General features: G+C 47.3%; 7 protein-coding genes across 16 annotated transcripts in view; 2 read left to right on the top strand and 5 right to left on the bottom strand.

Moving 5' to 3' along the window:
* Window positions 1–413: 413 nt before the first annotated feature.
* Window positions 414–17,823, bottom strand: prkci (protein kinase C, iota). Of its 3 annotated transcripts, none has more exons than XM_048989933.1 (18): window positions 17,103–17,823; window positions 10,177–10,298; window positions 9,525–9,614; window positions 8,384–8,434; window positions 7,771–7,856; window positions 7,305–7,442; window positions 7,149–7,206; window positions 6,862–6,917; window positions 6,356–6,532; window positions 6,147–6,244; window positions 5,362–5,448; window positions 4,999–5,134; window positions 4,597–4,684; window positions 4,367–4,492; window positions 3,851–3,930; window positions 3,680–3,769; window positions 2,453–2,568; window positions 414–2,112 (listed from the first exon to the last, which is right to left on the bottom strand). In XM_048989933.1, exons 1-18 carry the CDS (start codon window positions 17,183–17,185, stop codon window positions 2,025–2,027), a joined length of 1,770 nt encoding a protein of 589 aa, XP_048845890.1. In that variant the 5' UTR covers window positions 17,186–17,823; the 3' UTR covers window positions 414–2,024. The 3 variants fall into 3 exon arrangements, with proteins under 3 accessions (XP_048845890.1, XP_048845889.1, XP_048845891.1); XM_048989932.1 differs by lacking the exon at window positions 17,103–17,823 and adding an exon at window positions 10,460–11,134; XM_048989934.1 differs by lacking the exon at window positions 17,103–17,823 and adding an exon at window positions 10,460–11,133 and having other exon boundaries at window positions 7,311–7,442.
* A 1,639-nt stretch (window positions 17,824–19,462) lies between these two features.
* On the top strand, window positions 19,463–35,075 carry phc3 (polyhomeotic homolog 3 (Drosophila)). Of its 6 annotated transcripts, none has more exons than XM_048989428.1 (15): window positions 19,463–19,565; window positions 22,787–22,983; window positions 23,603–23,776; window positions 24,215–24,304; window positions 26,094–26,252; window positions 27,664–27,738; window positions 27,926–28,157; window positions 28,327–28,988; window positions 29,698–29,866; window positions 29,958–30,208; window positions 30,459–30,690; window positions 30,778–30,889; window positions 31,204–31,342; window positions 31,437–31,686; window positions 31,828–35,075. In XM_048989428.1, exons 2-15 carry the CDS (start codon window positions 22,843–22,845, stop codon window positions 31,980–31,982), a joined length of 2,841 nt encoding a protein of 946 aa, XP_048845385.1. In that variant the 5' UTR covers window positions 19,463–19,565; window positions 22,787–22,842; the 3' UTR covers window positions 31,983–35,075. The 6 variants fall into 6 exon arrangements, with proteins under 6 accessions (XP_048845385.1, XP_048845384.1, XP_048845381.1 ...); XM_048989427.1 differs by having other exon boundaries at window positions 19,485–19,612; XM_048989424.1 differs by having other exon boundaries at window positions 19,496–19,989.
* Window positions 35,076–35,212: 137 nt separating this feature from the next.
* Window positions 35,213–38,390, top strand: LOC125716755 (claudin-11-like). The gene is made up of 3 exons (XM_048989431.1): window positions 35,213–35,956; window positions 36,511–36,675; window positions 37,188–38,390. Exons 1-3 carry the CDS (start codon window positions 35,731–35,733, stop codon window positions 37,439–37,441), a joined length of 645 nt encoding a protein of 214 aa, XP_048845388.1. The 5' UTR covers window positions 35,213–35,730; the 3' UTR covers window positions 37,442–38,390.
* Window positions 38,391–42,090: 3,700 nt separating this feature from the next.
* LOC125717076 (probable cationic amino acid transporter) lies at window positions 42,091–58,473 on the bottom strand. Of its 3 annotated transcripts, XM_048990033.1 has the most exons (10): window positions 58,353–58,473; window positions 58,144–58,258; window positions 57,671–57,882; window positions 49,226–49,743; window positions 48,700–48,936; window positions 46,045–46,262; window positions 45,273–45,419; window positions 44,470–44,678; window positions 43,195–44,072; window positions 42,091–42,823 (listed from the first exon to the last, which is right to left on the bottom strand). In XM_048990033.1, exons 4-10 carry the CDS (start codon window positions 49,527–49,529, stop codon window positions 42,468–42,470), a joined length of 2,349 nt encoding a protein of 782 aa, XP_048845990.1. In that variant the 5' UTR covers window positions 49,530–49,743; window positions 57,671–57,882; window positions 58,144–58,258; window positions 58,353–58,473; the 3' UTR covers window positions 42,091–42,467. The 3 variants fall into 3 exon arrangements, with proteins under 3 accessions (XP_048845990.1, XP_048845989.1, XP_048845991.1); XM_048990032.1 differs by having other exon boundaries at window positions 57,653–57,882; window positions 58,144–58,473; XM_048990034.1 differs by lacking the exon at window positions 57,671–57,882 and having other exon boundaries at window positions 58,144–58,473.
* A 31,953-nt stretch (window positions 58,474–90,426) lies between these two features.
* Window positions 90,427–91,783, bottom strand: rpl22l1 (ribosomal protein L22-like 1). Its single transcript, XM_048990001.1, has 4 exons — window positions 91,755–91,783; window positions 91,057–91,161; window positions 90,755–90,876; window positions 90,427–90,621 (listed from the first exon to the last, which is right to left on the bottom strand). Exons 1-4 carry the CDS (start codon window positions 91,761–91,763, stop codon window positions 90,477–90,479), a joined length of 381 nt encoding a protein of 126 aa, XP_048845958.1. The 5' UTR covers window positions 91,764–91,783; the 3' UTR covers window positions 90,427–90,476.
* A 3,452-nt stretch (window positions 91,784–95,235) lies between these two features.
* slc2a2 (solute carrier family 2 member 2) lies at window positions 95,236–105,118 on the bottom strand. Its single transcript, XM_048988562.1, is given in 13 exon segments — window positions 95,236–96,576; window positions 96,578–96,723; window positions 96,940–97,143; window positions 98,104–98,205; window positions 99,153–99,257; window positions 99,355–99,542; window positions 99,977–100,139; window positions 101,291–101,406; window positions 101,694–101,818; window positions 102,073–102,257; window positions 103,188–103,283; window positions 104,707–104,786; window positions 105,035–105,118. Coding segments are annotated over 12 exon segments (1,500 nt in total). The 5' UTR covers window positions 104,722–104,786; window positions 105,035–105,118; the 3' UTR covers window positions 95,236–96,521.
* Window positions 105,119–105,322: 204 nt separating this feature from the next.
* The window catches only part of LOC125716356 (TRAF2 and NCK-interacting protein kinase-like), a 53,329-nt gene continuing 36,755 nt past the window's right edge, over window positions 105,323–121,896 (bottom strand). Inside the window, 21 exon segments of the mRNA XM_048988561.1 lie at window positions 105,323–107,925; window positions 108,023–108,162; window positions 109,571–109,730; window positions 110,157–110,306; window positions 110,926–111,026; window positions 111,373–111,507; window positions 111,730–111,873; window positions 112,160–112,330; window positions 112,454–112,556; window positions 112,795–112,962; window positions 113,354–113,474; window positions 113,569–113,744; window positions 116,888–116,985; window positions 118,256–118,395; window positions 118,715–118,779; window positions 118,781–118,822; window positions 119,004–119,222; window positions 119,225–119,239; window positions 119,643–119,693; window positions 119,696–119,737; window positions 119,739–119,810. Of these exon segments, the coding sequence (XP_048844518.1) occupies window positions 107,842–107,925; window positions 108,023–108,162; window positions 109,571–109,730; window positions 110,157–110,306; window positions 110,926–111,026; window positions 111,373–111,507; window positions 111,730–111,873; window positions 112,160–112,330; window positions 112,454–112,556; window positions 112,795–112,962; window positions 113,354–113,474; window positions 113,569–113,744; window positions 116,888–116,985; window positions 118,256–118,395; window positions 118,715–118,779; window positions 118,781–118,822; window positions 119,004–119,222; window positions 119,225–119,239; window positions 119,643–119,693; window positions 119,696–119,737; window positions 119,739–119,810 (2,397 nt within the window). The 3' untranslated portion in view covers window positions 105,323–107,841.

Genomic DNA, 121,896 nt, shown 5'->3' with positions numbered 1-121,896 from the left:
GGTTAATCAGAGCATTCACTGGCAGAACAGATGAAATACTAACGCTCAGCAAGAATCAGAGTAGCCGCTAGCCTACAAGCAGCACGACTAAAGAGAGCATGTCACTTCACACGGTGTTCTGGGACTAAATCAATTACCCATTTAAAGGCAATTCCAGCCCCCAGAACTGGGTTCACTACTGATTTAGAGCAACTCTCCTGGAAGAAAGCACAGGGCACATCTATCGAATGGTTAGAGTTACAGCAATTTCCACAATGCGCAAAGAACTGTGTTTTAATTTGTGTGTGCGGCGCAAAGGGCTGTGCGGAGACATCAATTTCGCCTTGGAAAAACTGGAAGAATAAGAACAGAATCAACTCTGCAGTACATTTTGGCAAATAATCAGAGGTAATTTACCCGCACTGACACTCGCGTAATCCCATCCGGTCCTGATTTATTTTTAGTATTTTTTTCCATAGACAGGTTACCCCATAAAGAAAATTATAAAACAATGGATTTTATAAAACATTTAACATGTGAAAGAGAAAATGCTCAAAAGCAAAAAGACATCGCTAGTGTTTGTTTTAGTTGCCACCATGTCTGTTACGATTTCCCAGTTTTGGAAAATGAGTGAACAGAAAACCAAATATGCCGAGATCTATAACTCATGCGTCTTCAAAATGGCAATTTAAAATGAGAAGTTTCATTCTGCAGCGATCATTTAAAACTTTCAGCATCACTCCTAAATAATTGTGGGATACACCAGACGATCATAATGACCGATCTGAGGAGACATCCACATGTATATACAGGCACAGAAAAAATATTTACGTCCAAAACATTTGTCAATAGTGAAAAACACGCAGAAACGAAAAGGAAAAAAAAAATACTGAACTTCCAGTAATCAGGAAATAAAACATGCAGAAGTGTTTTTAAAAATAAAAAAAAAACAGCGAAAGAAAGGCAAAGTGAGACATCGCGGGAAATGAAGGCATTTCTCGTTCCTCTGCAACAACTACACTAGTCTCACCTTGAGCCACACGTGAAGGATCTTCCAGCGGGGCAACCGAGGGCACACTCTCCCCGCTCTCCGAAACCGAGCGTTTAGTCCTGCGTGACCGAAGATGGCACGGACAGCCAGCCGCGACGACGCTACGCTCAGATTCCAGACATGGGGGTAGAGTAAATGTCCTTTTGTTCACAGTTTCTAAAGGAGCGATCCCTTCATTCTAAACTGCCTGCTATGCGATTTCAACTCATTGTTGAGGCGAGCTCAAAATTTACACTCACATAGATAAAAAAAAAATGTGCGCTGTGCGCGCGCACACACACACACACACACACACACACACACACACACACACACATACACACACATACTAAGCAGACAGCTCTGGTCCTTATAACAAACCAGGGCAAGTATAACACTTGTGCATTTTGCTTATAGACTTTTAATTAAATAAAACATGGAAATAGATTAGCGTTTTGTTGTTTTTTTTTAACTTAGTGTTTCCCTCCCTCAGTTTCTGGACTTAAGTTACTGGGGGGAGTGGGGGGTCTCCTAAGAGTGTATGCCTTGAACCGTTTGCATATATTCAGGCTTACACAGTTGAAGACCACCCTGAACTGAACTTTTTTTTAGTTACATATAGTATATTTTTTTAATACTATATGTAACTTTTTTAATATTATATGTTCACATAAAATACACAGGCCTCCTCGTCAGCTGAGAATTGCAAACATGCTTCCTATATACCGCACACGTTTTCCTCCCTGGGCAAGGTAACCTGGAAATGACCCCAAATCATTGGTCTCCACTATCTGGCCATGTCAGCATCATCAGCGTTACAGTACCAGACAACCAGTGCGAGTTCATGGGATACAAAGGTCAAACATAAAAAAAGTGACACTTTAGGGATAGTGGTTACAAATGGCAGGGACCGAGAAGTTTGGCGATTAGCAGAGGAGGATAAACACGCCAGCGAGATGCGGCAGGCAGGGCGGGCAGGACGGAGGCTCCAGGGAAGCGGGGACCAGACGTATCCTCACACGCACTCCTCGGCGGACATCAGCAGCGGGTTAATGTACTCGAAGCCCTCGAATTCGGATTGGTCGATCTTCCTGACCACGTCGCTGCGGAACAACAAAACAAGAACTTCGCCTGAAACGGACCCCTGTGGACGCAGTTCCCACCTGGTTGTCATTCGCCAGTATTATAAGATGACTGCGAGAAACCAGAAATGTTCCAGCACTCAAACTCAGTAGCACAGGGTTTCCCAACCCGGTCCTCAGGGACCCACAGAAGGTCCATATTTTCGCTCCCTCCCAGGTGTATAGGAGGCAGCGAAAACATGGACCCTCTGTGGGTCCCTGAGGATCAGACTGGGAAACGCTGCACTTGAATGTGGAGACTGTCCGGCTTTTACTGTCACCAGGTGACTGACTGGTGCCCACGGGAGTGCGGCAAACTCACTCGTCGTCAGGCGTGAGCTGGATCGGCTCGTTGGTGAACTGCGCGTCGAAGTTGTCCAGGCCAAACTCGCCGGAGATGTTGGGCTTGAAAGGGGGGACTACCTGCTTATGCTCCATCTATGTGGCAGTTAGAGAGAGAGGAAGCGGGTGAGGAAGCTGTCAGACCAGGCAGCGACCAGGCAGCGTGTGGGCCTTTCCTAGCGGTGACCCATGTAAATTTAATGTAAATACGAAAAGTAGTAGTGTCAGGCTTTTTAGCTGGATATTTTTACTGGAGCAATTCAGGTTAAGTATTTTTCTCAAGGGTGCCTCAGCGGGGCCTCCTGGGAATTACAGCAGCAGGTTTTAAGTTATATCCATATCTGCAGCGCGGCGCCCGCTGGCCCAGATGCATGCAGCTCCTCTCCCTGCCTAAATAAATGAACTCCATCTGATACAGCAGGCGACTCGTGAGGAGTGGAGCACTGCAGCGGCCATGTTTCCTAGACGCTCCCCCTGCAGGCACTCGGCGGTAATGCAGCCAGTGACATCACATGGTTAGTGTGGGGGGGGGGGGTTGTGGCTGTTAAACCTGATATCACAGACAGACACATGCTGATAAGCACTTTTCCACTGCCCTCCAGGCCAAACAGACAGCGGTCACACTAGACTGTCTAGTCATTTGCGTCACCGAGATCGCAACAAATTCTTTGTTGCTGGGTAGGACTGTCAGATTAGCTTTTACGGTTTGCTTAAGGAGGGGCGGCAGAGTGGCGCAGTGTTTAGCACTGTTGCCTCACACCTCTAGGACCAGGGTTTGAATCTCCCCCCCCCCCAGAATCCAAAAACATGCTGAGGTTAACTGGAGTTATCGAATCGCCTGTAGGTGAGGGACTGGTGTGTCCGTGTGCCCCATCCTGGGTTGTTCCCTGCCTTGCATTCATAGAACTCAGGATAGGTTCTGCGACCCTGAACAGGATAAGCTGCTACAGAAGATGGATGGAGTTTGCTTAAGGACACATTTTATCCAAACAGTCTTCCACAGTTTTCACGTTTTATACAGCCGCTAAACATTTTTAAGCAAGTGGGTCGACGACCCAAGAACAAATTAGGATGAGGTCCCTTTAAACTCCATTCCAGCTTCGCATTTCCAAAAAAGGGCCTGAATGAGCTTTGTAGAATAACCCACAGCAAATCCTAATATCTGCTATCTTATCGTGCTGGTGAAAATGTGAGAGACGTGACTCACCAGCTCCCAGTCCACGTTGCGGAAGAAGGGATGGCCTTGAATGTCAGCAAAGCCAGTCTGGGGATGACAACCAAGGCGTTCCTTGGGCTCCTGCAAGGGGGTGTCGACAGGGGTATCAGTTATCCCAAGTCGCTTCCCGATCCGGATGGAATCGGATGGACTAGTCCGTACCTTGTTCAGGAATCCTTTCAGCACACTGGCCGCCTTGACTGACAAGGACCTGGGGATTCGGATCTGTTTCTCCAGGATTACTGAGAGAGTTCAGAGAAAGTAGTGAGCTATGAGTCGTGGCTTGTGAATTCCAAGGCCTTGGTTGAAGCCCACATGGGATGTAGGAGAACGGCAGCAGCTACACCCAGCAGATATCAAACCCTGCGCTACCATCAATGCTTCCCTAAACTAGATCGTGTAACACATCCTGATCTGAGGGTCTAGAAGACATAATGCAGCACACTGCCCTGCAGTGGAATAGACCTGCCCTGAGCCATACTTCTACAAAAACCGTTTCATTCTTCAACAAGGGACCCAGATTGATGCATTTCGCCTTTGTTCAGCCACAAGTTCCTCACTATCTTCTGCTGCTTCAATTGACTGAATAGCTTCATACACATAAATTTAATGCCATTGCATGGTTTGGGCTTCTCCTTAAGGCGTCCAAATGAAGGATGCGGATCTCCGGATGTGTACCTTGGAAGAGGTAGTCCTCAGTGTTCTGGTCGGGGTTGTCCGAGCTACCCACGATGTCAAACGGCGAACGGCCGGCCATCATCTCGAACATGAGCACCCCCAGCGCCCACCAGTCCACGCTAAAACCTAGGGGGAGGGAAGAAAAAAAAAAAAAAAAAGCCAAAGTCAATATCCCTGCGTTTGCGTGTTAGCGAAGTGTGCAGGAATGTAAACACGCACGAATATCCTACCGTACTCCTCTCCCCGCAGGATCTCGGGGGCGATGTAGTTGGGCGTTCCACAGAAGGTACTGGTCGTGTCTCCGGGCCGCAAGCCTTCCTGCAGCACAAAGCTCCCATCAGCACACAGACCCCTCCCCTGGCGGGCTGCCAAGATTACCCAGAAGCCTGTTCGCCCCGCCTGCCACCGTCATATCAGCGCTCGGGCGAAATGTACTCCGGGCTGGCAGCTAGCCCTTCCGAGGATCCAGAGCCTCTCGTATCGCCTTCCCGCCTGGGAACTGCGCCTGTGTTCCTGACATTTCCCGTTTGACGTCGCCTTCCCCTCTAAAGCTGTTCGAAATGGCACCCAGCGGCAGGAGCGAATAATGTACCCAGTCAGCTGGCCGAGGCGCGGCGCCGACGCACACAGACCTTGCACATGCCGTAATCCGTCAGCTTGATGTGTCCTTCTGACTCCAACAGGACGTTGTCCAGTTTCAAGTCCCTGTAGATGATTCCATGCTCATGAAGGTAGTTTAAGGCCAGGCTGATTTCTGCCGAGTAAAACCTAAAAGATCGAGCATAAGAAACACCCATCTTACCCGGTGCTCGCTCAGGTCAGTAACCGTTTTGTGGAAATTGGCATCTAGCGGTAAAGACATAATTTATCCGTCGGCAAAATGCGATTAAATGTTCAGGGCGTTTGGACACGACAAGTTTATGGCAGGTTTGACGCAGCCTGAACCGGCGCAGGGTCTTAGAGCCCCACTCTCTTCTCAGAACCTCGGGTCTCACCTGGCGTGCTCTTCTGGAAGCTTCCGCTGTCGCTGCATGTGGAACATCAGGTCTCCCCCATTCACGTACTCAATGACAAAGAAGAGTCTGGAGGGAAGGGGGAGGGGGGAGGAATCACAATTCATTCTCTCGACTAAGATATGAGGGTCTATAGTGGTTAGCGAAAGAAGAGAGAGACGAACAGAAGAGAGAAAAACTAAAAAATAAGAATAACTACCAATAACCCAGTAAACAGGCATCGCCTCTCCATTTTATGGTCAAAAACACACCCAGTGGGACATTTTAGCAAAGAAAATGGAATTATTGGCTTGGTAGAAAGGCATTGCAGGAAGGGGCACAAGGTGCATGCGACCAAAGCACAAGTCATGTGACAGAGGTCAAAGTTCTAAGCACTAAGCTTGGGAAAACACTTCAGGCCGAGCTCTAGGCATGTCGTCTAAATCGGCGAGCCCTGCCAAAGGCTGCCTTCATGTGAATTCGCTTCCGGAAAAAGGAGCCAGGAAACACCTGACTGTGATTAAAAAGAGGGGGAAAAAAAATGTTCCGCATAACTGACCGGAGTAATCAGGCGTGGTAATTACATCACAGGCCTGCCAGCGCATTATCAATGTAGTTTTGGGTCGAATATTCACACCAATAACGGCGGGGAACCAGCCACCACCAGCTGTTACATTTGCGCAGCAGATCCTCGGCAAAGGACCACGAGGCTGGTCACCGTTTGGAACGCGGCTGGGATGAGGCTGAACAGACTCCCCGGTGTGTGTGTGTGTGAGGGGGGGGCTCACCTGCTCTCTGTCTGGAAACAGGAGTGCAGCCCCACTAGGAAGGGGTGGTTTGAGGCCTGCTCGAAGACATGCTTCTCTGTTTGCACCCAGTCAATGTCCTGCCGCGGGCCAGGGAGGCGTTACCAAACAAACAGTACATCGCCTCTTTACACAGCACACACATTCCCACTGGATGGCCTGATAAACCAGTCCCGGTATCCTGTGCCCACCTCGTCGTCGTTGACCAGCTCCTTCTTCACCACTTTCATAGCGTAGATGCGGTCCGTCCTTCGGAGCCGGACCAGCAGCACCTTGGCGTAGCTCCCACGCCCAATGACCCGCAGCAGGTCGAAGTCCGCCAGGCCCAGGCTAGACATCCCTTTGCTGGTTTCCCTGCTGCTCATGGCCTGGTCAGGCAGACAGTTTCGGTAAGTTGCTCACAGAAAAACTCATGCCACCAAACCCTATCTTGATCATCCAAACCCTTAGCTTTCACTCAGTCTACCAGAGACATATAGCAGCATATCTGGCATGGAGGCACCTCTTTTCCCACTAATTGCCAGGCTGAGGAGCTTGTCCGCACCAAGCTCTCCCCTCCCGAGCCACGAGCGAGACAGGTGTCGCACAGTGACGACGGATAATTCACGCTCACGGTCTGGCAGGGACGACACTGTCAGACTGACAACGAGTGCCGTCATCAGAGCTATATTTCGGGGGGGGGGGGCAAATTCATTACCTCTTTCTCTTCCCCGTCGTCATTTAGACTCTCGCTTGACAGTTTGTATGGGATCACTAAAAAAAAAAATTAATAAAAAAATCAGAAAATAGAGTAAAACACCATCTATCATACTGGGGCCAGGGGTGACATCACAACCATGAGGTGCCCCATAAGAGGCTGGTGCTGTTACATCTGAAAGAGGTATTCTATTATTAACAATGCTCTGTCTGCTAGCGTTTTGTCCCTCGTCATTATCACCGGGGCGATTAGTCCACATATATAAACGCAAGATCCCGCAGACGCACCTGGCTCCATGGGGTCAGCCGGGGCAGGTGCCTGGCCCATCGATCTGATAATGGGATCCTGCGGACAGAGAGCCGTCGTGAGAAACGGGACAGACAGGCGGCGCAGTGGGGAGGAGGCCGCTAAACCGCGAGGCGCTTCAGAGCGGTAGGGCTCACCCGTACCGGCTGCCTGCCGCACTCCACCGTCACCAGCTTGTGGCACTTCTTGTGGACGAGAAGCTTGCAGTTGATGCACTTGTAACCCTGTCGACCGAGACCCCAGATGCGGTCCGTGCAGATGGCACAGTGCGCCCGCTGTGGGGGTGGGAGGAGAGGAAGTGGTCAGCCGCACTGGGCTCACAGAAACTGATGGCCACGTCACACTTAAAGTGGCCCCCCTCCCTCGCCTTAAAATACCCGTCTTAACCCTGGGCGAATGCATATGTAGCTGTGCGTGTCACGTCAGTCCTGACTATTTGGCATTAAAGAATCCTGCTTTTTGGTGGAAACCAACCAGCCAGTCACCATTGAGGAATGTTTTTTTTTTTTTTTTTTTTTACACCACTTATCATTGGTCACATGATGAAGACATGGCACAGCACAGGGAATCGCACTAAGGTGGCACAAAGGAGATCCCAGTCACCCTGTTGAATCTCTTGGCCTGGAAGGCGTGCCCGTAGGCGTAGTACAGCTTCCGCCAGCGTCGCGCGCCCCGTCTGTAGATCGACTCTGTGAGGGGAGGGTCAAAGGTCATTATCTTTCCGGAGCCGAGAGAGAGTGTCCGACAAAATTGTTAAAATTAAACATTTAAATACATCCTGATGCACCAAATACACTGAAGTGAATGTACACAAAGGAACTGCTGAGAGACTGATCATGAGGAAAAGATGGTGGGGGGGGGGGGGGGGCAGGAGGAGAGGGGGAGGAATGTGGCAGAGGGAGGGATAGTGACAGAATAAGGGAAAGAGGAGGAGGGCTGGAGGGAGGAAGGAAAGGAGGAGGCGGCAGAAAAAGAAAAGCAGAAGGGGGAGGGATAGTGACAGAATAAGGGGAAGATGAAAAAAGACAAGGAGACTCAGGAAGGAAGGAGTGGGGTGAGCAGAGAGCGAGAGAGAAAGTGAGAAAGAGGGGGTATGGATAGAGGCATGCTGGAGGAACGAGGGAATGCTGAGGCAAGGAGACTCCAAAGGAAGAAGTGAGGCAGTGAGAGAGAAGGAGAGGCAGAATGGAGAGAGCCGAGAGGGACCCATACTTACTGTCCTCCCCTGGACAGGGCATGCCAGGCTTCTCAGGAACACAGGGGAACACTGCGGACAGAGGCGGCTGTGTCACTACCCCGACCTCTCAGCACTGTTTCTAACACAAAGCACTACCCAGCACGGCCCGTGAGGCTCCCTTCTTGGCCATTTCCCTCCCCAGCAGCGTGTCTGTGGGGCGCGACGGGTCCGGGTGACGCACCCAGCGAGACAGCCCCGCTAAGACCCCAGTTCCCACAGACCCCGTGACCTTCTCCTGTTCTCCCTTACCACCCCGTTTATTAGCTTGAAAGCACAGATGCAATTCCATCTCCGAAATGCCAAGGGACCTTTTCCGCAGTCTAATCAGCCTCCCAGGCAGCGCTGGCAGGAACAAAGCCACGCCCAGCCCCTTCAACGGCCAATTAAATTACAAAACTGAACAAGGGATGAGGCAGGGAAGGGCATGAACCCCCCCCCCCCCCCCCCCCCCCCCCACAAGAGTCAATGATAGTCAAACCAGGGAGGACAGCAAAAACAAGACGACACGTGTCCCGGAGTCACATGCCAACAAATAAAAAGGTCACCAATAATGAAATGCCAGGATGTAAATGTATTAACTGTAACTGAAGTATTTGCAGCCAATCACATTGTTTGGCGTAGCTTAGCATCCAGAGGACGGCAAGCGGACCTCCCTGAAAATGGCTGAATTTCCCCGCAGACTAAATGCTTAGCAGAACGCAGTTAGAAGCGAGAAGAGCATAGGGGGACGGAAGGCATATTTAAAGGGCCAGAGCTCCATTTCCAGAAATCCTGAAAGGAGCCAGAATGCAGCTCGCATCCGTTCACGCCGTCGCCGGCGAAAATGCCGCCTGGCTTTCAAGGTGCACAACACCTGCCCCTAGACCACTTAGTGCTGGAGGGAACACACTCCTTGTTTAGGGAATGTGCGTACACACACACGCAGAAACACGTGAAACAGAAACCGTGACATGCGTGTAACTGTTCCGCTACACGTACGCACGCCCCCACACGCACCCCGCTGACTTTGCTACTTCCAGCGCTAATTAGCGACAGAGCCACCCGCGACCTTCGACACCCCATCCCCCCCCCCCGCCCCCGCCTCCCACGCGGCACCCAGCCGCGGACACCACATGCTGACCGTGGATGATGAGTTCCGAGTCCTTGTTGAGTTCGTATAGACGCAGCGCCTCCTCCAGTTCCAGCTGTGAGGACACGGTGCAGGGATCGCCTGCAAAAACAACAACAGCCGGCTTAGCTGCAGACAGCACCATCCCATAATGTCATCCTCTCGCCGACACAGGACTCTCAACACAGGGGCCATTTAACAAAAACCCTGCATATACCATGCCCGTCTTTCAGCTGACCCGCATAATAATGTTATCCCTCTGCTCATTTCCTACAACCTCCCCCCGTATCTGGAGTAAACCTGCAGGGGGCGACCTTCAGGTCACAAGTCCAGCTTGCTGGGTGCTTCGTTAACCACTCTTGTGACCCAGAGCTAAACCGCAGATAGAATTCCTTTCCACTGTGTCAAGTGGAATATGAAGGGACACCTCCGAGCAATTCATCACGGAAGAGGAACACCCAGGGACTTAGCAGCAGACGCTGGGAAGAGGAGACAGACCCCAGAACAGGCTGGCTGGCCCTGGGAGATCTTCACTTTCATCGAGGGCTTTATACTGAGGAATGCTACTGAGGTTCAGCAGCCTGATGGCTCTGAAGTCCAACCGTGACTTCCTGCGACGGCACACAAGACGCGGCATGGAAGGTCTTGTTCAATTTCAACGCACCTTCCTCGTCGATCCACTTCATGGTGAAGAGCTGGTCATTGTCCATGCAGCACATTTCTCGTACTTCGCCGTACAGCATGTCGTAGGAGATGCTGGGCTCAAAGTAGGTGATCATGATGTCCCTGCAGAGAGGAGAGGAAACGTGAGTAGTTAGACCAGACGAAATGCCAAAAAGTGCCAGTCTGGGCGGCATTCACCAGGGCAGCAGACGGCATTGTGCCCAAGGAACCAGGCTAGAGTCCAGTAAAGTGTTTAGTAACAGGAATAGATTAGAAAACAATACCAGTCAAACTCAGAGCCCACAGGCAGAGTGCCGTGACTGAGAGGGAGGTGCCATGAGATTGGTAGGTCATGTGAGCTGGTCGGCATTTAGCTCTGATCCTTTTTCGCCCTAATGGTTTGAACTTCCTCATTCAGGTCTGGCAGAGTCTCAAAGGCCTGTAAACAGAGCTCAGCGATTTCCCCGGCACCACCGGCACGCCTCTCTCCAACGCCAGGTCCGCTGGGGACACTTCCCCACACGGTAAACACTGCTATCGCGGACACAACCTCGCAATCGATAGCTTGTCTGCTTTGGTTAGGACTTCGACTCGGCCTCGTTCCCGCAGCCTCAGTCTCAGAGCCGCTTAAACCGCTGACGTGAAACTTGACCAGAACAAATTGTCCTCTTCGCCGAAGCGCAACAAACCAAATATCTGAAGTAAAGTATTCCGATAATAAAACCTTGTGTAATCCTGTATGACAGCGAGGTGGTCTTCCAAAACAGTGCCCCTCAACCCTGACATCCCAGACAGTCCACATGTTTGCCGTTTCCCAGCTCCCTCATTACCAGGTATTTGGTGTACCCGATTAGCTGGCAGGGAACAAAACTGTGGAGTGTCTCAGGGTTCCCAAGCACTGGGCTGAGAAATACTGTTCCAAAACAGGACTGGACCAGGACAACAACCAAAGGCAGCAGCAGACCAGAGAAAACCCTAAACGCTGACCTATATATACCCTGTGAGCTACACAAGTGGCCTGCGGTGGTGAAGCATTAATACCGATGCGCTTAGGTGTCCGTGCCACTCGGTAAATACACCAGCAAAACGCTACACGGTACAGAGTTCTGGAGGTTGCATTTGTCTTCCCACCCTGCGATATATTCAAATGCGGAATCACACTATTAAAAAACATTTAACAGAGTATCCATTTATGGAATCCTGATTAAATTTTTGCTGCTCCAAACTTCCTGCAGACAGTCACTTTTAATTCATTTTCCTTTCTAAAGTTAGTGCTTATATTATTATTTTTTTTAAGTTTTTTTAAGCCTTATAAAGTATAAATACACTTATTGGAGGGAAGTGAATCTGGTGATTTGTAGACCTGTTGCTATGATGCGATGGGTGGGTTATTTAATGCTAGACATAAATAGCGCTTCATTTTCAATCAGCAACACAGGTATGCCTGGGATGTATGTTTTCTTAGCTCAAACCAACGCTACCAAGTGGACCAATCACAATTCTTGCGGTCTGTGTCACCACAAGGTGTAGTTAGGGTTGTAAAATTCTGAGAATTTTCCCCATTAATTGCCATACAAACGCTCCTCTGCTTACGAACTTTCAACTTTCAGACACATGAACGAACGAAGAGGACTACGGCAGATCCCTGGTAGTTCCTTCAGTAGCTCACAAAGGTTTACAGAATTAGATATAGTAACATATATAGTAACTGCTTGAGGTGAAACATGCGTCGCGATTCATTAATGATGAATGAACATGAGATCAGTATGTAACTAAGACTTAGTTTGTGGTTAATTACTATATAACTAATAGTATGATACTATATTATTTGTGCCCTGCCAAGTAAAGTGTTACCTAGTGTGTTTATGTAATACATGATATTCACAGAAATGCACCATTTGTGGTTCATTTTCACATTGGGGTTCAGCATCAGGTTGTGCAGAAGGTATCAGACTTATGGTGCTGTGTCTGTCAATGTCAGCGCTGTCCCCAGTTTGCACTGACGCCGAATTACAACTTACGAACATTTCAAGTTACAAACTGCCGTTTGGAACGCAACTCGTTCGTAAGTAGAGGAGCGTCTGCATTCCCATTAATTCTCACGGAAAGTATCCAACTTGGAATATTTCGAAAATTCTCCATCTTAACTTCCCATGGAATGGGATTGTTTCCGCAAATTTTCCACCTCTTAGTAACTCAACATGCATTTACATTTCTGGTGAGGTGCATGTCAGGCTATGGTGTAGGCTACAGTGCAGAATCCATGGCTTCTTATTGGCAGTGAGTCGATGCAGAACCATAAATCAGCCTTAACGCCAACTGGTTTGCTGATGTCTGGTGCCCACAGGCTCCTATACACAGTGGCCAACAATGCCAATATGAAGGAAAACATCTGCCTGGCTGGGGAGCCCACAGAATGGAGACAGAAGGTCATAATGCAAAAGCAACACCTTGAGGCAGATTCCATATGCTTTGTTGCCTACAATAGCTGGTTTCCCCCCTCCACCCAACATTGAGCCCATTTTGTAGCTTCCCACAATATCAAAGGAACACATAATCAAGACAGTCAGACAGGCCTAAGAGTTAAAGCAGGCCAAGCCTCGAGAATGAGCTTGGAATCTCATTCACCTTCTGCCACAAAAAAACAGGCAAATGAGAAACTTCAGACGATCATGGCTGGACCGGTGCCCATCTGAGCTACGAACTGAAAACCTTCCGTTCTCATTAATCATTGACCGGCATAAAATTCCCTCCCTGGCACCTCATACCAGTGTCTGGAAACCACAGGCAGGGAGAAGGGTCTACGGTTGCAATTTGTTACCCTGGGACGCCACGCAACAATTACCCTTCACTCTACTGCAAGGGTAAATGTGAAGTGAGAAAAGTATGTATCCGTAAGCTAAATAAGCCCATCCAGAAAATCTAGCTGATCTGCATTTTAAATTCATTCATGGTGAACAGGGTGCACAAAATGCCACTGCAAAGCCAGCGGTCATGCGTGGAGCCCTAACATTGTTCACGTGCCACACCACAAATGTCACAGCGATGACCCCACATGCGTATGACTCGCACATCCTTTTGAGCCAACCGACGGGTATGACATTATCTCTCCTTGGCAGTCTGGGCACCTCTGTCAGCTTTGGGCCCTACAGGTAAAACGGAGCTAAACGGATGAAGGATTAAGGCTGGCGGACCGGAAACCAATCGCAGCGGGACATAACGGAAGGGAGGGGTTTCCTATCTGTGAGCAAACAAGCAGGATTGTGCGAGAGAGCAGAACTGATAAAGGTGTGTGTGTGTGTGTGTGTGTGTGTGTGTGTGTGTGTGTGTGTGTGTGTGTGTGTGTGTGTGTGTGTGTGTGTGTGTGTGTGTGTGTGTGTGTGTGTGTGTGTGTGTGTGTGTGTGTGTGTGTGTGTGTTCGTGTGTTCAAAACCCTCCCACCCCTGCCAATTCGGCACACCACAATGCCACCTGGGTCTGGTGAAGCCTGCAAGGATTAATGCGCCAGCAGAAATGCACGATTCCCAGTGCAACACAGATTCATCCATGCACCATAATCTGACAGCAGGTTTTCCCCCTACTTAAACCACTAATAACCTCCACAATAAGAGAGAAGTCTAAATGAGTTCAATTAGGTGAATAATTACTTAATTCATGCCCTTAAGTACTCAGCTGAACAAAAACTGCCCAGTGAGGCCTAGGGCTGTCTGAATACAAGACAAATAAATTTACAGATGCGGTCAAGTGCGAATAATAATATTTTATCAACGTGTTCAGAAAAGTGAGCTGATCTGGAAATGCATGGATGCCCTTCCTTGCGACTGACCCTGTCAGCACATCTATCTAAACTAAGCCCTGTCTCTCTGCATGCTCTCCAGGTACTGATGGCACAATGCTGACAAACACACTGTCATCCCTTCCCCCGCAGAATCAGGCCTATGAGCGTTCATAGACAGCAAAGTACTTAAACTCTTGCCTTCCCTCCATATTCTTCTGATTCAACCTAGAGCTGGGCGGTATGACCAAAAATTTCTCACAGTTTATCACATTTTACAGGACACGTTTATGTTTGACGTTTTTGTACTGTTCCCACATTAACTACATTATTTTATTACTAGCCATTGGCCCATGTCCGCTACGTTAACGATAACATATGGCTAACGTGTTTGTTGGCTAACTGCATATAGATAAACGGCTCATGTTAAGGTGTGCGCCAGCCAGGTTAACATTTTTGATAAGTGTTTAATAGTTCAGTGTTGCTGACCTCGCAAAATTTCTCAAAAAGCCTAGGATGTCGGTCTTTAAGATGCTTCGCCAAGTTTAACGTGATACTTGACTTTGTCGCCACAACTTCGTAGCACTGTTTGCATCAAGGCTTACCGACATCCTTAGCCTTTCCATGCTCGTCTGCAAAATACTTTCAAAAGACGTTTTTTTTCTTTTTAAACTAAAGCAGCTTGCGAAGTGCCTTCAACTGCAGCATATGCCATGTTCGGCCAACTCGGTGTGTGTGCTAATCAGCGCGAATACGGTCAGCAGCTATTGAGAGGAGGGGAGGGGCTGAGCTAGTGCGTGCGTGAAGTGTGGCGAATGTTGGTATGAATAATGGTGAAAACGAGAATCTAATCAGATACTAATTTTTACTATCGATTAGTATCCGAGAATCGATTCTTTGACAACCCCAGAGTCTCATTTTCGACTCCAGCGTCAGCTATGTCTTCCGTTTCTGATCTTTCGCGGTACATTTTCAGCGGTGCAGCAGTGAAAAAGGTCTCCACTTAAAGAGTTTCCAGCTGCGCCACTTTCCGAACGTTGTGTGGGCTATTTAAACCAGTACTGCATTATAAGGAAAATTCATATCATAACAATAATAAAAAACGCTTTTCGGTATGAACCGGTATACCGCCCAGCATTAATTCAGCCCTCATGAGGATAAGCTGAAGAACCTCTCAAACAACAACAAAAAAAAAGATCAATATGCTCCATTTTTACAATTTACTTAGCCAGAAAGCTAAATATCTTACTGTAGCTCAAGGCCTTATGGGACCTGAACCAGCAACCTTCATATTATTACAGGGGAAAGGGAAGGTGATTAGTTGTCACTGACGACACACCACAGCACACGCTGCACAACAACAAAGTGTGTTCTATGCATTTTACCCATATGTCACATCGTGAGATAACAGAGGGGAGCTAATTCAACAGTATCTTGTTCAGGGTACCTCAGTGACACTTTGCTAGTCGGGGATTCGAACCAGCAACCATTCGATTACAAGTGCCACTTGTAATCGAAACCACTAAACCACTAGGCCACTACTGTCACTGAAGCAACATCATTAACCATGACGCTCCCTGAGACTGCACTGGTACAGGGATAATGCAGTACATTAAGGAGTAGATCCAAATCCTTCCAGTATTGCCAAAAAGAACACATTACAATGGGTATTTGGGTCAGCAGGAGAGTGGTATCACGCCTTAATACATCCTCTGGAGCAGCACATCCATAATAGAGGAAGCTGTGGTCATCTCACACAACACAATGGGTGTCACGTCTTCGTCAACATTCACATAGCTAGCCATGGGTGAGAGAGGGTAAAACAAAACCACTAAGAGCCTTATGAGAAACTTAAGCCAGGAGCCATCCATCTCAAAGAAAGCCGGCCAGACACCAGAATGCGGAGGCTGCGCTGGGTATCACAGACCCTGGCCGGCACATCCCCCACGGCGCGCATCGCCAGGCCTGCTCGGACCTGCCAGTCAGGCAGAGGTACAGCCACTCACCTTCATGTCTGACATCAAAGGACAATGTTAAGGAAGAAAGCAAACCCTGTCATGCACAGAACTCATTCTGAAACATATTCCAGGCTAAACACTATTCTGTTATAAACAAAACGGGGACATAAAATTAGGTTGTATAGATATATTCCCCCCCAAGAGACATTCCTACATAGCTTGCATTCTTGAGAGGTTATTTCAGAAATTGCTCACATGTTCTGCCTGGGAGGGGGGGGGGGTGAAACACGGGGACATCCGAGTCAACATCCGTACCTGCATGACTCGTTTTTCAAGTCGCCCAGAGCTGCGACACGAAACCAGGCCAATGGACATTTTAAGGAAAGGAATATGGGCGTTACTGCGGCGGGAAGGGAACACGCGTCTCCAAGTTAATACCATAAAACTAATAAAACTGTACGTGAAACTAAGAGCTCAGTGCCGGTGTCCCGCGCTTACTTCCAAGTCTGAGGGCGTGTTTCTTTCTTCCAGAACCAAACCCGGCGCTCCATATTCAGGATCAGATACTTAGGCCCATAACAATGACATCGTAAAGGGGATAACAGTGATACCACCCTAACTGTATCTCACCACTTTTACAACAACAACGGTCAGTTAAAAGGGGGAAAAACGACAATACTACCGCTCAGCAAAGGATGACAGACACCATCAACCACCGGTACCAGCTAAAAGCCGGTAAAACACCTACCCACATACCATATGTAATTTGTGTTCTATATTAACAGCGGCCCATGGCCCTAGTTACCTAAACGGGAAGATAAACCAAATTATCTCCAGCAAAAGCCCATCTGGATGCTAATCTTCAGAGAGACGGCAAAAGATGAAACCAGACGAATAACCCGGTACTAAACACAGGCATTAAATCCACGACATGAAAACGAACACAGTCCAGCTATAGCTAACTGGAGTCAACCAGCTTAATCTCCAGCAAAAGGGGGTAGTTTCACCTGCAACTCATCCTGCTTGGTTGTTAACCAGCTCACCTTAAGCCAGGAGCCATTCATCGTGGTGCCTTGAAGCCGTTAACTAGCTAAATGATAACGAAGGGATAAAGCCCATTCCTCATACAGTAATGTTTACACAAACAGGTTTTATAAGAATACCAGTCTAGGAGGGAAACGGTTTCCCACTCACCCCTTGTAGTAAGCTTTTACCCGGACTTGGTGAGGATTTTCGCCGGGGTGGGACATGGTGCTGTCCCGCAACGTAGGCATCATAAGATTTGGGACGCGGAGATCCAGCCAGTTACCTTCAGCAGTCCCCTTTCCGTATCGGACTGGCTACAAACGCTGAAGTACTAAACTTCAAAAACTCGGGATTTTTGTACTATGTTTTCCAAAGTTTACTGACAACCCCTCGCAGGCGTACGTAACTTTCGGTTCCTAAGCGATCTAAACACTCCCTACTGCGGAGGCCCCACAACAGGCTGTTCTATCAGTGGTATCTGTAGGGGGAGGACGTACGCTGCGTGCATTAACCATCAAACAGCAAACTCGCCAAATACATACATTCCGACCTAGAGCATTGTTTTAAATATTTAAAATAACTACGCGAAACGCTCGCTCCCATCAGAATACGGATTAAAATAAATGTAAAAATGCGGCCGCGTACAAAATACCCCTATATTAGCATTGTGCATGGGCTCGCCTACATTCCGATTATACCAATACAAACAATGTATTTGTCTTAATTCAAATTAAATCGAGAATGCCCCACTTTCTGATCGTTTCTTTATTCCCCCGGACAAGTTAAAATTACTGTTAAAATCACCATCTTCAAAAATGTATATAGTATGTAAACTGCAATTGAATACGAGAGCCTATTGTTTGGCTGACACGCCAAATAACTATGGAGTAACGATTCAATAAGGATTCCATCTATTGGCTGTAAAATACAATGCAAACGCCAATCAGAGTTTCAAGCGAGCTGTATTGAAAAAAATGCGAACAGCAGTTCACTTTCTTGTAGTTCTGGGTATTGGAGTTTTAAGGCGCAGCAGTGGGACCTTATGAATTAAAAAGGATTGCAACACGAGTCCCCCATTCGCAAAATGAAATGTCGGAGACAGACCTGGGAAGCATTCAGTTACTAAAATAATTTTTGTGCTGGTTCTTCACGTGCGTAAGGTCATCACAAAAATCTTACCGAAGTTGAGTGGCTACAACACATCGAAAGCATTTTCTAATATTAACTTTACGTATAAAATAGGTAGGCCTACTTTAACAATTTTGAGAAAAACTGACAAAAATCCGGGAAGATCGGTTGTATGAACTAACCAAGAATTAATTTTCATAGATTGATAGTTTCGCTTGTAACATCATACTTGAACATAATGACATTTCTTAAGTTTCTAAGACAATAAGCCACTATTAGCAGATTAAAAATGTGTGTGTGTACTATCAAACACCATTTCATTTATGTATAGTCTTATTTAAATTCTTTATTCAATGTGAAAAATGAGTAAGCTTTTTTATGATTTATTCTCTTTAACCAAATTATTTATCCAGTCATTTTTAGTTGTCTGTTTTCTGAGAATGAAAATTGAAAAACAATACATTCTTTGTAATAATATGTCTCAAAATGTTTTTACTTCTGGAAGACTTCGACCCTAAGAGCTGTTCTCACTAATCATGTACTAACAGAGACAGAGGGAACGTCATCGTGCCCTGCAGTGGTCAAGCCTAGTACTACCGTAACTTCGTATTATTTTGTTCGGAGTAGAATTTCTTTGCATTTATTCATAAAAAAAGATGTAACAGCTGTAATTGTTTCTATAACTACGATTATGAATTTGATATTGCACACAGCACCACACTCTTTTTTATCTTAAAATATAGAAATAGACAGTTAGCTTTCATTACGATTCTGCAGGCACCATTTTATATTGTGGTTTTGCGCAATTTTTGATATTTTAAGTAGATTAAATCGTTACATGTAGTATTGCTCTGCGAAGATAAACATCAAATACAAACTTTAATAGACGCTCTTAATTAGCTGTCAATGCATATAGAAATATAGGAATTCGAGGAATTCAAAAATGTTAATTATAACGAAATGATAAAAATATTTGCATACACATTATTCAACGTTCCTTAACTCCTAGAACATACCCATGTCTTTAGCTGTTTTAACATTAGATCATTTCATGTTTTTTTATTTGTATTAAATGAGCATATACGTTGAGTAAACCTTTCCATGAACAAGGTTAATTATCTAGTCGCCATCTAATTAAGATGCGTCTTAACATGTCGAACAGATGTTTAATGTTTTGTGAAACTACGGCATTCATGCATATAATCAAAAAAGCCGTATTTTAATATTCCATTTTAAAATATTTATCTTATAGGAAAAGGCATGATAAGGAAATTACTTCACGCAGATTTTTAATTAAAACATATCGTACCAAAGGATGCAAAGGCAAAAAAATAAACCTTAAAAAACTTGCAGCCGTCTGCTTGTGTATGGTCCTCCTACACTCCGAGTGGTGCTCTATCTGTTTTTTCATTCCGACTGTACGTAACGTTTTGTTTTTATCTCCATCTTAGAGAGGATTGACGCATTAGAACATGACTGGGACCGTGACAGTCTGAACCGGTGGTACGGTCATTTCAAGATGGGTCATGTTTAATTTTATTTCCAGACAGGTAACGAGGATAATAGAGAAACTTGATGCTTGTGCATGGATTGCGACATCATAGTCAAAATGATTCGTTCGAAAGACAGAGGTGATGTGTTCAGAGCTGTCAGTAGAATTTACGTGCAGGCTGTTCATCTTTATACTAAAGAAATTATTTTCATTATTTATACACGGGCTATTCAGTGATATAGCTGCATTTAAAGAACCTCGAGCTTGTACGCGAGAGGGTGGGAGAAATGCATGTCAACCCCTGAAATCCGGCTACCTCCAACGTCTCATACAGCAGCTAAAATATAAGCAGCGCAGCTAATGAAAAGATCGTTCTCTCAGGACCATGTCTATATTTGCGTCTTACTTTTAAGGAACACACATTTCATTAATATGGTAAGCCGGCGAGTTTTTTTTGGTAGGGGGGTGGGTGTGTTTGGGTTGTTTTTTTTTTTTGGAGGGAGGGAGGGTGGCGACGGTAAAGGGGTGCAAAAATGCATCAGAAAAATGAGAGATAATACCTATTGATTAAATCACGCTTGTTTTCATTGGTTCAATCATTAGTACTATGAACAAGGATTAAACATATGAATGGCACTAATGCTTGCAAGTGATATACTATATATCTTCACAAAAGTCATATTTCCTTTCTGTTCTGTGGAATGTTCAATTATAGATCCCTACATGTGTTTTAGGTATAATAAAACTCGTGCCATATTAATTTTACAGGTAAACACTAGTTGTCTTTACAATCCGGAGAGCGGTATTGCAATCCCGCTGACAGGTCTTCCCGTTTCAGGCTCGATCTACATTACTGCAGCTCCCAAATATAATTGCGCAAGTAGTTTCTTTGCAATCCTGTTAATCACAGTTTTAATCCTGTTACCGTTTTAGTTCCACGGTTGTGAGAGCATTCTATGAGATGGCATGCACTAAACCCACCGGCTGTTTGTGACACCCAGCAATAAGTTCCCAAAGTTTACTGTATCTTGTCATTTATGTTTTGCTTTCCGGTTATGGCTTTGTTATTGTTGTCGCATTTTTAATTGAATAGTCTGATGCCATCAGACTAACTTTTTGTATATGAATTTAACCCGAAGCAAAAGTTTTACATCTCATTCCAGATATTACGCAAGCATCTGTAGGTGACACTTTATTTATCTTATATTTTTATATTTCCGAGCGGGAATTTCCTGAAATGTCGGCAAAGGGCACGAACTAAACTGACGTAGCCCATCTATCGTATAAACGTTCCTTTTATCAATCATGAAATAATTCTATCAAATTATCAGGATGTGATTATTTTAAAATGTTAATGACTACAAATTTAGGACAACTAAAAGTAATTTTAGAAATATGTGCAAAAAAAATGCCGTCGGCTTGGATTAAAAAATTATGAGTCATCCCACAAGGGCGCTTGCATATGCAAATCTGTAATTTAATGTTCACCTTCATTTTAATCATGATAATTTATGCCCAACTTAATAGAAATGTCCGTGTATTTGCCTACTGAAATAAAGCTACGCTACTCGAAAAAGCCTGGTTGACAGAAATTGTTATGGCACTTTAAAAAACAGCTAATTAAATTTGGACACAGAAATTTATTTCAGTAAACAGTGAACATGAAAAAGGCAGTTTTTGTCACAAAAAGATGTTGCTGAACTTAATTCACCTCCAGCTGTTTACCTTTGGTCTGATTTCCCAGCAGAATTCAATGTAGGAGAATCTGATTTTTTAGAAAGGAGTTAAAACTAACATGCTAACGTCGTGTTTGGGACTCTTATAACAAATAATTATTGTACATTTATTGTAGAACTTTTGCTTTAGCCGACGAACTGCTGTTACTGATAGTCTTTCTGCCCTCATTGCCCTCACACGTAGCCTATACGTTCATTCTAAATCATATTAATATTATTAATTTGTACATTTTTTATTAACACTCCAGGTATAAATTTGCCTAGATTAATGATATGTTTCTGTATCACTTCGACTGTGTATGAATTTGGCTAATTTAGGGACATGCTTTTCTGCAAAAGGAATGTTTGGTTTTTTTGCGTTTGTCTACATATTTGTGTAATTTACCTTTTTTGTCAATACATGGTTTTTCGTGATAAACAGTCATGTATTGTTGGTTAATTTAAAAATGAATGCAAAATGTTTGCAAATATATATATTTTTTTAATTTACAAAATATTAAGCAAATAATGCCATAAAATGCTCTGTAGGCTACTCGGAAAAAACAGCCGTCTAAAATTTCGGAAGCTATGGTCATTTTGAATAAGAATAATAGATTATCAAAATAAAGTTCAGACATTCACGTCTATAATATACAACCCTCAAATTTAATACAATAAATACTCACCTGGCCGTTGGGCTGATTGAAATAGTTACGCCTACTTTTACTGAAAGTTTTAAAGAGGACTAGATATTCTGATTTTATGGTTTGTTAAGACAACAAATTCGAGAAATCACCCACATCGATGGCTCGTGTTCACTGGATAACGAATAATTGGCTTGAAAATGCTCGAATATAGATTTTAACTAGCGAGTAAAATTATATAAAGGATGTAATAGCTAGAAGTGCTTTTCGCTTTATAATGGTTCGTATAAATCGCCGTTTCTTGATGTACATGAGGCGGCCGAAGAAGGCCTACCGTATAACCGCAGTTTGGCGCGCCTGTCTGGGTGCCGTGAGCCTCGAATATGTCCCGATAATATCCACATCCACCTCAAAAGGGCACAAGGCATAAGAATACCTATATATCCAAATAATAATATGACAATAAAATATATCAAATCATGGCCCCTTTCTCAAAGCCAAAAGTTATGCCTCCCCCGTGTCCCAAGGCAGAAGGGCGCTCTGAAACAGGAAGTTAATATTCATTACGAAGCCACGTGGGTGGTGTGTATGTTAGTGGTTACTGAAGTCTCCGAAAGTGTAAATATTTTTGAGTCAGTTTCGGACACCCATCCACATTTTGGAATTTACTACTCAATATACTTACTTCACAGTTTTACCACTAGCCTCAGATTCTAACTCCAATGGTAGATATTTAGATTCCAGATTAGAAATTCAAGATGAAAATGACAAGTATAGAAATGCTATGTAGAATAGATAGCCTGGGGGTAAACTGGTCATGGACCTCACGTGTCAATGCATCATCAAACTGACTCACAAACTGTCTGTGTTCAGCCAGCCACCTGACCCCCTCGACCACGGACGCACGGACAGGTTGAGCACAGGCAAAGATGGAGGGCGAGAGGAGTGCCACCGTTACCACGACTACGGGCAGCCCCGGCAGCAGCCCGGCCAGCACCTCGGCCCCTGTCCGCAATACCGCACCCCCCACCTCCCTGTTCAGCATCCCTGCCGATCGGCAGGCGGTTCAGGTAATGGTCCTGGCCGCAGGCCGCTGGCCCTGTGACGGCCACGTGAGTGGCGGGGCAAATGTTATGTTGCGTGTCGTTGTCACGGCAACACACACGCCGACCTTAGCTTTGCCTTCTCATGTCTGCCCCCTGCCTGTGAGCAGGGGGTACTGGTGCTGAGGGTTTCTGGTTTGCGGTGCATTTGGCTGCGGTCTGGCTGGTGTGAGTCATCCCACCCCTCCCCCACCCCCGTGAAGGAAGCTGGCCTCCTCTTCTAAACAATAAAGGACCAAACCAGGGCTGCCCGAAACCTGCCTGATTCTCAGACCAGTGTTCCAAGCAAATATTACAAAAGTTGTTTAAAAAAGAAAACCGTGCACTGTTATTAACATACAATGAATTATTATTACCAATTACCAATATGAATATATCATTATTCAGTTGAATCCAGACCAAGATTTTGCTCCAACTAACCAGTTGCGTACTTTGTAAGTGAGACTCTTTATAGTCATCTGGGTCGTTGAAACAAAACTCTGGTCTGGATTTGTACTTTCTGACTCGGAACTTTCCACCTCTGATAACTAGCCACTGAGTCTATACCTCAGTAATGCTCGTTTCGCTGCACCTCCCCTCCCCGCAGGTGATCCAGCAGGCCGTGCAGCGGCCCCAGAGCATGGCGGCGCAGTACCTGCAGCAGATGTATGCGGCGCAGCAACAGCACCTCATGCTCCAGACTGCCGCCCTGCAGCAGCAGCAGCAGCAGCAGCAGCACCTGGCTGGCAGCCAACTGCAGAGCCTGGCCAATGTGCAGCAGGTGTGTGCATGTCCAGTGTGGACCACCCCCTCAGCTGCAGGTCCGATGCTCTCCTGCTCAGGAGCAGCCACCAAGGGGGGGGGGGGCGCCCTCATTTGATCTGCCTCCCAGAATGGGATGGAAGATGACAAATGGCAATTAGGTTAATTGATTTTTGCTTAGGGCCCCTGAAAAGGATTGGCCCAGCCCTGCCCCTGGTGGTGGCCACCTTCTCCTCCTCAGTTCTCATGATATCCAGCCCAACCGCTCCAGTCACTTAAACTGCTTTGCTAAGCTCAGTAAATGAGACCAATATTCAGAGCGACCTAAATAGCGCGAATCGGCAGGGGTCTGCATAGGGGCCACGGCGGCCCAGTGTTTCAGGAAGTTCAGAAGTTCACTCGCTGCTGTCGGCCTCGTTGTTTTGGCCTGCTGGCGTGTCAAGTCTCTCCCTCTTAGGCTTCACTTGCAGGAAGCAGGCAGTCCCCTTCTTCCTCGCCCGCCCCCAGCGAGAGCGTGCCCCCGTCGCCTGGTGCCGCGCAGACCTCGGTGAGCCTGGGGAGACGGTCTTCTAGCGCCAAACCTGTCCGTCGCTCTTCTCTGCTCCCGCGCACTGAGCGTTCAGCTACACTCCCAGCTTGCTTGTCTTTCTCTCCCATGGGTTTCATATACACTAAATAGGCAAAAGTATTGGGACACCTGGCCATTACACCCACAGGAGCCTTTATGACGTCCCACTTTAAATCCACAGGCATCAACATGGAGTTGGTCCCCCCCTTTTGCAGCTATAACAGCTGCCACTCTTCTGGGGGGGCTTTCCACTAGATTTTGGAGTGTGTCTGTGGGAATTTTTGCCCATTCATCCAGAAGAGCATTTGTGAGGTCAGGCAGTGATGTTGGATATGAAGGCCTGGCTCACAATCTCTGTTCTAGTTCATCCCAAAGGTGTTTGAAGGGGTTGAGGTCAGGGTTCTGTGCAGACCAGTCAAGTTCTCCCACACCAAACTCACAAAACCATGTCTTTATGGACCTTGCTTTGTGCACTGGTGCACAGTCATGCTGGAACAGAAAAGGGCCTTCCTTCCCCAAACTGTTCCCACAAAATTGGAAGCATAGAATCATCCAAAACATCTTGGTATACTGAAGCATTAAGAGTTCCCTTCACTGGAACTAAGGGGGTCTAGCCCAACCCCTGAAAAACATCCCCACACCATTATTCCTCCTACTCCAAACTTTACAGTTGGCACAATACAGTCAGGCAGGTAACGATCTCCTGGCATCTTCCAAACCCAGACTCATCCATCAGACTGCCAGACAGAGAAGCGTGATTCCTCACTGCACAGAACACGTTTCCACTGCCCCAGAGTCCAGTGGCGGTGTGCTTTACACCACTGCATCCAACACTTGGCATTGAACTTGATGATACAAGGATTTCATGCAGCTGCTCAGCCACGGAAGCCCATTCTGTGAAGCTCCCGGCACATTCTTTGTGCCGCAGTTAATGCCAGAGGACGTTTGTAAATATTCCAGAAGAGTGATTACTGAGTCAACAGAGCGTTGGCGACTCTGACACACTACATGGCTCAGCAAACCCGCTCTGTTACTTTACAAGGTCTGCAACTTCATGGCTGAGTTTCTGTTGTTCATGAACGCTTTCACTTTGCAGTCATACCACTTACAGCTGACCATGGAATATCTAGCAGAATTTTTTTTTCCACAAACCGACTTATTGCGAAGGTGGCATCCCATGACAGCACCACGCCTGAAGTCACTGAGCTCTTCAGAATGATCCATTCTTTCACAAATGCTTGTAAACCTGACCGCATGCCTAGGTGCTTGATTTTATACACCTGTGGCAATGGGTCTGGATGAAAGATCTGAAATCAATGATTAAGAGGCGTGTCCCAGTACTTTTGTCCATATAATGTGAGTTTTCAGACACTCTTAGAATCCTCAGCAGTTTTATGCCTCTCCTGAATTCCCGATGGAGGGGTAAAGAGCTTCCCTTGGAGGCCAGAGGCTGAGGGCATACTTCCACCCTCCAGGCCAAAGAAGAGGCATCAGAATGAAAGGAAGAGCCGAGAATGGGCAGGAGGAGAAGAAAGTCTAAATCAGCTGCCGGGTCATTCTAAGATACACACAAACACAAGGATTGTATAAAATCCTTTACTGCGAAGTTGTGGCAAAATATACATTTAGGGCCACAGACAATGGAACAATCCTGTACAGCTTGGTCTGATAGTGCTTCTTTAAAATGACGTAACCAAGCCTTATTCTCACACTCTGACCTGTTCCTGTTCATTCACCAATGAAAACATGAAATATATGTCCTCCCTAGATCACACTTCCTGCCGCCCCAGTGACGCAGCAGCTGATTGGCCGAACGCAGAGCGGCAGCTCCTCTACCAGCGCCGGCACGGTATCCCAGCAGGCCATGCTGCTGGGCAATGGCTCGCCTGCTTGTAGCCAGGCTCAAGTGTATCTACGGACGCAAATGGTACGATAGCGGCCAGCAGGCGGCGCAGTCATTAAGGCACTGGACTTTTATTTGCAAATGTAATATTTTTGAGAGTGGAGTTACAGCCCCAGCGCTTTGAGACTGTAGCCACATGTATTATTCAACGCCTCCAAAATCCATTACTGTTTCCACTTTTATCTTCAGGAATTAGTCACTCTGTGACATCACAGGTAGCATGCAAGGCAAACTTTAGAGAATCTAGGCCAGACAGCGGCCTCTGCGTCTCCAAAGGTTTTCCCCTTCGTATGTGGGCTGTAAATGTCACATCACAGAAAATGGACCCGCATTCCGCCGTATGGTCATTCTGCTACCAGACGTTCCTTAAAGATACAAGCTCTATAAACACGACCTGAATATTAAACGGACTGAGGATCACGCATTACTTCCGGCGCTCATACCACCCTGCTCTGGAAGGAAAAATGATAAAAAAAAAGTGAATCTTCTGATACCGATGAAGAAGTTAAAGGCCAGATTAATATATAGTGAGACAGCAGGAAATATAGTGTGTCAACTTAAAGCTGTGAAGGTGTGATGGTCAGATGACCGGTATGATGTCATATCTAATAATCACCAGTTATGATGTCACGCTGTGTCATTACATGGTGACAGGCATCAGATTATCATGCCAGCGGGTCGAGCGAAGTGCAGCGTTCTGCACAGGGCAGGGGGGCATCCCCTCCCCCCCCCCGACGCCTCTCAGACACGCGGAAATTCGCGAAGGGAGACCTACATTTCTAGAAGCTAGTCTGCATTTCCTGTTTCTGTCCAGTATGTGACAGAAACATTAGTCATACTTATGATAAGCGTTTCCTTAGTGGTTACTCTTTCAGTTGACGCACTGAGGTCTTTCATGATTCCGCAGATGAGTTTTCCAGATCGCTATGCAATTTATTATTAAGTTAGTCAACAGGTACTTGTATCCAAAGGGACGTACAACTGAGAAAACAGGGTCTGGTGGTCCCTGGGGCGAGTGGGGATTAGGGGCCTTACTCAGGGGCCCAATGGGGAAATCACTATGCTGAATCTAGGCTTTGAACCGGCAACCTGCTGATCAGACACAGCATTCTAACCCACTGAGCCACGCCACACCTGTTTATTGATATAGACACCATTGCATAAGCTGTATGCTTTAGCTGTTTTCATTTTAGGTTTTCTTGAGCTCTAGGTTAAATCATATTTTTAATATAGTGCAGTGAGAAGCGTTTAGCAGGAAGGAGAAGGGAAGTAGGAAAAAGTCACATCTCAGAGACTGAGATGAACACTGAGGATTTGTTCATCTGACGTTCACTCGCTCTCTCTCGCTCTCTCTCTCTCTCTCTCTCTCTCTCTCTCTCTCTCTCCCTCCCCCTCCCTCCCTCTCATGCTGGTACCGTCTCCATCTATCTGTCAGCTGATCCTCACGCCTGCCGCCACCATGACGACGGTGCAGCCGGAGCTCCCAGTGGTGTCCTCTGCCTCCACTCAGGTGGGCTGTCGCCACGTGTGAGCGCGTGGGTGTGTGGCGCCCCCCGCAGAGGGTATCCGATCAGGAGTGCGGCTCAGGCCTCAGGCCCATTTTTGGTGGTCGTACTGGTAAAGATCGTTGTATCTCCTGGCGCCCCTGGAGGCAGATTTCCACTTGGAGGTGCTGATACTGCACCCTCCTTGCTCAGGTCCAGAGTTTGGCCCTCCGGACCCAACCCCCTGGCAGCATGCCTGCAGCCCACACTGACCCACTGAAGACCACCACACAAGGACAGATGGTGGCGTCCCCCCTTCCTAAGAGCCCTACGGGAACCCCGGGGAACATTCAGCTGCCGGAAGCCACTGCAGACGGTCCCGGAACTGAAACCCGCGGCAACGACGTCTCCCGGTTACCGCCTGCCCATCAGCTCGTAGTACCTAGTAAGTTGCCCTTAACCTGCCATATGACCCTCTCCCCCCATTTTTCCAGTTTAGGCTGGTTTAGGCCGCTATCTTAGGTAAAACTGGCCAGAGGAGACACATTAAAAATGATCTCAAAGTGTTTTCTACATGTTTAACATGTTTTTTTGACACTTGTTTTTCACGACAGGTCCGTACTCAGCAGTTCAGTCTCAGTCGTTGGTGAAGCACCAGTTGCACTGCTCACCTGGCCACAAGGGGGCGCACCACCAGCTTATTATCCAGCAGCCCACCGCCTCCCACCGGCACGTCCAGCACATCGCCCTGCGGGTCACCGCGCAGGAGACTCCCCCTTGTCAACATGGCCTGTCCGTCCCGACCCTGGACACGCCCACCCCAGGGACGATCCAGTCGCAGCATAACACAGTCTCCCTCCCTCCACCCTCTAACTCTGAGCCTGTGCTTCCGGAAACGGTGGTCGTGTCCACGGCGGCACCCCAGTCACCCACCTGCCAGTCGCCTACCCTCATCATCCAACCCCAGCCTCCAGTCCTGTTGTCCACTCCCTCACATCTTGATCCGGAGCCCCTCCCTCAGTCTGCACCGATGTCCAGCCCGGTGCCCTTGACCCAGGTGTCCCCGCCCCCTGTGCCACCCCCCGCCTCATTGCAGCGCCTCTCCCTGCAGTCGGTGCAGGCCCTGGCCGCACAGTCGGGCCAAATGCTGCTCTCCGAGGAGGAGCTCCCGGTGGCCGAGGCGCTGGTCCAGATGCCGTTCCAGAATCTCCCGCCGCCACAGACCATCGCCGTCGACCTGAAGGTGCAGCCGATCGTTCCAGCAGAGGCCCCGCTGGTGAGTCCCTCCGGGTCGCCCCGGAAACCAGGAAAATGCTGCCTTCCATTTACCTTGGAGGTCGGAAGTCAGAGCTGGGCATGACATCACACTCAAGTTCATCACGTTCCAGTGCAACAAGCCGCAATTTAGCAATAGCAGGATTTCGTGCTCAGCCGGATAACTTGTCGGATTTAAGGTACTCCAGTTTAAATGGATTTTATCTTAGTCCACTTACATTTAGCCCACACTGTTTAAAATCCGGCAAGTTATCTGGCTCAGCAAGAAATAATGCTGCCTGAAACAGGCCTCAGTTCCAGCCCAGTTAATTGTAAACCATTGTTAGCAATACCAGTTGATAGCAAGATACTCTGCACATAAAAACACCATAGCAACATGTCCACAGATAGCGGTTAGGCAGTACTGTGTTTACGACAGATTTAATGAAACAAAAATAAGTTCTAAAGAACAGTAAATAACTACAGCTTTGACTTCTCTTGATGAAGGGAGCGTTCCAGTTGAAATTTCCGACTAAGAACTTGGACTTTCCCACCGTGGGATCATGGGTCCTCTTGTGCATGCCATCCATCTCAACGTGTCAAATTACCTACATTGCACGTTTCTCACATTCTCTCATGCCCGTTAAATCGCAGTTTCTTAATTCTCGAAAGCAAAACGGAATGTGGAGCTCGTGCGTGTGACAGTTTGCCGTGTGTTGCATGCTGGGTAGCCAGCCCAGCAGCTCTGCAAGGTGGAGGGGGTTTGCGCGGCAGACGCGCGGGAGGACCGGCTCGGCAGTCCACAGCGGAACAGGACCCCGACGCCGCCAACTCTGTCGCCATCTGCTGACCTGCAGAGGCACTGCAATGATGTCTCGCCCCATTCGGATCACTGCACAGGTACTGGGAATGCTGCGTCGATGCTGTTTCTCTTTTGCCAGTTTGGGGCGATGGAGACCCAGTGTGGTGAAACTGTCCCCTATTTCTCCAGCTGTTTCTGGCTTCTCCTGCGTACCGTCAACCGGCAACGCCTCTGTGATACGATCCTCCGGGGACCCCCCTTATATCAACCGTTCCCCCCCTCCCCTCCTCCCGGCCGTGGTAAGAAGCGTCAGCAAGCACCCCCCAGCCAGCCTACCAGGGGGTCCTGAGAGCCAGCCCCCACAGGCGATCGTTAAACCCCACATCCTCACACACCTCATTGAGGGCTTCGTCATCCAAGAGGGGCTGGAGCCGTTCCCGGTATGTCCACAAGAGGGAGCCATGTGTGGTACAAACTTGCTGCCGCTGTGGTATATTGGCAAAAGCCCAAGGCCCACCAGTCATTAATGGTGTGGCCATTAAAACTGACTGCAGAGTGATTTGGCAAGAATTTGGCTCAATTATGGTGATTCTAATCCAGAGAAATGTGGGAGTTCTCAGATTAATTAAGATCACCGCTGAAAGAACTCCAGTGTTAAAGCAGCCCGGACACTCACCTTGTCATTGTCAGCCGCTGCGTTGGAGTTCTGGATGCTGCAGGATACACGCTGATCATTCGCTGCAGGTCAGCCGCTCCTTGCAGGGTGTGGACCGGCAGACCACGCTGCCTGAAGCCCAGGAGACGAAGGCTAACGGCGCCCAGACCGGCGACATCATGATGGACACGGAGCAGCCGGAGAACTCCAGCGACTCGGACGGTGACGAGGTCATCAGCGTGGCCGCCGCGGGCGATGCCGTGGACGGTGAGTTGCTCCTCCCCCGCATCTGGGCAGGAAGGCCACCAGTAGGGGGCGTGACCCCATATGACGTGGAGGTGTTTCTCCTGGCAGGTGTGGCGGAGGAGCAGCCGGAGGTTCTGCAGTGCGAGTTCTGTGGCAAGACGGGCTACGCTCACATGTTCCTCAGGTCCAAGAGGTTCTGCTCCATGACCTGCGTCCGAAGGTCGGCTCAAAAGAAGAGACTATGTCAAAATCAAAGTCAATAAAGTGCAGTGCTGTCTTGCAGTGGGACGCAGGGGTGCCTCTAGAGATTTTGGGCCCCCAACCCAGGCCAAGCCAATTATGTTCCAAATTTTGCAAACCCCCTGTCACTTGGGGACCATTATAATGACCCTAAATATCTCCCCTTTAATGTACCTCTGATGGGATGTGATGGAAGTTAAATCTAATTTTATAATTTTCAGCTATTATAAAGTTCTTCTCCAAACCCAGTGATACTGGTCTTATTGGTCTCCATCAATTCCTTGATGGTCTCAGATTCAACGTCAGCTGCACCAAACGCATCGGACTCCTGAAGGCAGACAAAGCTGCACGCTGGTCCCGGAGGACGGACGGGAGGCGGGGGCGCCCCCCCCGCCGAATCGACGGAGGCTCCCGGGACCACTTCCTGCGGCAGGTGAGCAGGCGGGGGGGGTCTGCTGCCGCACTCGCGTTCCACAGGGGCCTTCGGACTCTCTGTCGTCAGCATCTCGGGGTCTGCCTGTCCGCAGGTGGCAGCTCCGTACAGCAGCGGAGGCGAACACCAGCCATCACATGAGGAGGATGACGAGGAGGAGGAGGAGGAGCCTCCTGTTCCCATGACGACAAGGCTTCGGCGACAGACAGAGCGGGAGCGTGTCCGGGAGAGGAACCTGAGGGCGAGCGAGGCCTTGGACGGCTCGGACGGGATGCCAGTCCCGGCCTCTAACCCCACCGTGTGGAGTGTGGAGGAGGTCTGGAGCTTCATCTACAATTTGCCAGGTAATGGATGTAGCGGTGCTGAAACTGCCACACCGCCACCTAGAGGCAGGGGGTCTAAATTACATACTTAATGTAATTTCTTGTACAGTTTCTTTCCTAAGGCCCCGTGTGGCTTGATTCTGTGCCCGTCTCCCCCTGTAGGGTGCCAGGACATTGCCGAGGAGTTCCGCTCGCAGGAGATCGATGGGCAGGCCCTGCTACTCCTCACTGAGGAGCACCTCATGGGTGCCATGAACATAAAGCTGGGGCCGGCGCTCAAGATCTGCGCCTGCATCAATTCCCTGAAGGAGCCCTAGCAACAGGCCAGCCCACTTTGTACTGCCCCCTGCTGGAGGCTGCGCTCGCATGGATGACTGTTGACCTGGTCCCAGTTGGCTGGTCTGCTGCTCCGCCTCAGAGAACAAGGTTTGTTCTTCTGTCAGACTTTCCCAGTCATTTACCTACTGCGCTGCATAAGGCAATTACCCACAATGCAGTGCAATAAAGTATTCGCAAGAGCTAGTCCTTCATTAGTAGCATTTAACGCAGATCCATTTAAATTGTAAAAGTATGTATATTATAGGCTCTGTCTAATATGACAGTCATTTAAAAACGGTTTTACATCATAACGTATTCCGTGTAACCATATTTCACATCTTTTCGAACCAAAAGGCATTCATCGTATTAGCTTAGGACATTATTTTAAGACTGTCCACTCACTACTTACCTTTTCCACACGTCAGTCTGAGGCTCGAGGTCTGTCTTATAACGAACACGACATCGGTCATTTTGTGCACTTACTTCAGAGGTCATCCAAGTCTTCAAATGTGACTCTGAGGTAAAATGAGGCCGGGAACTAAAGGTGTGAAAGCAGTTGGGTTAATCGATTTGTCAGGGACATTGTAATGATGTTATTCGTAGCTACCCTTGTAAATATTAGATGTTTCATATGTAGCATGTTTCCTTGGCAACAGATACCTTTTCCTGTTTGAGATAAATGAATACATGATCATGTAGACAGGCGTAAAGGACGACAACATTTGATCGCATCTTCTGAACCCACCATCCGAAGGAACCTCATGTAGTGTCATGGCAGAAGACATCGTAAAGACGAACGCAGTTTCCCTTCCGGAAAATATTTTTCTATTTTCAGAAATGTATGTAAGAACCAGGGCAGTGCTGGACATTTCAGAGGTTAGCGAGTGATTTATAGCGTATCACACTTTTTACGGTTTAATTACGTAGGTAAATTTAAAAGCACTTATGAAAAACTCATTTACGTTTCAACACGAAGCCCTTCCAGCTGCTGCTTGAGTCCTGCGATCCTGGATGACAGTTGCCTCCTCCCGAATCGTGTTTAACGAGTGCTCAGTGTGGCGTAGGGTCGCCCGTGCACGTTCTGTAAACAAACAAACAAAAATTATAAACCGAGACAGTGGCTCAAACTGTGATCTCAGATATCCAATGCCTGTTTTTTTTTTAAATATAGCTCCATGTAGTATGAATTATCCGCTTCGTCACTTTTGTTCCAACAAAAATGCACATCTAACGTTGTAGGTTTTTATCGTCTCATTTTGTGTAATTTCCGTCAAAGGGAGAGATGTTGAATTTTTATATCAAATATTGTCTTTAGCCTTCAATTATTAACACTGTAAGCTTTATAATTATACATTTGGTAGAAGGATGGGGTTATCTGATATGGCTAAAATAAAATAAAACTATATTAAAATATTTAATATTAATTTAATCTTAATGTTTAACATTAATTCTACATTTGCAGTTTATGAAACACTTTTTAAAAACGTGTCACTGAAAGCTAATACTATATTTTATAGGATACATTCGGTAAATGATCTCATTTAAATTCAAATCATAGACATGAAGGAGTCACGAATCGACCGCTCAGATTAATTTATAAGTGCCAAAGCTGTACCGACCGCGTTTCCCGTGTAAAACGTAATATTTATCTATTCAATAGATGTTTTCAGTTCACTTTCTGTCGCTTTAAACGGCCTGGGTCAGTTGAGGTGATATCACTGAAATGGATCTTTATGCTTAATGTGTGCCTAACCACACGGAGAAAAAAATAAATAGAATGAATATTACTGGAATAAATTGCCTTACAACGGTATGTCTATTAACATTTTTAACGAAATACTTTCACATGATTTTGACGGACCAGTGGCTATTATTATTATTCTTACAAAATTAATTTGCAACGATGTAATGGGGGCGGGGGAGAATTCTATATATATATATATATATACACACACACACACACACACACACACACACACATACATATATATATATATATATACACACACATACATACATATATATACATATATATGTATGTGTGTGTGTGTGTGTGTGTGTGTAGAAACCTCCGCCTCGCTCCTCTCACTCGTCCATAAAGCTAAACAATGGAAGAGAATAACATAGAAAACAGTTCAGGAAAATAGGTTCACAGGGAAAATAGTTCATGGCGACAGGGAAATTTTTACTTGCAGCTGAAAAAGCAGACGACGATTTTATTGATCTGCGTGTGGCAGATTAACAGTTGGTACTATGCGTATTATGAATCCCTGTCAAGTATTAGTGATGCTGGACTGGACCATTCCGGGCTCGTAGCAAACTATGGCTTTGGTAGCAAGTAATCCCGTCATGTATTCAATACAACTGCGTTTGTTGTTAGTTGTACAAAAATTAAAAATATAAGCTTTCAAAATAATGAAATGTATCCTTTTTTTGTCTGAAGTACCTTAATGTCACACTGTAGCAATTTTCTTTGCCAACAGACTTAACTGGCCTGCATGCGGTCGCATTGTTTATTCTCGATCATTTGTCTTTGTGTATTTTACAATGACACCCACGCACCGGTGGGCTGAATTGTCGTGGCGGCCGTTGGTGCCGCGCTGTGCCGCTTCAGGCTTTTGGTAAGCGCCTCTCACACATTCCGCGTTGGACGTAAGTCATTCAGTCATGCCTGGAAATGCGCGAAAAGTACGCCAGAAAGATCGTTTCTGAGTGATTGCGGAGAAATTTACTTTCAGGAGTATAGCAATTTACCTTAGTTTGGTTCCTGCAACCGTCATGCTTTCTGTTAGAGGATACAAATGTGACTAACGGTATTTAGTTGTAATTATAGACGTATAAAGAAGGTGAAAATGCCAGAATCTGTACTTTCATCATAGCACCTTAAAATTGCACATTTGTGTGTCTGTTTTGCACAATTTTAATATAACGAAATATTGGTCTATGTTACTACATTGTACTCTCCTCTGAGATTTGAATGTAATACAAAAAAAAAGTTTTAACTGTATTTATACTTTTGTTTTATAGAACAGTAGTGCAGTGTTCTCCAAAGTAACAGTGAGGTATGAAAAATAAAGTAGAACCTTGGTACATCTCCGGGTGTCTGTGCTTTTATGATCGCGCGTTAAAATTGCGGGTCCATTGTGCAAATTAACGTTTCGCTTGCAGTGTGTAAATATTACCACCAGATGGCAGTGATGACAAAAAAATAAAGTGGAGTTGCGTAGGCTATACCAGGAACACTCGTAGGCCTATAAAAACCGCTGCCTTTGTGTGTCCCATTTAAAATGAATCAAGTGGCATATTTTACAACAAAAAAAAGTTAAAACTTTTTGTTTGTTATCAGTTTTGCATATGTTTAGGGGGGCTGTTGACGTGAGGGGTCAATAACTATTTTCAAACGAGATTCAATGTGAAGGCCCATGGAAAGCAGATAACTGGGGCGGGGAGGGGAGGGGGTCAGACTTACCGTTACATGCGCTCCTGTCCTCACTATTGGCTTAAAGTTTCCGTGGGTTTTTCCACTGGGTATAAAAGCAGAGACAATGCCATAACCCTCACATTTTCAGTTACATCGTCACAAACTGATGGATTCCTACTACTACTCGCTGTGATATTTTGCTCTTTGGATTAACTATAAAAGAGACATTTTTTTTGCGCAAGAATCCTTTGTTCTCCCTAGACTACATATTTTATTATAAATAACCTGCGATCTTTCCGGCTGCGAACGCGCAAATTCTTCTTGCCATGGCCAACAGCTGTTTGCAGTTCAGCGGCTTTATGGTCAGTTGTATCGGCTGGATAGGGATAATCATCGCGACAGCTACCAATGACTGGGTCGTCACCTGCAAGTATGGCATGAACACCTGCAAGAAAATGGACGAACTGGGAGCCAAAGGCTTGTGGGCGGAATGTGTGATCTCTACGGCACTTTACCACTGCATATCGCTAACCCAGATCCTCGATTTACCTGGTAATTACCAACATATCGTCCTTACACTTGTCACGTTTGACCGCATTATCCTCTTTACCCGGAATTCCAGTTTAAGAACAGAAAATACCGTATATCACATTTTGATAATATTAAACTATATGTAAACACACACAATTGTTGAATCTGGCAACTAATTATTTTGAAAATATATGTTGAATGATTTAATCCGGTGTTAAAAGTCACATCACCAAGGAGTTGTCATCCGTAGCCTCGCATGTGATAAAAATCCGGATACTTCCAAAACGACTTAATCATGCAAGTAGTAGCACTGGTGGATCCGCAGTTTACGTTGTAATCATAATACGTTATATATCCTTTTTATTACAAAACAATAATTCCATGTTGGATTACGGACTTCAAAATAAATAAATCAAAAGTTGTGGAGAAATCTGTTGGGACTTAACCTATAACTTACCCAGCGGTACCGTACAAAATTCACGGGATTTTCTAAACTCGGCTTTTAAAATGATCATTTGGTCAGCATCTGTAATTGAAAAAGTCACGTGGTTGTATTTCGTCCGATTTGTTCGCAGCCTACATTCAGACGTCTCGCGCGCTCATGGTCATCGCCTCGATCCTCGGGCTGCCCGCCGTGGGCCTGGTCCTGGTGTCCATGCCCTGCATTAACCTGGGAAACGAGCCGGAGAGTGCCAAGAACAGGCGATCCGTGGTCGGCGGCGTCTTAGTGCTGCTCGTAGGTAAGTGGTTTACGTTCATCTAATGATATGCATGTATAGCTGTGAGATGGGAGCGTAAAGTAGGATGGGGAGCTTTAAAACAGAACAAAATTCACCAGATCAAATTTAAAAAAACTTATATCCCTAATCTTGCATTTCTGACATCAGAATGGTTACCGGATTGAATTACTTGGCTCAAAGCCTCCACGTGTTCTAGGGCAGTGTCTCTTAACACAGTGCTTGGGTCACACTAGGCAGTTCACGTTTTTGCTCCCTCCCAGCTTCCTGCCAGATCGTCCACGTTTCTGCTCCCGGAAGCTGGGAGGGAGCAAAAACGTGGTCTGACTGGGGATCCCTGCGGTCTAAGCTATCTGTGACTGGGGTGGAGCCCCTGCTCAAATTTAGTAGGATAACATTGGCTTTACCTGATCTGTTCCAGCCCTTGATATAACTTACATGCGCAGTCATGCTGTCCTATGCGATTCTGTCCACTGCCAGTGCGCTGTGACTAACGGCAGTTTCTGTTTCCCCAGCGACGTGCGGCATCGTGTCGACCGTCTGGTTCCCGATCGGGGCTCACCATGAGCAGGGCCTGATGTCCTTCGGTTTCTCGCTGTATGCCGGCTGGGTGGGCTCCGCCTTCTGCCTCCTGGGCGGCTGCATGATCAGCTGCTGCTCTGCCGACTCCCCGGCTCAGTACAACGAGAACCGTTTCTACTACTCCAAACAGGGGGCGGTCAGCACTCCCCCTGGCTCTGCCAACCATGCCAAGAGCGCCCATGTGTGAGAGACGGCGCTCCCAGCAGCAGCAACCCCCTACAAACGCTCTCTCCCTCCTACAGATACAAACCTCATCCTCCAAAATTTACACACATACACCAAAACACTCATTTTTCCATTTCTCAGCTCTGTCTACCCCCACCCACCCCCCATACCCACAGACATATAAATATATAACACATTGGGTAACAGGCAATTCTGAGAAACACCATGGACTTAAGATTTTCAAACACTGAGAAATCGGCTCCTGCAAGTAAATCCTGCTGGTGAATGCAGCCAAAGCTAGGGGGCGCTCAAAACACCCATCTGGTAATGCCTTATCGCAGGCCTCTGGCACTTTAGGAGAATAGCGTTGAAAGATTTCCTTTTTTAACAACTGTTTTATATCGCTCTCCTACCAAAAAAGTATTTTTGTTTAAAAAAAAAAAACTGTACATTTGTGTCATTAATGTATATTTTTTGAGATTTTTGTTTCCTTGGAAATTACGAAACTGTAACGCGTGGACATCCAATTACCGATCAAGCAGTACTGTGGCAAATATGGCGCACCTACAAAATAAAAACATATATTTTATAAGATTTCTCCTTTTTAAGAAAATTAAAGCATGGTACAGTTAAAAAAAGCTAACAAAAACATTTTAAAATAAACTTATTCTGGGGGAATACGTACCTGCGAAGTAAAGAATAACGTAATGAAACATATGTCGGTATTTACCGGACATCTATGCTGAGAACAGCCACATTTCCAGGGTACGTTTAGCATGTGGACCATGATTGCGCCGCCTAGAATTAGCGCTGGTTCAAGCAATTGCAGTAGCTGTCGTCTGCCGAAGCTCAGCGCTACGAATCAGTTTTCTAACGCTAACATAAAAAATGTATTTTATTTATTGTTGCAACACTTTGTTTGTTACATGCTGTTTGTATTATATATTAAAATGTTTTTCACAGAAAAAAAAGCAGTTAGTGTGGCTTATTGTGCAGGTTCAATTTACCGCGAATAAACATAACAGCGTTTTTAAACATGATCATGTTTTGTAAGAGGGGCCTCGTATATGATACTGACGAACAAATGAATTCTGACAGTAGCGCTCCATTCAAGCAGAGGAAGTTGTAAGGGGTGAGGGAATGACGGGATCACAGGCCTTCCTAGGATGGACGCCAGTGTCAGAGGGAAAGGAGCGAATTTAAAGGACAGACATTTGGTTACACGCAACTCTGATGCAGTTTATCTTTGAGATAAAACTATCTAGGGGGTAAAAAATGCCAGCGATACCGTTTAAGACGACTGATAAATAAGGGCCTATATTACTGAAACAATACAGACCTAGCTTTTTAATTTAATAATTAAAATTATTTAATGTTTAGGTCTCTTAACGATAATATAGATAAGAAAGTGCCTGGTTTATACTTGGGTTTTGCTGCATGTTAAGCGATGGCCTTGCTGACTAACACTGACCCGGAAGGATCTGTGCTCACACACCGTCCCCAAAACGTACACTTCGTGCGCATTTGTGCGAGGAAATTTTAAACAATGTAGTTTGTAAGCATACGGGGGGGGGCTTATCTGGACACATTCCGTTACAAGGATTCATCCAGGGAGGATGGTCCGAGTGGGAAAAGGACAACGGCACCACATCTTGGCAGGTCTTCCGCACCACAGCATAAATTGTCCCGAATCAGCACGATTGGAAGCCTCATTGCTTTTGCCTAAAGTAGGGGGGGGGGATCATGCTTGACCCCCTAACCCCACCTGTCATGGCTGTGAGATGCTTGGGCTTGGGGGGGGGGGGTTTGTGGGGTACTGAGCAAATGCACTTACACGTGTCTTCAGTGCCGTGAAACATGCGCCGAGCCGCAAAACCAGCCTCGATCTGCCAGCCGGGGCTTGGACAGAAGGATGGGTGGCTTCCAGCGGGTCCATTTCGTCGGAGAAATGAGACTTCGGGGGTTGGAGTAATCGTGCGCGATCACTGGCCAGTTTAACCCCAAATGAGAAAGAGCGCAGTCACCGAACTGAAGTGGGTTAAACGGCTCGGTGATGCGGTCCTCCACGGTGGATTTCGCATCAGCGATGTGCCAAGGACCCGCCCTTAAGCTAATCCTCTTCGGCAACCGCGCAATGCGGTCGCATCCAAACCGCCCCGGTCATGCAGGACACGAGTGAGAACTGCTCCGGCGACGGCTTTTTACTAAACGTACACATTTTGCGAAACATTTATTTGGCGTGTAGTAAGACACGGTATACCGTCAGACAACGACAAAGTAAAAGTCACTCTACAGGCATCTGGAGTTAATAACTTAGGTATAACCAACATGTCAGTACACTGTGCACCAAAGGGGCGAAAAAACACACAGTGAGAACAAAAAACACGAGTACATACACCTGCATGCCATTAATGCAAAAAATATACAGCAGAAATAAACACCGAGTTTGCAGGGGAAGCAAGTTCTAACATTTTGTGAACGAAAGCCAAGTGGTCTGCCAGGAGAGATAGCCTTACCAGGTTAACACAACATATTTTGATTTCCAGGACAAAAAAATAAAACAAATAGTAGCTGACTTTAAAAGCAATAGTGGCAACATCTAGTTATTTTTTTTTCCCAGCACAAATATTTATAAAATAGGTTTTTTTTGCTTATATAATTTAGCTTTCTCTCCACTAAGATATTTCCTACCGTTATCTAGATCTAGGTTCTGTGATTCATACAAGAAATTAATAGACTTCGGCTGAGAGTTTATTTTAGAAAGACTTTAAAAATATATGCTTTCACTGCTATGCAGAGGGTCCTCTCTACATGCACTTGGAGCCAGTCGAGGTGAAAGAATCCAACCTGCAGTTATTAAACACCTGTAAAAAAATACCTCTTTATTTTTCATTGATTTTCATACCACACCTTAAGTTAGCTAGTCTATGGAAATTCTATGGTTGTTTTGTTCAGGTACGCTAATAAAAACAAAGAAAAGAAAAGATGGCAAACTTTGGCTTACTTTGTAAACAGAAGGCTGCAAAATAGGGGCGACTCTGATCGGTTCCCAAACACAAACGAACTCAGCCACCCAATTTGCTACATTTTACAGGAGTTATACGCCTCGATTTAGTCACCACGCATGCAACATCTCAACACCGATTCTGCACCGGGCATGCGCATCCCGACATGCTAAGTAAACTGCCACAGAGGGGAAAAACAGCCGCACAACATCAAGACTTATCACAAACGAGTCCCCCACCACATTGTAACTGAGGTCCCACCTTTGACATTGTTATTAATCTTGGATACACGCACTCTTGCCCCAGCATGTGAGATTAGGAGAAACCTAGAGTGTAACTGAAAAGTTTTCAGACTATGCTTCAAAGTATCTCTCTCTAATGATGCTTTATGTATCACAGCACATCCATGTAAAGCACTTTGTGATTGGATTGAATTGAATTGAACTGAAAGTATGGGGTTAGGGTTAGGAACAGTGCTGGAAGTTTACTGTATGTCAGCAGGTAAGGTTTGCGTCCATGGGACTCCCTTTGGGGGGGGGGGGGGGGGGCTCGTTTGGGAGGGTCTTGTGGGACCTGGTCAAGTGAGAGGAAGTGAGAAAGAACAGGGAGAGTACCAGACAGTAGCCTGACAACACCTGAGTCACAGAGAAGGAAGTAAGGAACTTGAGAGAACAGCACAGTCCAGAAAGCAGCATTCGGCGCAAAGCCATACAGGGGCTTCCCCACTCATGCAGCACCCCCACATCCATGCAAACAGTCTCACAGCTTCAACCCCCCCCTCCCCTCCCCTCGCTCCTCCCCCGCGGAGACACCGTCAAGCTGGGCGGGGGTCACACTGCGGTCGAGTCGCACAGTCAATGAGGAGCCCAAGACAGAGCGGGTCAGTGGGACAGAAGCCAGGGCAGGAGGACGCGTAGGCGGGACAGCACAGACGACGGCACCAAGGAAACTGCCTTCGAAACGACACAAACAGCCAACAAAAGTGACAGAAAAGACACCCGGGATGACCCCCCCCTGTCGCCTTCCCCGACAGAGAGTGACTGTCCAATAAAGAAATCATACGTAAATAAATTAAACACGGACAGCACAGTGGAAAACTTAAAAGCTCACACTGACAAATGAAGGCACTATTGCAAGCAAAGTCCAATTACTATTTGTGGCAGCTCTCCCCCCACCCCAACCCCAACCCCAACCCCAACCCCAACCCCCCTCCCCTGGGCTAGATGTCATGTTAAAGAGAGCAGCGGTAGAAGGGAAGAAAAGGGGCAAACACGTCTTCCATTTTTCTGAGTGGAATCACTCGGGTGAAGTTTCCAGCTAAGCTCATCTGGGGCATCTGCGGTTCATCACGATGGGCCACAAAATACCAAATTTGCCGTAACGGATAAAAAGAAAATAAACAACTAGGCCTGACTATGGCAGCAAAGACTAGACACTTCGCAGTTTTCGAGATCCAATTTGACCGCATCGGAGATTGTGTGTTACTTATACAAAAATCTTCTGAGGGCAGATAGAAAAGTGATTGGTTCAGAGAGATAACCAATCAGATCGTAGAGGAGGTGGGTCCAAGCAACTAGAAAAGGGGGAACTAAGACATCTGATTGGTTGGTCCTGCCTCCCCAAGTGGCTTGGCCCCACCTCCTCTATGATCTGATTGGTTATCTCTCTGAACCAATAATTTTTCCTTTTGGCTTTGTAAAGCCAGCAACCTGCTCCTCTACCCTGCTGGCTAAGGCCTATCTGGTAGTTTAGTAAAAAAACAAATTAGAAAATTTATCTATGTCCAGCTCTGGTACAGTGCTTCCTACGGCACATAGTGACTTACAGGGCAAATGAATGGATAAAAGGTTCAATTAGCTATTAGCTTCAGACTCGTTAGGCACCAATTAACTCACACTTATCCAGAAAGACACGCAAGCTATCATGGCAATAAATCTTTAAAATAGAAGCCTGTAAGCAAATCGCTAAATGGGGGGAGGGCTGGAGGTAACATTCTAGCCCATGGGAGGCCAGGCTGACACTGGAGCACACCTGAGTGTGATCTCATTCTGGCGAGTAGTCGAGCTCATCGTCCACAATCAGGGCCTCGAAGCCGTGGCCCGGTTTGCCTTTGCTTTTGGCTCTGCCGCTCTGTGTGGAGGTCCGAATGTCGTTTCCGCTGCCAGGCGCCAGCGGCGGCTGTTGCTGCTGCTGTTCGAAGGAGTAGCCAGTATCCTCGGGGGCACCCCACGGCTGGAACGGGCCGCCGTCACCGCCGGGGTAGAGGTCATCGTCAGCAGCGAAGCTCTCGTCCACGTCGGCCCCGTAGCGCTGGTACGTGCTGGCGTGCACCTCTTCTTCCCGCGCCGTGATCTCCAGCGTGCTGTTCCACATGCCATAGCCGAAGTAGATGAGCACGCCTGGCACACGCATGCACGCACACGCACACAAAAACAAACACAAGGATTAAACTCAGAGTTTATATGCCCAATGGGGCGTGGAGATGCAGGAGAAGAGGGGCCAGCTGGGGTCAGCTCCTTCCTTCGAGGGGGTGATGCTAACTAGAGGCTAAGGTCAGAGACCGCCTGCGTGCAGCTGGGTGAGTTTAGATGAACATGCAGTGTGCAGGAAGCAGCATTTGCCATAAATGGGTTTGTTTTCAGCCAGCCAGCAGTAAAACCCCAACAAATTCCTGAGACAGATGCATGATGGACACTCATGATCACGTAGCTTATTTGCAGTGCTCATCGGCGCCCCCCCCCAGAGGAAGTGAGGCAAGCGCAGCACTTACCCACAAAGCACCACACGGTGAAGCGGATCCAGGTGATGCTGGAGAGCTTGAGCATGAGGTACACGTTGACGAGCATGGCGCAGGCGGGCACGAAGGGCACGCAGGGGGCCATGTAGGGCAGCTTCTTGGGGTTCTCGGGCTGCTGGAGGATGACGAAGATCAGGCCAGCGCCCAGCAGAACCATCAGCGCCACCAGCAGCCCCGCCCACCAGCTGCCTTCCGAGATGTAATCGGAGCCGAAGATGATGAAGGAGCAGAAGAGGAAGATGAGGATGAAGAGCAGGATGACGCAAGTCGTGACCGTGTGGCCCGTGGCAGGTGTGGGCCGGTCCATCTTGCTCGGAAGGCCCAGGCGAATGCGAAGGGTATAATACCGTGGACCAAGAAGCTTCTTCAGCTTCCGCAGGTGGGGACTCTCCGACTCGTCGGCCTCGATGCCCGTCCCCATGTCCACTGTGCCGTAGTTGGGGTGGCTTGAGTTGTAGGCCGACTTGTCGGGCTTGCCGATGAGCATCTCGTTGTCACCCAACGAGGGCAGGTTCTTGGCCCCGCAAGTGTTGAGTGGCGCGCCGCCGTAGTCGTCGGCCTCGCTGACCGGCGAACACGCCTCCTTCTCGCACTCGGCCAACACACCCTCCTTCCTCTTGGCACTTTCCTCCGACAGGAAGTTGACAAAGCCGTGGATGTCGCCCTCGGGCTGGTAGCGCAGCAGCAGCACGCACACCGACACGAGCGTGTAGGCCAGCAGCGTGCCGATGGACATCATCTCGATCAGGTCCCGCAGGCTCACCAGGAGGCCCAGGAGCGCCGCCAGGAAGCCCGAGACCACACACGCCACCGCTGGCGTCTCCGTGTAGCTGCTGACATGTGCCAGGAACCTGGAGGCGCAGGGAATGGAAGCAAGGTCTGTTTTCACTCAATGAGCCTGAACATCCACTCACTGAACCTTTCAATTCTGCCAGATTTCTAGTAAAATCACTCTAAGCTTAGCGAGCAAAGGTGGAGATAAGAATAATGTTATGAATGTGTTTTGCGTATTATGGGACATCTACATCGACTGGGCTGTGAAAAATACTGAGAGACCACAACTGGGACCAGACACGGCCAGAGCGATAGGGATAGATCCAGACCATGATTTTGTTTCAACCAACCAGCTGAATATAGCATGTCACAGTCTTGGAGGACGCCACTGGTTGGGTGAAAGAAAAAAGTCTGGATTTTTGCTTTCTGGATATGAAATATCCACCTTTTTTTCCATAGCCTGAAGCTCCTCACCTGAAAAGCAGGCCATCACCGGCCATGGCGTAGATGACCCGTGGCATTGGGAACAGCGAGCCGAGGAGGCTGACTGTCAGCCCGGCCACCGAGCCCACAGCCACCACGTACTTGGCTGCCTGGAAGCCGTGAATGGAAAACATTTCCATGAGGGGGGCGTCGGCGTCGATCTCACTGTAGGGCACCATCAGGGTCAGTATGACGCTCACCTGCAGACACACGGGGGAGGGAACTATGTTTCAGGGGGTGGATTTCAGGTGCTCCGGAGGTCCACGCTGCTCAACGGTCTCTGAAACCCCTAGCATTTCACGTCGTGAAAGAGTGCGTGTCATAAAAATACGTGCTATTGTAAAGTGTTTTTCAGCTTGAAACAAAATGAGTTACATTGTTGGTTCTGGGCCCAGACCACTCACCACTCAAACTGAGTTGACTGAACTTTCCGGAAGCCATAAAGCCTTAATCCCTTCTGCTACGGATTAAAGAGAGGTGACTGCGTGCGAGCGACGGAAAATGAGAGGGACAGGGAGAGGTGGACTGAGAGTACCCCCGGAGCTTGCTACGCAGCCACATGTCTGCAAGGTTGCAAATTCCTTCAGGGAACCAGCATACTGTATACCCAAGTGTGAATTTAGGGCACAAGACACAAGAACTCAAGCCAGTTGCACACGGTTTTGAACAGAATCCAGTTAACTGCACGCCCTGGACAGCAATGGACAGGGCAGATTACAGGGTTTTCATGAAGATCATTCCAGTCCAAAGGGAGAGGCGGGTCCTTGCTATAGAAGGGCATGCTGGGTACTCACAGAGACGTAGGCAGTGAGGCAGGTGACCAGCGAGGCGGTGATGGCGTAGGGGATGGAGGTGTTGGGGCTCTTGGCCTCCTCCCCCGTGGTGGCGATGATGTCGAACCCAATGAAGGCGTAGAAGCAGGTGGCAGCTCCTTGCATGACCTGGCCAGAACACACGTTTCCACGGTTACTTCACCCTCGCCCGAGGTACCTGCGCATGCCAGACATATTTAGGGCAGAGCGGACTTCAAGAGGGTGGGTAGCTGAAAGGGGGCATCGGCAGGAATTCTAGGGAAAACAAAGTAACCTTCAGCAGCCAGTCACCTATATCTATTTGGGATCCTTCAAATGAATCAGTCAGAATGCACATAAGAATCGAATCCAAAAAACGAATAGCTTAAGTATGTAAATCACTTTTTTTTTTTTTACTTCATATAAATGTGATTCAGTCAGTTCGGACGGCATCTAACATGGTTTCCGGATCTGTGCCAGAGACTGTCTGCATGGCCTTAATACCTGAGCAGATGCTTTGCAGACAGGGTGTGCCTCTCTGGTACACTCTGTGCCAGGCAGACTGCTGCCTCTTCAAATTGCTGCCGGCATTGAACGGCGTGAGCAGGCTACTGCTAATTAGCGAAGCGGTGCATCTGCCCCATACACATAGCCGGGCAGGCCTCAGGCCCCCAGCGCCTTGCAGGGGGTGCCGGTGCAGCGGCTTGCCAACAGACCCTGGCTAATTTAGACCCATCCCGTTCCATGGAAGGAGCAGCACAGTTTCAGCGCTTACCCCAGACCAGCCGAAAGGCAGAAACCTTCCCTCGTCCCAGTTGGTGCCATTGACGAAGAAGAGGCCAGCGATCATCATGAAGACCCACACCACCAGGTTGATGACGTTGAGCACGTTATTGAAGCCCACCGAGTTCTTCACGCCCAGCGCCACGATCACCGTCACCAAGATGCCAATCAGCAACGCCAGTAGGTCCGGATATGACTGCTCTCCTTTGCCTGGTGGGGGGATAAGATAGGTAATCGATTATTCTTCCTTCTCGAACACGCACACACGTTTTTATTCAGTTTTGCTTGTACCATCATCCCACTGAGCACTTTATCAGTGTAATAAATAACTCCTAACATCACCGCAGAGAAAGAAAGCTTAGGGACATCATGCACTTTAGCAGAATCAAAAGAATCTGTGAAAAGGAAGAGCATGTCAAAAGAGACACCCCCACGTGACACAGTGGAGACACCCCCACACATCTTCACAAGGTCAGCTTTTCAGTAGCTGCTAGAACAACGAAAGCGCGCACACACACACACACACACACACACACACACACACACACACACACACACACACACTCGCGCTCTCTCTCTCTCTCGGCTGAGGCAGAAATACCACTCAGCTCACCAGCTTTAAAATTAGCTGGACAAAGTTATGGCTGAACAGGGAAGGGAAGATACACTTAAACCTTTCCACTATTTCCGGAAAAGGCTTGCTTTGATGACAACCCCCCAACTTCTTAATGGGGGGGGGGCGGTTTATTTGACCCAGCCAAATAATGATGAAGATAAAGGCCCCCCAGCCTGGATGTAATATCATGTCTCATGTTGTCTGTCTGTATTTCACGGGGTCAGCTGTAAGCTGTATGCCCCCCCCCCCCCCCAACACACGATAATAAATTCTGGGGGCAGGGTTAACATATCTTATGGCGCCACTCTACCCCACCGAAGGGTAATATCCTGCAGACAGTGCGGTGGGGGGGCATGATGTAAGCAGGGCTACTATAGTAATGGTAGCCTTTCTGTGAACCCGTAACCCCCCCCCCAATAGCGGAGCCGAACTGGAACAGAGCTCAATCAACTCATTCATCACCGACATGGCGGCCAGCGACAGGAGCTCAAGGGAGCCTCTCCCAGCTTGTTACGTGTGGTTGTCCCACACACACGGGCTTCATCGCATCTGTACATTTTCTCCTACCATCATTTTGGCACCACGTCGCCTGACTGGTCACCTGACTGGTCGCCTGACTGGTCGCCTGACTGGTCGCCTGACTGGTCGCCTGACCAGCTCATTTCCCTCGCCTGCGGTGCACACGCATGGTGCGCCTCCTCCACCTCCGTGTGGATCACTTCTCCGCTGCCTACAGCCCTCCTCTTTGTAAACAATGCATGCGCTTTACCAGCATGTACACCCGCCTACCTCTTCCACACAGATCCCGTTCTTCCTGAGCTCCGATGTCGTTGATGATTTTGCCCTGTGGGCTTCACCGTAAAGAAAACATGGACCCCCCCCAGGCCCAGTGCACCGTGCCAGAGGCTAAAATCAAAAATCTCTCAATGATAAACATTGTATTACATATTCAGAAACTGTAAAACGCTCTTAAGAAACAAATGCTCCTGAAAAGCAGTGACTTAAGGTGTCACTGCGAAACACTGGCATGCGGCGTCGAGGAATCTATCATGTGAAAAGCTCAGCCATGCCTCACGCCCCCCCCCCCCCCATCGCTCCATCCTCAGGGACCAAGCCTCAGAACTGGGGCGGTTTCCACGACGACAAAGCACCTGTGCATGAAAGGAGGCGCGGGTGACTGAGGAGGGAATGTCTGAAGAGGCTGCACTGAGCACAGGCAACATTAGCCACTCATGCTGGGAAAAACAATTACATTATTCACACTGACGTTGTGTATTACATTATATACATGGGCAAGGGCCCATCTGTGAGAGATAAAACTCCCTGTGGCTTCTGGGATATGATCAAGGATGATTAACATTATCAACAGTTACAGCAGAATGGGGACAGGGATGGGGCTTAGTACTGGAGCTGAGGACCAGAGCAATCTGGAGGATTCAGAAAAGGTTCCTGATACCTCATGCTCCCATCCATCCATCCATCCATCCATCTTCTGTAACATGTGGTCTTATTCAGGGTTGCCACAGGTCTGGAGTCAGAGGGTATAGGCGTAAGGCAGGAAACAATCCAGGATGGGCTGTCAACCCATCACCGGGCACGCTCACACACCAGCCACTCACACATGCGCACCTACGGGCAATTTGGTAACTTCAATTAACCTCGGCGTGTTTTTGGACCGTGGGGGGGAAACTGGAATACTTGAAGAAACCCCACGACAACACGGGGAGAACATGCAAACTCCACATGCATGGAAGCACGGCAAAGACTCGAACCCGGGTCCCAAAGGTGGGAGGCAGCAGTGCTAACCACTACACCACCATGCTGTCCCCCTCATGTTCCCATTAGTAATATCTACAAGCATCATTTATTATTGCCATCTTAGATCAGTTCAAGAATACAAGCATCCAGTTTCTATAGATTAATACTGTCTGAAGTAGTTTAGAGATGCGAACTGGAGTTATCTTTTCAGGATGGGAGCATGGCCCCCGAATCACTACGGCCCGTGCTGGCCGATGTGCTGACGCGACTCACCCAGGCCGTTGAGCGTGCCGACGTGGTTGATCATGAAGCCGCTGATGGAGTGGTTGGCCAGCGAGTCAAACATGCTACTAAGGGCGCTGGCACCAGCGGCCGTGCCGATCAGGTACTCGAGGATGAGGTTCCAGCCGATGAAGAAGGCCACAAACTCGCCCACCGTGACGTAGCTGTAGGTGTAGGCAGAGCCGGTCGTCTTGGGCACACGCACGCCGAACTCGGCGTAGCACACGCCTGTGAGGGGACGGCAAGTAGTCCTCAAAGGGTGTGTTTACATGAGACATCGCGATGAACGGCGGCCGATTAAGAGCAGGGAGGACTGACTGAGGAGAGCCATTTCAGATGGCTCAGTCTTTAAAAACATCTATGATGACGAAATGCACAAGGATGCACAGTGTTTATAAAGAGTTAACTGTAAAGTGACAACATGATGTGTGGCAGCACAGGGTGGATTTACTACAAGTCCCTGGGTGGGTGTGTCCATATGCGTGCAACTAGGCTGTGATTGGCGGGGAACTGTCACCTGACAGGATTGAAGCCACTGCAGCGATGATGAAGGACACAATAACTCCGGGGCCCGCCATCTCCTTAGCAACCAGCCCGGAGACGACGTACATGCCGGTGCCCACGCAGCTGCCCACGCCGAGAGACACCAGGTCCACGGTGGTGAGCACACGGGCCAGTTTGGTGCCGTGGGCACCGGTGCTGGTGGAGCCGTCCAGCATGGACTCCACCGGCTTGGTGCGCAGGATACGGGACCGGAAGGCATTCCACGTGGCCCCCCACTGGATCCGCCTGGGGTCCAGTTTGGCGAAAAGCCCACTCATGTCGGCCCAATGGTCTCGGAGATGATTACAGCGATGTGGGGGTCTCCCTGCAGAGGGTGACGAGGGCTCGTCTTCGGTGGGAGGGAGACCGGGGAGCTGTGACACGGGACGGGGACGGGGGGGGGGGGGGGTCGGGAAGTGGACCTCTCTCTCACGGCCTCTCACAGGAAATCTGAGTCAGCGCTGAGCCACATGATGCAAGGCGGGACTCGCTCTGCGGGGACGGAGAAAACAGACATATGGACCTTAAAAACATCTCGCGGCTTTCTTCTTGACCCAAGGCTGGACCAGATAGCTGGACAAACATCTCTCAAGCGTAAAGACCGCGAGTCGGTTCGCTTAACCTGACACGTGTGTGCGTATGCGCGTGTGTGCGTATGCGCGTGTGTGCGTATGCGCGTGTGCGCGCTCCAGGCTGGGGTTTCAGTAATTATACACTACCGTACTCAAGCAGCCTAATCCCCCCTGCAACAACTAGCAGACGACGACCTGATCGTGGCTTTAATGGACAGCTGCTTCTCCACGTGAGGCAGTCGGACGGCCCTCGCAACCGGGTCGGGAGGCAGAATCGATAAAGTGCAAATTGTAAAATGCGGTGCTGCTGCCTGCAGTCTAGGACGGGTGACTCTTCAGTTAATTAGCGACATCTGCGGCTGCGGTCCCGGCATGAACACCGGTGCCAAATGAGCAGGACGTTGTCACAGGCAAACAAAAATTAGCATAGTGTCGCTATGGTGACCCCCCTTATTAAGGCACGGGGGGGGGGGGGGGGGTGAAAAATAATTTATTTCAGACTTCTGGAGGAGACTTTATGATTCTGGAAAGAAATAACCAGACCTAAAAAAATGAACTGGCAAGAGGAACAAAAAAAAATCTCTTTGAGAGAATAACACAGTGAGTCAGTGCAGACTGCCGATGGCCGGGAGACCAGCAGAAGAGGCAGCAGGAACTCCTGACCTGGAAATGTCTCTCAACCCCAAACTGCCAGCCACCCTTCTCCTCCGACCGTCTCTCTCACATTCACTCCATCCTCTCCCCCCCCCCCCCCCGTTCCTTCCTGCCTTGTTCCAGACTGCTGGATTCGCCTGCTGAGGCGGTGCCTTTTGCCGAGCGCACAAGAGGACCGTAGGGGGCAATTACCGCTCATCCGAATCCATCGTCATAAATGCCCCCCCCCCACACAGCAGTTTTGTTTGGATAATTTTCCACCATTATCTTTAATTCTCTGACCGCAGGACCGGCTGTCCTGGTAGTGCACAACAAGCACAGGTATCTGGAATACTGACTGAGACATAAGCAGGCAGTAATATTGGGTAATTATGGCCTGATTATGGACAGCAGTGGATAGAGTGTGAATGAGCTCCAGGCCACCCAAGGAGCCTCAGTTAGCTAGAGATTACTGCATCTAGAAACAGCAAGATCCTTCATGGTGCTCCTCACCTTCGGTCAGATCCAAGACCGACACCCCAGCTTCCTCCTGGCAGCAAGATTCAGCTCAAGCCACCATCATGGGCTGTTCCCTTCATCAGCAGTAAGTGGTCAACTATCACCCTTGCGGATGTCTCAGGACCATCAGGGCAAACTTGGGCAGGCCAGGAGCAGCAAGTCATTTCCTCAAAGAGCTGGGAGATTGGCAGGACACTAAATGATCGCGTGCGCAAGTGCTGATGAGCGTGATGGGTGCCGTTTACAGTCGAGAAACGACAGGACACAGACCTGACTGTAATCACATCCGTCTCCCACTCCTGTTCTCACTCAAAAGTATGACCAGCCTGTGACACAGCATTGATTTCCCAGCTCGACCGCTAGGAGGGGGTCCCCAGTCAATAACGGAAGCCATTTCTCCCCTTTCGTCATTAATGAAAGTTCATGTTCAGGGAGGACATTATTAATAGATCAGAGGAAGGGTCGTCCATCACGGAAGGCACTCTGGGAATTAAATGAGGTGTATTAGTTAATAGGTCTGCTGGCATCGTGTGTAGATTAACGGCAGACTGAGCCAGGGGCTAATTATGGACGCTACAGGAAAACAACGTAGCCATTTACCACTGTGCTTATATTAAATTATATTCATTATTTATCATCTCATCCCTGCACTGGCAAATGTGTATCCAGTGGTGTGATTGTTACACATAGCCCTTTAAAGTCATTCTATGCAATTACCATCAGTTTATTATAGATACATTTCACATTATGCTTATCCAGGTGAATTTTGCAGTTTTAAATTGTTTTTTTTTTTTTTTTTTAAACTTAACTAATCGTGACTAATGGACCTCTCTACTTTCATCTGCACAGTATTCCCTTCTATGTTTTAGCTTTAGCGAGAGCCTGGGTCCTGCATGCTATGTAAGAGTAATTTGATTCTTGGGTCTTTTGCACACTGGCAGAAATGTGACATTTATACAGCCTCCCCGCTGGAAGCTGGTTAACGGCGCCTGCGAGGCCCCGGTGCCATTACTGCTGCTGGGCGGAACTTAATGTACCTCAGGCAGAGGAGCACCTGGGGGCGGAGGGGGAAAAAACCACAGGCTGAACTTCAGAAGACGGGATAATTATCAGGCAGACTGACTCTCCGTGTGGAGCAGAGAAGCCTGGCTTAGTACGCCAATCAGCAGCTGTAAAGCGCTAATGACTAAACTGTGAAAATAACCACAGAAAATGTCACACCCAGCTGTGTTTATTTAGATACAAGCATAGACTAGCCTGGATGCAGAAGTGTGGAGACCTTCTGATACATCTGTGGTGGGCAACAGGCTGGTACTGACATTAAGAACAGATCAGAGACTGGTGATTAAACAGGAGAGACACATACAGTGACACAGGGCCAACTGAGCAGAGACAGGAGGGACACATACAGTGACACAGGGGGAGCAGAGAGAGGGGGACACATACAGTGACACAGGGCCAGCCGAGCAGAGACAGGGGGGACACATACAGTGACACAGGGGGAGCAGAGACAGGGGGGACACATACAGTGACACAGGGGGAGCAGAGACAGGGGGGACACATACAGTGACACAGGGGGAGCAGAGACAGGGGGGACACATACAGTGACACAGGGGGAGCAGAGACAGGGGGGACACATACAGTGACACAGGGGGAGCAGAGACAGGGGGGACACATACAGTGACACAGGGGGAGCAGAGAGAGGGGGACACATACAGTGACACAGGGGGAGCAGAGACAGGGGGGTCACATACAGTGACACAGGGGGAGCAGAGAGAGGGGGACACATACAGTGACACAGGGGGAGCAGAGAGAGGGGGACACATACAGTGACACAGGGGGAGCAGAGACAGGGGGGACACATACAGTGACACAGGGGGAGCAGAGACAGGGGGGTCACATACAGTGACACAGGGCCAGCCGAGCAGAGACAGGAGGTTAAACATATGCTTGAAGTTGCTTTTTAACTCTAACTTTTTTTAGGCAGAGGACAGGACGTCCTAATTACTGAGGCTTCACAGAGATACTCTGAAGTGCATTAATAAGTTTGGAACAGACAGTCCTCAGCAAATGGAAAAAAACACATTACTGTGTCCCGCTCACCACCACGGCTGATCGGCAGCTTAATAAGCAGAAACGTGAGCATTCGAACAAATGCCACAAGTGCAGCAAGAAGCTCCGTCCTCCTAATGCGACCAGAAAATGTCATCATCACTGAGACCCAATGAGAAACTGGCCGCCAAAACTAATTAATTAATTTTGGCCAGGACATTGGACAAACGGCCAGAGGTTTCTTTTCGATTTGGCATTTTAATAATGTTAATTGCTCTCCGTGGAAGTCATTCCCTGCAATATAAATATACAAAGTGGCTTAGTCATCTCCTAAAACAAAGTCAGGACTTTTCAAAGAGGAAACAAAATGACCACAGCAATTTAGCAGCCAGTACAACCCAGGGATGCTGTCTCTCAGACACCTGTTTCTGGTTTGTATACGAACAGCTCGCCTGAGGGGGTTGAGGTTGGGAAGTCAATTGGCCTTGAACCTTGGAGGTTCATATTTTCAAATTGCTATCTAAAGAATTTCATTTTCCTCATCTGTTGCTTTCTGGCTTCCATCTTCTCTCGATTTTGTTCAACTTGCATCATATAAAAATTAAATTAACTCACTCAGCAGGGGCCCCGCGATGGACAAGAATAAGCTTAAGCCACAGATTCGCAATCCTTGGACATAAACCTAGGATTCCTTCATTGTGAGATCCCTCGTGTAGAAAGCATATCTATTAGGAAATCGTTCGTCAGGATCCTGAACTGCAGTCATACTGCTGCTGCGATTCCCTCATCTTAAACCTAAGCTGCGATGGAAACCCCTATGCACACAAACATGCAAATGATCACAGTCGCCTCTGAGCCACTGCGAGACGAATAGTTTTTCTTTGACGAAACAGACCAGAGATGCACCCTCAGCAAGCCCTGCTTCTAACACTATAGTTAAACCAGTTTGCAAATTTGAGTAACTTGTTTGAGTAACAAACAAGTTTTAACCACTTAAAATAATCAGTTACTTAAAAATTTGAGGCAATCTGTTTCCTCGCTATTTCTAAATCAATTTATTAGAATTTATAGTGTATCGTAGATAAACAAACAAACTAAACACTTTTCATTTCTCCTATATACATAGGGCAGGACTGAAGCCACAGGCCTGTAGTGCCCCCACGTTGATACCCCCCCCCCAGGGCGGTCAGCCATCACACAAACAGGCATTTCCTACACCCCCCCTGGCGTGGCTGCATACCGCTACCAGAGCTGATGCCCATGATGGAATCTTGGCGAAACTAAGCACTGTTTCACTGGAACTGTTACGGATGGGAGGGGGGGGGCGCTGGGTGGTGACAAAAAACCCACAATAGGAGTGTCATTTAGCTGTTACTTGCTCGTTAGGATCCGATACGCTCCAATCTGCCGTACGGGGCCGCAGAACATGACACACGCTATAATTAACTGGAAAAAGTCAGCACGCCAAACAGCCTTCTTTCGTCCTTGGCTCACATTTCTACCAAGCCTTCTGGTGCCTCACTGCGCAGAACGATAAAGGAATAACAGCAGTCAATAAAACGTGTTAAATGGCAGCATGCGACAATCCCCACTGACCATCACCAGACTCCTTAAATAAGGTTAGATAAACCTTACAGTTCGTCTTCGTTCCTCCGTCTTGAAAATAAAACAATCCAAATGTCTGAGTTATTCTGCTATTCTGTGTCTTAAAATTGCATTTCTATTTTTCCCAAAAGCAAGCCATATATGGTGCCGTACTAAGGCAAAATACCGTAACTGCATATTTTATCAAAATTGGTATTACATAGGTCTCTTAAGCTCTATTTTATCTTGTGACAAAATTACCCGAGTTACTTCATGAAGACACATTTAGCACGTACACTATGGTTTACCTCTCGTACACATACAGATGGACAATCAAAAAAACTGCGAAGCCCTTTTTCCACAGTTTCAGTGTCACTGTAGTTACTGTGTTTGGCCATTGGGGGCAGTATGGAACGCATCAGCCATCTAAATGCTGACCCGCCCCTTTGAGCAATAAATGGCGATTCAGTTTATATGTGGGACAGAACGAGGCAACTATAAAGCCCAAAAACACCGACCACAGCTCTGGGTCTGCGCCGCGCCTCCTAACCCGAAAACGTCAGGCTCGGCGCCCTACCCCGCCTCTGCGATGTGGAAGAGTCTGGAATGTTTAAAATAAGCAGATGGCCTGAGGGCCTCTCAAGGGCAGCACAAGGGTGGGGCAAGTCAAAAAAAGGAGAGCACATCTGCGGTGAACAAGGGGCCCAGGTGCAGCTGGTGCTCGGGGGGGGGGGAGACAATCGGTGGGTGTGAGACGCCTCAGACGTAAGCAGTGGCGACATGGCGGCCCATTGATTGCATTAGGCCTTTATGTGCGGACAGGGCATTGACGTCATCCTTAGGGGGCTCTTTGCGTTCTGGCCGACGAAGCGGCCTGTGAGTCAGCCTGACGGCAACGCAGGTAAAGGGATCGTCAGACACCCCCCCCCCCCCCCCCCCCCCCTCTCTCTCTCTCTCTCTCTCTCTCTGTCTCGCTTTCAGCAGCGTCCCTGGCCTGATATCCATGCCTCTATTATCTCACGATTTTACAACCCAACAGGTGGCCGGCACTGACGTCCAGCCCGCTCCGGGTGCTGCCATCGACGGGGCACGTTACATAATGACAAAATAAACACACCAATAGAAGAACACATGAATCCTATCGATTTAAACATTTCCTGCTTTGCCCGCTACTACCCCTTTACTAGATTGCTGGAACGGTCGTCGCTGGTTAGCATCCAAATGAAAAATGTTCCCTCATCCTAATTGAGTCCATCGGCTTGGGGGCCAGGCCACCCCACCCCGCACCCGCCATCGCCCCCCCATCGCCCCGCACCCTCGCTGACTCCAGTTCCACTGTCATCCTCACTGTCATCGCTCCTCGCCCGTCACTGCATGTCACGAGAGCCCGTCAGCTTGTGCCAGAGGCAGTGTGGGTAGGGCCGCGATGGAGGTGGCGGCCTTCGGGAAGCTCAGGAAACATCTGTGTTTGTGCAGTGCTTTGTGTATGGCGGGGGGGCGTGGCGCTTAGGGGCAGACCTGTGACCTGGCGGCTGCAAAACTGCGAGCTGGGGAGAGCCAGATCTGTCACGCAGACAGGAATTCATGTGCCTCTCATCCTCCTGTTCTATATATAATTGTGAATAATGCTGCTAAAGGCCAGCTAATTCTTCTTTGTTTATATTTCCTACCCATAATTCCAGGGTAGGGTGACGCCCACAGGGAATTAAACCCAGTTAAAATTTTGAATGATTGAAGTTTACAAAGAATCAGGTGAGGCTGTAGGACAGCTGCCTGTAATCCAGGTCGTCTGACACAGACATAAAGCAAGCAAACAACATCCTCTAGCTGATACTCTGTAGCAAAATGTATTAAAAGTCTCCAGAAGTGAATCGGGAGGTGAGTATTTTTAATGGAAATCCAAGGAACTAGAATTAAACTAAGTTCAAAGGTTCTCTTTCCTGCTCCTTTCTTCAGCGGGGTGGTTCATGGAGAGATCGCCTTAATCACAGATAGCCTACTTGCAGCCATCATAATGCTTCATACTTTCATCTACTGATCCTCTGCGGGCGACCACAAATAATCAAACTGCTAGCTGCTTAACGAGCGACTACAACTGTAGGCTAGCAACTCTGCACCAGTAATTCGGTAATTGACGGGAAGAGAAGGGGAGCCGCGTTTACAGAAACGGGGAGAAAGGAGACATTGTTAACTACTCATTTCAACATCCCTTAAAAGCATGTTAATAATTCAGCGCTACAGGAGGGCATCTTTTGTGTCGAGAGTCTTGAGTCAGATCAAGTAATGAATGCTACATCAAAGAAATCCGAGCACGGGAAATTAGATCCACGCCTGATAGGGTGGAATTTTACAGTTATAGATTGTCGGTGCCGTGTCCATTTTCTAACGATCTCTGATGGAGGGATGAGGAAGCAGGATTTCAGCACCGCGGACAGCAACAATATCAACCGGGCAGCGGGGCGCAGAGCGACCGACAGACGACATCCCAGACTACCTCTTGTGTCATTATTAGTAAAACAGCATGGAATGTAGTCAGAGGGGAAAAAAGCATATAGCCCAAAGCCACTGCTGTCAACGAAATTTCAAATCATTTTACAGACGTACTTATGCAATCGACGCCTTGGCTGAATACTTTAATGTCCTTTAAATATCTTTAATGAGTTTAACTGTTTATTTTTTAGCAATTAAGAGCACATATATAGAACATATACATATATGTTACGCGCGTTATGATCCTTCGGTGTTAAATACAAGCTTCGGTTTGTAAGTGTCCCAGGATCTACACGCCCCGTAGTTCTCCTGAGAGTTTGTTCGTGCAGGTAAGTTTAAATAACCCAGAGCGACCGTAGGGTTCCTTCGCATCAGGGGAAAACGACAGTGCATTTCACATCTCAGTTCACCATATCAATCTAAATGGGCTTAGGTGTAGACGTCTAAAACGTCAGTCCGCAGTTCTGGTTACTGCAGGGTGAAGTAAATGCACCATCGCACACTGAAACGGGGAGACGCATGCACATACACGGTACGGCAGCGGGACTCACACGAGCAGCAGTAAATACCTCGATCGGTGCGCTGGATCCTGTCTCCCACCGTTACAGAACTACCGCATCTCACAGCAGTACCGCCCGATGGGGTGGCGCAGGCGAGACCGTGAGCGAAACGCAGGTGATGCTCAGAGACGATGCATTTCCGTTTCTCTGTTAGACGGCAAACGGCGACCCAGCCGGGTTGGCATCTCTATGCGCCATTTTCACAAGCAAACACTAGATCTCTACGATAGAAAAAAAATGAGGAGGAACTTTCAGGAAAGGGATTGAAGCAGAACGGGACTCTCACGGAAATCCATTCCCGGCGTTGCGTATTAAGGCGTAAAGCATGACCGTACTCAAAACCAGGACGAGGGGTGATGTAAAGGTCCTGAATTATTCATAGCCTTTCCCACGTGACCTGCGTACGATTTATTATTTAACAACATACTTCCCCCTCCCCACTCAACATCTGCCTACGTCAATGTCGCCCTGATGTCACTTACCTGGGATATTATGCACATCTTACTCCTGTGCGACTGTGCCGTAGCTCGCCGGGAACACACACACACGGCCACTGCGGACTTCACTGCCTGCAGCACACGTCCTACTAGAGGACGACTTCGTAACACACAATGCATATGTTTAAATACCACAAGGAAGGCGCGATGCGTGATAAAAAAATATGTGCAATTAATTGTAACGATTGACAGACCAGCTCGTTTGGGTTACGATCTTTCGAAACGCGCCGCCCGTGAACCGAGTTAACCTCGGATGTAAATGCGTCGTTAACCTTGGGGGTGTGGTGTTGTGGGGCGCGGATGGGCAGAGGAGCCTAGCAGCCTTACGTCTCCCTTTCACGCTGGACCGGCCGTCTAATAAGCCGTGGGAATCTTCAAATAAAAGGAAACTGGCGAACAAAAATATATGCTGCGTGGCTGCAAAGCCGCATCCGCGTGCCGTATGGGACAGTTAGGGGGTAATATTAAACTAACTGTGACCAACTTCGGAATGATTGAATATAATCCAATTGACTGAAACCGTAAAACCTTAATGCCGCAGAGAGGAATAAATGAATAATCCATGTAAATGGAACACACACCTCTTATATCCACCCGGACAATGATAGGGGCCATCCCAAATTAATTATTCATCCCTCTCCTGCACCTTAGTTAATTATTAAGCAGCAGATTCATGAGGTTCTTGGTGACAGCCAGGATCAGGCCAGCTTAAGGGTAAATGTGTTTAGTGTCGGAGTGTTTAAGATGACATGTGCTTGTGCAGAGTGGGTAACTAAACTCTCACCTATTGTGTGTGAGTCACTGTCTACTACTGAACCTTATGCTGCTTTCCAATTAAGGAGTTGCACGTTCGAGATTTTAACTAGCAAACCCCCTTAAGTCAGAATTCCTATTTGGAAAATCAGGGCACCCCCGACCTCAGAATTCAAACTGGCTGGACCCTTTATTTATGTCTTCTTTGAGTCATTAAACTGGTCATGTACACTGTACTGTCCATCCGTCATCTGTGGACATGCTGCTACAGTGTTTGCATGTGCCACACATCGCATATTGTGTTGTTGTTGATTGATATTGCGGACAATGACTAATACTGAACCTGGCTAGACCTGGTATTGCTAAGTGGCAGATTGTTGTGCTGGAACGCGGTTTGACGTCATTCCCAGCTCTGACTTCCGACCTCCGAGGTAAATAGGATGCAGCATTAGTGCTGACCTGACCTCTCCCCCCCCCAATAATCCAGCATGCAGAGCCCCTCTACCCGGGCACTTACTGAGGTGACCGCATGAACATCCAGAAGGGATGGAATTCCAAGACCAGCAACAGGGGATTTAAACATCTGGGAGAGCAGGGGGCACCTTCCTGACAAAAAGGAGGCTGGTGTCGCTTCTCCTCGTGACAACCGGCATGTACGGGGCTAAATTATTCAAGCAGAGCGTCTCTGAGTGTAAGATGGGACCGTTCTTGGCACCCTCCCCAGCGCCCTTCTTTCCATGGTGATTAAAAAACCTGAAAAGGTGCTAATTAGAAGAGCTCAGCTAGTGCTGAGGGTGCGGGGCCTCTTTGAGGTGTGTGTGGGGGGGGGGGGGGGAGTGGCTTTGCAAGAAAGTCACTCATTAGCCTCTGTCTGGGCCGTACCACCTACAGCGGAAAAACCAGCCTGCTGCTCAGACAGCATGTCAGGAAGCAGCCACATTCAGGTGGGGGTGGGGGACGTGAGATGGGGGGGGGGTCTGCTATTTGAGCATCTGAAGTCCAGGAATCAGGGGGGAGACTGGAGTAGCTAATTAACCGCGACTCACTCGTATCCTAATTAGGGGACCTGAAGAAGTACTTACTATGGAACCAAAGAGGTAATAGAATCAATTCTGTGATGTTGTGTATGTGGTGAGACATCCAGGGCATTTCAGCCTTGGTCTCCAGAACAGCATCTCATGAACAATCTCCTCCAAACACAAACATTACGCTCCCAGCCACTCATCACACAGGATTTTAACGGGATGCATCAAAAATGCCATGAACATCGATTACAACCCTTTTCAGTGAGCATATGTCTTTGGCTTTCACATCACAGCCCTTTTATGCTGTAATGGAAATTATTCATGAGGATAGAATTACATACTAGTGTAACTTAACCAGCTTGTATTGCCTGTTTATTAAACAGACAATGACTCCACAGGCAGCTGTCATGGAGGCTCTGACTGGTGAGCAGTTCGTAATCTCTGTCCTTTGTTGACTCGCGGAGAGAGCACTGTAGCACGTTTGTCGGCACCGGCTGATGGACCGCGAGTCCACGGGATGGCCCCTTGGTATTCCAGGGTTCTGTTCATGGGATCCAGCCGACAGAAGCAGTCAGCGTCTGCAGGATGGAGAGTTTCTACCAGGGTTGACGGGTGGTCACCTCCTGCCCCATTCCTCAACATCTGATTTGTCTCAGTCACTGGCCATGATGGCACAGCAGCCCAGGGAAATCAATACAGGAAGTATAACAATCAGCTGCGTGAGGGACATGAGCGAGCAGGTGTTCCTGCTGAGATGGGTGATCTTATTTAATAGATTACTTAGCGCCAACAAACAGTGGGCTCTCCAGATAGATTACATTCTTCCCGGCGGACAGACGGTGTCCTGGGCCCGAGAAGATGAAAGATAAAGGGCGGGTCAGCTCCAGACATATCTTCATGCATGACATGCTTTGCGTGACAAAATGTTCCCACAGATTACCGAAAAGTGCCACGAGTCAGGCGCTCCATAACCCCCCCCCCCCCGCCCCCAAAAGGACCAGTACGTCAGCAAATGCAATCACCAAGGCGACCACCGCAGCAAACGACTGGGTGATCAGATGTGCAGCAACGAGCGGCTGCAGTCCCTTGCATTTTTATCCAGACGTGCATCGCTTCAGCTGTATGATTAATGGCGCCTAACTTTCTCAAAGGTACAACAAAATCACGCCCCCTGGTTACTTCTTCTGAATCAGAAGGTTTTGGGGTCGGCAGGGGGCAGTTCCTCGTCGGTGATGCGCCCCCTACATCCTTCAGACAAACTGTCGTGAGGTGGGGTCACATATTGGACAAATATCCTGCAGCGGTTCAAAGCCTTGCATATTGCTTCCATTGTTGTGCAGCTGGAAAGCAGCACGCCTCAACCCCGAGGGGTCAGTGGTGGTGAGCGAAATGACCGACAAGAGCGGTGCAGCCAGGTGGATGCGCAGACGGTCCACACATCTGAAGTCGGGCACGGGGGTGCGGTTATTAGCGACAGGCTAGGAATTAGCGATCATTAGCAATGGGCTGGAAATTAGCGACAGGCTAGGAATTAGCGATCGTTAGCGACGGCCTGGGAAGGGGAACCGCTAGGTATCTCGGACCAGTTCCGCTTGGATGCCGAGAACTCGTGTCAGGCTGCTGTGCGTCTTTGTGTTTGTCGTGGGAGCTCCTGGGCTCCTAAGCCTGCAATCATGCCTACGAAGGGAACAGCAGGGCGACAGCGAGCAGCGGCTATTACACCGCTGTGCCACGCTCTACCCATTCATCGGCAGACAATGGCGTGAAATGAGCTTAGCTCCCCGGCGTCGCCTAATTTCACACTGAGGCTGAACGGCCGAGATTATCCTCAGGAGCTACTCCAACTGTGAGGCCCTGCCAAAGGGATCCCCTGCCCCCTAGCCCCCCCACTGTAATTTGAGAAGCAATGCTAGCATTACATGCTGGGTTGATCAATGCCGTTCTTGGTTGAAGGGCCGGCTGAAGCACTTTCTCAGAGGGCTGCGTCTGGTTTTCTACGGCTTGAACATGTGGCAAGCAAACTTTTTTTTCACTTACCAGTGATGGAGTCACGGTGTGAGTGGAGAGAAGCTGCTTTTAGCACCCAGCAGAGGATGACTGCACCAAGAGACGCTTTTTTGAGGCAAAGGAAAGTAAATGAGTTTTAAAAAGTCGTCCAAGAATGGAGAAGCTAAGAGGGCCAATGTGGAATCTGCCCCAAACCTTCTTTGAGTCCTTCTGCAAGGGTTGGGGCAGGAAGCATAGGGCAGGGGGGAGGTGTGTGGCTCAGTGGATTAGGTCACAGTCCCTGTGATCAGGAGGTCGCTGGTTTAAATCCCAAGGTCAGCCTGAGCAAGGCCCTCAAGCCGAAACTACTCCAGGGAGTGTCAGATCCTGGTTTCCCTTAGAAATGTAAATGTAAGGGCGAAGGAGGAAGGCCAAACTACTGAGACCATGCTCAGGTAAACACTGTTACCAAATACAGTACCAGTCAAAAGTCAGGACACATCTGCTTGCAACGCATTTGTCTCTGTTTTAGCCACATTATTCACTGCCAAAGTAAAAGGCCATGAAGTAACACATATCAAACACTGCAAACATTGGAGTCGGAGGGAGTTTGAAATTTGGGGGACCCCAATTTGCCCCTGTGGGTGGGGGGGGGGTGCGATATATATCATTACATCGCAATGGGCACACATGCAATAGACACATCATGAAAGCATGTGATGTACGAAAAATTTAAAAATAATTTTTGAATAATAAAGATATCCTCGTTTAAAATAAGACTAACACTGTTTAGGGTGCTGTTACACAACCAAACAAAACTTACCCAAACAAAAATTGATCCATCTATCTGATACAGGGCTACAACCTTTGTTAGGTATATGTCTGTCTGATACAGGACTCCAGTCTACGTTAGGTATATGTCTGTCTGATACAGGACTCCAGTCTATGTTAGGTATATGTCTGTCTGATACAGGACTCCAGTCTATGTTAGGTATATGTCTGTCTGATACAGGACTCCAGTCTATGTTAGGTATATGTCTGTCTGATACAGGACTCCAGTCTATGTTAGGTATATGTCTGTCTGATACAGACTCCAGTCTATGTTAGGTATATGTCTGTCTGATACAGGACTACAGTTTTCATTAGGTATATGTCTGTCTGATACAGGACTCCAGTCTATGTTAGGTATATGTCTGTCTGATACAGGACTATAGTCTATGTTAGGTATATGTTTGTCTGATACAGGACTGCAGTCTTCATGGTCCATATTAACTAAGCATTTCCACATCTCACTTCTGTTTTTCATGCATGGCTCTACATCTGAGCCATAATTCCCTTCGGTTTTTAAAAGTTGTAAAATTTATAGGCGTCTCCTGCACCTTCAATAACCACGCAAACCTCGACAGGAATGTGACGCGGCTGATCAGACAGGGGGCTGAACATTCACAGCTCCGCAGCTCGGGTATTCAATAATTGAGCAGCCATTACACTTTTATACCAGAGCAATATATGACTAATTGGATACAGACTCATATTTAAACTGTTATTTTAAAGAGATTTATGGTGTTGTTACAGAGATAAATGAAGCACTAGCTGTGCGGGTGGAGCTATTAGGGAAACGTGCTGGAATTTTCTCAGCCCCGCGCCATCCGCACAAGCTAAAATGGTTCAATCAAGATACCCCCCAACACTCAGGCTCTTTGGGGGGAGACTGCTACACACCTCAGAGCCAGGATGAGTGAATGCCAGCAGGGCGCTATTTGATCCAGAAAGCTGCCCTAGTCTGTAGACCGCCAGTGGAGGGATTACCCAGAATGCCGCAGTGGAGATTAGTAGAAATCTACTGTCCCAGAGTCTGTAACCTCGAGGCCACGGTGTTGTTATACTACTGACAAGATGAGTGACTGTATTGAAAGGAATCTTGTCTCAGCTGCCGTTTTTATGGCTCGCGTGGGTTTGTGTGTGCGCTGAGTGTCTCGGCATGGCAGGGGTCTCTTTGGTCGCTTCCAGCCCCAAACCGGCACAGCGGCCCTGCCTTGTGGCCCCCCCCTGCCCTCCTGTAGAGGGCGCCTCCCTGGAGCGTCCCCGCGCCAGAATCCACACCCTTCACGCCGGTCACGCATGCAGTCAGCCACCAAATTCATCCCAATGTCCTTCACAGTGCTCCAACTCAACATTAAAACAAACAGTCCCATCTTCTGGGGGGAGGGGCGGCATACGTGACATAAGGGAGTTGTCTGCTTCTGTTCACTTCCAACGGAAGGGGGTGGGGGGCAAGAGTCTGAGGCTCAGCATGGTGATGAGTCAAAGCCTAATCAGCATTTGATGAAAGGAAGCAGACTTGCCAGGGTGACGTCCTTATCGCTCGGGCTCTGAGCCTGACGACCCGCTACTACGGCCCCATCAGTCAGGAGTGCGTCACGCTGCATCTAGAGAGGAGGGGCAAAGGGGGCGAGATCCAAGGTAATGGGGGGGGGGGGGGGGGGGAGCTTGCCATAAGGAATCAAAACCACTGAATCAGACGAGGAAACAGCAATGCAGAGACATCAGGTCACAAGCAGGTCGGTGTCATTCTTCAGGATGATCCATTTGCAGCAGAAATGGCGGCGACGCGAAGTTACTTAACGCTCGCGAATTTGTCATGTTTCACTGGGCGCTCGATCTCACGAAGCGGTGGGCTGATCCCGGTCTTGGCACCAGTCGAACCTCCCACAGACGCGCATGCAGAGATCCAAGCACCACGTTAAAGAAAACTCTGAACCCAGAAGATTCTTATTTACAGAGTTTGCACACTTCTCTGACCTTCTGACAGGCTCCTAGGCCCATCTGAAATAGGAAATTCCTGTTCGCAGTGCAGGACTTCGATCCATCCATCCATTTTCCAGAACCACTTGTTTTATTCAGGGTCGCGGGGGGTCTGGAGCCCATCCTGGATGCTACAGTTGCAAGACAGGACACAACCCAGGATGGGGCATTAACCCACCAAAGCGGACACTCACACATGCACACCCACAGGCAATTTGGTAACTCCAATGAACCTCAGCATGCTTTTGGGCTGTGGGGGGAAACTGGAATACCCAGAGGAAACCCCACGTGGACACGGGGAGAACATGCAAACTCCACACATTGCGCCAAGGTGGAGGCTCGAACCCCGGTCCCAGAGACTAACCACTGCTCCACCACGATTCAATAAAAAGCATTTCGTCAAACTGAAAGAAATGCTACAGCCCCATCCTGGCAGGTGTGCTGCCAGATCACCCCAAAAAAAAAAAAAAAAAAAACATGATCAATCCCAGGCCTAATAAAAGACAAGAAATGAACTTTCCAGATCTTCTGGAAAATCTGGCCATCACTGTTTGTTTTATGCCATGGGCCCCACCCTGTTACTGTATCTCCTCACAGGCAATGTGGGGGCGGGGGGACCCTGACCCACACATCTGGCAAAACAACACCATTTAGTCCACTCCCCCTCAAAGCACACCACCCCAAATCCGCAGTGTCTTCGCACTACAGCGTACTAGTTACTGAGCAGAGTGAGCGTGGCGGCGTTTATATAGTTATTTTTTTGGGGGGGAAACGACATCACCAGCATTCTTTGAAGATAATAAATCCTGGCTGGTAACCCAGGCTAATTGCGAGGTCTGACTTCAAAACGAGCCCCACCTGTCAGGGCTTCCTGTTATGGCCGCGCTATCGGGCGTCGCAGAATCCGCTCGCGTGGTGACACAGCACCACTGCCAACGTCCGCTCTTGGAAAACGATCGCGCTGCAAAACGCGGCTCGTAGCTAAATTGCTCCGAAACTGGATGCCAGAAAAGGAAACAAGTACTACAGTAAGAGACGACTGGAGCGTTGCAACATCAACAAGCTATTTCCCCCCTGCTGATTTTAGCATTTTCGCAGTCAGTCGAGTGCCCTTACAGGGCGATACTAATGGTGCAACAATTAGAGAAGGAGTGTTTAGAGGTTCTTCTGGAAATGCAGCTTAAACACTACGCAACACTGAAAAGAGCCCAGAAAGCAGATGTTTGCTGTTACTTTCTTCCACCAGGGGGCAGTAGTTGGCACATCACAAAGTGACACCATACAGGTATTAGCTCTGGGAATTAAAAGGATCTGACTGAGGTGACACTTGTAATTACTGGCAGACATCTTTGGTCAACAATTCAAGGCTTGTCGGAGGACTAATGAACAAGTTTCCCTCTTACATTCTGTCAAGGTGAAGAAGTTCCTTTCCCGTTGACATAGAGCCTCGATGTGAATGTTTGACGCACACCATCACACCAGAATTAGAAGTCTCACACTTAATTGGTACAATAAATCGGGGGGCCCCGTCAACTGCTGCGATTGCAATGAAAGTAAAAATAAAAAGATACCATAGATTAGTTAGCTCTCCGGACATTAAAAATAGCAGCAGAGTTGAAAGTTTAAAGTTTTAATTGCCCGACTTTTCACATGTACTTTCCGCACCGATGGTGAAGTGTGAGAAAGGTTGAACGTTCGAGTCGATAGTGGGATTCTGGCAGTTATAACGGGCTTTGGCACGACGGGGAAGGGCAGACAGATGTAGACACCCATCGGCAGCAAATGGGGATTCGATGTAAGTTGCCAAGGCAACGGTCAGGCTCAGTGCCGCATCCACGCGGACCTGACGGAGACCTGATGGAGACCCTGAGCAGTCGGCCGCATGGCGATTCGTTTCGCAGATCCATCAGATGCTCCAGCCCCTAACTGCAGCCTGGCGCCACTGCAGTGGTAAATGAATTTACTGGCTGCCGGTCGCTAATTTATCCACCTCTCCGCTGCACACACACATCCCGTCCACTGCGCTGCAGATAACACTGTGAGTCATGGTGTCAGAAGAAAAACAAGCAAGTCAGGAGTCTTGAGATGAGGGTCTTTACCGTGCCTGTGGTCATGAAGCTGATTATGACAAACTGTGGTTCTGGGCGTCTGGCCTGGCTCCCCTACTGCTGCTCCTCCATCCACCACCAGGACCCAGTGGCTCCCTGCTTGGTTGGACAGCTGCATTATAAGAATGTCCACTCAAGTTAACTACGAATATGAGCTAAAATAAGGGGGGGGGGGGGGGGGGGGGGAAACCTCCAGAAGCACTGGGTTCCCCCGCAATGCCACGGTTTGCTCCTGCACCTGGTGAAATTCTGTGCATAAGACAATCATGAACGGAGAGGTTTGGGTAAATTCAGCAACATGTATCCAGCCTTGTCCATTCCATACAGGGTTCGGCACTGAGGCAAGGATGACAGGCTCAGCGGCACCCCCTGTGGTTAGCAGTTAGCGGTGCGATGGGATGGGCGGGCTCAGCGGCACCCCCTGTGGTTAGCAGTTAGCGGTGCGATGGGATGGGCGGGCTCACTAGCAGGAAGGCAGGGATACTGAGAGACAGGATCAAAGAATGCACTGTTAACGTCAACCAAAGTAGGGGGACGGGTAGCATGTAATTGTGGGTAATTTTACCCCCCCCCCCCCCCAGTGTCGAATTACAGACTTGCTGGGCTCTGCAATACTTAATAAAGTCTGGCAGTTAATGTGATTAAGCTGAATATCATACATATGATAACTTAGAACAATGATGGTGCTCTACATGCTTAGTGACAAATCAACTGAATATTACGTGGAAATTAATAAAGCTTCAGGCTGTAATTGCAATGGTATCAGTTCCCAAACGCAGACCGGCATGATATAAACACAGCCATCAAAGAAAGACAAAGGCGGTCCATGTTCCATGGTCTCCAAGGCAACAGAATTTAATTAAGGGCGGCGGGCATTCTAATTGGCCGATAGGAGGAAAAGCAGCATCACACGCGATTCCCCCGGGTCTCTGGCACCTGCCCCGCCCGCGCTACAGCTCACACTAGGGCTGCATTCGCTGCCCACCTGCAGACCCTACTTGGCAACCCAGTCACACATGGCGGCGTTTTCAGGGTTAGAAAGTGCCCTGCTCAGGTGTTCCGGTCCTCAACCCTTACCCATGTTTTTACATTTCTGGCCCCTTGACAGGGCTCACCATTGCATCCTCCAGCCTGGAACTGCACAGTCTTATTATGGATATACATTTTTAAACCCTTTTTTAAATCTTCCCCGAACTCCAAGCCCCACCTCGATCATCTAACACATCTGCACTGCACCTGCACCTCAGAAACATCAGGCCCTTTTTTTTTTTTTGCTAATTCCTCATCCAAGAGGGAGGTTTAGAAACGTTTGGGTCAGACACGGCATCACAAAATCTCCCTCTCAGGAGCGCGCCTCACCTTACACACTGACGACGGCCATGTCGTTTAATAATAATTATTCCCCAGACATTTACTACAAGTGAGCAGATTCTGCTCAGTACAGCTGTGCAGAATATTTCCTTCCCTTGCAAATGGGGGAGCTGTCAAATACTTCTTTTTTATAACGGGATAAGAGCAAAACATTTTTAATATTTAAACAAAAACAGTCTTTGTGGGAAGAATCACACACTCGGATACTAAAAGCAGGGTGACCCACTGCAAAACTGAAAATAAATTCTCAGAATACTAAACAGTAAATGTCTTTCCTGTTATGTTTAAATGTGCTGACCTTCAGGGGTCTGTACATAAGAACTCTGACCATGCCAGTCTTTATTCTCATTTTGTCATCGGCCCTTTTTCAATTCCTTAAGCAGCAGGCCTCTAAAAATAGTGTTCCGCCCCCCCCCCCAAACGTTTGTTTCGGCACTGAAAGGTGGCAAAGAGGTCGGCGCAGGAATCACCGAGCTGCCAAAATGATTTTGTGCCTCGGGGGCCCTCGATCGAACTCTGAGAAAACGGGAGAAGAGAAGGATCGAAAGACAGGGATGAAAAGGGTAAGGAAGAAAAAACACCCAACACACTTGCTAACGAGCCCAACCTCTGGTACATTCCGGCTCCTGGAGCAGCGCTGGCAAACGGGCAGAGAGCATCCACAGGCCTTACGGCCTTCTCTCCTTAGCCAGTTCCAAGCAGATTACGCAGAAGCTTCATATATTCCAGCTGGGGGGGGGGGGATGCTACTCTGGGCGGTCACACGATGTTCTTTGTTTGAAAGGTTACGGCCTTGGCGGCATTGCGAAGGAGCGTATCGAAGGCGGAGCAGCTGACAAGGCCAGGAGAGATCGTGGTGGGACCGGGAAGTAAGAAGAGCGCCACCTACCTGTGGGTGAGCAGTGGGGTTAGAAGGAAAAGAGGTGAAGTGCTAGAATAGTATAAATAGAATAAAACCTTTTCTCCTGAGAAGAGAAAATCAGGTCCTCTGAAGGGAGCCCATCTCCAAAACTTTATTTTTGTTTTTATCGTTCTACAAACATCAACGGCCAGCTTTGTGCCCAGACTACGGTGACGAATCCTTGCGGCGAATCCAAGGGCCGCCCGCATCTTTCTGTTGTCATGGTGATGGAGTTACTTTCGGCCGGTGTGGTTAGAATCACAGGAGTTACGCAATAGAAAATGGACGTCGCGATTTTGTCATAAAACTGTGAACAAACACACACACCTAATACTGTCGTTTTCCTGGAGTTTAGGCCTGCTTTAGTACATCATGCTCTGATCCCGAGCTGTGAAAGGGGACCACTCTCCTAGCGGTAAAACAGGTTGTTAATAACCATATGTTAACCTCCCGCAAACCCTACATACACAGATATAATTTTTTTTATTAGCAATTCCAATGTGGAGACTTATTATTCTAATTTCATTATAAAAACAAGAAAGGGGTATTGCAAAATAAGAGCAATTTATAAGTAGTTTGATTTGGCGATTTAGTACGGGAATACTTGGTTATATGGGGACTGAAAAACTACAAACAACTTTATTTTCTGCTCTTCCCTTCCTCGGCGATAACTCTGGAATGACGAGATGAATCCCACAATGTGGACTCTGCCAAACAAGCTCTCCCCCTGAATTTTACACTGGAAACAAGTCACACCACTAGATCCAGACCAGGCAGGTTTTTTCAAATGGGACGGACTCCTGTGGTCTCGGAAACACACATGTGGAATATGAGACTGGGCTGACAACTGACACTCGTCGTCTACATCGTGACACTTTGAGTATGTCTGGGACTGAAATCACTGAGGGAGGCTGAACTTACACTGAAACAAATACACTTTATCTCTTGGGGGCACCTCCATATGTATTTATAAGCATGTCGTTGGTGTGTTTCACTGTGACTCTCGCCAGAATTTCCAGTTGTATGGATGGATAGATATATTTATGTTTCAGTATTAGGATGTCTGACGTGTGGCTTTACAAATATCATACATTGGACAATTAACTGGAGCAACAGCTGAATAACGTTCTGCAATCTCTAAAAACTGGAAGTGTTTGCACAACTTTGTAACACCCCCACATGAAGCGAAGCCTGCAGTTACCCTGGGTGTCTCCCTGAAATACTCCCAGGCATCTCGCAGGATCAAAGGCTGACTTGGCAGCTTCGGGACACTAACTTCCCGCAATCTACTAAAAGTACGGTGGAGAGAAAGCAGACCCATTTCAAAGTTTCATCTGTGAACATTTTGCATTTCCTGACAATGTGACATGATTATCATACTTTTCCCGGAACAGCCCAGCTTGTCCAATGTGTAGGTGACGTGACCTACAAATGTCAATGCCTTTAGTGCAGGGAGAAATTCACCGACGCTAATGAGCATGAATGTATCTCTAGAGTCACAGGTCAGGCTCCATAGCAGTGCCACGATGGGGAGCTCGCCTCCTACCCAACCCTTTGTTCCTCTCCACCGTCAATCTGGGCAAAAAGCACAGCCCGGCTCAGGCCGCTGATCAGGGGAGGATCATGAGAGCACAGCGTGCAGTGGTGCCTTTGGTGATCGTGTTTGTTGGATTCCGCCCCACACTGCTCCCCTCACAGTGCACTGGAGTTCACTTCTAAGCGGTCCATTCTGATTGGCTCTCTTGCGCCGCCTGCTTCGGAGTCTCCAATTTCCCCCAATCAGGATGCAGGAGACCTGAATCTGGTTTCTAAGACAGCTGTTTGCATCGATTCGCCATTAAGTTTGACAGAGTGTCTCATTAGGAAGGCAGGTGCTTCCCCTCCCCAGGTCTCAGACCAGCTGAAGCCCGATCCGAAAATAAAACCAGATATTTTTTTTTGTTTTTTAAGTCTCTGACCTCCTCTGAGAAGCAGGGCAGGGTTTCATTTCACCATCGTGCACCTGCAGCCCTCTGTGTTCCTTTAGTGAGTCTGGCCTTTGGTAAAAAGGCTTCCTTCGCGAATCCGGGCGGCTATGGGAGGGTGGGGGCGTGTTTCTCAGGCTCCATTCCTGAGGTTCGCTGGTTTCCATTGTCACCCGGAGCTGCCAGCCCCGTTTTTTGCCATCCGTGAGCCGCGTCTCTCGACTCCCCTTCACATTCATTACCCCGTCATCTTTCACGGCGCCGAATCTGGTCCCAACAACAGGTCTTTATTTATTGGCTCGAACGAAGCTACGCGCGTGCACACTAATTATCGTTACAAATAAGCAACTTGATTAACTGCCCCCTGAGGCTGTGTAGTTCTTGGATAATCCCCAACAAGTATCTGGAGAATGTGGCGATGCTATGTAGCCCCAGCTGACGGAACAGAGGCTTGGGTAGCAACTCGTCAGTGCTGGAGATCATCCAGAGGAGCATTTCACACTGGAAGCGGCAGCAGAACTGAGCTACCATGCTGTCAGCTTAGGCAGGGGCACATCAAAGACACTTGGGATGAGAAAACCAGTCAGCCACACTGACAGGTTCATAGATAAACCAAACCATGACAAGGGGCTTGGTAAGAAGGGGAAAAAAAAATCTGCAGGACCAAGGTCATCGCGGATCAATGACAGGACCTTACTTGGGGAGAGGTCTGCCTCCTATTGGCTATGCACCGTTGGGGGTGGAGTAATGACGGAGTGCCAGCCGGCATGGAGCATTCCCAAGAATGGCTCAGGTTACTGGATTTTAAAGCCAGCCAAAATCAAGTCAGTAACATACCTGAGACTGCTGGGGACAAAGTCTTAGTCATGACCAACCGAATCATCAGAAATGCAGAAAAGATTGCTGGCACTCTGCTACCGTCCCTACAGGACATCAATTAGTCTCATCTTCACAGAAACATGAATATCCTCAGCGATGCATCATATCCTCAATGCCATTGGTTCAAATTGCCACCATCAGGCAGAACGTCTTCACCCCAAGTCAATCATTCCAACTCCGTCTTGTTGTGCTGTTGGGTACGATGACAATAAACTTAATCTTAAATCTTGAATAAGCCTCTCTCGATAATTATGCACAGAATGTCAATCTGAATGCCTGAGAGAAGACAAAAGAATATTCCAGCAATGCTCCCCCTGGTGGACCTTACAATGAGCCCATCAATCCATCCATCCATCCATCGAGTGATATTGCACTTGGAATCTATATCCGAGTGCAATATACATACAGGAGACAAGGAAAATGCTGGATGAGATTGAGCTCTTAAAATGAGTAGCAGACACAGGTCACAATGCACGAAGGATGAGGGAGAGGGTGTAAATGGAGGAGCTCACTGGCTTCATTTCACAACAAGCCAGCCCTCAGACATTACTTGCTCTTTGACATTTTGATAGCAGACAAACAAACGGCAGTCTGCAAGGACTTGAATTATAAGCCTGTAGTAGTTCAGAAAACATGCACTATTTTAAAATAAAACAACACTTTCCATAACAATAACAGAGCGACCGCACACTGAAACATAAAAAAGGGAGGGAACAAAAAAAAAAATCATAATTTCACGGTTTCCCAAGCTGCAGAACAAAACACCCTAAAACAACAAGACACGTCTTACGGTTCCTTTTCTGCGGCTGTAACCTGATCGCTTCCACCTTCACTCACTATTGCTTTATCAGAGACGCGTGGCCCCGAGAATGCGCCCCCCCCCCCCCCATGATGTAAAATAGGTGAACTGGGGAGCCCTTTCTCACAGGGCTCCCCGTCTCCCGAGGAGTTTCCGTTAGGACAGCAGAAATAGGCCTGTCGGGGACATGTTGGAGTTGGGGTGTGGTGAGCTCTACAGTGACGTGGGACATTCTGCTGAAGGTGGAAATACCTCTGTGTCCCACCCTGAGATCTCCACAGACCTACTCCCTTTGTTTGGTCTTAAGGTAGCCACATAACCCACTGTTCTTTCATTTTTAATATCCTTTTTTTTGTTTTGGGCAGGGGGGTTTGGGGGGGGGTTCTGTTTTCTCAAAGGAAATGAAATATTGGGCTCAAATGATGTTCATTACGAGATGGGAGACACTCATAAGAAATTCAGCACTAGCTACATGGACCTTTTCCCTCCACAGTTTTTATTTTTTTATTTGGGGAGGGGGGGGGGGTGTTCTATATTGTGGTAGAACACAAACACATGCTCAGCAAGGGCTCAGCCCAATAACAGTCATTCACGGAAATCCTCATACCCGAGGTTTAGCATGTAGCCTAACTGTTAAAAGCACGGCTTCATGAGTCAAAGGTCAACTCCGTAAATGCCGTGGGAGTCCGGCTGACGTACCCTTGAGAAATGTAACCCAGATCGTAGCGGGGAAAAGCAGTTACTTTCGGTAAAACCGGCAACTAAGGTTCATTTATACAGAACGCTTCCTTATGGCCTGTGCCAATGATTTAAGACGCGCTTCTGAAAAGCAGCACGCAGCGTTTGTTGATTGATGGTCAGACGAGTGATTGCCGTAACCCCTGGAAGAGTAGTGTGGAAACCCCTGAGCTGGGCGTGGCAGGCACTCCTTTCTTCCTTGCGTTAAAAACAAGCTAATTTTAGCGGCTGTGCTGCAGTTAACGGACCGTATGGCATGTCTGCAGAACACGGGAGGCGACAGACATAAAACAAGCGGCCTTTGCAGAAAAAAATCCATAAAACGGCATTCCTTCTAGAAATAGAAAGAACGGGGGTGTACTCCTCATCCCCCCCCCCCATAAGACTGTTCTGGAAAAAAAGACAGATGAGCGTGGATGTTAAAGTGTTGACACCACAGATCACGGGGACCCAAGCCAGAGAGCATCAAAGCAATGCAAACAAACACATTATGTAACAACCCAACGCTTTATTTGATCATCATGGACAGGGCGACCCTCCCGAGCCTGACGATGGAGGGGGCAGCATGTTGATCGTTACAACATGGCCAGCTCGCAGGGGGAAAGGCAACAAGCGCAGAGGTAGCGCGAGGCCAGCACAAACGCAAACCCACGGAGGGCCCTCAATCCAATACGCTTGGGGTCGAGTCCCTCTGTGTCCACACCCTGACCAAACACGCAGAACGATCCTCAGTCCCCACCCTGCCCTGCCCAGAGCTTTAAAAGGCGCAACCTGAAGCCACCATCGTGTTAGTCAGATCAGCCGTACTTCACACCTGACGCTGGCCACACACTTCAAACGACATCCAAACAAAACAAAATCGAACGTGTCGGCGAGAACAATCGCATACTTAAAATGAAGCCGCCTTGTTCATTCTGCGTCACGTTACAACCATAGTGGGAGAGTGTTTTTCATGCAGAATGTTTTTGATGCAGTAGATCCACATACAGAGCACAAAGAAACATATTGTGGCGAGTCTGTCAGTCATTATCATAAAGGAGTTGACTGCTCATTTAAAATGGATGTTAGAGCCCTTAACAGCCATGACTGGTTTAATACTAGCAGTGGCATGGACAAAGCAGCCAACAATTTAAACACTAACGATTACAAACTAGTGAAACACACAATGGCATACATTACATGATTATAGCAACACACATAGTAACTTACGCAGGGTGAAGTACAAAGCATACCGGTAACTGCATAATTAGCCCTGCTGACCAACCCCGCGGCATCACATTTATGACAGCCAATCGTGGACAGTGGGAGGTGCACAGGCAGTCTGCCAAACCAGTGATTACAGCTCATACGACACAATTTTCCTACAATGGTGATTCTATCAATTTTGTTTGATTTATGCAGCCACCTTTACCCTCCAAAAAAAAAGGGGGGGGGGGGGGGAGGTGAACTGGTGCTGCACCTCCCTGTCAGACTATATCACAGAGGAGGCTACGCCTCCGCTAATGAGAGCTGGTCTGCCATGCAGAGGCGTGGTTACAGTCACCTGCAGAGTTGTGTAATTCCGGTCCAGAGAATACAAGTCCAGACCAAGATTTTGTTTCAACCAACCAGTTGAGCATAAAGAGTTACAGTCACGGAGTACTCAACTGGTTGGTTGAAACAAAATCCCGGTCTGGACTTTTATTCTCTGGACCGGAATTACCCACCTCTGGTCATCTGACAGGGAAAATACAGAACAACAAAACACACCAGAATCTCAGCGTCTTGAAAGAGAGTTTCTGTCATCTGGGAGGGGCACTGCCATCTTTTATTTGACCCACATAAGAGATTAATATTGATAATGCAGAGAATTCCGCATTTTTTGTTTTTCGGAGGGATTCCAGAGTAAATGGCTGAGATTGGTATCTGAGGACACTAAAAGGGGTGCATTCTGCAGGTCATGGATTACTGGTCGAGCTTTCAGCAAAAGCAGATTGGATCACAAAAACCCCAGCTGCACTTAACGATGCTGTCAGGCAAGGCCTTGGGCCTCTTTGAAAGGGGCGTCGCACAGTAGAGGTTACGGTTTAATAACAACGAGCTCGGAGGGCACGAGGTCAGGCTCGCTGGCTCTGACATGCTTCTTTGTGTATGTGTGAGTGAGTTTTTATTTACCACATTGTGGGGACCAAATGCTCGCACAATTTGATAGAACCTGTTCTTTTTTCGCAGGTCCCCACAATATTAACTTCAATTTTATAGAAATCTGTGAATGCAATCATAAAACTAAAACAGCTATAAGTTGTATTTTGTTTGGTTACTTATGGAAAAGGCTTAAGGTTGGGTAGGGTTATGCTCATTGAAATGGCAAAGTGAAGAGTCCTCACAATGACAGGAATAAATTAATCGTTCGAAGTTGTCTGTTTGCATGCATAGGTGTGTGTAGACGCGTGATGGGATTGAGCTGCCATGAATAAAAATGGACAACCAATGGAAGCTTCCGGAGTAGATCCCGCATGCACTGTGAGTGATTATACATCTTTTCTACACCGGTCACGAGTGGCTGTTTCAGCCAGACAATGTGAGGCCAACATCCAGGAGATTAAACAATACCCCCCAACCCCCAGCAAAAGCGCACCATTGCCTCCTGGAATATAAATGTGTCATGGCTGCCCGTGACCTTTGGAGGATCGAGGGGGGGGGGGGGGGGGGGTGTGGGGGAGGGGTTCAGCCGCTCCAGGCTGCTGGAGATACAACAGTAGAGATGACAGCATGGAGACACAAAAGGCCATCAGGACTCACCCGGGGTCTACACAGCCCCGCCAGGGCATTTAGTCAAGACACAGAGCCCATAATCATATCACGACGCACACGACGCAGCTACATCCTATTATTCAACCACAGCAGTCAACGACATATTTATTGTGTATAGAATCACTTTGTGGTCAAAACAAAATACAAAGCAAAACAAAAGCATAACAAAACAAAAGTTATTTAAACTGGATGCATAGCTGGCAGCGTTGACAAGAAATTAAAAATGAAAATTTCTCAGGGTGGAAGAGCCACCATATTTGAACTGAGTGCAGTTGGGGGGGGGGGGATAACCTACTGTGGTTTTAAAAAACAAATACATTTAAAAACCACAGGTCCACCGAGACTGTGGGCTACAACTGTGTCTGCTCCGAGCCACATATCAGAGAGGCTCCGGCACAGGCGCGGATTAAGCCAAACCATGATGGTGGCGTCACACAAGACTCACATCCCTAGAACTCCATGGTAACATGAGAGCAGAAAATCTATCATGGAATGTCTGGCAAATGATATTTATTATGCACGCGTGAGGAGGGCAGAATTCCAGAGGGACTGAAAAGGGAATAAAACTGGAAATTGGATGCCAATTAGATCAAGTGTCTTGACCTCTCATACATCTACTGAAGTGCCCCCCCCCAACTAGACTCATCTTTAACTATAAATCTTGGGGCTGAACCCGATATCTCAATATATCATGTCAAAATCACACTGATGGTGAGGGTAATGAACTATGATCCACTCTGGTGGGAAAAGCTGAAGCTGAAGCTATTGGCGTGTTAATCAAGGCTCTCCGGTTTCCCACACCTGCCCAGCCCACTTCACATTCGCCCTGCAGCTCATTGTCATCTGGGGACGGACCTTAAGTTGGCCAGGGCCGGCCAGGATCTTCGCACAGGTAGCAGAACCACCGTTTAAGCAACAGGGTGACGAAACATTATCATCGGTCTGAAGATAAGTAGCCTGAGCTCTTTGACTTGCCTGGAGACACCAGGATAATTGTTACAACAATTCAGTCCTTGTGCCCCCGATGTTTATTTCCCATAAATGTAACAGCAAAATAAATGGTCTTATCTAGGATCAAACCAAGGTTTGATACTCCCACTTGCAACAATATTACCAAGATATGATAAAGTTTGAAAGGGCTGTTTTGACACTTAAACTTTATTATGCTTCTCACAAGAACAAAGCACGCAACAATGACCAGGGCGGTAAGACCTTCAAGTCAAACAAACAGCAGTCTGGAATATTCCATCTGGCTGGCTTCCCCCAGCTAAAATATTATGTCCGTCTTGTGGCTGCATCCAGTTTATTAACCTGATGCAACACCGGCCGCTTAACTCACTTTGTCCGCGTGTCCCATCCTCAGAAAAAAAGGATGTTTCATTTTCAGTCCATGTTGATGAATTCGGCCATCGGTGGCAAAATCTGGCCCAGGAAGACAGTGCTTAATTACCTCAGCACACATTTTTACAGATGTGCTCGTTTGTCATTAGAACATGTGTACGCCTCCCTCTGTCCGTAACAGTGTTAATAGGTCACATTATGAGGACGCCGGCTTCACAGGAATGCACAAGCCGCAGCTCGCGGCAGTGCATCGTACTCTTGATGGATCTCTCCCGCTCTGATCTGAAATACTGAAAGTGGGGCAGCTGCGTAAAATATATCAACACAGCGGGGGCGAATGCCGGAGTATGTGAAAGGCAAATTAAAAGCTGGAGTGTGGCTATGAATGGAGCAACAACAAACATTCATCTGCAAGCCTCCTCCATGCTGGCTGGGGGGAGACGCGCGATGATTGCTATGATGCAGCGGTCAGCATTAGAGCCACCACCCCCCCCGGGCCGTCAAAGGTCTACTCAAACAAGGAAGCCAAGCGGGCCATAAAATTTGAGCAGAAACCCTTCGAGTGGCAGATTTATAAGCCATTTCCTGGTAAAATACCTCTGACTGGCCCTGAGGGACGAAGCTTTGAAACTGAGAAGTTCTCAAAACAAAGAAGGTTTCTTTTATTTTTTTTTTTACTCTCTTCTGCTCAATCAGTTCTCACTGATGCTACCGATGCAATTTCCAACATTCTTTAATCATTCCCTTCCTGGGAAAGAAGGAAATGTGCCTATGCAAACAGCACAAGGCACCGAAATGAGGTCATAAGACCACGACGCCTCTATCAGTAACAGATTTGTGGATATGCAGGGACCTGAGCGAGTACGCCGCTCACTCTGATGTGTTCCATCCCATGCCCTCTGTGTTTTTTTGGAGCCTTTTATTGGCCGTGAACTTCATTTGGAGTAGGGTAGCCATGATGTAATGAGAGGGATGGGCGGGGCACTATCGCCATGGACACCACTGTGCTACAAACAGCCAGGAGAAAAGTATTTCCCATCACGTGGTGCGAGCCAGAGACTGTGGCGGGGCAGAAAACATAAATAGAAAACAAAACAGAAATGCACTCAAGGTTGGTCACTTCAGCACAAAAAAACGAGGGCTGGAACATTCGAGTGAAACATCTGTAACCATCCGGCCCCTATACCAAGGCCAGGCACAGCACTGCGCAGCACAGCTCACCTCCAGCTATCCAAACCACTGAGCTGAGCCATCTTCTGACCTACAGCCCCAATAGAATCCCCAGGAGATATATCACATAAAATACTAGATATAATACTAGTACTGTTCACTACTGGTTATTGTCATTTTTTGGACATATTTAGTTATCTAGTTACTAGATGTGATTTAATATCAGCAGGCTATAAATTCCGGCTTCATTTTTGTGATATTTTCACTCGTGCCCAGTCAGAATGGTCCTTTCGTTTTTGGATCAAATCCATCCATCGCTTAATTGATTATTTAGTACAGGGGCACCAGAGGTGGGGGTTTAGTTGGAACCGTTGAAATCTCAGGCAGAATAGAGGAAAAAGTCTGGGGAACACCCTGGAAGGGATGCCGGCCCATCGCAGGGCATGTGTACACACACACACACACACACACACCAATGTCAGCTCGCATAACTGCTTCTCTGTGGACTGCGGGAGAGACCATGCAGCATTCCAAACTCAAAATGGGGGGGAGGGGGGGGGGCGGTGAGACGCGAGTTATCCGTGCTACTAAGCCGTCGGGCCACTCGACTTGGATAAATTTACGGCCCTTGAAAATGCAAAAGCAAAGCATATTGATCTGAGAGCTGCTTCGTTGCCATGGTGAACCTCGATATGGCAGCCGGAGGATGAAGCTCAGACGTAACCAGCTGACCCCAGACTGCAGGGGAAGGAGTGACAGGACCAGCGAGCTTTCAAAACATTTTAATTACTATTTACATACTTCTACTGTCAGTCCTGTGTACAAGTTCGGTTATTCTGCACCTGGCCTCCTAGAGCCAGACTTCAGAAACAGCTAAGGACTGCTGGCCTTGAACTCAACACTGCGATGCTGCTTCCAGGAAAGCAGACCGGTGGGGGGGGGGGGGGGGCTGGGAGTATAAGCTCCCTCGTCTGCCTTCCCACAAGGCAGCACAGCGCCATCTTTCTGGAAGGATGAGCAAGTGCATTGTGCTCACCATTCTGGGAGGCTCCTGGCTTTGGAGTTAGGAAGGAGGAACGTGAAACCTGGTAATTACATCCATAAGTGTAAAAACGTATTTGTACCAACTCTGGACCTAGTGACGTTTAAATCGAAACCTTATAAATAAATATCCACTTCAATTTTCATTCATTACTGTAATTCTCTACTACTGAAAACCTCGACAAAAATAACAGCACTCTGTTGATATGATTTATTAAAAAACACTCAGAACAATAAACAGCGTAACACAAACAAAAAAAATCACCAACAAACTAAACATCATTACTATTTCCCAGGCCCGACATGATGACATGATTGCAACGTTACTATTAAAATGAGTTGCCTTCGGCCAGCAAAGGACTGTACATTATGGGATGGCGGTAAATAAAGTGGCAACAACTTTCGAATGGATCTCTCCAGTTCTGCCTTCTGTTACCATCAACATTCCCAAAGAAACACTCTTTACCGGTGATATTTAAAGGCAACAGACTTCCGGATGCGGACCGACTCCACACAGGCTCCCCTGCAAGAGACGGGGGTGCATGGACGGGTAGCCGGGAAAATCTCCGCAAACCCGCACGGTAAAACACTCCAGGGGCATCGGTTTAATCTTTGTGGCATCAACCTTATTAATATTCTGCATATTAATGGGGGAAAATGGGCCTCAAGCATTCTGCGTTAAAATATAACAACGATGTACTTTGTCGAACCCTTCTCAGATTACCATGAGATACAACAAATGGATTCATATTACACAGATTCCTGCACACACACAAAAATATATTTACTGTCGAAAGAAATATTTGTACTGTAGCGAAGTAACCGATTACTGTGCAAGTGAAAAGGAGCTGTTCATTACTAGCTGCCCTTACAATGCCGGTTAGGGTTGCCGCACAGGAGTGCCTGCTGACACCTTTCCCATAATACCTTGAGAGCGGACACATGATAGCCAAGAGGCCACTACCGCCAGGGGACCCCCTGTGCGTCCTTCTGCTGTCCAGGAGCCGAGGAAACACCTGCATGCCGTAGCGTTTCTCGACATAGCAGATAGTGCCCCCCACCACTCGCACGAGACGTTTCTAGGACGCAGCTTTATTGGTTAGCTGTCCCGCCAGTTAAGCCTAAATGTTGGGGAAAGGAGAGTTTAATAACACTGTAGGGCTGTTGCAGTAGCAGCTAGACATTTAGCAACGAAATGCCTCTTTAAAGCCGTTTTATTAAATAGGGAATGTCCATATGTCCACAGCCCCTCCTTAAAACAGATGAGACAGAGAGATTACTATTCCCACCGGGGGACCTGGCCTTCAGACTCTGAGCACTGCCACTGCACGGCGAAAATGTTTTCTTAACTCCACTCTGACTGCGCTTTGAAAACAAGACGCGGCTGAAACATGTGTGCTTGATTTTGCCTCCGCGAGGTGGATTTCCCTCCAGCCGGAAGCAGCCGGTCCGAACCGGTCTGGGCAGACAAATACCCGCGCCGCCACACACGGATGCCTGCGTGAGGGACACGCGAGGAGGCGCCAGGGTGCTCTGTGCGCATTCCTGCGACACGCGCTACTGTGCGCCTTTTTGAAGTTCTCACACGTAATCTTCAGCAGCTCCAAGACTCATCTCTGCTTCAAGCTGACCGGCACCTTTCCTCTAAAAACTGAACACACTACAGACTCCTGCTGAATGCCCCCACAGGCCTTGGTATCACACACGTGGGGGGAGCCGCACACCAGATTCCGGACCCGAATGGAATTTCCCACAACCTTTCGGCAATGAATAACAACTGTCGCCAAACGGGATATTTCTCTCTTGACATATTAAAATTGATCATCTCCTCAAGCTCCTCATTTTTAGCTGGCATTAAGCCACCAGCCACTGTGAGACCCAGCTAGCTTCTGCATCAATACCAAAGCACGGACCTGAGAATTCCTAGCTCCCTCCCAGCGGATGTCCTGGGTTTATCTTATCGCGTACACGGCCTTCAGAAGTGAACGAACGCCTGTGGAACAAACCTAATCGTAACACTTCCATGGCCTTGCTCTGCATCACGCCCCTGACCTGCATGTGACTCACTCCCGAATCCCGAAAGAAAACTGCTTTTACGTGTAGTAACAGCTGACCCTTAACAACAAACTCTTAACGAGCATCCGGCTCCCTTTGAACATAAGTAATGGAAAGCGTCTCGAAATGCTAAAGGGCTCCCTGTATGTCATTCATCACTGCTTCGCGTTGGGGTGGAGACACAATCCAGATTTCACCACCACTCCCATAGTGCAGGAGATATGGGGAGGAATTTCAGGCCGACGACAGAATTTACTCGCATACCTCCCCCCCACAGGGCTAAACTCGTAGTAAATTCCTGACAGACATTCTACACTTGACAAGATAAATTAAGAGCTTACATCAGTCATCACTTTTACAGGGTAGGTTAACTGTAACACGGGGCCTTTCTTGGGACTGAGCAAAGCTCGATATTAATGGTAAAGAGCCAGTTTCACAAAAAAAACAAAAAAAAAAACAAACATTGGATCACCGGGGAAGTAAAAGAACAGCAAATCTAGAGCTCGACAGGGGGCTCGGTTCTGGGATGTGGGCTGGGATCCGAGCCTCAAACCGCAAAGAGACCAGACTTTGCAGCAGTGAAAATACACGAGGAAGGAAAGCGACAGGAGGCCGGTTCAGCGGCTTGTGACACATGACTAATCTTCGTGTAAGAGTCATCGTGTAAGAGTCATCGCGTAAGAGTGAGTCAGAGATGGAGATGGGGGTACGGGTGTGGAGGGAAGACAGCGATGGAGAAAGTGGATGAGACTAAATGATCCAGTGGAGTAGTGAGGAGCCGGGGGGGGCTCATCACTCCTTGCCTGAACCAAAGCCCCTGTCTCATCTGTTACTAATACCAGATCTCCCCCTCTTTCCAGTTAGTAGATCATTCCGGGCACCTTCCCTGGGGCCTCCCTACTGCTGCGCTGACCTATGGGAAGGGAGCTGCCCCAGATGGTGCCTTCAGGCTGACACAGGAGCAGACACCTCCTGGGCAGTTGAAAGGAGCCGCGGGAGAGCAGCCCGCTGGAAAGAGGCTCGTAAATGCGTACATGCGAGTCTCGGAGGTGGTGCTACTGAGATCGAGGAGAGACGCTGTGGATGTGGCAGACCTATAACAACGTCCACATCGGCGGATGGCTCTCCAGGTCTGCTCTCCAGGTTATGTTTATTAGTACACCGCTGTGGGTTTTCCTGAGCAACATTTTATGGAGGGTTGGTACTCACGGTGATAGACGCAGAAAGCCGCGGACCTAATGCCTCAGCCAGGCTGGGCCTGGCCCAAGTTTACCCACATCTCCTGCCTCTCCAATGTCACCCACCTCACAAAGAGCAAAGGCAGAACAACAGCCAGACATTTGCTGGCCAAATTTTATGAAAGTAAGTTACAGGTGTCAGGATAGTCCGTCCATTTCCATCAATCAGGAGGGAACGTTTAGCTCAGGGTGACGGCAGGGACGTTTGTTAAAAGACTGCGGAACGTGCACCGAGTTGTCGGGGGGGGGGGGGGGGGGGGTTCTTCTTATTTCATTTCATAAACACTCCAAGGCTCTCAGATACAGTTTGGAATAATAAGCAGACTTCCCTCCCCAGTCTCCCCCCAAACACAGTAAATGATGTAGCAATATCCTATTTCTTTATTCAAGTGGGAATGCCGACAACAACGTCCACTCCCCCCACACAAACACACTGAGGCAAGACGGAAAAACACGAGGCGGAGAAGGGAAAAAAGACAGTCAAGATATAAGGACTGAATCAACCTGTAAGAGGAATGCAGTGTTTTGAGAGCATACTGGTTGAGTCAACCTGTCGTCTGGGAATGGCAGGTTTTGGGGTGGGAGGTGGGGAGAACGACCCCCCCCCCCCCCCCCACAGCCAGTTACTGTCAAGAACCCCAGAGCGTGAAACCAGTGGAGTCCGGATACATGTCTCACCCCAGACCCGGAAAAGTTGTCTCACCCCAGACCAGATTAACAGAGCGCCAAATCTCTATCCCAAAATGTATCGTTTAAAATGCCTTACTTCTGACTGTGGTCATTCTGGCACTGAACACGCAAGCTGCTGACGGCCATTCTCAGCCGTACTTAATTTTCACATTAAAAAGACCATAACCAAGGGTAAGATTTTGGTCATAGCTGTGCACAATGGTGTATCTGACAAACTCCAAAGGATCTACTGGCCTCCGACTTATATGAGTAATAATTTAGCTACAGTCAGCCCATTACGGAGTGAAACAATGCCACTTGTATGACCCAGGGTGTCAGTCAATGCAAGACCACAGCAGACCCAAGTTTAAAAAAAACAGCATTTGTTATGACAGTCATTCCTGCGAAAGTCGGCTGCTCCCCACCCTTCCTCTTTCATCCACCGCATGAGGAGAGGAGTACATCCCTGTGGCAATACATGCCTCCACGCACCTTCAGAAGACCAAAATAAACGTTCTCAAATCTGGATTCAATAGCTCGCGTCTCTGAATGGACATTAAGAGGAAGCACATGGGAACACTATGACAAGAGACAACGGACGGTCACTCCCGTCATCCGCTGGGTCAACTATGAATGCTGCTGGCAACCTCCGAAGTTAGAGGTGAGGTGGTAGGTCCAGTCTCCTTTACCATCTCACAAGGGGAACAAAGTGTCCTTATAAGACTGACAATAACATCTTGACAACACCTCCTCTAGCAGTGTTCCTCTGTGGTCCCCTACATCTCACAACAGAACTTGATACTCAAGCATTAAAGGTTGCCAGTGACCGTGAAGGCTTGCTGGCTGGGTGTCAATATTAACTCTAGCAATAAAAGCAAGCCTACCCCCCGTCCCACTTAAAAGCTGAAGAGTCTGAGGACTGGCCGCACAGACCAAAGGGTTATGTTTTTTCAGAGTGTGCGTGTGTTTAAGTGCACCCAGGTCATCCCCAAACCCCTCGCTGATGCATTATGACATCAGGACTTGAGTTTTGCATGTGTTTCGTTCATCGGGCAACGGCTGCACTTAAGACCCGCTGCTGCATTTCTGCAGCACGATGCATTATAAAATAGGACCATTACAGAGTTGCTGGCAGCTCTTCCTTGGCTTGCAGATCTTTTTACCAAGACCACAACACTGCCATTCAATCCCCCTTACGTTTGCCTGGACCGCTTCCAAAAAAGAAGCCAAAGATATACATTTCTGCCCTTCCAAAAAAAAAAAAAAAAACTCTCTTATTCGCTGCCTGAGTACACAGTGTTACTGTGAGAACAAAGCATTAACTCCGACCTGCAAAGAGGGGTGGTCATCTAAACCAATCATGGTGCGGCCTTTTATATTTCCACAAAGGTCATACACCTGCAAACCGATGATGAAAGCTTTAAAATACTCAGATCTCTGAGCGAAACCATTGGTCGAGAAACATCTGTGCTAACAGATGTAAGTTTGCGCACAGCAAACCAGGAGGGGTAGGTATTGTTTAGCCATGTTGTCTGCAGTTGGGTGTACAACATGAGTTAATCGAACGCAGACATATGAGAAGAGGCCCAGGTCAGTGCATAACCCAACACAGCTGCACAGAAGATGGGCATTTGATAGCCTCTATTGTCTATTGGTCAAGTGCCCCCATGTGCCCTGACCAGATCATTATTTAACAGTCACGGAGGATTAGCTGTGAAAAACTGCTTCTGAACCGAGAGCAGGAAAGATACCTTTGCTCTTTTTCAGAAGGATATTCCAACGCGATTAACGGGATCATTAACACAGAGAAAGGCCTTCGGCACAGACGTCGCACTCAGGTGTTTATTATTCTGAGAATTTGGGGATAATGGCCCATTTTAGCTTAATGTCCGCTAGCTGTTTAACAGTGATCACTCGAGCTTCTCTGCGGATCCAGCATTCTGCTGTCAAAGATCCAAAACAATTCCGAAGTATCCATAGCAATGCAGATCCACAAAACATCCATGTAGCTTACACAACTTTATCAGCGTTACCAAACCTCGGAAGGTACATAAATGTACACTCACTCACCTACCAACCTTGCATATTTGCACCCACTAATACACTAAATGTCGTTTTTAATCTTGTGTTTTTTTTTTAATATATATACATTAAAATTTCGTATATATAATGTTCTGTATATCTTAGATCAGCGTTTCCCAATCCAGTCCTCTAGGACCCGCAGACGCTCCATATTTTGCTCCCTCCCAGCTCTATGCCAAACAATCAACATTTTCATGGACTATCGGCGGGTCCTCCGGGACCGAATTAGGAAACATTGTTTTAGATTATAATTTCACTTAATTCATGTAGCAGTCGGTGAACCTGCCAGAATAAGCACTTCGCTGTATGTTCTACAACTACGACCGCATATGACAAATTACAAAAAAGACTTTGCCTAAAGAGGGACTGCTAGGAGACGTGGACGCTAGGTGAGACTTTCCCACGAAGACCCTCCTCGGACGCCTTCTCCACGGAACTGCGCAGTCAGTCTCCCAGTCAGCTAATATAGCGTAAACCCTGAGAAAGGGTGCAGTCAGATCAGCAGAGCTCAGACATTGAGGGGGCATCTCCATGCGTGCATACAGAGGAATGTCCCTGATGTAAATCTAATCCCATTGGTAAGGTGCATTTTATTAAACACGCTGCTTTCATATTTTGGACCCGTGTGTACTTTCGCTGTAGCTTCAAAGGTAGCGATTTACAGCCGTCTTGCATCTTGCTTCTGGTGGGTTTACTGGTGCAACTGGAGGCAAAAATCATGATGGTTCCAGCTCCCTCTCCAGAGAAAGACTCTAAATCATGCAGATGCCAAACATCTGCCTATTTGACTGTAGCAAAGAGGACTGACAGACAAAAATACTCGGCTATGGGGAAGGCTTCTTCATCATCATCATCTCCATCATCTCAACGTGTGCCCTTTGCATCTCAGTCATTCCAGTCATTTGTAAACATGAATCTTGCTATAGCCACTGAAATGTCCCCTGGGTTCAGGATTCATGACTCATAAACACAGGAGCAAAGAGCGGAAACAGTCAACATTCACAGCCATACAGCCTAGCCAGAAATGCACAGGAAAAGGAGTGGGAGGTGGGGGGGGGGGGGGGGGGGCACACAAGACAAACTGGCTACCCTTCACGGGCCACGGGGACACAACACCACTGTTACCATACGTACAGTATGCTCTGTTTGCTATCATTTGCTATCAGGCCGTGATTGCCGAAGTCTTTGGCTATCACTGCTAACGCTGTGCCTCATCTTGGCACAAGGTCAGCTTCTAGCTCATCCTTCCCTCCCTTTGTCTTTTCTACTTTTAGAAGCAGGCAATAGTCACTATTTTTAAGGGTCGAATCTAGAGCCACGCTAGTGGACAAAGGAGCTTTGAGGGAACACTACAGAGGGTAATAAAGAAGCCTTATACAAAAACACCAGTGAGGACTGAGCAGAGGCTGTTTTCAATCACGATCCACCTCTGCAACTCCCAGGGATGGTCGTAACCCAAAAAGATGAGGTCAGAGGTCACCCATTCAGCTGCCTCGTAGGCTGCAGCTCTATACAGAATTCCAGCTGCAGCTTCTAGTCCAGGTTTCCTAAACTCACCCCATCGGGACTGAATAGCTCACGCTACACAAACATAACTACATGGCAATAGGTTGTGTTACGATAACATTGTGAAATCGGTGCACACATGTTTTACATATGGATATAATCAACCCATCAATAATAACACATGCGTACCTCAAATATCTACACGAGCTTAAATCATACATGTTAAGTTGTCACAGACAAACACATTCTGTTAAGAGGCCGAGAGAAGGATGCCACATTATTTAAAAATGACACCTTTTGAGGACACTTTAAGTACAACAGCATCATTCAAAAAAAAGGCATATGCTACTACTTACCTGTGACTACATTACCTGTTTAAGTTAGGATTTGTTAATCAGGACAGCATCTGTTTCGGGTATGAATAAGCTCGGAATTTATAAAAGAATCTCCTTTGCTGATGTATCACAGCAACCTGCAACTGGTGAGGCCTGCTTAGCCGTAGGTGTTACGGAGAGGATATCCCTTTAGACATTCCTCATCGGGTCAAAATATGTGCCCTTGAGAGGTAAAGTGGGCTATCCCACATGTCAGTCAAAAATGAGTTTAGTGTCCAATATTAATTATTGAAGGTCCATCTTTTAAATATACCGAGATCTGTGCTACCTATGATATATATTAATTGTAGGGTATAGGCACACTGATTTTTTTGAAAAAGATTTCAACTTTGGGGCTCATTTTCTCAAAGCTTTGTTTTTATGGGATAGTCCACTTTATCTCTCAAGGGCACACATGTGCCGCTAGTTTCTAATTACGGACTCAAAGTGCATGATCCTTTACCGCAGTGTTTCCCAACCTTTTTTGAATTGTGTACCCCCTGAGAGATTTTCTCATACCACAAGTACCCCCTTTGTCAAATGTGTTGATGATTCAATAAAAGTAGAACGTACAACTGATTATCAAATTTAAAACATTTTATTAAATCTCCATAACTTGAACATTTAATTCATTAAGCAACACATCCCAGATAGATTTTCTTTCTATACCAGGGCACAGCTAATGGAATGGCTGATAATATTTACCCATCATCAGGGAAATTAAATATAAAATTTTTTTCCACGTACCCCCTGTAATGTGCTCGCGTACCACTAGGGGTACGCGTACCCCCGGTTGGGAATCACTGCTTTACCGGGACCGGAGAGGTGCGGAGACCACGTGACCGTCCGACGCGCTAGCCACATCTGCGAGGCATCTGAGGTGGGGGGGTTTGAGGCAGGGTAATGGGCCAAAAAGTCAGAGGATACAATAAAAGGCAAAAATATACATGACCCACCGCTCTAAATATTTGCGAAATTCCAGAGTTCAAGTGTAGCCGAAATGATAAAGCCCGCAAGGGGATTTCTTTAAACCACGATTCAGAGAGGCACATTTCAGTTTATATACTTGGAAGTTGGGTTAACCGCACAAGAGTATTTCCTATACACAGTCTTGCCTCTTTGTTGAACTATTCTTTGTATTTTACTCCTTTATTTGTGTCTATTTGTAAGTTAAACTAACCGAACCAATTCACTTCCACAGGGCCTTGTTACAAAACACAATTTGGTATTCATAAACGGAAAGCTTTTTAACAGTGACAGACTAATCAAAAACAAAGCATTATAAAGTCGTATTCACATTTACGAAAAAGCATACTTTAACTGGTTATTAGTGTTATATGGGGAAAAAAATCGTTATATTTGCGCGCCAGACTCACGGATTTCAGAGAGGTGTCTTGAGTCCGTGTGTCTTACAGGAATAAAATTGATTCTGGGTTAAAGTGAAGAGGCTTTTAAAATAATATTTTCCAAAAACCCATCCGCAGAAATTAATTTGCGTTTTCCCTATTAAAAAACAGTCCAAACGCCACCAGTGAACTAGAGGGTAAGCTAAGCTCAGCAAGTCAATTACGCGGTTCCACTGACACCTGCTGGTCGTACGACGAAATAACACCTATACTTTGTTCTCCGAAATAGATATTCCAGCAATAGGTTATATGCAAGTAGGGATTTGCTATATTTATGCACATAAAAATATCGTGGATTACTTAGAATATCTGAAAATGCAATGCAGAAATAGTAATCGATGAATATCCACGAAGTCGGAAAACAAATTTCACATTTGTATTCATGTGGCACTATTAAAACAGGAAAAATTTCTCCAGTATACCACATTCATTGGTATACATCTGCAGAGGGAGAACATCTTACCTGGGTACCAGATGACCCCTTAAAAAACAGTCTATTTGCATCTGCTTATATTGACCTTCACCAATACAACTAGGAACAAATGATAAACCTTGCAGTAATGTTTGAAGGCAGCCAAACCGGCAGACAGCTGCCGCCCTGAATGTTGAGCAATTCTGGGGAAGGAGGTCAGAATAGCACAGCTGGCTTCCACAAGCAGCATCTGTCCTTGACAAAAAGCTGGCATCAGCAGAAAGGTACACCAAAACAGCTACGGTCTACGGGCAAATCACCCAGCACATCGCAGAACAGGAGTCCAAGGCGAGTCAGCTGTAACTCAACCGTGCACATTAACCAGAGAAGCCCCTTAAGTACTCTCAGCTATCACATATTACACTGGCCCACCAACAAATCCTATTAAACTCGTATTCAAAATGAAAAGAATCAGGCACACAGGAGGTGGAAACTAGATTTAAAAAGTTTCACCCAAATTAATATAAATGAAACTGCTGTGGCCTTAATTTTAGTATTCAGGTTATTCGTGTTAGGTACTCTTAATGAAAGGTACTTTATTCCTCTGTTCTCTTCCATTGCCCTTTTACAAATTATCACTTGCACCACCTGTCAACTCTTGAAAGACACACTGATCACAGAAACACCTTGGCTTCCTGCAGCTTGTTTGAAATCTACTCTTAAACCTTACGTTTAGTCTAATATAATCTGTAAATGGAAGAAATCTGCTGCTTCAGTCTCCCTCTGTACTGAGTAGACACAAAGCACCTAGGTCCAACATTTAGTTCCAACAAACAAACACTCCCACACAAATGAAATTTCCAACAGCGTCCATCTTTATTTTGACCATCGCCTCCATCTCTTCACTCTTCTGTCTCAGACTCCTCGTCCTCCTGACTGATCTGGAAGTAGCGCAGTTCGTAGCTCCCCTTATCAGAGGCCACCACTCTCAGCCAGTCACGCAGATTGTTCTTCTTCAAGTACTTCTTCGTGAGGTACTTGAGGTACCTGGAACAAGATCAAATAGTAGATCATAATTTCACCCTTTTCCCTCCATGCAAAACGAATGCAATTTGCTTCCCCCTAATAAATATACAGCAATTGACAAGCTCACACTCAGTCTGCTTCAAATTAAACGTACCTCTTGGAAAACTGCTTTTCTGACGTGACTGTTATTTTGTTCTTCATACGGGCTATCTGAACAACATTGCCGAGGTTTCCGGTTTTACCATTGACCTTCACCCGCTCCTTCAGAAAGGTCTCCTGTTCGAACGAAATGGAATGAAAATGCTAGGGAAGAAAGCCCTAGACAGACTAGGGAAGGTGGCCCTAGTCAGGACGAGACGTTAGTCATAGTTACACAGACGTGTAATAATTTCAAGTATTTATTCAGTTGCAGTACCGGCGTGCACAACAGCCCATAAGTCATCTCCGAAGACTTACAAAATTCCCGGAGTCAAGGATGCCATCCTCGACCGGGTGTGTGAGATCGAGCGTGAATTTCCACGACGGCTTCTTCCTGTCCCTTTTCGCGACAATTTGCTTTTTCTAGAAGGATGGACACAATCAGTTGCTGCGGCAGCAAATACTGTCATGCAAACAGCGACTGATTAATGTTTAAACTGCAGTGTACCATTACACAGTTATGCATAGATCACATACCCCACAGCACAAAGAAAGGTGTGCCAAAAATCTAAGCTTAATGCAAATACTAAAGACTGCGACGGAATTAACCCCCAACCTTTAGGAACACGCTGATGTACATAGTCATGGATAAAACCTCAAGCAAATGTAAACTCAAATTTTAGATAGTTTATCACGGTTAAATACAGCTCTTTCCACAGTCGTTGCTTATTTCATTGCAATGTTTACTTGTCATTTTGGAGAGTGTCTCACGATTTAGAAGATTAAACATTCTATTCACTATGGCTAGCTGGTGACACGTGGACGGAGGATTCCTGTCCCTTGTCGGCATTAGGTTCATATGTCGTTAAAAGTAATTACATCTGCGGTTATAAACATACGTATTCCATTTATTATGTTATATTTTCATAAAAATGGCAACGTACAATTAATCCTGCGAAGATAAACAAATTCTACGCTTCACTAAAACTAACCCTAACGCCAGGCTTCTTACATACCGGCGCCATATTGTGCAGTTTCGTTCCAAAGGAAATGACGGCGCATGCGCCAGGCTTTTGTTAGCGCGCTGACGTCATGCGGCCTTTGCTGATCACATGTTTGCCTAAAAACGTTCAATGGCAGTATTGGAAATTGGGGGTCGAGCATGAGGTCATGCGCGTCCTTGAAGCATAGCCACCGAAATAATGAGCAGTGTCATCAGTGAAGTAGAAAATTATTTTAAAATATTAACTGTAATAAGATTACAGCTTTGAAAAAGGGATCAGCGCCTTAGGCATGGTCTTAACGAATATTTCAGGATACGAAGCACAGTTTGCAAAATCCTTGCTGAGAAAAAAATGATTCGAAACAGAACATCTAATATTCCTATCCGGTATAGTCTATTCTATTATGCAGTTTTCTCTCCATTGTTGATGTAACTTTACACAAAATTTAATTAGAAGCTCACAAGTTTTGGACATAATGTTATATATTAAAATACAGTTTTGTTATGAATTAATTTTTTACGCACAATAAAAGGGTTTCCAGCTTCGGTCAGCTGGCTCCTCTGATTTTGAATTCAAGACAAGTCTGCAAACACATCTATATGTATGTATGTAGCAGTTTAATTGCCTTGTAGCGTTTGCAAACTACCCCAACGCTTTGATGTAATTTTAGATCTATAATAGAATAATATAGATTTCGTGCGTGAGAGTCATGAAAGCGCGAGTGTCACGCCAGATGTGTGAGAGCTGGCAGCCCTGCATAGCAAATTACCGACCCTTAGTGAGTACAGTCCTAGACCCCCGAATTTAAATGCGTAACATTAAACAGCGCGGAATTTTCAGAAATGTGTAAATGTGTGTGGAGTTCGCATGTTCTCCCTCGGCGTGGGTTCTTCCCACTGTCAAAAAAGAAATTCTTGAATAGGACAAGCGGGTACAGAAAATGAATTTATGAGTGTAAATGGCATCCTGTGGTTTTAGAATCAGAATCTTTTTTATTTGCCAAGCATAGAGAAGTACAAGGATTCCCTTTTGGTGTGGGTGGTGTCATGACATTAACAAAAAACATACAAATAAACATCTAAAAGTAAAGATACAGGGATTTTTTTTACAGGAGATGTGCGATGTTGTGTCAAGCATGTGGACAATATAACAAAAGAAATAAATAAATAGATAATGGATGGATGTGATGTGCAAAGAGCTTAGGTAAAGTGCAGAAGAGTTCAGTTAGTTAGAATATGGCAATGAAGCTTGAACAGCGCGTGCTTCCATTATGACAGTTTTTCATGGGTCCTCATTCAGAAGGGCGATGTCCTGGGGGGCAGAAGCTGTTTAGGTGACGATTTGTCCTCGTGCTCAGGGCTCTTATTCTTTGCTTTCGCTGGGATGGAAGATGCTGGGAATTGAGTGGCCAGGATGCAGGGGGTCAGACATTATTTTTTTGGCTCTGTTCTTCATCTGAGATGAGTGCAGTACTTCAAGAGGGGTGAGCTGACAGCCAATGATCTTTTATGTGATATTTTTAGGTGATATTTGTGTCCCATTGATGGATGGGGGTGCGCAGAAATTCGACGGTTTTCGATCTGCTAACAGTAGAGTTCCGTATGATCAAAGGAGGTGGTGCTGGGGTATTATTCCGGAGGTCAGTGATCATTTCCACCGTTTTTTCCCGCGTGTTCAAGTGTAAATTGTTTACATCACACCATGACACCAGTCGACTTATTTCCTGTCTGTAGCTGGACCCATCCCCATTTTTTATGAGTCTAACCAAGATGGGATCTGAAATGAGGTTATCGGTCTTCACCACCTGTTTCCTGCCATTTAAGAAGTCATGGATCCAGTAGCAGAGAGATGGCGATACATTGAGAGATATCAGTATTACACCACTAGAGGGCGTTCCCCTCGTTGAATGCAAAAACAACTAAACCAGGCATTCTCCCAGTACTTAACCTGCTCCCTCCTGTAGTCCAACTTATTGTTTCCATGTTTGTCTTTATTATTTAATAGTAGCAGTAGTAGGATTAAGGAATTAATAGGATAAACAGGATTGAGACTTTTAGAATGATACTCACTGTATGTCAAGACATTGCCTTTGGCGGTGTTTAGCCTTGACCATAGTTTTTATCTTCAGAAAAACATTCACTTTTGAAACATAACATTACTACTGCACTATAAATATATACAAATTACATAATTTACATCAAATACTAGACGATTGACTTCAACAGTATGAATATAATAGAGGCACATTACGCAACATTTTTTGTTCCTGCTTCCTGATAAAATGACCCACTTCAGTTCTCTATGTATTCATTAATTAATTTAGTGCTTTTGCATTTCAGCTTGAGGATAAACTCACCTGAACAGATACCAGCAGCGGAGCCATAAAAATTCAGTGGAGTGGCCAGGGTGGGCCATAGGTCATTTTGGGGGAGGGGGTATATAACTCTAAATATGAATGTAAGGTTTTTAGAAAATAATGGAATGTTTAAGGCACCTAAATGCTATAACTCTACTATTATTAGTATAATTCAGGTAACAAGCTTATACTAAGTACCAGATTCCAAACATCTGCATTACTTCTGTTCTGAGAGCACATGTTTAGCTCTGCAGCACAGTCAGTTCATTGTTTATCAGAATATAATCAGGGACAGAGAAAGAGTTACATAATAAAAGGAGTTACGCTAATGCTAACAAATATAGCCTGTGGAAAGGCGTTAAGGTACCCAGTGACTGACAGCTCAAAATAACCAAATTCTTATGGTGTGAGTTAACAGCTACGAAATAGCACTTCTTAAAATGCTATTAATTTAACTTGTCAGTGATAATCATTGGAGTTTGGCTGAATGGTCATATGCGGCATGTTTTTTTGTTTAAATCAGAAGCTGTGGAAATGAATACGAGTGACGATCAGAAGGAATGTTTACATAAGATAGTCCATTACATTAGGTTCAGTCCAGTGGGCTTTTACATGGAGGACTAAGTGCAAGTAGATAAATGTGTTTGCTGTTATTTCAAAGATGGTTAAAATGTAACCATCCTCTTGCGTCTGCGCTGATCCTGGAAATTTCTGCTGTCAAAACCATTTTTATTAACTAGTTAGTTTTTTGATATAATAATTATTCTTGTGCAATTGTTGTCACATTATTAGTATTCGATTCCATTTTTTGTCCATACTAGACATAAATTCAGTCTTTTTTTGTTGCCTCTTCAGTCAAGCAAAAGAAAGTATTTATTAATTCATATATTAATTTTCTGACTGCAGATTTGGGGGGGGGGGTAACCACTGCAAAGCCACACACATATTACTCAGTACACCAGTTAACTTCATGTCTTCGAACTGGAAACCCAGTTCAGATGGTAGAAACTTCACACCGTCAGCGAAGGCAAGATTCATACCCACAACCCTGGAGATACAAGGCGACACCAATCCTCTATAAAGCAATATGCTCCCCCCCCCCCACCTGAAGGGCTCTGATGAGAAATACCAAAAATGTAAAACCTTTGTTTTTAGACTTTATTACATTTTAATCAGCAACAATGAGGGTGATTGAAACACAACAGTAGGTGGGATTACTGTGCACTGTCAATCGCTGCCAAAATCTATTGGTAACTATATAATAGCTTCTGTAAAGGAGTTAAACTACCCAGTGACTGACAGCTCATGATAATCTCACCCACTATGGATTCTGCAGTCCCTTTTCTCCTGCCATTATTTGTTAGATCAAATGATGAATCATTTTCAGAATTGAGAATTTTAAAATAGACACGCAGTATAAAGAAATTACTGTTCGCTTGATTTTTTTTTTTTTTTTTAGCTTGGGAAAAGAAACCATTAAAAAAAAGTCTTTTTGTCCTGCATACACTCGAAAGGAATGTAGCGCAGAGCAAAAATAATGCTTAAACTGAACGGCGTTAACATGGCCGAACTGTTAGTTATACAAGAGATAAGAACACAAGAGATTTGGGGGGAAAAAGAAATCATCAAATTTTCAAGGCCCTAAATTTGCAGAAAATCTACTTCCTGATTAAAGACAGTAACGTAACACTTCCTGTGAGTACGAGTGCATTTATAACGTATTGTAACACGTATTATAGCATACTCTAACTACAAAGCACGTAAGGTGTAATAAATAAAAATGTAGCGAAATATTATACTAATAATACAGAATGTCGTAAATCTCATAATACTAAGCCAGCTGTAATATAGGTATAAGCCATGAACGGCGTAATCCCCACACTGTAAAAAATCCTGGCCCAGCCTATTAAGCTACGCTGGTTCTCTCTCAGGTGGCTCACTAGCTCACTACCAAATAAGCAGAATAAGAGGTAAGAGTATAAGGAAAGGCGGCGGTAAGGGCAACACACAACCAGCCAGCCAGCCAGCCAGCCGGACCCTTTTCTAAGCCATTGGACTTTGCTTGTTGAGCTTTGCTGCAGTTCTGAGTTTATGGTTTACTTTTCCGTGCACCAGCAGGCCAGCGACTGACCAGTTTACCTTACGGCCCTGGCAGCTCGGCCCGTCTTCTCATACAAGACCACAGTACTTATTCTGCTTGATACTCTCCCACCAACGCGACATTATTTGAACCAACTATGAACTCTAACACTTGTAGCGTAGCATGAATAACACTAAGTATGCTCTAAGTCAATCCCATTACTAAGCAAACGGATAAATAAAAACACTTAAAATACACACGAGCTAAAATGATAACATAACTTGACTGTCTATAGTTATGGAACTCTATGGGTCCGTGTGCAGTCACCAGCCACAATGACCTTTCAGGCCTCTGAGGATGACTTCAGGTGCTCCAGCTCTGTCGCCGCGGCGATGGGGGGGGCGGTGACCTCGCCTGCTCTGAAACTCGGCAGCGATCTCCTCAAACGTCTTGCCCTTGGTCTCCGGCACCCGGAAGTACGTGAAGAGGGTGAAGATGAATAGGAGAGCCGCAAAGATGGTGAAGACGTAGCTTCCGCAAAGGGCCTGGAACGTCACAAGGGAGAGCGAGGCGTCAGGAGGCAAACGCGACGATGCTACTCGTGGCAGGTTTTATGATCTCACACCATCCTTTTTATGAAGATGAAGTATATTGACTGAAATACGCATGTTGAGATGTTACAGGGTGTAAAATGTTCCAAACACTGGATTCCCTTTTCGCTAGTCACATTGTTGTTCCGTGTTTCGGAGCTTGACCCTTACCTCCACGTACGGAAAGCACATGGCAATGATGAAGTTGCTTGTCCAGTTGACGCAGCCGCCCAGGGCTAACGCCGCAGGCCGTGGGCCTTGGCTGAAGAGCTCTGCCACAATGAACCACGGGATGGGGCCTGGCCCGATCTCAAAGAAGCACACGAACAAGAAGATGGCGGCCATGCTGACATGGCTCATCCAGGAGTATGTGCTCTGCGGGAAGGACACAGGAGGGGGTTTCAGCGTGGGAGATAAGGTGGGGGGGGGGGGGGTGATCGTGGCACTCAAACTCCAGTGACACGTGACGTGGATTTGTCAGCCAACACCCAAGCTGTGTGCTGTAGAAAACTTCAGAACCTTCTGGAATATTCTGGTCCTACATGCTCCACCACAAACGCAAAGATTGCTGCTGGGTTTATTACCCATAAAACCCCGCGACTGGTGTTTATCACTAGCTAAATGAGTACTTCTATTCTGGGGATAGTTAGATAGTTAATGAGCTGTAGTGTGTGTCCCAGATTGTCAATAACATTATGTTTTGCTAATGAAAACGAAGCCTTATGCCTTCTGTGTCTGCAGCTATGTTAAAAAAAAATCATATATATTTTTGTACAGCTCTGGAAAAAAATTAAAAGGCCACAGCAAAATTTTCAGTTTCACCAATCCTTCATTTATTGGTGCACGTCTGTGAATAATATATATATTTTTTTTTGCAAATTGCAGCCTGGTTCTTCTCTGCTTCTCGCTGATGAAGGGCTTCTTCCTTGCTTTATGGGATTTCAGTCCTGCTTCTAGCAGCCTGATACACACTGTCCTAGCAGTGCACTTCACACCTGCACTTAATGTTTCCCGTTCCTTTTGAAGGTTATTTGATGTCATCTTCTGATTCAGAGACACTGTCAGATAAGTTAACGGTCACCTCTGGCATTAGAATGTTGCTTCTGCCCTCAGCTGGTTTTTCATTGTTCCCAGTGTCTCCTATTTCACACTGTTCTTGTGTACTGCTGTCTTAGAAACTTTGAGCCTGGAAGCAACCTGCTGCTCAATGTAGCCTTCTCCCAGCAGAACTCGGGATATAACCAGGATTTAAAAATAAAAAAATATATAGAGTGGTCTCTTAATTTTTTCCAGAGCTGTATATATTAAAACGGCAGCAAGCGAGAGGGGGAGTACCAGGTAGACAAGACCAACGGACATGGCCACGGCACAGCAGCACATCCCACCGAGTCCGATCAGGGTCAGAGTACGTCTGCCGGCCCGGTCCACCAGTACCACCTGAGGAACAAACACAAAAAAAATAAATACATATATTTTGTGTTTACAAAAAAATCTGCGCAAGCTTCTAAATTATTAACAGCGGTATCGGTAGTATGTTAATAAGAGTTATCAGGATTGCATGTTGTTTCACTGCTTTTCTCGCATTTGCTAATCAGCGTTTGCGGATCCTGCCGCTGTGCGCTTGAACCGATTCTCTCCGGCAGTCACACGCCCGACAGGCGTCCGGTCCATGAACAGGTAGATAAACGCTTCAGAGTCCTGTCGATAACAGGCGGCTCGCTTCTTACTGCGCCGCCGGCTCGCAGAGGCTCAGGGAGCGCCCTGATGTTTATGAAGCATGCCAGACGCGGCGTTCCAGCCCCAGCACCGGGGACTGAGCCGGGCAGCGGTTCAAAATGCTTTTCAGTGGACATTGTGGTATGTAGCGGGAAAAATTCATTTAAAAGAGGTCAGTGTAGATAGCCAGCGGTACAAGATAAAGTTCGTGCGTCTTTTAGGTGGGAAAAAAAGATAAATCACAATGCATCCTGCTCCTGATAAGCAGTTATGGGTGGATGGATGGATGTCATGCTGGAAAAAAACAGCTTAAACCAGCATGACTGGTTACCAGCATGTCCTGCATAATGCATGCTGGTTATGCTGAGTTTTGGTGCTGGTGAACCAGTATCATTAACAAAATATTGCTAGTGGACCTGCTTCACGTGCAGGTAGACCAGTATAGTTATGCAGGTCCACCAGCTACACCAGCACCAAACCAGCCTGAACCAGCATGAAAATCATGCTTCTCTTCAGCAGGGTGGATGGATGGATAGAGAAAAAAACTGCATGTTATAGTGGATTTGTGCTATATGTCTCATTTCTGTGATCGACATGGGAGAAAGTGGTACTTTTGTTGCTAAGAGACTTAAATATCTGTGTTGTATCTTCACATTAGGGTTACTTACTGAAACCATGGTGAAAATGGTGTTTATTACACCCACGCCGATAGTAGCGTAGACCGGCTCTGTAACACCAGCTTTGTAGAAAATTGCCGTCGAGTAATAAAAAATCTGAGGAGGAGGAAGACAAACATCTTTTGTTTAAATGAGCTGGAGAGCAATAAAGGCTCCGTTCAGTGATTGGAGGATGGAAGGGGGCGGGGCTCACGCCGTTGATCCCGGAGAACTGCTGGGAGAGGTGCATCATCAACGCCACGAGCAGCTGCTGTCGGTAGGCGGGCGAGCGCACCAGTGTCACGATGGACACCTTCGCCTCCTTCATCACCTCCTCCTTCTCCTTCTTCATCTCTGCCAGGTCTTTCGAAAAGTCACATTCCCCACGGAACCGTCTCATACCTCAGGGATCGGAAAAAAATCGGGCTTAGTGGGTTATAGTGGATTCCTGTTCTCACATTGCCCCCCTGGTTTATGACTGTGCACGTGACCTTTAGTGGACTGACAGTTGGTCTAGAATATATAGGTAGAGGTCATGGATTCAAAACCCACCAGCTGTAAGTGACTTTGAATAAAATCATCAGATAAAGATGTTACATCGGTCATTCTCAGACAGTCTATGTTTTTGCTCCCTCCCGGCTAGGAATGTGGACAGTCCAGGGGTCCAAGCATGGGGTTGGGAGGAAGCAAAATGTGGAATATCCGGGGGTTCCCAAGGATCGGGTTGGGAAACACTACATTGCATAATTATTTATGGAAAATGGCTGAAGCATCATATATAGCTGGATGTATAAGCTACTTGGACAAAGAGACCATATAACAGGAAGGAGGCGTACATTTTCGTGCCTCCTCCTCTTTGCCCAGTTTGATGTAGAGGTAGCGAGGGCTCTCGGGACACAGGGGCAACAGCAGGCTCTGGAGGATGGCAGGCGCCCCAGACAGGCCCAGCAGGACCGGCCAGAGAGCATCGTTCCCCAGCAGGAAGTCCAGACCAATCACCTATAGGGCAGACAGGAAGCTGGGATCATAGAGTCTACAACCGTGGAAAAAAATTTAGAGACCACAGCACAATTTTTTGTTTCACCCATTTCTCAATTTATGGGTGTGTCGTATTTATTGTTTGCAAACTGAAACCTGGTTCTTCTCTGCTTCTCACTGATGAAGGGCTTCTTTCTTGCTTTATGGGTCTTCAGTCCTGCTTCTAGGAGCCTGATATGAACTGTCCTAGCAGTGCACCTGCACTTAGTGTTTCTCGTTCCTTTTGAAGGTCACTTGATGTCATCTTCTGATTCAGAGACACTGTCAGATAAGTTAACAGTCACCTCTGGCATTAGAAAGTCGCTTCTGCCCTCTACCTGCCTGGTTTTTCATTGTTCCCAGTGTCTCCTGCTTCACCTTATTCTTGCTTACTGCTGTATTAGAAATTTTGAACCTGGAAGCAACCTGCTGCTCAGCGTAGCCTTCAGCCAGCAGAACCTCGATTAAACTACGATTTAGAAATGCAGATTGGTTTAAAAATATAGTGGTCTCTTAATTTTTTCCAAGGCTGTATGTAGCAACCCAAAGTGATAAATATGGCGGCAAACTAACTTATCTGCAAAGCAATGAGTGTGTAAAATAATCAAATTACAGCAGAGATTGTAAATAGTTATTTTCATAGTACACGAATCAAATTACATAACACCGCTCGCCTCACTAAGGGAAAGGACAGAAGGTCATATTTTTCAGTACAGGAGGTATATATTTGGGCAGCTTTCAGCGTTTGCCATTTGGTTGAGGCTAACATTGGCCTGATAAATGGATGTAAATCCGAACGGTAAAGTGCATTTCTTAGGAATATTGTGTATTACCTGGAATGAGTTTAGAGTCCTAATGGTGTCCAACTCTACAGGGCACAGTACAGGGAAGATACTGGCACAGTAAAATGCAGTAATGCGTATTTATATTACGCATAATATTACTGAAATGCTGAGCTTGTAGTTTGCTTGCATCAAATCAAGATCTCAACACCTTGCCAAGATATTCTGAGAAATGACATACGATTATCAATGGCCATAAATATTACATAAGCTTTGATTGCCGCGTGAAATCCATCATCGATGGTGGCTACGACTGAGATCGTGGAGACTATCACCTCCAGTTTTACTCACCTGGCTAATGAGGATCCCAGACACTATGGCCAGTTGGTGCAGGGTGCCCAAAGCACCTCGATATGCCACCGGTGCGATCTCTCCAACATACATGGGCACCAGGCCAGAGGACAGACCTTGGAGAGCCCGGGGCAGAGTGTTAGTGGGCAATGCCAGCAGCCATTAATGCCGCTGCTCTGGCAACCAATAAACACATATTTCCCACAAGGCTTGAAACATATTGCAAGTATTCAGTCAGAGTTTTACTGCCAGCAATCGTTTTTGGATGTAACACCACATGCTCTTGGTGGTCTCCAAAAAGATGATTTAAATTTGGAGTCTTAATGAAGGATCAAGGAGTAGCTATTGTTGTGTACCAGTCAACACATGGCAGTGATGCTAACCGAAGCTAGCGCCTTCTTACCACAGTAGAATCCCATCACGGCTCGGCCTGCGATGACCATGATGTGAGGAACGCCCTTGTTGGCCAGACCCATCAGCAGGCCCCCCGTAACAGCTAGGATGTTCACCGCTAGCATGCCCTTCACCCTGGGGATTGATGGGCATCACTATCCTCTCAGAACGTCCCAGGCAAGACTTCCACACATCTCTCTTTCCTCCCTCCATTTGGTGGAGTACATTTTCACCGAATCCGATATACCACGGTGGACACCGGCCTTGGTAAACGGCTAATATTGTATTGTCGTCGAGTTTCTCGGCTAGGTTGCTATAGGAAATAGTTCTCTTTTGTGTGTGAGAATATCGAAAGGCAGAAGGTAGAAGATGTGCGTCATGTTCCTCACCTTCCTCTCAGGTCACCCACAAACCCCACGAAGAAGGAAGAGATCATGCCGCCGATGGAGAAGATGGACACGGACAAGGACCAGTACATGAGCACGGTGGGGTGGGGAAGTCCTTCGGTGGCATTATCGGAGTGGGACACGTTTTGAAGGACCCCCAAGGCACGGCCATAGTGCCGCTCGATGACCTACAACCCCCCCCCAGGAATACAAATGTGTCTTCAAACTGGCTATGGGATCGATTATGTCACCGCTGTTTTACAAGCAACACTAAGGAGCCTCTGGACCTGAAGGTGTCTAAATGTTCACTAATGTATTTATTAAATGGTACTAAAGCTTATTTGTCCAACTTATTTACAGTTTGCTTTTATAATTATATACATTTCTGATACAAGAATTTACAGCTATTCGTATGGCTATTTGCCTCCACAGCTATATTTATGTAACAGATGCCTTCCTGTGAGGTTTCACAAGCAAGTGTACAAGTTAAAATCCAGACCAAGGTTTTGTTTCAACCAACCAGTTGAGTCTGTGACTTTGACTATTCATGTTCAACTGGGTGGTTGAACCAAAACCTCGGTCTGGATTTATACTTTCTGGACCTGAACTTTCCACGTCTGTTTACAAGAATCAGCGCACATGGTCAGCCTGCGTCCCAGGAGTAAATGGGGTTGAGGGCCCTGTTCAGTCACAGGTATAAGTCATAGGCCACAGAGCCACACGACCCCCCAACAATAATACTGGTCGATTTTTCTGGTCGATCACTGATGTCTGAGCTGATAATACTCTTGTATCCAAGTTGGCATCTTGTACGCCTCGCTTGTAACATAACTTTGAGCAGAAACGTCTGCCAGATAAAATCCAGTCTGCTGCAGCAGTATTTCATGCCCGCACGTGGACAAGCCTGCCCAGCTAACAATTACTAGTTCCCCTAACATTCCAGGAAGGTTACTTTTAGGTTACGTGAATGTTCCCTGAAGGTTTGTTCGGTTGTCCTTCGCTTAGGATAACGTTGCTGTCCAGTTATAGGAACGTTCATGCGACATTAGGGTGTTAGTTTGGGGAATGTCCTGATGCATAATAGGCTGGTGTAACTAAAGGTCACGCGAAGTTCGTACCTTTTGTGGTGCGTTGATGACTCCAAGGCTGTAGCCGTACTGCAGCGACCCGAGCACAGCCGTGAAGACTGCCAGTATAAGAGTGCCCGACAGCTGCTACAGAGCATGAGCACATGAGCACCTATCAGAAGTGTCCTGGCTCCCCGTAAACTCCGCCCACCCCCCCAATAAAACCCCGCCTCCCATTCAAGCTTCCTTGCACCCCCGATTAGCAGAAGGCTCTTGTCATTGCATTGTTGAGGATTTTCCTTTTTTAAAAATAATTTTCCTCTTGGGTAAGCTAAATTGAGCCAATCTGATACACAATTAAACACCATACAGGAAGGGTTGCCAGCTCTCATGCATCTGACGTGGGGCTCACGCTTTCAGACTCCCACGCTCATGCAATAAGTCGTACAGCAAATCTACATCATTCCATTATAAACCTCAAATTAGCTACATCAATAACATTGGGGTAGTTTGTAAACCCTACAGACTATTTACCGTGTAATAAAATGGTTACATGCATGTGCATGTGTGTCTGCAGACTTCTCTCAAATTTTACATCTCACTCTAGCTAGCTGACCAAACTTGGCAACCATGCACACAGGGCTATAGGAACACAATATGTACACACACACACACACACACACACACACACACACACACTTCTTTTTAGTTTCATGTCTAGCCTGGGTTTTTATTAGATGGAAATTCAAAATATTTAACAGTAAGATGCTTACACTCTCGACTAAACTACCTTTAACCACCCTGTAAAGCCAGGCTAGGAAAGGACCAGCAGATCGAAAAACCTGTGGTAGAAAATCAACAGGGGCAATGAAGCAGTATATTTAAGCTCAGTGTTTCAGCTTTGCTGCTACAATGCTTGCTAGTTATTTTTCCAACACTGGTTAGCGACTCCCGCTGCTGTCCGGCTATCTCCCATGCCCTCAACAGTGCAGCGCTCCTAGCTAACGGACATAGAATTATTCCATCTTTCTGACTTGGAGAGACATGATGAAGTGGCACAAGCTTGGACCCCAATGAGGAAAAATCTCGTCCTCAAAGTCATCGTTTAATCATGCATCATGGCAACGTTTCAGAATACCCGAGAGCAGTGGCAAAATGAATGTCTGCCGGTTAGTGAGACCGTTCCTCTAGGCAAACACTGCTAACTCACTGTATCTTTGAATATATAGAAAGACGTCGGCCAGTGTCATTTGTATTACTTTCACACAACACCACATTTTTGGGACAAAACACTACTATAAGCAGTAATAAATAATGACAAATAAATACGGCAATTTAACATTCACTGTGTCCTTTAATCTCCACAACTGGCCGTATCCAATTCCCCCAAGAAAATCCCTTATTTAAATTTTTGAAACAAATTTGGCATTCTGGCATAATTCTTCACCTTAATCAGGAGTAAATAAAGACAAGGATGAAGTGAAATATTTAATTTTTTATTCCCCAAAAAGCTGGTGGTCTAACCATTCTTTACAAGTAATGAATTATCAGAGCAGATTCATGTCTTTACCTTTCCAGAATCCATCTTCTCCCTTGTGTGCAAAGCTCCCCTCCCCAGCTAAAAGCTGCTCCAAGGTTGTTGTTCTCAAGCTAGATAGATATTAGACCAGGGTAATGTTCAACCCCACTGACGCTCCAACCAGCTGCCACAGATTACACAATGCCATGTACTGTGGCAGCTCTTAAAAAAATGATTTTCACATTCATTAATAAATGTCAATATATATATATATATTCCTCTGCATTTCACAATTTAAACGTCCCCCAAGAAATCAGGTAAACGGTAGAGCCAATACGTTCCATTTTCCCCAAGCCGTCTAACGTGTGGGAATAGCTACCTTTGAATGTGCCGGTTCTTGCATAAATCTTGGAGTGAGGGGCACTGGGATCGGAGCTTCGCATTAAAAAGCCAGTGAGAGATACCCAGGAGTACAAAAAAAAAAAAAAAAAGAGAGAGAGCACGAGTGACAGGAAAGTAGTCGATAACAGATCGTTCTAGGGGACAAAGTCTGCTCGCGGGAAATTCTTCAGCCCTGGTGAGAGACCCGGACGAGAAAACAACTATGTCGACATCAAAGTCCTTAAGCGGCAGGTTTTACCTTGGAAGGAGATGCAAGCGAGACAAATTTATTAATGAATTATTATTTATTTATATATTTATTTTTTTTAAAAAACAGATGTTACTACATTTCAGATCCAAAACAAAATGGTGACAGTACTGAGTTCTGGGGCGCGAGGGCCCAGCAGTGATGGACAGCCCCTCGAACACGGGGCTGGATCCCACTTTAAACCTGTATGATTGAGACCAGAGAGTCCAGAAAGTTCTGCAAAGGCTACACAGATAGTAAAAGGGAAGGAGCCATGGTATCAGTACACCTTATTGCTAGACACGCCTGGACAGAAACCTCCTGCCCCCAAATCAGGTTCCTTATTCTTATTTAATTCATATTTAAAATACAATGTCTTGGGCCAGATTAATCAAAGTTTTTTTTTTTTTTTTTTTTACCAGAGCACCTGCTTTGTGTCAAAAACAGAAAAGAATAAAATGCATTTGCTTGACATTTTAAATCACATATAGTGACGGTATTTGTGAAATTAATGGCTAACATTGATAAATCTGGCCCTAAATGTGCAAACATTACTAGAAACCCAGGATAATATTTAAAAGTATTACAGTGATTTCTCCTACTTTGGAAAAAGATAAACATGAAGAAAAACACAAGTATAAACATAGCTTATATCTTTAGGAAAGAATTATTTTTATCCCACGACAGGCTCCGGAGCCCCCACAACCCTGAAAAGTACAAGCGGTTTCAGAAAATGGATGGATGGATATTAGCACTTAATCTCCCAAAATTCTGCCAATAAAAACAGAATGTCCTTGTGAACCAGGTGCACCGTGTCCATGGTTCACAATTAAAAATCGATACTGTGGTGGTTTGCACAACAACAAATCAATATAGGGGGGAGTGACCAATGGAAATCCGCTTCCAGCTCAGTTACACGGCAGAAGGACCCATCTGCTACATTCTGCCCACTGTCGCCCTAAGGACCCCAGGAGTTTCCCGGTCAGCAGAGCTACAGCACACAGGCAGGCACTGATCCACCAGTGTGTCGAACCCCGACCTCCTCGCAAGCACCAATTTGTACTCAAGGCACAGAACGAGTCCCTGTGCTTTCACTCCAGGAGGGTCATGAGCCAATCAAATCCAGATCTGCTTCCACAACTTCCCACTAATTACGCCTCGTCTGCCGACTGTAAAACACACATTCGTTGCGGGTATTTCTAAGGAGCACGACCGCCAGCCTCCTCTGTGTAGACGCCCTGACTATATCGACACCTTGGTCTAACCTCGCTGGTGGGGGTGTCATCCCAAAAAATTTCCAAAACAAAATGGACGAAAACAGACAAAGGAGAGGTAGGTGAATCAGATGAGAGACAGATTTGTTTATCATTTTTCCTTCCTTTCCACAACATCAATGGCACGTGTATGAGCGTGGTCACGTCGATAATGAAGGGGGGAAAAAAAAAAACACAATGTTTATTTTGGACAGGTTTTCAGAGTGGCCTGCTTAAAAAAATTATGATACATTACAGGAATGAGCTTAGGTGGGTCTTTGTACAGGCCCACAGCATGGCAGCAGGGTTACAGTAGATGAGGAGCCGCCCGCAATCACACACCTGGCTCCCATTGATGCAGAAGACTGAGCACCCATATCAGTTAAGTTCACTGTCCAGCAACAACTGGGATTCCTACTCAATGCAAGGACCCCAGTTTCAGGGAAAAAAATAAAATAAAAATAAAAATACAAAATAAACAAAGTCACTCGTGGTGTGTCAGCATGACTACAACGTCAGAAGTTCATGGCTGGATCCCCAGCTGAAGCTACTAGATCGAAGGAGTCGAGTAAAACCCTGAAAAAAGCCCCGATTGGGGGGTGCACTTTTGGTGGGACTGGAGATATGAGGCAGGGCAATGGCGAGACCAGATTTGGCACATGGAGGGGGACTCGATTGTTTCACGGCGAAAGGCAGAAACGGGGTGACACACATGCGGAAATCGCCGGAGGCCGACAGGGAAAAAGGAGGAACAGACCCAAATATAATCTTCACGACTGCACTTTTCAACAAAGTCCATTGTGTACAATTATCCACAATTACGATCCTCCGTGACGGATGTCACCGTTTGGTGAAATTTACTGTCACACGTTCGGGCTCCTTGCACAGCTCTCATAAGGAAATACATCCCAATTACCTTCCCCCTTCAAGCTCAAAATGATAGACACAACGAACAAGAGGAAAGGGGGGGGGGGCTTTATTAAAAATAAATAAAGGAACTCTTTTGCCCCATGTGATGCTCCACATATGGGTGCTTCCCATGGTGCATGGTGTTCTGATATAGAATGTGATTCAGGATCCTGCCCCCCCACAAGAGGGCGGTGACAACAGCACCATTGGAGAAGATGCCTTCCTCTTCACAACACCCACCCGGAGGGGTAGGGGGGGGGCGTGTCGATCCCGGCTCTTGTGTGGTGGTGTGATTATCAGGCTTCTTCTTGTTTACCACAAGGGCTATGAAAGTGACACTCGTGGGGGGGGGGGGGGGGGTGAGTAGGAATCCACAGATGACCATCAAGGAGGGATTTACCAATTCATCATGGAGCTCCGATTGAGAGTCATGAAGAAGACTTGGCTGCTCCCCCCAGAACGAACTGAAGCGAAGAAGACCTGACGGGACAGAGAGGATTGTGGGAATGAGGTGGGTGCTTTTGGGGTCTCGGTTGCTGCAGTAGTGCTGGCGGGAGGTGGGAGGGGCGGCTCCTACCTTATCGTTCCTCTCACAGAGGAACTTTAATCGCTGAGCTCGCTTGTGCATGAAGACGCCGTCGAGGTGTCCCGTCTCCACAGAACGAATCTCAATGGCCTTCTCTCCCCAGCCCATGATCTGGTTGGAGTGGATGTAGGCTGCAAGACAGGAACAGTGGGAGTCAGCCAACGACTGGCTTGCTGCCTATCATCAAACAGCAACCTCTAGTGTACAGTGACAGCAATGCAAAACAATGACTGGAGCTAGTACCAGGCCATGAGACAATGTGGGGAGATCTCTGCGGCAGTTTCTAGTCGGAAAGCAATCACTGGCTGTGTAGCAATCAATAAACTACAGCCACTTAATAATAAGACCACTTAACCTATATAATATAGACACAAGGACTGATTTAGACAGCCTTCTTTGGGTGCCATGCACCTCTTGGCCAGTAGGTGGCAATAACACATGGCAAACATTCGTTTGTGGCTGCACTGGGAATACCAGAACTATTGAAGATACATCAGAGATTCACGTTTGATCACACCTTGGCTGCAGTTGCGTTTGGGCTCTGCTGGTAGGACAAGGCAGGATTTTAATGATTCACTCGAGTAAGGCTCTCTTTTCATGGGATAACTTAGAAGATAAGACCTTACGCAGCGGCTGCATGACGAACAAGGAGCCTTTGGCTTCGTTGGCTGATCACCTGACGAGGCAACCCGACAGTAAATCACCCCCAGGGATGACTCTGGGCACTGACAGCAGATCAGGAACTAGGAACCTTTTCGTGCGGATTATAGAGCATGACGACGAATTACCGAGCTTAAAATTAAATCCCGAGTACGCCGCAAAACCACAGTCCCCTGGATGGTCCAACGACCACATGAACTTCAGAGCTGTGACTGACATTCCCGAAACATGGGGCCTCATTTTCTCTCAATCGCAGGGAGAGAAAAAAAAAACCAAACCATGAGGGACCCCGTTGCCATGCAGCAGGTGCTTTAAACCGAACTGGAGCTCACACTTATCAAATCACGTCTATCCCCTAGAAGAAAACCCCTCTGTGAATGTTATTAAACTTTAAATGAACCCTAAACATCTGCATCTCCCGATCACAGTTGCCAGTTTCTTCCTCCTGTCGAGTTTCCATTATTTTAGAAATGAGGCGGCGTTACCCAATATGGATTTTTACATCTCCCTCTCACCGTCCTCAGACCTCTGAGGACACACGTGCAAACATTCAGCGAATGCTTCGTATAAGAAATGCTAGCAACGAAAAGATCAAAAAGCAGAGAGAGGGTGGACAGAAAGTGGTACGTAGATGTAGCTGAAGATGGTGCCAGGATGCAGATTATCATCAGAACAATCGCAGAGGTGGAAAGAGGGGTACAAATCCAGACCAAGATTTTGTTTCAACCAACCAGTTGAGTATAAAGAGTCACAGTCACAGAGGACTCAACTGGCTGGTTCAAAGAAAATCATGGTCTGGATTTGTACTGGTTGCTGGACTGTGGGGGAGGTAGGGGTGGGTCTGAGAGCCCAGTGGAGGAGGAGTTATCAGACACCTACCAACAGAAGTGGGCATCTCCCCCCACTGTAGCACCACGTCCTTGGTGATCCTGCCATAGGTATTCACATAGACCCCCTCGTCCTCGTAACACAGGAGCATCTCCATGCCATCAGTCTTGGGGAGAATCACGATGGCATGTGGAGAGATGGTGCTCTGAATCTGGTGGGGGGGGGGGGGGGGGGGAGCACAGTGTTGGATGAGTAGATTTGGTCAGTTGCAAAGCAGAACAGTAAACACCAGGTGGCGCTGCCCGATCCTCACATCGGAGCGATTCCCCCACATCGGTGATGAACCCCCTCCCCCCCCCTCTTACCACAGGCTGCCAGCCTATTCTGCTTGCCTTGTGGAAAATCATTTCCTCACCCCCCTCAGATTTCACAGGTGACTTAACATTCGTTTATTCGTTTGCAAGTTTTCCAGCAGTGAAGAGGCAAGAATTTTAAACTGTTACATAGTCTTCCCAGTTACGTCTCAGCTAAACGGAAATCATCGTCCGTGTACCATACATTTAAATTTCACCTCTCTCAGTAAGGAAACTAAAGATGTGAAAACAAGTGAACATAGGACCGTGAGACAGAGTCTTACATGGGACGGGATGTAGATGTCGTAGGGATTTCCGGAATCCACATCAATCACGTGAAATCCAACACTGGACCCGTAAATAACCTTTAACCTCTGACCTTCTTCCACGGTCAAGTCCACCAGCTGTGGTTTCTGCTGGAGATCTGTGAAAGACTAAAAAGCATGAACAAGCACAGTAAGACATGCAGCCATGCCAATGTCACCAAGACAATCCACTGCAAGTCCTCTATACGAGTGCTGCCATCACACTGCCCTATGCCAGTTGGCTCAGTGTCACCTTGTGACACATCTGAACCAATCAAAATCACTTTTGAAACGTTACATAAGCAAATCTATGGGTTATTCTCGGTTCAAATGTTTTACTATGAATTCTTAAAAAAAAAAAAAAAAATTCAGGATAGAAACGGTAATCTTCAGCTGTACACTGAAATATGAACACACAGTGAGGAAAGATAATAATCTTTTATGCCACTTAAAAACTGTTCCAAAGCGTGACAAACATCTCATAACTCATAACGCGCCTTGTATACGGTTCACTGGAGTGTTAAAGGACTGCTTTATATATTGGCTGTCACATTCAGGCCCGTCTGATACTCTAGTCACATTAGTCTTGTTCTACAAAATAAACTCGGCAAAGACATTCACTGTGTCCTTAAAATTGCCTCCTGCTCCCCACTATTTTATGCTTCCCTGAACAGAACCGATACCATCCGTGAAGACTGAAGCTAGCGAACAACAGAAAAAGAAGCAATCGGCGACAACCGTCCCCTACCTTGAAAGCCATGAATTTATGGTAAGGCTTGGGGGCCCACGCGTAAATCTCCACAGAGTTCTTCAGAGCGATCACCAGGAATTTAATTCTCTCATATTTCACTGCAAGAAGAATAAAAATCAGTTTCCCCATCAGCAGGACTGCGCAACGGATTTACACTCCGTGGAACTTGCTTGCCATATTTCCCGCTGCCCCTCTCCATTCACTTATATCAAACTCCATCTGCCTGAGCTTCATTCTCAGATCAGTGGAGGTCCTATATTTAACTAGAATGGGGCCTTGGCGTGAAGGAGACATTACAGGCACAGAAGAACCTGCCATATGTTCACCTAAACAAACAGAATGTCAAATAAATCAGATTCCCATGCTGCAGGGCCTCCTGGACCTGAAATTCTTCTCTCCGATACGTTGGTGTCTGCGGGGGTCGTTTGCACAAGGCGGACGTACCGACTTTATAGTGGATGCAGCCCTCAAGGTCCCCGACAGTGATCCAGCCCTGCTTCTTCTCGACCTCCGGGTCGTTGTGCAGTATCCGGTTTCTCAGCCACGACAGGTAATAAACCCTTAATTTGTTCTTCTTTCCTGTTGACAGGACCAGGGGACGAAAACCGCACATCTTATCAGATCCCACAGCAAAGCCATTGTGGAATGATCTAACCTCTACTAACGCAAGACCGTGACAGAACCTTCTAGGTGAAATCTGGCGTGCAGCTGATCCAGCTCCGCTTCAGTGGATGAGCTTGGATTTGCTACCAACCCAACCCTTGAAGCACCCCCCCCTGCTGTCTGTTCAGCCGGACCCACCTGATATCGTGACCAGCACGTTGAGTCCCTCCAACACATCCATTTGCTGAAAGCGTCTCCTTGTGATCAGGTTGTATACTTTGCCCTGGCCGCTGCGGTCCAGCAGCATCAGTCCGTTCTCGGTTCCCACCAACAGGTTCACCCCTATAGCAGAAGAAACCAACACAGCCTGTAATACCAGTTTTCCACTAGGAGGCATATATCTCATAAATGTGTAAACAAGCAGTCACATATGTTTTTTTAGGAAGTCCTTTGTACGGTTCAAGTAGAAGAGACCAGATTTACTGGTTAAAGAAATAAGTTGTTTACTGAAGCTAAGGCTCTGATTAATAGGTGAGTGTATGCAATCTCAGGTTACTACAACTAACGATAAAAAAAATCTGATAGACATAGTCAATCTACTTGGGATGGAAGGTCACCCAAAACTCACCCCAGAGCGCAGCGCACAGGATCTCGGAGTTGAAGCGTTTCTTGTACTTGCGAATCTCGGGTGTGTCGCTGTGCGGCCGGATGTTGGTGGGATTGACGTTGACCACTGAGATCTTGCGTGCCTCATTGAGCTTGGCTTGCTCCTGCAGCAGCAGCTCGGCGGTGAGCAGGGCTGGGGACGCGACAGACGGCGCAGGCTTTTGGACTCGTCACGGCCGGACGCCCGGTCTCGCCCTTGTTAGATTTCCATCATCTGCTCTTAGGATAACCCCTCAGCGACCGCTTGACTACTTACCGGTGGCGGTGTTTTCACCGTCGTCATCCGTGGGGGAGGTTTGGTACACACGTGGGTCCACGAACGGCGTGAATGAGGACTTTGACCCAACCCCCATCCCGTACTGTTGACACACAAGAAGAGGTTTGGACTGGTGCATGATGGGAAATGGACATCACTAACTAATGTCACTCTGACAAAAACAACATTTCTAAAGACCAAAAATAAGCACGTGAAATGGTAGGACCGCATAATGTTTTGAGTATAGTACTGGGGGGGGGGGAGGGCGGGGGGGGGGGCTTTGAAAGGCTGAATGGCAGAAGTTTTGTGGGGGAGGTTTAGCTGGCTGTGACAGCACCTACTTCAGCTGCGGAATCCATGTCCTGCACCTGCAGACTGGGGACGTTCCCCAGGCCTTCGGGGGGTGTGCTCAGGGGGGAGTGGCTTGGCTGCACCAGGTCAGGGAGATTGACATGGGCGGCGAAGCCATTGCTCTCCGCGTGCTCAGTGCGTTTTTCATCCTCTGGCATCTGCGAGACAGAACAAAAGAAGGGGGGGCTATTACTCTTAACCTTCCATTAGTCCTATGGTCCCATATCAGGTTAAACCTACATCTTCCGTCACCAACAGGAAGGATAGTAATAAACAGCCAGTGAAACAGGTAGAAGAGACCAGTCTAACTGCAAGTATAAGTATGGAAGCCCAGCCTGGACAAACTAGGACCCAAGAGATCATTATAAGTGTCTGGCATAGAGATTTATGCAAGCATTCCAGTGGCTTTTTAAGAATAATCACAGGGAAAGATATCAGATGAGTGATGCTGAAAGGGAGAAGCCCCAAATTATGAACAACCATCAAAGAAAAAGGAGTAGAACGGGGCACACAGACCCGAACTGCCTCCACACTGCTGTGTCAGCTCACCTCAGTCTCAGTCGGCGTGTTCTCATTGGAGCCGCTGTCACAGGTGTCATCACGGGGTTCGTCGTCATCACCGGCGGTCTGAGCCACGGCAAAAGAATCGGTGCTTCCAGGAACCGATGGGCTGTTTCCAGATGAACACAGGAACCACTTGCTTATTCAAAACTTCAGCTGAAGCGGGTCAGCTGAGAAAGCCGTAGGGCCGGTGAGGCGCTCACATGATGCGAGGGATGTCGCAGACAGGCACGGTGCCGTCGAGGCCCACGTTCTCGCTGTCCTCTTCCTCGCTGCTTTCCGACTCGCTGGAGGAGGAGTAGTCCGTCACCTTGACGGGTGGCCGGTTGGACTCATCGATGCGAATCTCCCGCAGCTCTTTGGCTAGGGCCGTCAGGTCCTGCGAGAACGAGGAGCGGGGGTGAGGGTCAGGGGGAGCCAGACTCGGAAAAAGGACTGAACATGGCCCATTCCCTCCCCGGGATGCCAGGGCTGCCACATGCCCTCAGTGCGCCCGGAAAATACACAGCATCTTTTCCCGGCATCGAGGACGGGGGGTGGAACACCATCAATCCTCTGATGTGGGAGCGAACGTGAGCAGCGGCTCACATTCAGTTACAGGCTGCTTCAAAGTCCATCTGCGATGCCCTTACAGGGGATACTGGAAGTGCTCTGTCCCTCTTAGTGCTGTTTCTCCGAAAGGGACGCCATTTAGCCCTATGGGGTCCTGCATCCGTCTGAGTGACAAGATGCTTTGTTTACTTTCCCAAGATTAACAAATGTGGGTTTGTACAAACAGGCCTTTGTTTTGGTCTCTTTGGGAATACAAGTATTACACCAAGCTCCAAGAAGATTCGCATTTTAGGTACAAATTGCTCACTTGGCATTCAAGGGAAGTATGAATGATTCTTTCGTTAATAGATTAGAGTTTTTTTCAGACTAATCAAGCATAAGTAGTCTTCTTGTGGTTTATGTTTAATAACGCTAAACGGCTTCTGCAGTGATTTTATATGCTGCCTGCGATCTCATTAATAAAAATTCATACTGTAGAATAAGTAGGATTACAGTTCAAGGCGGAGCTAAAAATTCTGGGGCCCCCGGACAAAATGTTACCCTCCCCCCGCCCCCCATTATATAATTTTACACAAAGTGCTGGGCCCCCTGAACCTGCCAGGGTACTTTGCACCTGATCTCAGAGGACACGCCCATCGTTATGTCATGTCATTCCAATGCATGGTCTCTTCCAGGGGGAATAGGCAGATACATAAAGTCTATTGGGGGGGGGGGGGGGGGGGGGGGTGGTATAGGGGTGGTATCGTCCCTGCTGCAGCCTCCAAAATGGAAGCGGGGATAAAGCAGATTTCGTTCGCCGTTTCTCGTCCTTGCGATGACTTTATTATTACGCCTTCATTGTTGCCGGGCTGCCATGCAAAATACACTAAAAAGAGCTCAAATCAATAAACACCGGCACTCACAGCCGCATATCTGACACCCAAAAGCAGTTCCGGCTTTTCATTCATGACACCCCCCCCCCACCCTGGCCTGCCCACCCGCCAGCCATTCACATTAAAGCAGTCTTTGCACACACAGTCTGAGAATTCCAATTAAAATGCTTTAAAAGAAAGTGAAGGATGCAGTCCCCTTGCCCAGCTCCTCATCGCCATGGTAACAGCCGAAGCACATTGTGCGAGACGGGATTATGCCGGCTGTGTCGAATCCAGGCCCTGTGAAAGTGACTGACGCTCTGCCAGAAAGCACCCCCCCCCCGACTCCCCTCCCCTGTGAGAAAGTTGCGCGGGTGAAAAGGACGGGCTTTGCTTTAGACAACCCCGTGCCAAAGGGGGCTACTTCATGAGGACCCATCAGCATTCCGCTCGACAGCTATGCCAAGGTCGCGGAGAGACAGAGAGGGAGGGAGAGAGGGAGTGAGAGAGGGAGTGCCGCGGAGAGAGGGAGTGCCGCGGAGAGAGGAGCAGGGAGATGAATGCAGGTAAAGAGTGAGCGCGTCCCTGACCTCGCTTATGACGGTCTTGTAACTCTAGGCAAGATGGGGGCGTCAACAGCAAAGGAGGGAATGAGAATGAAGCGAGGGGGAGAGAAGAGAGGGCAAGAGAGAGGGATGATGGAGAGAGCCTGGTGGCGGGCGCCGAACAGCCTCAAGCGTGGTTCTGTTTTCACCACCCAAATATGGACCAGGCCTGCTGGCCCTGGAGCAGAAATGGAGAATCTAGTGCTCAGTATGTGGGACACAAGGCACTGACAGCAGACTGCTGACAGTCTGGGGAGAGGCTGCGGGAGGCCCTACGCTCAGAAGGTACGAGGAAGAGGAAACCAAGACCTCCGCATGCCAGTATTGCAACGGGCCGCATTATTAAGGTGAACACCGAAAGCTTTTAAGACGCTACCCGTCTCCCAGCATTCGTACGTCTCCTTCCCATTTCAGCGTTATAAAGCAGAGCTTTACTCAAATGGCCTCGATTCCGGAGATGCCGAAAGGCCCAGAAGCATAACTTCAATCAGCGTCAGTCACAACAAGGCCCTGAATTAGCATTGGGAGTAATTACAACGATCCCATTTTAATGTGATCTATTCGTCTGTTGTTATACGGAAGCCTTCGCATGCAGACCTACTTGCTAACTCAGTAAACCTTAACTATAATTAGTTTGAAGGTTCCTTTTAAATTTAATCATCCAAATCAGCAGAAGGCTAGATGCAGCTTCACATAACCAAACAAAGTCATTACTCCTCCCCCATTTTTCACTATAGGTCCCGAGAAGAGACTGGGCTTCTTAAGGTTTCTGCCCCCCCCGCACAGACTCATTCACATGTAAATCCTACGTATCAGATCCCGAATTACAGTACATGATACTGGAATCTGTTATGGGAGGAGGAGCGGTCGGAAAAGGGGTGGATGTGATTGGAGCAGAGCTACACCTTATAGCCCAGGAAGTCCTAGACAGAGGAGGTTGTAGGATGTTTTAAAGGGTAGTAATTCATACAGATGGGCCAACCCTATCATTAGCCAATGAGATGTTTTGAATCGGTGGATGACAGAGGTGAGGGCACTCCGGGGTCCAATCAGCTTTCAGCACCCCGGTGGCTCCGCTCCTGCACATATCTTCAGTCTTTTACAACGAGCGTTGATTACGAGTTGCCAGCTATTATGTCCTGTTCACCGTTACATAAAATACAAAAATAGAGAATAATGTCGCATTGTCTAATTAATGTGTAAGCAAGCTGGCAGACATTTGTGGAGGGGGGGGGGGGGGATTGTGAATACAGGGGTGTGGGTGGCTCATCGAAAGCACAGCTTTTCAGGTGGGAGGTGTTTGTTTAGTGAGACGTGGCAACGGACTGTGGACTGCAGCCGCCCACATTGGAGGTGAAGTGGAAAAGCCCCCACCCCCACCTGTGCCCTGACGGGAACAACATTCCCTCTCCCCCCAATGTAGAAGCCATGACAGGCGGGTGGTACATGGTGGATTTATGGGTGAGTGATTGTCGGCGCAGCAGGAAAACTAAACAGACTCTCTATGTACTCACCGCTGGCCGACTCGGCCTGGTCGCCTCGCGGATATCCTCCTGCTTCGGTCTGGGAACTTCTTGCGGGACCGCAGGGGGCCCGTCAGCACTGCCGGACTCTATGGGGAAGAGAGGGGTGGCAGGTAAGTCAAACACTTTTGTCCTTCCCCCCTGAGCAAACTTGAAATGGTCATGTTACGAAATAAAGTACCCACAGTGGAACGAGATTTGGCATAGTATGGAGGGAGTCATTTTTAGAACAAAAACATGTGGGGTCCCCTTGAAAGAGCCCTTTCCTGCATTTTCAGGAGATCAACAAGCGCTGAATGTGGAGCACTTGCATCCTCAAAAAAGGCCACAGGCGAGGCGTGGCGTGGAGCACTAATGCATGCGAGTCGTCCGCATCGCTGGGTAGAATTCATATATCGCGCCTACAGGACGGATGGTGGCTCCTCAGAACCTGCTATGGGTTTTTGTAAAAACCCCTGAGAATTGTTTCGAGGTTTGCCTGTCATTAAACGGCTTCTCCGCAAGATATTCAACACACCACTAGAGCAGCATGGAACAAACACACCAAACACTGCTCCTTTGGTGCCGACAATCAGGAGGCTACCCACAATGCACCTGCCACTTCCTGCCACCCAACACATTGGGGGCCCGCTGCAAGGCCTCTGACTAATGTGAGCGGGTGGCTGGAAAATGGCAAATTGCCCTGTGGTCTCCTGAATACATCGTGGGAGCCGACTGGACGTTCGTGGGAACCTGGAGAAGTGACAGACAGCCAGTGCCCCCATATTCCTGGTCGTGAAATGAGGGGAGGAGCTTATTTGGGAAGTAGTCTGGGGGTGATTTGATGCCGGGACTGCAGGATTTTTGCCCTCCTGCACGCATTCCTGTCGGAACAGATCCTCTGAAGCGTACGCAAATCGACTACCGGGGGCCTTCTGTCACATGAGCTGCGTCCTCGGGGGATCCGTGCGTCACCCCAGAAGCTGGAGCTCAGCAGGGGCTTGATGTGCCCTCGCCGGCTCAAAGCAGCAGGCTGACAAATCGAGGGCGTCCCTGTCAATGTCCCCCATCTCTTTGATAAAACCACGGAAGCAGATGGGCCTCGCATAACTTACACGGCTGAAACCCGAGGACAGCGTTTGTGATCATCACAGAACCGACGTGCCCGTTGATGACAAAAATAACAAGCATGGCTTCCGCATCTGGTGCTGGGATTTCATCATGTTAAACCAAGCATTCATGCAGGCCAAATGTCTCTGCGTAGTCCTCTACCTTTATCCTGCCTCCTCCAAACTCATTTACTCGTTCCAGCGGGAGCTAATTTATTATTAGTCGCCGTTTGGTCCCTGTGACTGTTAACAGTTTTTTGTTTGCCCTTACCTCGAACCTGATTCCTCTCACTGGACCCAGTCTGCGAGCCGGGCTGGGAGCTGGGGGTACCGGAGCTGGATGAGCTAGCACTACTGGTCCTCTGGAAGGCCGCCTCCGGAGTCACGTCGGACTTGCGCAGATACGGGTTACTGCGGCAACAAACGAAATGGGCACATGAGGACGCGTAGGTGGTGCTTAATCCAGGGTGGGGTTGGGGGGGGGTGGCTGATGGCTGCTGTGGCTTTGTGATCTGGGAGGCGAGCTTGCAGTTTTTTGAAAGAAAAAAAAAATACATATATATAAAAGCAAAACCACTGCTGGCCACTGAGCTGCAAATAAACACTGACATTTAACAAAGTTGTCACACGCTGGGGCCACATGCAAAAAAAAATTAAAAATAAGAAAAACACCAGCAAACCCAACAGACGCCTGGGAGAGGGAGGCGGCACAAGCTGTCAAACTATGGACCTGGCGCAAATAAGCTGGGAGCTGGTCCTTGGCCCCAGGCCTGCTCCGTTCCCTGGGGAGTTCTTCCCTCACCATCGCTGGAGAGATCGATGTTGTCCGTTGGGGCACCTGGGAGGCGAACGGGGGGGTTAAAAGTCAAGCTGAATGCTTCTCCGGAGACAAGACGGCTTCCTCAATCGCAGCAGCACTTGCCGGCATTAGCCATGACATGTAGTTGAAATTGCGCATGTCTTCTTGGGCTCCTGGTGACCTCCATATGCTGCCCCTTCCTATCCACCCCTGTGCTTACCTTGGGTGGGATGTCCTCGTCCTGCCTCAGCCAGGAGCTGCGGTCGAACTTATCCTCGCGGCTGGTGACCCGAGGCGGTGGCATGGGGGTCTCGGAGGTCGGTCCGAGTTCTGGCGGTGAAGGGCGGGCCGCCGGGAAAGACTGGACCTCTGGGAATGAGACCGACTGTTCGTGCAGGGACTGAGAGGGCGACAGGGATACGCTGTGGGACTTCATGGGTGCACCAGGTGGATCATCTGACCAAGAAGAGAGCAGAGATGGGTTAGGCAAGTTACTGCAAACGAAAACACATAACTAACTATGACATATGCTACCTGACACACCTGTCTTCAACTCACTCCTGGGGAGATGTTCCCACAAGTCCTCTTAAGCACTTGGTTAGGATAAGTTCTCATACAAACTAATTCTACGCCATTTTTGACCAATCAGTGTAGCCAACTTTGTATGTATACTGGTTAATAATTTGCACATTGCATTTACATGTTATTATTGTTCATACTTAATAAAAAGGCCCCAAGAAGGCAAAAGAACTAAGGACCAGTCACAGTGAACAAGGAGCAAATCACATGGTTCAGGGAAGCCAATGAAATAACTTGATGAAAGGGTGAAAAGAGGGGAGGAGTCACGGCTTGGGGATACCTGTGGCTCAGGGACCCGGTGCCATGGGCGTGCAGCGTGCGGCCTGCGCCGACGCTGCTGCTAAAGGACTCGGAGCGGGGCGGCAGCGACGGGTCCCGAGATCCGATTAGCCGCCTTGTGCTGTATCGCTGGGGAGCTCTGGCGGTTCAGCTTCGAGCGTTCTTCCACCTGTCCATGAGAGGGCTCGTCAGGAAGGATCTAAGCTGTCAGACACCACAACCCTCATCCTGCAAAGGCAGCTTCTCCAGCATACATCAAAATGGTCGACCCCGACTGGCACTTTATACTTCCATCGTGCAATCCCAACAACTGCATGAGTACACAGGCCAAGATAACCAATCAGATTGTAGAGGAGGTATGTCTAAGCAACCTAGAGAATGCGGGGCCAAGACATCTGATTGGTGATCCCGCCTCCTCTACAATCTGATTGTTTCAGGGAGATAACCAATCAGATTCCTCCTTTTTTTCCCCCTACAATTAACCTACAATAAATCAAGAACACAAAGATCCTGATACACTAGAACCTAAATAGTGTTTTTCAGGGGTCTAAAAAGGTGTTGAGTGAGTCGGTCTAGGACCAAATTATGGACTCACGCTAGCTGGAAAAGCAGCCTTATTGCTTGACTCACTGACAGGACTGACTGAACTGACAAACACTGCTAAGCCCAGCAAAAAGCGACCTTTGAATCCCGTTATTAAAAGCTGTAACAAGCCCGCAATCCAAGACTCGTAATCAAATTGATCGATTTAATGCGGAAAGCAGATGTTTGTCTAAACCAGCTTCATCGGAGAATCAAGTCTACACTCAAACATGTGTGACAGGCAGTAATTAGTCAGTAAATCGCAACATCCCCCAACTAAGTCGGCGACAGAATGACCTGAAGACATAAAGAAGTCTATGTTAGGAAAAAGAAGACATAGAACAGACGTAGACTGTTTCCCTACACCAGCTTGACGATGCATGTTGATTTATGGTAGCGCAAGTTAAAATGCTTTGCAGAAAACACCATTAAGGTCCTAGAGAAGGGAAATAAAAACAACTGTTAGTAAAAGTAGCTACTTTCCCGTCTTTCACAATGAATAGGGCTTGGGTGCCTTTGTCCTGCTGATCCAAAGTCTCCTAAAAGTGTAGGCCCTTCTGGGATTGTAAAACTCCGCTGGAACCCTCATTTGCAGAGAGAAAAACAGTTTAGTTCTAAACGTGAAAACAAAACTGTAGCTGTTTCAAAGTGTTTCTGGGATGTAGGGCAATTTTTCAAAAGGTCATCTTTCAATTTTTTTTCAGCAACAGGAAACCCGATTAGCGACTGACGCAGTTTGGAACGCAGTTCACTGCAGTCGGGAGGACAAGTGGATGTAACTGTTTGTGGTTTTTTTCCTGACTGATGGATACAGATTCGAGTCCTTTTAGTCGACATGCTCTCTTCCTTAAATGCTTGGCACCCAAACCCTTTCATGCGGCAGTGGGAGATGTGGGCCAGCTCGTCGGATGATCGCAGACGAAGCCTGAAACCCAGGAAGACCACAAACGGAGAGCCGGCGAGGAGGTGCCCTCATCAATCATCTTTCAGTGCAAGACTGAAAAGGGCACTGCGATCCAGGAACCATCTACAAAGCACTGCGGCATTATGGGTAGCAGAGCGGCTAGGACCACACCCGTTAGGACATCACCAGGAAGTATGGATGAAGGAAATTCACTGCAGTCCGAATCTAATTGGCTTGTGTTAGTGCTGAGCTGTGCGACTGGTTACTTCTCCCGTGTTCATTAGCATAGACACTAGTGATGTCACAGATGAGATGGAGTCAACGTTCGCTCCTACGACCCAGAACCAACATACAAACAAGATTCATTCAGCCTGCCTAGCTCTCTCATATGCCAAGGCAGACACAGTGCTACATTTCACTCTTTTTTTACCTAAGCGGATGGGGCGGTGCGGAGTTACATTTACAGAGCCAGTCTGAATATTTGTTTATAATCCATCCATCCATCTACCAATAGGTTTTCCTGGTCAGGGTCATGGAGATTTGCTTACTGGGACAACTCAGGTTGAGCAATAAAAATAGCCCCCCCTCTAGGGTTTGACCCTGCAATATTCCAGGAGGAAATTTTTTTAACCCAGTAAGTTTCCTTTAAGCTGCCGATGCCTATATGATTAATGTTTCTATGACAACCAGCAGAACATTCCACCTGTCACACATGTGAAATGTGCTCTGATAAACCCCCCCCCCCCCCCCAAAGCCCACCACCCCCCCA

This window comes from Brienomyrus brachyistius, chromosome 21, assembly GCF_023856365.1.
Source record: "Brienomyrus brachyistius isolate T26 chromosome 21, BBRACH_0.4, whole genome shotgun sequence".
Lineage (NCBI taxonomy): Eukaryota > Metazoa > Chordata > Actinopteri > Osteoglossiformes > Mormyridae > Brienomyrus > Brienomyrus brachyistius.
The sequence above is the reverse complement of the archived record's forward strand: the minus strand, read 5'-3'. Positions and strand labels throughout refer to the sequence as shown.

Bases quoted from the DNA above. Each gene is read 5' to 3' on its own strand.
- prkci (XM_048989932.1), bottom strand. From the start codon at position 10,545: ATGCCGACCAGCTCACATGACCTACCAATCTCATGGCACCTCCCTCTC. The intron at 7,443-7,770 runs GTGACTGGGATC...CCACCCCCACAG, and splicing joins AGGCCAAGAGATTCAACAGG to CGGGCGCACTGTGCCATCTG. The intron at 6,918-7,148 runs GTGCGTCTGCGG...TTTTTTTTTTAG, and splicing joins GGCTGACCCCATGGAGCCAG to TGATCCCATACAAACTGTCA.
- LOC125716755 (XM_048989431.1), top strand. From the start codon at position 35,731: ATGGCCAACAGCTGTTTGCAGTTCAGCGGCTTTATGGTCAGTTGTATC. The intron at 35,957-36,510 runs GTAATTACCAAC...ATTTGTTCGCAG, and splicing joins CCAGATCCTCGATTTACCTG to CCTACATTCAGACGTCTCGC. The intron at 36,676-37,187 runs GTAAGTGGTTTA...CTGTTTCCCCAG, and splicing joins CGTCTTAGTGCTGCTCGTAG to CGACGTGCGGCATCGTGTCG.
- phc3 (XM_048989428.1), top strand. From the start codon at position 22,843: ATGGAGGGCGAGAGGAGTGCCACCGTTACCACGACTACGGGCAGCCCC. The intron at 24,305-26,093 runs GTGAGCCTGGGG...TGTCCTCCCTAG, and splicing joins CTGGTGCCGCGCAGACCTCG to ATCACACTTCCTGCCGCCCC. The intron at 28,989-29,697 runs GTGAGTCCCTCC...CATGCTGGGTAG, and splicing joins TTCCAGCAGAGGCCCCGCTG to CCAGCCCAGCAGCTCTGCAA.
- rpl22l1 (XM_048990001.1), bottom strand. The intron at 90,877-91,056 runs GTAAGTCTTCGG...TCGTTCGAACAG, and splicing joins TCCTTGACTCCGGGAATTTT to GAGACCTTTCTGAAGGAGCG. The intron at 90,622-90,754 runs GTACGTTTAATT...ATCTTGTTCCAG, and splicing joins GAAAAGCAGTTTTCCAAGAG to GTACCTCAAGTACCTCACGA.
- LOC125717076 (XM_048990032.1), bottom strand. From the start codon at position 49,529: ATGAGTGGGCTTTTCGCCAAACTGGACCCCAGGCGGATCCAGTGGGGG. The intron at 48,937-49,225 runs GTGACAGTTCCC...GTCCCCTCACAG, and splicing joins AGTGGCTTCAATCCTGTCAG to GCGTGTGCTACGCCGAGTTC. The intron at 42,824-43,194 runs GTAAGTGCTGCG...TGCGTGTGCCAG, and splicing joins CACCGTGTGGTGCTTTGTGG to GCGTGCTCATCTACTTCGGC.